Raw genomic sequence first — 125,868 nt, 5'->3', positions numbered from 1 at the left:
AACTAAATCAGCCAGTATATGTTTATTTTATATTTTCTTATTTGAATTTTATCTGTATTTAGATATTTTTTATTGCATTTTTTATTAGATTTGATTTGTAAGTTTTGTTACTAATTTTATTTTATCTATATATTGCTTTGTTAGCTTTGCCTATTTTATTTATGCATCACTTTGTTTTACATTTGTAATTAATTGCAATTAATCAAGTATTAATAAAAATACCTATTATTTGAATGCTTTTGTCACACCAGTCCCCTCCCCTCCCCTCACTCTCTGCTTCAACAGAGGGGAGGGGAATGAGTAGAAGGAGGAATTGGATTTAGAGAGAACCAACACAAGCCCTGACTTTTTTTTACAGTCTGGGGAACTGATGTACAGACATAAGGGAAAAAGCACAGAACTGTTTCTACGGCCAAGGTCATATGCAAAGCACATCAAGAAACAGTCTAAAGTGTCAAGAAGACATCACCTAGTTAGTGTTGCAAGACTTAACACCCAGTTAGTGTTGCTAGCAGTAAATGTTTGGTGGGGTTATCATGGGGCTTGAGGGTGGCTGCATTGAGCGGCAGTTACTGCCTTTGGGAGGAACTGGGGGGAGGGGGGGTGGTGACCCTCAAGGCACGGTAGACATTAGCATAAGAAGCTTGCTGGGCAGACTGGATGGACCATTTGGTCCTTTTCTGTCATCATTTCTGTGTTACTCTGTTACTCTAAATATATTTTGACATTGTCGTATTTGCCTGTTTTGCCATCCTGGGCATTCATATCATTTGTTGATGTATTACATCATTTTCTAAAAAGATAGTTATTTCATTCTCAGTTATTTGACCCTTTTAGTTACACATAGACCCAGAAAATGAGGGACAATAAGAACTACAAGACCTATCCAGACCACCCATTCTTGACATAATCCTTCTCCTAACATTATTGTTTGCTGGTGGAAAGTTTTGTGTAAACAGGTAAACCGCCTTTAGCCCACAACCTTTGAATAAAGCAATAAGGAGCCTTGCCAGCAAGCCACAGCTCAAGTGTTTTGCAGATTCTCCCAGCAAGTTCATTTTTATTCTCTGCAAACGGTTGGCCCATTTATTTATTTAACATTTTTTATATATTATATATTGCCCCCAGACAAATGTTCAAAGCAGTGTAAAATCAGGCTTGTAGGCATAATATAACATAAATCATAAATTTACAAGCCTTGCTATACTGTCCTGATTGGCTACAATTTTTTAAAACTCTTTGAAGCCCTGGTTCCTTTCTAGCACAAAATCTTCTTGGACTGTTCCTGCCCTCCTATCTGCTTGCATCTTCCTTTGCCCTTGTTGCTCACTTGCTCAGATCTTCTCCTGTTCCTGCGGCTTACCCCTGACCCATAGCCTGCTCAACTACACTTCAGATTCAGAATAAAGTACTCCAACTCCTCCCCTCTATTTTTCTATACAAATCTGGCACAGAAAAATTCTCCATTTCAATAATAAATCACAACACGAAATGGTATGGTATTCAATGCCCAACTATGAGAGACCCTCAGCTGATCAGGCTGTTGGTCTTCTAATGCAGATACCAGGGTGAGCAACTGGAATCTGCAAGGTCTTTGTGTTATTTTCTCAAAAGAGCAGCTGCAGCATCACCTTTTCCTGAGTATCTGTGTGAGCGAGGGAGAGAATTAATCTACCTATTTGTCTGTTTATGGCTATACGCCTTCTCTGGAAAATCATTGCTAAACAGTCAGAATTTTTTGGAATGTCACTCAACTGAAATTGTGTCTACTGTGTTTATAGATCTGTCAATTTAGCTATCTTTTGTTCTTTGATTTTTAAATTGCCACGTGTCAATCACAGATCAGGTTGATTTTGGTCAGAATCTGGCTTTGTCCTGTTTTTACAGATCAGGTGCATGCTTTTAATCAATAGTTTTCATGAAGATTTCCCAGAGACCAGGTCTGCTTTTAACAAGTGCTTAGGGCAGGGGTGACCAACTCCGGTCCTTGAGAACCACAAACAGGCCTGGTTTTGAATATGCATGAGATAGATTTGCATAAAATGGAAGCAGTGCATGCAAATCTATCTCATGAATATTCATTGTGGATATCCTGAGAGCCTGGCCTGTTTGTGGCTTTCGAGTGCTGGAGTTGGCTTAGGGGAAGGATCATGAGATCAAATATCTGAGCTGCCCATTTTTATCATAAAATCTAATTCTTTTTCTCTGCTAAATGTCATGAAATATTTCTAAATCTTTCAATGGCACCAAATAATTTATGAGGGATTCTTACCAGAATTGAATTAAACCACAATTGAAACCCTCTGAACAAAATTTTTGCCGCGGTTTATATAATATTAATGAGCCCCAATACAGGGTGAAGCATTTAAACTAACATTCAAGAAAAATTTTTTTATCACAAAAAATGTTTTGGGAGAAGAGAGGAACGTTTCATATATTAATATCATAAATCCCCAGAGGGTGATACGATTGTGTTATAATCATAAACGGACCTCCTCCATCCTAGTGTTGTTTTTTTTTTTTAATTGTAATGTGAAAACACCAAGTGAAAACCTCTTTCATTTTTTTTAAAAAAAGATATTCTTGCTGAAAACTGTGAATTTCACTTCATAAATAATTGAGACCATGAATATAACTGTCCCGGTAATTTGTGAAATACCCAATTGTATTTATAATGCTTAAACATGCTATATGGACCTCTCAGGCATTTGTAAATATGAAAAAGGCTTGAACACAAGCTCAATCAACATCCCGACTTATCTGATGTTATGAATCAATGACCGACGCAGCCACGTTTCAAGTCCATCCAGGGACCTTTCATCAGGGAATTCGTCCTCATTAAATCCTCTGTCGGTGAGTGTTGAGATGTTGCCTGATCAATTTTGTATGAAGTCTTAAGCGTGAGTCAACATGACTCTACCCAAATCTGAAAAAGCTCAAAGCTACCGGATGTGCTTTTTAAACTTGGTGAAAGGATAGCCGAGTAGCCAATCAATACATTGCTATGATGTCACTACGTACAGATACAAACAACCAATCCTGGACACCCAATTGTTCTGATGCTCAAAAGGACTGTAAACGTAAAATGAATTACAATAATGAATTCCAATCCAAAGATTCATTCAAACCTTGTGGCGCTTGCGATTGTAATGTAAAAATCCAATAAGCCTCCATTTGTTTAATAGAAATAGAAATATTTCTAAGCACTGAATTTGGGTGAACTGAACCTATTCAGATTTCTGAATCAAATTTAAGGTTAGCAGAATATTCTAGATCACATAAGACAAACTGAGCCAGTCATGGTTGTACTCTGTTCAAAGCATGCACAGGTAGTTACTTTGCACAGAGGAAAGAATGTCATCTCCATGTGTGCAATGGAGTAGAATCAGGACTTGTTCAACTATACTAGGCTGCATGGCAATATCTGGCAACCCTAATCTGAAGGTATGCTCACTAAAGTATAATAACCCACTCTAACATGAAAATGCATGTGTGTGTTTGATTTATATTTTACCTTTCATAAACTTTAAAATAAATTACATTCAGGTACTTTAGGTATTTCCCTGTCCCTAGAGGGCTCACAATCTAAGGGGGTGATACATCAGCCACGATAAAATAACATCACCTATTTGAAATGCGTTAGATGTGAGGCAGGAGGCCCAAGACCCTAACACGGATCTGGAGGCTCCTGCCGCACATTTAAAGCATCAGGAAAAAAAAAGAGCAAATGGGGAGGTTGAGCAGGGGTCAGAGTTGACCCCTGTCTCTACCCAGGGCCACCAGTTGAGGAGGCCCTGATTTTCCCAAAATATAAATTAAAATAAAAAAGAACCATGCAATGGCCTCAGTCTCCATTTCTCCTCCCCAAAGGTAAAACACAAATGTGGACCCCACTGCCATAACCCCCAATCTCCAACCCCCAAGTGACAGTGACGGCTCCCATAAGTCCATACCCCCCACATATTTTATATGTGTCATTGCCAGACACATATAAAATAAATCTCCATAGACTAAAAGTAGTTTAGATTAGGAAGGAAGGGGCAGGACCCTGGACAGTGGCCATGCTGCCGCTGAGGAGACTGAGCAGGGCTGGGCTGAGGAAACAGGCCCCAACGCATGAGGAGGCTCTCCTGTCGCTGAAGGAGGATGGAGAGCGTCTCCAGCCGTGAAGGATAGTCTGGGGATGTGGCCACAAGGCCATGGAGCCAGATGGCAACATCGGTGGCATCCTGCCGTGGAGGAGGTCCGAGAACGTGGCCTTTGGGCCGCGGAACGGTGGTGGCTCCTGCCGCCAGGAAAGTTCAGGGATGCGCCTACCGCACCACGAAGGTAAGTGGCCTCCTGTGGCTGCGACCGTGGGAGGAAGCACAACATCTCTTCTCCCAGCTGAAGAGTCCTAACCTCTTTAGCCTTTCTTCATAGGGTAATTGTTCCTTCCCCTTTATAATCTTGGTTGCTGTTCTCTGTACCTTTTCTAATTCTGCTATATTTTTCTTTTTTAGTTATTTATTTATTTGTTTTTATATATCGACATTCAAACATGGGTATCACATCGGTTTACATGAGAACTTGAGTGATAATGTGACAGCGGTCAAATTATCTTTACATTGTAACATTGTGAAACTTACAATTAAGTGAAAAGTTTAACAGTTATAACATTTTAACAAAACATTGACTGACAAACACTATTTAGTTTCTTGGCATTATCGTTGTAATAGCTGACGTTTCAAGATTGAGGGGACCTTTGTTGGTGGTGTTAAGGGGTTCTCTTGGTGGGTTAAGTGAGGGGGTTAGAGGGCTGGTTGCTTGGGGTAGGAGCCCAGTAGTGTGGGTTAATTGTGAGACATGGTGACCAGAACTGAACACAATACTCAAGATGCGGTAGCACCATGGAGTGATACAGAGGCATTATGATGTTCTCTGTTTTATTCTTCATTCCTTTACTAATAATCCCTAACATTCTATTTGATTTTCCTGGCTGCTGCTGCACACTGAGCAGACAATTTCAAAGTATTCTCAATGACACCTAGATCCTTTTCCTGAGTCGTGACTCCTAATGTGGAACCTTGCCTTTTGTAGCTATAATTTGGGTTTCTCTTCCCTAAGTGCGTCACTTTGCATTTGTCTACATTAAATTTCATTTGCCATTTGCATGCCCAGTCTCCCAGTTTTGCAATGACTTCTTGCAATTTCTCACAATCCTCTTGTGATTTGACAACTTTGAATAATTTTGTGACATCAGCAAATTTGATCACCTCACTTGTTGTTCCCATTTCCAGGACATTTATAAATATATTAAAATGCATCGGTCCCAGAACAGATCCCTGGGGCACTCCACTATTCACCTTTTTCATTTGGGAAAATTTACCATTTAGCCTTACTCTCTGTTTTCTATATTTTAGCCAGTTGGCAATCCACAATAGGACACTGCCACCTATCCCAGTGTTTTCATCCAGTCCAGCCTGACCACCTGGATCTGACTTCTCGTTTTGGACCTGACCACATTGGACTGCCACCTGGACCTGACCACGTGCTTTGGACTTGACCACGTTTGCCTGCCTCCTGGATCTGACCTCTTGCTTGGGCCTGACCTTGTTTGCCTGCTGTCTGCCCTGACCCTTGGCCTGTTTTTGTGTCTCCTACTTATTGCTTGTCCTGACCCCAGCACACCTTTGGACTCTCGCTCCATTCACCACCCAAGGGACCCGCCTAAGTCCTGGCCCTAAGTCTCCCAAGGGCTCAATCTGAGGGGGAGGCAGCTGGTATAGGCGAAGCTCCAGCCTGTCTCATTACAGGGCACGTTCACCAGCTGCCTCAAATATACTGCAGCACAAAGGACTCACTTCCGCACGGATCCTTACACGAGGGCCAATTGATTTCTTGGGTTAAGAGACTCCCAAACTCCTTTTAAAGTTTCTGAACCCAAGCACTAAGACCCTGGATCCTTAAGAATTCAGGAAGTTGACAAAAAATAAAACAGTTTCAAAATACAACCAAAATGGAAAAAGGAAGGGTGGAATAAAACTTCCTTTATCCAAATTCAAAAATGACAAAAACTGACATCATTAAGGTTGGCACAAGTCACCCTTTCTTCCTTTCTCGCAACAGACTAAGGAGCAGGAATAGAGACATCCTGCCCCCAGTAAGAGATAACTAAAAATCCACACAGTAAAATGGTGGCACTAGCTTTATGCTCTATGAACTCCACCATTTCAGCTTCCCACTTGAAGGAGCTGTTAAAAATGGGATAATCCTTTTAGTAGAGACCTGGTGGGTCTCTCTCTATATGTACTTAAATGGTTTGGATTTCTCCAAATCTTACAATTTGCTTTAAAAACACAAAGTTACTGGGTAGTGTGGCTCCCTTTCATTTGGAGCCCATTTCCCAGAGAAGAATAAAATCCTTCAGAGACCACAATCATATTTTTCTTCAGAGACATTTAAATAGTTTTTAAAGGGAGAAAAAAAAATCAGTGCTTCTGAAAGAACAATGTTTAATAAAATCCCTGTATCCAAAATGTATGTCGGAAGAGCACTATGGATTCTATCTTTGAGACCATTTCTCTATGGATATGGAATGGGATCATGCACATAATGTACTGGATGTATTTTATGATAACGAGTGTCTCACTAAATAGAGCAGAGTTGTCAAGAACTTCTTTAAAAAGGTGAGAAAAGCAAGAGCCCCTTTCTAACAATTTGGTAGTACATCACTGGAGCATACTCGGAGAACAGTGAACCCAAAGAAATGGCATGGCAGCATTGAAAACTTTAAAGGGAAAGACAGAAAGATGTCCTTAATCTCCGATTGACCTAGATTTCTGGGGATTTCTTTACTACAGAAATGTTGTCCTTGGGGTTCCAATTTGTATTGGCAGGAAGTGACATTAGGAAGACCCTGGCAGTTAAGTCCAGGTCCTGGCAGAGCAGCAGTAGCCACAGTGGAAGGCTGCAATGAACTTTAACAGGAATATAGGTCCTGGCAGGGTAGCCGGAGTAAGACTGATCCTAGTGGATCAGTTGCAGTTGTACAGACCTGTTCTGGTAAAGAAGCACTAGCATGAGAAACTCAGGATCAGGGGCTGACCAGATGAAGACAGGATAACTCTCAAAAGCTACTCAAAGATGTATAAAGTTAGACCAATAAATAGGTAACACCTACAGCTGGTTTGGTGTCCCTTCATTCTACATATCCAAGTGGACTAATATGGCAACCACAGTTCTTTGCTCAAGTACATTTCCTCTATCATGCAGTACAAGACACACCACTCGTTACAGTGAATTTGCTAAGGAATATTTATACACAGGACAAAATAGCCTGAAAACAGATTTCCTTTATTTTCACACCTCTGTAGTTCACAGCAGGTGCACAACTTGGTTACAGTTCAGTTCTTCTTACAACTGGCACTTTGCAAATGATTCCAGTTCCAGGGACTAATGCAATGCCTCAGGGGCAGAGCTTCTCTGCTCTTGCCTAACAGCTTGAAGACTCACAAACAGCAGGGGTTAGAGAATTACACACTTAGCTCCCTTAAAGGGCCATATCCTGGAACAGTAGAAAGTCATTACAAACAGTTTAATTTTTCACAGAAAGAAACTATACTTACTGGTATTGCTACCCCAGGGCTGTTAGCCTTTGTTGGCGTGCTGCTGTACATGAGTGTTTACAACCTATTTAAGTGGTACTCTAAATTTAAAAATCACTTACAAAAGTATCCCTAAAACCCAATAAAAATAAATTCTATCAAGCAAAGCAAATTAAAGCAGTAGTGCTTCCTACTCACGGCAAAAGGTGAAGAATTGCAGTGTGGTTTTTTTTTCTAAAATGGTGCAGTGTTGGAGAAGTTGCCGTTTATGCTAAATTAATCAGGAACAAAAGATATGATTTCCTTCTTCACTGTATTATTGGTGTAATCATACAGTGCCACGTGAAAAGGAGCAGCCTGAGGCAATCCTGGTTTTGCCCCATTGCATGCATGGAGATGTAGTTCTGTTATGCTATAAAGACTTGTTGAGTCTGCTCGTAAGACCACCTAACGTATCATCATGTCCTGCATCATGGAGCGAGCAAAAAGAGTAAATAGCAATTTACACATGCAAATTCACTGTCTGAAAATGATCCTCCCCTAAGGGTACGCCTTGTTCATAGTTTCGTGCCTATGTTCAGGATTTGTTTGTCTGAGTACACCGGTTTTCTGAAATCTAGGAAATGCTTCAAGAACAAGATATGCGCTTGGAGCCTCATTTAGAGGAGGCTTTCCGGGGGTGGAGGGGGCATGTTTGGGAGAGAGGAGGAAATAAATGTACTCGCCTTCTATTTGCTAAGCCTCATGCGTTATTTCCCATGAACATGGACTACAGAAAAAGCTAGTGCAAATTTTCATGGATGCCTTCTGTCTGCTGTAAGTTTCAAAGTCAAAGTACACACGTATCCTCGTATCCTTGAAAACTGGTGCAAAGTCCCTGCGCCCTATGTGCATATTACCCTTTGATTGCTCGCTCTTGAATCGTTCCTTAGATTTAAGGACACTTCTATACCTACAGAAACAAATCCTGAACATCCCCTAGCATAGTCTTAAAATCCCCTTGGGGGCCATGAATTGAATAGGAGACTGAGCAGCAAATGAATGTTTCACTTCATTGCTAGTACATCCAGGACAGCAACATATTTTCTGCACTATTTTTTACTTTGTAGTAAATTGAATTATAGATCATGGTCCTCTTGTCAGTGGCATTGAACAGCAAACGCCAACTCTCTGTCATTGACTAATATATTTGCTTACAAATACCTCTTGAGAAATGGTGCTTTGGTAAGGAGAGTATGTTGAACGATCTGCATGGAAAACAGAGAGTTTATCACATCTAATATAGTCACAAATCAAAGGGGGGAGGTTTTGTGGTTTTGTATTGGCCGCATAAAAGAATGACATTGTGTCTTTGGTAACAAAGTCTCGGTTCAGAATGAAAAGTGTCCAGGTCCCCAACATCAAAGTCTTTTTTGGGAATTATGAACTCCCCCTCTGCCATTGGGAGGGGAACTGTCCGCTCTGTTACCTACGGCCCCACTCCCCCTCTGGAGTCACCATAGGCCGACAGGGTTGTCCCAATGTCGGCAAAATCTATAGTAGCCAAATCGTCTTGAGCATCTAAACAGCGCTGACACAGATGCAGAGACCGCGATGGCTGGATTGCCTTTATATGGCAAGCCTCACAGATAGCAAGGCGCTTAGTCCTTTTCATCCCCGGACGTCATAGTTTTCCTGAACTCGGTCTCCTGTGCGCAACCCAATGGTGCCCAGTTGTACCCGTGCAAATATGCACTCAAATTTAAGTAGCAGCCTTACGTGCACAAATACCCGAGCACATACGCGCCCATGTCAGGAGACCACTGCGTGGCAAGAATGCACGCACACGTCTAACTAAGCATACCGTAAAAAAAAAAAACTGCCGCAGAGGCCTACCACGTGGCTGACTGAACCGAGCCTGAGAAGTGGAGCCCAGCTAAAAGTTGCTCAACCCGCTGAGCCTGAGATGCCTCCACCATTCACTAACTCTCCAGAGAAGTGAGAGGGAAAAGGGGTAAGAGATGCAGAAGAAAAACGCTGAAATGAGGAGGACCCAGTAAGGAAAAAAAAAGAGTTGGCCTAAAACTTCCCTATTTTTTTTTTTTTTACCTGAGCTCAGCCCTCCCTGGCTGAGAGCACGATCAGGTCACCGGCTATGGGGGTAGAGGACACAAGTCTTTACCGCCAAGCACTCCCTTCTCCTCTTTTCTGCCCTTTCTTTTTTTTTTTTTCTCTTAAGTTTATGTCTGGTCAGGCTTCCAAACAAAGCGCTCAACTGAGGGAGACACCGAACAGGTGTCACTTCAGGAGCTCAAGCAGTGCATCTGAAACTTCTCCTAGTCTTCTGTTTCCATGTATTTATTACCACAAGCAATCCACACAAGGGAGATGCATGTCCACCATCTGCTGGAGACAGAGAATACTGGCAAGCTGAAGTCAAGGCAGGGCTATATGTCAGTGACGTCAGCGAGTCAGATTTATTCCATCTCCATCTGCTGGTAGGAATGCATAATCCACTGGTGTGGACTGCCTGTCTGAGTGCAGAGTCATAACATATTCATCCTTATAAAACAAATATTGAAAGCAAACAAGCAAACACATATAACGGCATTTTATTTTGACTCAATTCATTAGATAATAATACAATTGTGTACATATTTAAGTTTTTAGCAAGTGGAATTATGCAGAAGCAATCTAAATATAGATTTATCTTTTGAATCACAATTTCTTTACAAACTGCTGGCTGTTACTTAAAAAGTAATCAAAAGGGTCATCCTGGTCGCTCAATGCCAACTGCTGTGTACTTCCATGCAGAAAGATTCCCTGGTTTGATTCCGGAATCAGAACTTCTACATTCTGCACCTTGGCTCAGCTAAAGCTTGGGATGCTGCAAAGGCAGCGTCACTGCTCACAGCACATTGCAGTGGGGCGGGAGTGGGACAGGGAGAGTTGTGATCATCAGTGACAGCTGGTGACCAGATTTTGAGCCCATGATACAGGATTCCAGAAGGAGCCCTAATGCATGGCACCTAACCTCAAGACCACTGCTGCAATGACTAGACTAGGAACAGTGGGAAGGGCTATTAAAACAGGGGAAAAATCCCCAGGTAGTTGCAAATGAAAGGTTCACTGCACCAGATCCCAGCCCCAGTTCCAACTGAGATGGAGAAAGGAGGAACCACTCAAAAAATTTAAAAAAAAACCCCAACCCTTAAAATGGATACTGCTAAGAAAAACCATCTGGGCTGAAATTTTCAGATGTAAAGATTTTAAAAATATTTCTTGGCATATTTAATTCTTCATTTCTCACTGATGTTTGTGACTGAATAAGCATTTTCCCTAAAAACAAGTCATATTTTAGTCCTATTTTGCTGTACATAAGTGCACCTGGAGCAAATAGATAATATTTGGTCAATTTTTATCTCTGCTTGCACAACTGCAAAGTGTGCAGGTACTTTTACCAACAGACTGCACCAGTTCTCAAAGGAAAAAGTACCTGCATATTTTCCCTTTCAAAGTTTTCACAGAAAAATAGCATTTTTTTTTATTTTATATTCTGATTTTTCAGGCAATTCAAAGTAGCTTACATTCAAGTACAGTAGATATTTCCCTATCCCCAGCAGGCTTACAATTTAAATTTGTAGCTGAGGCAATGGAGGGTGAAGTAACTTGCCCAAAGTCAAAAGGAGGAACAGTGGGATTTAAACGCTGCTTCCCCCTGACTCATAGTCCACTGCTCTCACCACTAAGCTACTCCTCCTTACTAGAGGATTTAAACTTGCTCTATCCCTGGGTACGTTTTCCATACAAAATAATGGGCATTGTATTGAAAACGCAAAACTATGTGGACTGTTGCCTCCCATAAGGTAACTCCAACCCAAAAACACCTCCACAAAATTGCGGGTAAAAGTATATATATTGTGAAATAATGCAATCATTGCTTTTAAAATAATAAAGTAATAATAATTGCTGTGTGGCGGATAGGCAAGTTTCAAATAGCCCTTTTACCCAGGTAAATGGCTTCTGAAAATTGCCCTGCCCATTTTTAGAGAGCAATATGACTGATTAAATCTTAAGTATTTTCTACTGCACCTCAACAGAATGTGTGAAAATTTTTTTCTAAATCTACCTTATAATTCTGAATATGGAATACATTTTGCTGACTAATAATTTGGGTAACATGTGCTGGTATCTATTTCTCTCTTAATGGAAAACATATGAAATGAAAAGTAAACACAGAACATCATTAATGATTTTAATCATTATGGGGCAGTTTTTTAAAAATATGTGCGCGCGCACATGGACGCGCGATTTTATAACGTGTGCGCACCGGTGCGCGCATGTTTTAAAATCGGGGGCGGCGCACGCGAAGGGGGGGGGTTACATTTTTGCGACTTTCACGCAGCGACGCATCGCTGCTTTCCCCAGTTCCTTCCCAGTCCGCTCCAATTAAGGAGCGGACTGGGAGGGAACTTCCCTACCCCTCTGCCCTACCCTCCCTTTCCCTCTCCTCCCCAACCCCTAAATTTAAAAAAAAAAAAAATTTTTACCTTTGTGGCCCAACTTACTTCAGCTCCTGAGCTGAAGTAAGTTGTGCGCACTGGCAGCTGGCCGGCGCGCGAGGTTCCAGGACAGCGAACGATGGCGCTATCCCGGCTCGCCCCCCGCTCAAAACACACCCTCCGGCTTGCCCCTTCCAAGAAGCCTGGCATTTGAGCGCGTACCAGCCTTTACACGCGCGGCTGGACCTCTTGGAAGATTCGCCCGGCTCGCATAAGGCACGTAAAGGCCGGGATTTATGTGCGTAGGGCATGTAAAATCTGCCCTTATTTGCATACAATTTCTAGAAAAAAAAGAAGAAATCAAATATAAGGATTCTGTGCTTGAATTATACATCTAAACGCATTAATCCTTTGCAGCAAAGGAGATATTATCAAAGTAATTATCTGCGTAACGAAGCATCTGCTGAACTGCATGAAGTATCAAGATGTCATTGTTACAGTCAAGCTCCAGGTTTGTTGAATAATTTTTAATGGGGAGAATGTTAGAAACGGGGATTCCAAGTCGTGCTCCAGCTATATGTATCTGTAAAAGATAAACAAGAGGATTTAATAAATCGCATAGTAGGGCCTTTCTATTTTCCTAAAGTATTTTGATATAAATATGCTAAGTGGTTCCAAAATATGGTACAATATTTTTTTTTTTTACAGGAATGTTGCATATTCAGCTACCTGTAACATAAAGACATGAGGTCAATTTTCAAAAAGGATTTTCAGTGCTAGTCACTTAGGGCCAGATTTTAGTACCTATGCCCAATTTTATAACATGCACGCAGCTGCGAGCATGTTATAAAATCCGGGGTCGGCGCGCACAAGGGGGTGCACACTTGTAGACCTTACGTGCGCCAAGCCCTAGGGGAGCCCCGAAGACTTTCCCTGTTTCCTCCGAGGCCGATATCAAAGCAGCCTCAGAGGGAACTTTCCTTCCGCCCCCCACCTTCCCCTCCCTTCCCCTACCTAACCCGCCCCCCAGCCCTACCTAACCTTTGTTATACAAGTTGTGCCTGCCTCTGGGCAGGCGTAGGTTGTGAGCACCAGCCGAGTGCCATCGCGCAATCCCCCAGCCTAGAGGCCCTAGGGAGGCCTCTTGCCACGCCCATGCCCCACACCACCCATGTCCTGCTCCTTTTTTCAAGCCCCGGGACTTATACGCGTCCCAGGGCTTGCGTGCATCGCTGGGCCTATGCAAAATAGGCTTGACGCGCGTAGGGCTTTTAAAATCTGCCCCTTAGCTTGTCCAGCTAAGTCTAAGCACTGTAATACCAGGCCTAACCTGACCAGCCAGGGGCTCATCTATCCTACCCTGCAGGCCTAATGTTCCTCCCTTGTCCTGATAGTTCCATAAAAAGTCCCCCATCAGCCTTGAGTGCAGGAGTACACTAGTGGTAATAGTAATAGGCTAAAAACCAGAGAAGTCAGGGTTTAATTCCCACTTCTCCCCCCACTACTCCTTATGACCTTGGGTGAGTCACTTCATTCTCCATTGTCTCAGGTACAAACTTACCCCTAGATTAATCAGAATGAGAGAGAGACTGGGGTGGCACACATAGGAGTCAATTATTTATACTGATATAGGAGGGCCAGCTAGTAACTCAAGATGAGGTTTTGGTGGTGGTCTAGGCTTTTGGGGCCAGTTTTACATGCAGAGTGAGATGTCCGAACAGCACAGTAGTCCTCAGTGAAGAACTGATGTGATTTGGAGTGAGGAAAGTCAAACTAAGATAAGATTACTTTAATGTTCTCTCGCCCTACCATGATAGTACCCTGGCAGAAAGTCAATCAAGATAGGCTGAGAGAATACTGTAGAAATCTCATCTCTGTGTGACTTTGCTCACTCCAAATCACATCAAATCTTCACCGAGGTCTACTGTGCTCTTCGTACATCTCACTCTACATGTAAAATTGGCCCCAAAACCCTAGACCACCATCAAAACCTCACCTCGAGCTACTAGTGGGCCCTCCTATAGCAGTATAAATAAGAACATAAGAAAATGCCATACTCTGTCAGACCAAGGGTCCATCAAGCCCAGCATCCTGCTTCCAACAGTGGCCAATCCAGGCCACAAGAACATGACAAGTACCCAAAAACTAAGTCTATTGCATGTTACCATTGCTAATGGCAGTGGCTATACTCTAGGTGAACTTAATAGCAGGTAATGGACTTCTCCTCCAAGAACTTATCCAATACTTTTTTAAACACAGCTATACTAACTGCACTAACCACATCCTCTGGCAACAAATTCCAGAGTTTAATTGTGCGTTGAGTAAAAAAGAACTTTCTCCGATTAGTTTTAAATGTGCCCCATGCTAACTTCATGGAGTGCCCCCTAGTCTTTCTACTATCCGAAAGAGTAAATAACCGATTCACATCTACCCGTTCTAGACCTCTCATGATTTTAAACACCTCTATCATATCCCCCCTCAGGCGTCTCTTCTCCAAGCTGAAAAGTCCTAACCTCTTTAGTTGACTCCTATGTGTGCCACCCCAGTGGTTCTCTCTCTCTCTTTCTTTTCTCTCTCTCTATCTCACTTCCAGGAAAAAAGGTGTAGTTATTTCCAGTGTGTGACAGTGCTCCTCATTTTCATTCATCCCTCCCCAATCCCACTCCTTTGAATAAATTTGAAAAATTTGCATTTGCGTTGCGATAAATATTGCACGCCATAACGCATTTTGATGAATGACCCTATTTAATAAGAATTTATCCCATAGACCCAAAATGAAAGAAAACCTTTGGTAAATAGGCCTCTTAGACTGTTAGCCTTCTGGGGCAGGGAACTACCAACTACAATGAAATTTGAAACCTGCCTTGAGCTCAGATTTGAAAAGACATGAGGCTAAATATAAAAAAAAAAAATCAAATCCAAAAACTGATCTCTCTCCCACCCCGCAAAGTTTGGATTAAAAAAAAAAAAAAGTGAGCCACTTCCACCCCTTTCCTACAATACCAGTAGAAAAAAAAGAGGGCTACTGCTCAAACCTCCTCTCTCCACCACCCCGGAGCTCCTGATATTCTTTCAAGTTGCCCCACTGACTGCCTGGCTCCCCATCCCAGCTCTAGTGGTAGTGTCGCTAGTCCACCAATACATATTTATTAGCCCGGTGGAGAAAGCCATGGTTTAACCCTGGGAGTGAGTAATAAAGAATAAGATCTACCCTTTGGTCCTCCAGGTACTTCCCCATGACCCGGATTGGCCATTATCAGAGACAGTTTGATGGACCTTCAGTCTGATCCCCGCATGACATTTCTTATGCTCTTATTCACTGCACTTTCAAACAAGCAAATCAGTTCCCTGTTCAGAAACCAGGGAAGCAATTCAGTTTAGAATAAAAATTGCCTGGTTAAATTTAGCCGCTCAGCTGGTCTTTGAAAATTGACCTCAATATTTGAAAATCATATACTCTACATACAGCAACAACTGCATTTTGTTTAAGATTTAAATCACTTTATAAAAATATTTATTTCATTATGGGAAAACCATTTTTAAAAATCCAGCCATCGTTTGCTATAGGATAAAAACACTTAATGAAGCTTAAGATGAATTAAATATTAAGAGCTTCATTCACTAAAGCTTATCTCCCAATGTGCCTATGGGGAAAATATAGCTTAGTGAATCAGGCATTTGGTTCATGAGACACCCTTCCAACAAGCCCACACATCCAATGCAGTCTGGTATGGATAAGGGATGTATAGAACAGTATCAGTGTATGAAAACCTCTTATTAAAAGCTATTAATAGGGGATATATGAATAAATTTGGACTAATTCTTAGTCAATGTTTTTGTCTGTCATGTTTTAATTTAGCATAAAATACTTAAGAGAATTTATTATTTTGTTTTTTTGTGCTATGCTTAATCAATGTACTTACTGATATCAGCACTTACTGTATATTGTTTTATATTTTTTATATTATCTTTAGAATTACATATGTTTTACTTATTAGTTTTAATTATTGTTTTAAGTGCGTTATTGTAAACCAATGTGATGGATTTCTGATACATCAGTATATAAAAAAAGGAATAAAATATAAACTATTTCTCAACTTCATCTGAACTGATGGGTTTACATAACTGGAGTAGAACCAGACCAGACCATGAAATGGTTCAGGTAAGAGTCAAACCACAGATAACTCAACCTTAATCTCCAGAATTGCCCAGTATGGATTTTTCAGTTTAGATGAAAATATTGAGAAATTTGTACTTGTTTTTAAAGTGCTCAAAGATTCATACTTCAGATCATCTTCAAAAGTATTAGGAACTGCAAATATTTCTATAAATCCAGACAAAAAGCATGAGGTCAATTTAAAAACAATTTACATGGAAGACACAACTGAAGCACAGAGGATGGGAACGACAAATACCAAAATGCAACAGAAACAGAACACCTTAAATACCAACCGACCTGTGGTTATTTGGGCTCATTTCTGGTAAAACTGCTGTACATGATCACCATTAGCAGAACCAGTGCCCATGAGAGAAGCTGTATCTGGCTGCGACGTTCTAGAGCTCTGAAAGAACTGAGTTTTCTATCTAGAACCCTGAGACCCTCAAGAGGAGTAAGAAAAAAGATAGGATTGCCAAGCCTATAATCGCCTAGAATCCTGAAGCTGGAGCCATCCCAGCCACCCCAGCTCAGCAGAACACGCGTGGCTAGTCCTTGGGTAGCCCATGCAGTCTCAGATCTCCCCAATCAAAGTAGCTGATGCAGATCTCCTACAGGAACTTTCCACTGAATGGAAGCTTCTCCAGCTTAGATTTTGATCAGGACCTTGTAATTCAGTTCTGAAGCCAAAGGAGCCTTCTGGCCGCCACAGCAGAAGCCATCGACTTAGAAGAAATTTAGAGATGATGATATGGTGTCAGCCAAAATGTGCCCTAGTGAAATAAGGGAGCCACTACTAATTACATCCCAGCCATTTCTTCACTTCTGGTCAACCACTATATCCAGTTTAGAATACCCTAACCATGAATCCACCATCAAGAGAAAGGTGAACGGTCAAAGCCTTAGAAGAAAACTGGTGTTTCAGAGGGAGGTTAATCCTCCTAACACAGGGATCCATGAGAAAAGTACTACCTTCCATGGGAATAGTTGTATACCTGGTGACCTCAGTGATCAGGTATTTGAAACAAACAGAGAATTGCATCTGGAAGAAGGGGATACAACTTGAGAAAAATTCTTCACACCTTTGCAGCAATCTGGGGCCTTCCATTCTGCCAATCCTCACTTGCACCTTGGAAAGTAGAGGGAAGGCTTTGGGGGCCTCGTGGACCCCCATGATAATGGGGTTCTAAAGCAGAAGCTCCTCCACCTATGGATCTGCCATCCTGAATACCTGATCAATCAGGGCTGCTATCTCTTCTCTATGAAACAGCTGAACCACTGAATCAGCCTTGCAAAGAGACTCAACTGGCTGATTCCATCTGATCTGCTGGTATCTCCTGTGCTTCTTCCGAGTCAGGGAAGGAAGGATCCACTATTTCCCTAGGACATTTAAGGGGAGTTTGGAGCCCCCAGGAGAAAATTACTGACCGCAATAGCAGCCTTGCGCTGTACCTCAGGCTCTGTATCGCACCAAAAACTCTGGGGAAAATCCCAACAAACCTTTGACTGTGCTAAGGGGACCTGAAAGAAAGGGCCCGTTTGCGAGTGCCAGAAGCAGGGGATCCTCAAAGTCGAAAACATACCTACTCGAGCAGCGTCTGAAACATGGGATGTAAAATGGCTGCTGCTCCTACCAAAAACTGTGGGGTCAGATCTCCTGTGCGGGATCTGACCCCGGATCGACTAAGGGAAGCTTTCCCAGCGGCTGATATCTTGGGGCCCTTATAAACATTTCCCCAGAATCTCTTCCCATCGCGCACATGGGGTGCACAAAGGGCCTGTGACATGCTCTGCAGCGGCAGCCAAGGCCCCTGCCGTTTCCTAAGAGTTAAGTTATTCCTCTGGCACAGCTGGAAGAAGCAGCTGCTGGAGTGCTTCCGCCACCCACATACCATTCCCTTTTGATCAGAGCCTCTGCCACAGATCTAAGGTACCCCTGTCTCACAGAAATTGATCTGGACTGTTTTTTTTTTAATTTTGTTTATTAAGTCAGTCGGGCAGAGCAGGAAAAAGAAGTGGGGGAGTGCTGGAGGTGGTGGTGGGGGGGGCAGGCAGTAGGATTCTATCACCTGCGCCTATCAAAAAAAAAAAAAAGCCACAAGTTCTCCATCAAATACTTTTTTTTTTTTTACTTAGTTTTAGGGAATATTCAGAAGATTTGTTGTGATTTTATTTAGAGGAGAGTGGAAATTTGTACTTAATTCGGGCGAGGTTTTGATGACATGTCCATGAAGCAGGCTGATTTCTTGATCCATGATGTGTGCTGGAAGTTATCACAGATTCCCCAATCATCCTGCAACTGGGCTGCAGAGAAAGTCATCTAATGTATTTGGCTATTATGGAGGATGAACTGTAAAATCATAGTCTAATATCCTGGCCAGAATTTAAGTGGGGATTTTGGGAACTCATTTTGAATTTGCCTGAGCTGAGAACTGAGAGAAAGGGCACGGTTTGTGGTTTGTCTGTTTATAGTTTACAAAAAGCTAATTTTTAAATATTTTCCCCAATTCTAATAAATTCTGCTTTACTATAATGCCAAATAATACGCCTATTACTCCTGGGGGTATCCTACAGCCTGTTATGCAAATGCATAATGCACTGATTTTGCTTATAATTACTTATAACAGTAATCTTTTGTGGTTTTTATTTTTATTTTATTTCTTCTGCTACTTTCCATTCCCGGGAGACCCTTTTGTTGTGTGGGCCTGTTACAAATGTTCGTTCTAAATCAAACAGCTGAGAGAGGTGGAGCTACGTATATTGTCCTTCCTATAGGAGGGGTTTACATATGTATTTATTGAAAGAGAATTTTATGACCTGGCTTTCAAAACTGCCCTGCCCATATCCATGAGAGAAACATTTAGCAAATCAGGCCCTAACTATTGACCAAAATTAAAATAATATACCTGGTTTTGAACAGCTTTGCTCCTATACACATCTTGAATATTTTCAGCAACAAACGGGCAAAGTTCATCCACCTTAGTTAGCAAAAGGAGGTGTGGTACATCTGCAAAGCAAATAAATACAAAATGTGGTGCTGAAATCTTACTGCGCAGGGCCTAAGCTCTTCTACCATACTTTCCTCATTATTCTTCCAGTCTTAAAGTGCTCATAACAGAATGGAAAGTTCATTCTCATACTAATTTTCTTCAGTAATTCAAGTTTCCAGAATGTCATCAGCTACAAAACCAAGCAATGACTTTCAGAACAATTAATAAAATAACTAATAGAAAATAAGCATTAAATTAGAACATTTTATGCAATGAAAGGAAAATAATTACATATGACAAATGGGTTGACTAAAGGACAATCCACTTTAAAAAAAAAAAAAGCAATCTCTCTCTCCCATACCAGTGAATATTCCTTCCCTTTAGCCTTCAAGAAGTAGTAACTAGCATTAGTGGTAAGATTCCCTCAGGCCAATGCAATATCGGCGCGCGTAGAACAGGTGCTCATGACCGAGCGCCCGCTCTCCTAACGCGCGCCAATCCACCTCTCCCGGGCGACCGATCTAATATTTAAATTAGCTGCCGCGGGAAACAAGGAGGCGCTAGGGGAAACTGTGTGTCTCTAGCGCCTCCTCGCCAACGGGCGCCCATGAGAGGTGGCTGTCAGCTCGAGTTAGGAAACAGACACTCAACATGGCCTGGGCCATGTATATTGTGGGGGTATATTGGGCACCCAGAATGGGTTTTTTTTCCATGATTCCACCTTCTGTGGTCCCTCCTACTCAGAGTCGCCACGATACTAGGAGGAGGGATCACAGAAAGCAGGAATTTGGGGTTGTTTTTTTTTTTACCATGAGCCCTTGAGCACGGCAGGCCTTTATGCCAATCCCGGGCTGGGGTAAAATTTTCCATGTTGCGAAAGCGCATTGGCCGCATGGGAAATGTTTTGCATCGCGGGGATTAGCTAATAGCCTCGCTTACATGCACTTTGCATGGGATGAGCCTATTAGCTATACGCTCGACTGGATGCTTTTTTGGACGCGCTAATTCCCGTTTTGCGTCAGGGGGGTTATGGACACGCATCCCAAAGCGTGTTGAGCTGTGCCTTGGCTGCCGTGCATGGCATTGCATCGGCCTGCCTGCATTTTATTTTGGGGCAATTAAATCTACATTGAATGTAGATCACAGTACTGTAGTGGTGTTCCAGGAAAAAGGTTTCCATTTACTCCCATGTGCTCAGTCGAGTTCCAAAGATAGTGAAAGTTGGCAGAGTGGCACACAGCGGTGGCTCAAGTGCGACTGGTTTCATAAAACCACAGAATGTCTATGCAAAGTAATGGCTCAAAAAGGGCCGATTTATTTTTATATACTGCCTTTCAGTATTCTGCTACCGTCTGTATTTTCCTGTCCCCAGAAGGCCTAGATTCATCATTCCCACGGAGCTGCCATGGTAAAGGGGGCGGGGGGGGGGGGTGTGCAGCACTAGTGTGCAGCAGACCGCATCACGGCTGGGCGGTTTCGCCTGCTGCGGTGCAGCCGTGCCGCACACTATCGCCCCCATAGCGCCACGCTAAAAGGTGTTCCCGTGCTACTGCCGGCGATAATGTCCAAAACATTACCGCCAGCAGCGGTTACGCCACCCCATTTCCCTAAACCCCTCCCAAACTCAATCTCATCCCCTAATTTTAATTCTACCACTGCGATAAGCCCATTATTGCGTGCGTTAGGGCGTTATCACCATGCGATAACGCCCTAACGCAGGCGACAATGGGCTATTGCCCCTTAGAAAATGAGTTTGGAAAGGAGCGACTTGCCCAAGCAGCAGCAGTGGGAGTAGGATTTGAACCCTGGCTGTCCCCAGGTCCCAGCCCGCTGTTCTAAACACTAGCTACTCTTCCATTCCACCTCAAGCTGCTTTAATTCCTCCAACCAATGTTTTTTTTAGCGATCAGCACAGTAGATATATACATTTACTGTATGCGAGTTATAATAAATGATGCCAATATATGGTGAGATTTAGGATCCTGTGTATTGAAGGAGTTTTTTTCCCTTTTGTATCTATGGGGAAAATACAGCGTATAAATTAGCTAATATTTCATAAAGAATGAGTTCAGGAAGAAATTCCAACGAGTTGAATGCTTTAACCTCTTCGGTAAAATCCAGACGTTTTAAAATCCAAGTGAAGATGAAAGGTAATTGACCTCTCAACACTTTGCAGACTGAAGTTTTGGTTTTTTTTAAACCTGCAATTACAGCCTATGGAGATGAAACCTACCAAATTGGCTGACTTTTGCCCGCAATGTTCTTAGTTTCTCTTCCAGGTTTTTTGAGAGAATGCTAACCTTGCATGCATCAATAACAAACAGAACACAGTGAATCTTGTCCTTGAGAGATGGTGAATTAATATAACCCGGAGAGTCTGACTGAATGGATATAGTTGGATTAAACTGTGAAGGAAAAGAAAACATTTTAGACATCAGATATGATGTGCAAACCACAGGTTTCATAAAAAAAAAGGTAGCCATAAGGAAACATCACAAACAAGAGATATGTTTAGGGACTGAGTCATTAAGAGACCCACCATAATAATTTTAGCACACATGCTAAAAAAAATCTTTTAGTATGTGCACTATAACTGTCATGGCTGGCTAGGTTGTGGCTGAAAATGTACTTATATTTAGTTGGTTAAAACTTAGCCAGCCAGATTTAAGTCACTTATACCTGCACAAAGGGATAGCTAGCTAATTTAGCAGGATAGCACAGAAAAGTAGTACTAGCCAAAGTTGCATCTTCCTATTTGAGATAACCAGGTCCCCAAGAAGGCCCACAATTTCAGTGGCTAACTCTAGCCAATACAATTTAAGGGCTATATTCAATGGGGCCTATATTTCAAAGAGGAAGATCTAGATACTTAACTGTAGAGTTGAGGAGGCTAAATCTGCCTGTTTGAAAATTTGTTGCCATCAAACAGGTAGCACATGGGAACCTTACCAGAAATGAAGACAAAAATCAAGCCTTTCCAGGTGCAGTCAACCCTCTAGCCTAACACTTGAACCTAACCCAAAAATTCCTCTAACCCTCTTCACCAGCTCAATCTAATCAAGCTGCTCCTGTAGGGACTCAGACATGAAATTCCCTGTTCCAACAAGAGACTACTTCAGGAGCACATGCATGACTCTTGTCCACCTCCTGATCCTACGAAGGAGCCTCTCTGGGAGACAACCCACTCGCCTTTCAGCTCCCTTCTACCCCAGAGAGACTTCAAGTCTTTGCTGGCAGGAAGAATTGGAAAGCCCTCTTGTTGACTTCACCACTGGCTTGCAGCATAATACATTGTGACGTGTTCAAGGCAGCACCACTTACCTTTGCTAAATTGTTGGTGGCTAGATTAATATTTACTTAAAAGGTGAATTTTAAAAGCCCACCGCGTGAATTAATTAGGGGACGTGCGAGGAAGTCGGGCTCGCGCAAGCCAAGCGGATTTTAAAAGCCGGCGAGATATGCGCGTAGATCCCGCAGCGCGCACATCTGGAAAGTTTTCAAAAAAGGGGGTGGGGTATGGGCGTGGTCCAGAAGGAGCATGGGCGTTTTGAGATGTGAACCTGAGCTGCGCGCATAAATACTGACATGGCCTGGCGCACGCTGAGGCCCCCTGCCAGTTTTAAAATGTCCCAGCCCTAAACCCACCACCAGGATCACCTCCTCTAAACGTGGCTAAAAGTACACAAGCTGCTGAACGATGAGTTCACGTTCATCCATACTGAGGGAGGGTAATTTGTAGACAGATGATTAAACAAGGGTAAAATGTTTTATCTGCATAAATTGGATTTAGCAAAAAAATTGTATCCATGTATTCGAGAGCTTTTCACATCTTTGACTGTGGTTTCCTCCTTTGTACTTAAACTGGTTTCATATGGTTGGACAAGCAAAGCCATAGAGGGAAAAGGGACATCAAAACCATGCTGAGGACAATTTTCAAAAGCATTTTCCTGGGTGGGCTGGCATAGCTGAAAACTGAACCCCTCAGAACTGCTCAAAGTACGCACAGCCTTTCACGGCACGTGTTCTTTTAACCACAATTAGAAACTAAAAGCCAGTCTCTGGGGATATCTTTAGGCTGGGAGAAGAAAACAGAGCAGGTAAATCTGATTTTCAAACGTACATGAGCATTTACCCCCAATTAGCTGCCCACAGAGGCTGCAGGTGCAAAGCTCACGTATCCTTTTGCACACGTGACCTTGTGCATAGTTTTCAACTACCCAGGCAGTTCCCCTTTGAAAATCTGCTACCAGGTGCATGTGCACAAATGTGTGCATGCATATACCATGCAACTAGGGTACTGCCCCATTATTCTACTTCCCGCATTTATATTTCAGCAGAGATTAGGGATTGTACGCATTTGAAATTTTATAATAAAGAAAATCTTACATAGGGGGATGATATTCAAAAGATTCATGTTGTTAAAACTGGCTTTTAGCTGCAGAAATCTAATTGGTTAAATCTCGCCCCCCTCAACACATCTCCCCACTGTCCATCTAGATTTTGTGCACACAGAAAGGGGCTGGGTCAGGGTTTTCAAGGTTAACTGAAAAGCATGATATTCAGCATCACTTAGCTAAATTTATATGGACAATTCTTTTCGCACCAAATGATTGCCTTAAATCTAACTGCATGTGTTTTGTACAGTTAGATTTAACCAGATATTCAGCTGCACATTTAGGGGTAGATTTTATTAAAAAAAAGCGTGCGTGCGTACTTTTGTTCGCGTACCAGGCGCAAACAAAAGTACGCTGGATTTTAATAGATTAAAATCCGGGGTCGGCGTGCACAAGGCAAAATCAGCAGCCTGTACACACCGAGCCGCGCAGCCTGCCTCTCTTCCCTCCCGCACCTTCCCCTCCCTTCCCCTACCTAACCCATCCCCCCGGCCCTATCTATAACCCCCCCTACTTTTGTTGCACAAGTTACGCCTGCCCGAGGCAGGCGTAACTTGTGCAACAAAACTTGCGCGCGCTGGGCCGGCCGCTGGCGCGTCATGGTCCAGTCCAGAGGCCCCCGGAACACCTCCGATGACGCGCCAGCCGTGACATGCCCCCTCCCCGACACGCCCCCCAGAAAGCCCCAGGCTTACACACGTCCCGGGACTTTGCGCGCGCCGGCAGCCTATGCAAGATAGGCTCGGTGTGCAGGGGGGGTTTGGGGTAGGTTTTCAGGGGTTATGCGTATAACCCTTTGAAGATCTACCCCTTAACCTTTAATTGTGGTGTGAATATCCAGACAACATTAACTGGTTAACCTGCCCGCTCTGCTGCCACTGAATAGCTAACATGGACAAGGAGACTTACCTGATATCTGTCGGGTATATGACCTTCCAAAATTTTTGGTATGTCATCAACATCTAGTCCTGCTTCTGTTTTTTCCTCCAGTCCCATTGAGTCACACAAAACAATGGGCAGGATCTTTCCAGCTTTTCCATCTTTAATAGTGTATGTTCTGTACTATAAAAGCAAAATCATTGGTCCACATAGATAAGTGCACAAATAAGTATTTTTCAACAGTAAATTATGGAGCCAATGACTATGCTAAGAACCAATGCAATACAATTTTGAATAATATAGTTTATATTTCACCTACACATAAAAGAAAAGAGAATATTAGGAAAGGAATAGAGCTTTCAAAGTCAAAGTCAATTATATACGGTGGACAATAGAGGAATGGTAAGACCGGTGAAGGCACCTAAGAGAAAGAAAAGCAGAAAAAGTTTTCTCCCCTCGCTGGGCTCCTGAACTCCCTTTCACCCCCTACCAATAACTCAGAGCCAGAACCTCCCTGGGCTGGGCCAAGCCCAGACAGGGCTTCCTTGGGCTGCTCGGTGTTTTGCAATTAAGATAGGGACATTCATGGGAGGCCTTCATCTTAGAAAGGGGTAGGAGTAATCCCAGAAGCTCCTATTCCATTGGCTTCTTTTTTTAAAAAAGATGCCAGCTGGTGCCAAGGTTGATGTTTGTTAAGAAAATTGCATTTGTTCAAAATGAACACACATCCCTAGCCTTTGAGGACTGCAAACAGAATTGGTTTTCAGGATATCCCCAATGAATATTCATCTCTTATATTTGCATATTTCTGGTTTAAGAACTAGGTCAACCAAATTATTTGAAACTATATGTGCACCATTCTCATCCAAAGTCTATTTTATTAAATAGGAACAAATACTAACCTTTTTCGTAACACTGGTACTATCGCATCCTGATATGGCTTGGCACGTCACATGACCACGGAAAGCTGAATTAACGGAGTTGAAAAAGCTGGATTTCCCTGCCCCAACTGGACCAATCATCAGAATTCGAACTTGTGCAACTGGATTTAAACAAGTTTTATAGTTTCTAATGGAGTCCATTAAATTGCTTTTTTCCCTATTACAACAAAATTAATTTTAAATATTAGTATGACACTTAAGCAGTAAATTTCAAAGAAAGAAAATCCACTAAGAAAACCGATAAACATTTGGAGGGAATATCAGGGGCACACTACACATTTGTCAGCAATGCCCAGCTTGGAAAGTTGCTATAGAAAAATAGGAAACCAACAATTTCAACGTACAAAGAAATCAGATTTTTATCATGCACGTTGCCTGTATTGACTGGGTAAATGTTATGAATTTATAAGAAAAAAGAATAAATACTGTCTGCAACTGAAAGTTTATTCTATTATTTTAACTTCCATGTGCCCCAATTTCTTCACTTTCCTGGTTGCCCTGACAGGATACTTATTTTACCCCTTAGTTTTTTTTGGAACGAGTTCCACGGCTAAGATTACCTATCCTGTTGATGAGAGGTTGTATGTGTGCGCCCGGTATATGGTAGCATAGTTACATAGTGAAAGATAGCAGATAAAGACCAATACGGACCATCTAGGCTGCCCAGAAATGTTTTTTTGGGAGGGATAGTAGCTACTGCCACTCTGTGTAGGCTACCCCCAAGCCTGTCAAGGGTAGTACTAAGCTACAATATTTTACTGTGAGGGAGGTGGGCATTCCCATGGTATTTCTTCCCTTTCACAAAAAAACATCATGACAGCTCCCCATGATATTTCCTCGCACAGAAAAAAAAACTGTGAGAAAAATATTGCTGGGAAAAAAGAAAACCCGCAAAGGCAATCCCCTTCACTCAAGGCCGCCATCATCAAAGGGATACCAGCAGAACAAAACACCCTCCCCCCCCCCCCCCAAACACATATAAAATTCCCATGAGGGTTTGGGAATTTATTTATTTATTTAGAAAGTTTTGTAGCCTGCTTATAGTGATCCAGTCGGACTAAGCAGGTTACAACATAAAACAATAAAATACTACTAACATTGAATAAACATAGAAATAAAACATTGTTAATATTAACCATAAAAAATAAGGCATTTTGCACTAAAATCCAAAAGGCAAGCAACCCTAAACAAATTCAAGTTAACTCATCACTGGCATCTCCAAATGCATCTCTAAAAAGATGGGCCTTCACCTGTTTTCTTAAAAACCTTTATATCAGAAATACTTCGTAATGCTGTACGTAAAGTGTTCCACATTACTGGAGCAATGACAGAAAATGCCCGACTTCCCTGCAACCCACACAGGCCACCCAAAGGCACAAAAACAAACAAAAAAATACATTTTATCTGGGCTTCCAATATGATATTTTTAAATAATGTCCATACCTCATGCAAACCTTTAATCTTTGTAACCACTCCTTTTAGGGTTTTTTCTAATTTCCTCATGTTATCTTTGCCTCTCTTTTTAAAGTTAAAAACTTTTGCAATCCCCTCCAGCGATTATGAAAAATCTGATTGTGTTATGATCACTATTGCTAAGTAGCACTACTGCTACCCCAAGCACCAGGTCTTTCATTTCACTGAAGACTGAAATCTGAATTAGCTCCCTCTCTCATTGGTTCCAGGACCGGCTCCCTCTCTCATTGGTTCCAGGACCAGCTGCTCTATGAAGCAATCACTTACAGTATCTAGAACCTTTATTTCCCCTGCATGTCTTATTTTATTTATTTGACTTTTTTTTTTATATACCAACATTCGTTAATAACATCACATTGGTTTCCATAAAACAGGAATGCAGCCACAGGCTTTACAATTAAACTGATTTTGAACAGGGGAAAACTGGGGGAAGGGGGACACTACATAATAAAAGCTATGAAGGGAGGGGGAAAGAAAGAGAAAAAAGGGGATATTTCGGTAAATATAGTACAGTCCTTATAATGTAGTAATTCTGATAACAACAACAATTAGGTACAATCATTAAATATGTGATAATGATGTCGCTATTGGGGTAGAGGATGCTGGGAATACACTTGATTGAACATAGGAGCCGCATTAAGAACCTCGACGTAAAAGCTCCTATGGTGCAGCACTGCATTACACATCAACACAAGTTTGAACAATTCCAGTGGTTAATTATTGAACAAGTCATACCATCATGGAGAGGGGGAGATAGACTTTCTATTTTGAATCTGAAGGAACACCAATGGATTTATCGTCTGCAATCAGTGGAACCACACGGTCTTAATGAGAAGATAGAGTGGTACACTCTCATTTAGTTTTTGCTCCTGTACCTCCCTTTACCTGCTTACAGATTTCTTCTCTTACGACGTCACTATCCTTATCAGGATCGTTTGGGATTCCCCGTCCTTGCTTCAACATCTCCAAAATGGCCCCCAAAACGTCATTTCCCTTACATGGACTCTTTACAAGGGCTTTCCTCAAGCCGAAGCATTTTCAAAATGGCTGCTGACAACGTCACTTCCCTTTTATGGACAGCGCTTCAGTGCAGTCCACAGTGACGTAGGTGACCATATAAGGATACCCCCACAGATTTTGGCGCTTTTTTCTCCTATTAAAGGTCAGCGTTTCCTGATCTCGCGCTGCTGATAGTTCATTCACGGCACAGCGACTGACCACAGCTTTTTGACAAGGTAGTATACAGCGATACAAGGTATGCACGTACAAGTTTTTAGCTTTCAACTGGGAGTCTTATTACATGTTGCTTCATTTATAGAGTGTTCACAGAGACGCCATCCGGTTCAGCAAATTGTGTCAACGTTTTGCACACAGTGAGTGTTCCTCCAACCTGCACTGCCATTGTCATTCTAGTGGTGGGTTCTAATAGCACTTATTCCCTTTTGCTTTTTTATCCGCAGTAAGCAAAGTATCTGCGGTAAGAAATACACAGCAGTCACCAGTGGTACCCGACCCCCTGAGGAAAGAGGTTTCCTCCGAAACACGTCGTGTCGGTAATAAAGTCGGATTCGACCACTTTATCATCTTCATCTTCAGCTTTCTACAACTTCATGCCGGATATCAAAGCTGCAAGTTGCAAGTTAAGTACAACTCTCCAGCACAGTTAGAGACCTTAAGTGCGTCGGGACAGCTCTCCTCACAGCGTCCCACAATAATCAGCCCACTGAGACCTATGATTATAATATTACGAGAAGCTTGCATCATTATAAGCTCTCATTAAACCCTGACATAGGGTATACAATATATGAGGTCTCGGTGAGCTTCCCACCCTAATTCTCTTCAGGAATTGTTTATTAATTGGGAATACACTTGGAGCATGAGAAAGGCATATTTGAGGGTACAAGGGGGAATAGGGTGGTGGGAATTGTAAAGAAGGGAGAGGTTAAATTTCAAAGTCAAATCTTGACGAGACATTTACCCAGTCAATACTGGGATAACTGAAATCTCCAATTATTATTGTGTTGTCAATTTAATTTACCCTTCTAATTCCTGTTAGCATTTCACTGTCTGATTCTTGATCTTGATCAGGAAGATGGTAGCATAAATTCACTACTACTGTCTTCTCCATCACATATAGGAATTCTATACATTAAGATTCCACAGTGCATTTTACTTCCTGCAGGACTTTTATCCTGTTACCCTATGCTGTTCTTAACATACAGTGCTGCCCTGCCATGCTCCTAATTTGATCTGTTCTATCATGTTCACAATACACCGGTGTCCCCTTGGTTATCCTTCTTCCACCAGGTCATGTTTAAATCTTCATGACATGCCATACATTCTAACTCTCCAGTCTTATTGTTTAGACTTTTGGCATGTTCACACAGACAACTTAGACAACCTGGAAGATGTAGTAGGCCAGATTGACAAACTAAAGAGTAGCAAATCACCTGGACCGGATGGTATGCATCCTAGGGTACTGAAGGAACTAAAAAATGAAATTTCTGATCTATTAGTTAAAATTTGTAACCTATCATTAAAATCATCCATTGTACCTGAAGACTGGAGGGAGGCCAATGTAACCCCAATATTTAAAAAAGGCTCCAGGGGCGATCCGGGTAACTATAGACCAGTGAGCCTGACTTCAGTGCCTGGAAAAATAGTGGAAACTATTCTCAAGATCAAAATCGTAGAGCATATAGAAAGACATGGTTTAATGGAACACAGTCAACATAGATTTACCCAAGGGAAGTCTTGCCTAACAAATCTGCTTCATTTTTTTGAAGGGGTTAATAAACATGTGGATAAAGGTGAACCGGTAGATGTAGTGTATTTGGATTTTCAGAAGGCGTTTGACAAAGTCCCTCATGAGAGGCTTCTAAGAAAACTAAAAAGTCATGGGATAGGAGGCGATGTCTTTTCGTGGATTACAAACTGGTTAAAAGACAGGAAACAGAGAGTAGGATTAAATGGTCAAGTTTCTCAGTGGAAAAGAGTAAACAGTGGAGTGCCTCAGGGATCTGTACTTGGACCAGTGCTTTTCAATATATATATATATATATATATATAAATGATCTGGAAAGGAATACGACGAGTGAGGTCATTAAATTTGCGGATGATACAAAATTATTCAGAGTAGTTAAATCACAAGCAGACTCTGATACATTACAGGAGGACCTTGCAAGACTGGAAGATTGGGCATCCAAATGGCAGATGAAATTTAATGTGGACAAGTGCAAGGTCTTGCATATAGGGAAAAATAACCCTTGCTGTAGTTACACGATGTTAGGTTCCATATTAGGAGCTACCACCCAGGAAAAAGATCTAGGCATCATAGTGGATAATACTTTAAAATCGTCGGCTCAGTGTGCTGCAGCAGTCAAAAAAGCAAACAGAATGTTAGGAATTATTAGGAAGGGAATGGTTAATAGAACAGAAAATGTCATAATGCCTCTGTATCGCTCCATGGTGAGACCACACCTTGAATACTGTGTACAATTCTGGTCGCCGCATCTCAAAAAAGATATACCGTAGTTGCGATAGAGAAGGTACAGAGAAGGGCAAACAAAATGATAAAGGGGATAGAACAGCTCCCCTATGAGGAAAGGCTGTCTTGGAACTTCCATGATATTTTTGCGCCTTTTCCATTCGGATGGCTCCCTAGCTGCATAAATGCATACACTTGATTCAACTGTAAAAGATGCCCAGCAATAGTAGTACCTTGATGCAAAAAACATTTTTATATCAAAGTAGTTGTTCCCTCAAAGAACCCCTGTTTAGCTGGAAAATAAAAATCTAAATTTATAAACTTAAAATAGAAGCCCTAAGTATTACAAACAATCCATCCTGCACTCCTTCCAAAGCAGATGCAAAGTGAGACAGAGATATGGAGAAGAAAAAGTGCAGATAAAGGAAAACACGAGCCAATAGCATTTCACATCATTGGGTAGCCAATTGGAAACCAGTACTTTACAACTTCCAGAAATCAATCAGGTCAATACCAGTAGGTTAGTGGTGGCCGAGTACTGTCCAAGAAGTTCCACTAGGGACATGGGCAATCAGATGCTACGGCAATAGCCTCGCTAGCCTTGGTAGCTCATTAGATTATTACAAAAGACTGGTGCTGGGACAGAGGCTAGATGGGATGGGGCACTGGAATAAATATGGGAATTTATATGTGCTCATCTACCCAGGATAGCAGAGAACTAAGCAGAAAGATGACAAAAAGAGATGCAGAAAAGAAGGACATCCTACAAGCGGTCACACAATTATGGCTGGCAGCTGAGACACATCCTTAGCCATGTCAGCCAGAGAAGCTGGGAAGACTGGATAGGCCAACTGGTCATCTGCTATTACTATACTATCAGAATTACATGAATAAGTGTACTAGAAATCTAGTAACCTAATGCAGCAAACAGCCTGCTGTGCCCAGAAGGCGAGGCAGGTTTGAGTGCCACAGAGGTATGCACGTTGAGGCCTGGCACAACTTGGCACTCAGGAGGAGCAGCCATGGCTGAAACATTATAGCTGGCAGTGGCTGCTCAACTCAAGTTCGATATGCTGAACTGTCACCAACCCAGTGTTCAGAAGCTTGACACGTGGTTTTTTTTTTTGGGGGGGGGGTTTGGGGGGGGGGGTGTTTGGTGCGTGCTGAAGAAGCAGAAGGGAAGGGAAGAGACTTCCAGGGGCTGCTTGGCATTGTTATTATTTGTGATGGTTGTGGGTGGATCCTTGGGCCTGTGGCAGCTGACCACGACCTCGGGGGAAGATCCCGAGAGGGACCACCAGTCAGGCTCAGAGTTGGGAGACAGACACACACAAGTTCTTTTATTAAACAGTTTTTGAGAACCACCAGAGGTGGCAGTAGTGAGCTGGAATAGCCCGGTTGGGCTGTAGTCCCTCAGGCACTGGAACAGCGATCCCAGGAAGGCTGAGCTGTAGAGAAACTAAGATAGTGAGTAGGCAGAGTATGCAGAGTTCAGGAACAGAACCTTGATGGTAACACTCACACAATAGTCTCTTGGAACAGCCCAGGAGCTGGAATGAAGTAGGCCCTCGAGGAGAGAGTACCTGGTTCCAGGGAAAGCTCTGAGAGAGAGAAGGTAACTCACTGGTGTTGTAGGCAGCGATGACTTCCTGGCAGAAGTTATGTTCAGTAACAGGTCCGGGAACATGGGCCCTCGAGGAGCAAGTACCAGTTCCAGACTGAGACCTGAAAAGTAAAAGGGAAAGCGAGGCCCCCGAGGAGCGGGTACCCCTGGTAAAGTCCGAGGAGGCAGCGTAGCAAGGTATGCGGAGAGCGAATCCCATCTGCAGCGATACCTGGAGGCAGCTAGGTAAGAAACCCTTTGCTAACTCGATCAGTTAGCGAAATGAAAGACCTTTAAATATCCGAAGATGATGACGTCATCTCAGGGGGACGCCCCTGAGGTTCGCGCCACTGCTGGTACTTGAGTCGGGGCCACGCCGCACGCGCGCCCTTAGGCCTCAGGAGAACATGGTGGAAGGCAGCGTCTAGCCGGTCCGGGAATGTCGGAGGAGGTCGGCAAGATGACGCCGCGGCAGCCAAACATCCATCAACCCAGGAGGGAGTCACCAAAGAGGTAAGGAAGGCGGAGTGGAGACGTCGGGCAGCGACGGTCGCAACAGTCATACAAAAAAATAAACTCCAGGTAGCGCCTGCAAATGTTTTTCCTTCTCAATAAAGCGGCACCTGTAGCCTCTTAGAGAACAGCATAAAAGCAGCTGAGTCTCTGAACAAAACGCCAGAGCCAACAGCAGAAACTACTGACACAAACCTTGGAGAGAAGACCAAGGAAAGCTGGTAAATCCTGAATGGCTTTTGCATAGTGTTTAGCACCCTGAAGGTGAAGTTTCTGGTAGTAAAAATGCGCTAATTTTTTTTTATATATATATATATATATATATATATATATATATATACACTATGGCCTGATATCTCTGGTTTGAGTGCTGAAAGTGAACCTGGGACCAAAAATTAAATTTAGGAAAAAATTAATTAGGTTAGAAAACAGAATTCTCAGGTGCGTGGGGTTTATTTCATAGCCTGTACAGTTTAAAAAAAAATACAAACAAACAAGGAATGCTGTAGTTTGAAAGCAGTAGTTCTCCCAATTAATCTAAAGGAATATAACCTTAATTATTAGTTAAGCTGCTCATTCTTTCTCCTAGTTGCACATCCATCAGTTTGCCACTAGAGGCCAGCAAAGACTGCTGGAATATGGTAGTTAATGCTGGTTAGATTTATGGGTTGATTTTACTAACGCTTTTTCCCATTATGTGTCTATGGAGGAAAAATGCTTAGTGAATCCAGACCTTAGAGAGAACACTCAGTATATAAAGTACATGTAATGCAGTACTCTTTAAATGGGGAAAAAAATGCAAATATTATATTAGACAAGGTTTTATGTTGTGATTCTCTTTCAACAGGTCAGTAGCAACTGATAATGAAGGGAGTTTATATTTCCCCTCAAATAATTTAAAAAAAAAAAAAGTAGTGTTTTGAGTACGACCCATAAGAAGCAGCAGATGTAGTTTATGTACTGATGTTTTTCTGCTATATTTAATAAAACAAAATTAGTACTGCTATTTTCATTTGACTGATCCTTGCTATATACCACTATACCTAACTTGCTTCTTAAACAGTCTTTATTATTCTTACATGTGTTTGTGTGTGGTGATAGTGGTAGTGCGGAGCCACAACATTGGCAATCATCCCCCCTTCCTTCTCAGACCTCAGCGTACCATTTCCACAGTACACCTCCAAGCCCAACTGACATCTAACTCACAGGGGATCCACATCCATATCTCCGGCATCAGTGGGCAACCATGAGGCCAGTCCTTATAGAATTTAACAAAAAACAACTTACTCAGGCGTCCATGTAATCTTCCTCCAAGGAGACTCTAGAATATCTCCAATGCCTACAGAAACAGCAGCAAAATCAATATTTTAGGGCGATTTTTTTTAAAAAGTACTCAAAAGCAGTTTGGCTTGCTTTTTAATTACCTACCTTCGACACGATACACTTCACATTCCACAAGAGCTGTGTTATTTCCATGAAGCTCTGCAACGTCGAATTCATAATTGTTGTTGTCAGTTGTTGTTACATCTGCACCATTAACTAGAAAACGTAATGAGCCGGCTCCGAAAGTAGGGCCTTGGTCATTCATATCGTGGACTGCTTGGTCTGCATTTTTAACAGGGATTTTTAGAGGCGTGTTGTGGTTTTCCCCTTTGTTTAAGCTGAAGAGAAAGGCTCTCTCATCTTTTATATGCTGATTACTTGAATTGAAACCCTGACTCGAATAGCCTCCAAAAACACAGCCCGTGTTGTTGTACGCCACCACTAAACTAGGCCCCTGCGTATCACACTTGGCATGAAACGCAACGGCGGTGTAACCATGGACACTTCCCTTAAAGAGGAGACTGAAGCGCACATTTTTCAGTAGTTGTTGTAGCTGCTTTTCTTCCTCCTTTGTTAGCCTGGGTAGGACTTCAGCCATTTTCTTAACCTAAAAATGTGTGACAATATATTTTAAAAACGTCTTCATTTTATTTGCTTTCCTTTAACATATTAACCCTGAGAACCTCTTCTGAAAGTAGGCTCTTAAAAAATGAACCCAATTTGGGTCAGCTCCGTGACTCGGTTGCAGTGCTCTGCACCACCATGCGGAGGGCCTGGTTTCGGTTCCTGAGACAGCAGCGCCACTTTTTGGCCAAACACGGCTCCCAATTTCAAGACTTGGAAAGGAGTGCCAAATATGACCGAGCTAAGTGAGTTGGGAGGGAATATTAAAAAAAAGAGCGGCGGGAACCCCCCTGGATACTGGCAAATTAAAACTCATGGCGCCATAGCCCAAGAGAGGATAATTCCAATTGACTGGGAAGCGCAAAGGAGAAGAAATCTGCTGGGTCACAAGAAAATAAAAAAAAGAGCCCAGTTCTCATTAGTTTGCTACAGTGAACCACAAATGTCTAAGATAAGCAGTGCTTAGAAGGCTACTAGATGGTTCCAGGTCATCTGGGACCAGGGCCAGTTCTCTTTCGTTAGTTAAACTGGGTGGCCACCAAGGGTGCCAAAATAATCAGGAGCAGCAAAAACTCCACAAATCTCCTAGTGCCTCCTACCTACTTTTAAATCATGGATGTTGGTTAGATGTGAGGGGGGGGGGGGGGGATGGAGTGGAGAAAGAGAAGTGAGGTGGGTGGGTGGGGGACTTGTGGAGTAAGGAAGCTGTACAAGTGAGGTTGAAGTAGAGAGAAAGGGTGGATGCTGAGCACTGAAAAAAGGGGCAAAAATTGGGGTGATGCTGGTGTGCTAAGCAGGGAGTGAGGGGGGAGGATGCTGGGGGAGAAGAGATGCTGGGCACTGTGGACAGGAGACAAAGGGAGGAGGAGAAAGCAGGACTTGGGAGAAGGTGAGAGGGGAGTGCGAGGTGGGTGCCGAGTAGGGAGAATGAGGGAGGTGCTGTGCCAGAGCTGCCAGCAATAGGCAGGGTGTGGAAGGGAGAAGGTGGAAGGCTGAAGGTTCGCCTAGGGCGCCCAATATCCTTGTGCTCTGGTCCTGTCTGGGACGGACTAAGCCAATTTCTCTAAAATAGGGCTACAAGTCCCTAGAATGGATACAGTGAGGTAAAACCAGGACTGGCTCAGGTGGCACGGATGACCTGAAGTCAGCTGGTAGCAAAGTAAATGAGACAAATTACCTCTCCTTCTGGCACAGCATCTCCCTCATTCTCCCTACTCAGCTGATTAGACGTTAACTGAAAGTGCAAGTGAAAGTGGCAAAGGAACTGCATTGAATTTTATTCAGTTAGTTTACTAAAGCCTAATCTGTACAAAGACTTTACAGGGTTCCTCTCCACACCTTCTTAGAACATATTCACACACACACATGCACATGGCTGGGATTCTGGGAATCCTTTTTCTGGTTGTGTGGGGTAACAGGTGGGGGGAGGGGAGCACACTCCCTCTCTCTCTACCAGTCTCCCCTCACTCCCTGGACACTCTCTCACACACTCACACACACGTAGGACACAGAGAGACTGTAACACTCCACTCCCAGGGTTGCTGGGACTTCGTCCTCTGCCAATTTCCGGTTTGGCTAATCAATGTCTCTTCCTCCTTCTGTCTTTGGTAGTGCATTGCCTTCAGCTGCAGGACTCGAGCCTCCTTCCAGCCTTGACAACCGGAGACCTAGCAACTTCAAGAAAATGTCAGTCTCTTTCGGTAAAACACAGAAAGCTCCCAGGCGTGCCCTTCTAAAAGTCTGGTTCTACTCTCATCTTTCACCAGTGATTCTTAATGTCACAAAAAAATATTACAGCTTGATAAACGCACCCTGTCCTAGGCAGAGATCTGTTTTTAAAGGAATACAATTTACCTTTTAACAGTGGAAGAGAAAGAGAGTCCCAGGCTCTGTCACCCACCGCTCTTCGAGATTCAGAAAAGAAGTAAAAGTGAAAACGGAACTGCTTATTGTGTGCGGGGTGGGAGAAGGGTGGAGCCAGCTGCAGTCATAAACAGGATAAGACACACATAGGCTGCAGAAACGCAGGGAAGAATGCGCACGCTTCTCTTTTCATTTTTCACCCTCTTGGTTTTCTTCTCCCCCTTCCTGCTCCCGAGGCTTCAGTGAGAAAGGAGGGCTGGCGCAGCCAGGGCCCAACAGGCTTTATTTTGTATGCACAGTTTAAGAGCCTGCTTACTCACGGTTTCTTGATCTCACTGCTCCCCAGACAAGAGGTGTCTTAGCCTCCTGCTGCGCTGCTTGAAGCCCTGGGGATGCCTGCTCAGTTGAGAAAAGAAGTGGCTGCTTCACGGCACACTGGCAGATCTCTAACAGGTGCTCGGGTACAGGAGCTGGCAGGCATGGGTACAGCTGCCACTCCTGGTCCTGTCACTTTGCTGGGCCTACCCCCCAGCACTGGTTTCCCTAAGTGCAGGGTCCCCTCCTCTAAAGAGTCCCAGTCACTTCCTTATAGAGCTTTAGGCTCTCCTGCCTCTAACTCACATTAACAGTTCCTAACTGTCTCTACATATACATTAAACTTAACAATATAGCAACTGAATGACCACACTGACGGTTTCATCCCTTTCTCACTTGGCTTCTTGGGTTTCTCTCAGGGCCCTCCTCTCCTCCCATTGGCTGTTTTCCCTGTCCTGTGTCTGCTTGCACCCACGGGCAGGGAGCGAGAGGGCAGACTACAGGAGCTAGGTGCCTTGCTGTGTGCTTGCAGCACGGGAAGCGACAGGAAGCAGGGGAAAGGCTGGAACAGCACGGAAGCAGCAGCAGCAGAGGCTGCAATGTGGCAGAGGCATTATGTGCTACTGCCCAAGTTTACACTATTAGCAGAACAAGCAATCGCCTAGGGCCCAGCAAAGAACAGCGGCATTGACAGCAAAACAATAGGTCTTAAGAGGCTACACATAATCACGGAGCCATCAGTACTTTTAATCATTTTGACTTCACATCTCTTGTGTGCACAGATAAACATAAGAACATAAAATGTAGCCATACTGGGTCAGACCAAGGGTCCATCAAGCCCAGCATCCTGTTTCCAACAGAGGCCAAAACCAGGCCACAAGAACCTGGCAATTACCCAAACACCAAGAAGATCCCATGCTAGTAATGCCAGTAATAGCAGTGGCTATTCCCTAAGAGGGTAACTTTAAAACCTGCACGCAGGCGTCCATGTGCGCACGGTTCCCGGCGTGCACACATGGACACGACAAGTTTATAACATGCACATGCCAAGCGCGTATGTTGTAAAATCCACTACTCATGCTCACGTGAGCGCCCAATTTTATATCGGCGTTTGCATGTGTGCGAGTGCCGACTCGCATGCGTAAGGAGGGGAATTTTTAAAAGATGCATGTAGTGACGCGATAGGCCCTTTCCCCAGTTCCCTCCCAATCCGCTCCAATAAAGGGTTTTTTATTCCAGGGGCCCCAATTTTCAGGTTAGTGCACGCTAACTCCCCGTTAGTGTGCACTAACTCTGCCACGTTAGTACACACTAACGGGGAGTTAGCGCGCACTAACCTGAAAATGAATTTTTTCCGAAATTTTGGTTCTCCAGAACCATTCAGAATTAGGCAATTTTGTTGAAATTGCCTAATTCAGTAAAAACGATTGCACATCCCTATTAAAAATGCCCTCCCCCCCACCAAATTGAGACTAAATCTAGCTACCAAGATTCACAAGGCTCCTAGATTTAGCAATGGAAAAAAAAGCAGCAGTCGTAGGGGAGGAAAATATGTGCAGGCTTTTGATTTTAAATCTCTTGTGCAGTCTGCAGGTAAAGCAGATGCAAAGTATGCAGGTACTTTTGAACTTGTAGGACCTTAACAGAGCTCATTTTCAGAGAAACCAGCTGAGTAGTTTCTATTAATATCGCACAACTTGGACAAAAAGGCAAAACTCATTTGTGCTTTTTTTTTTTTTATTATTTAACTCCAATGCATTTTCACTACTAGCAAGTGGAATCATACAGCCATTATACATTTAAGTTCGGCATGGCTTCAGTACAGTAAAAGCCGCGCTATCCAGCACTAAACTAACTGAAAAGCTTGACTAACGGATGGGCAGGCAGGTTCACCATACCTGCTTGCCCGTAGTAATGTCAGAGTCAGGCTCACTTCATGAGTAGGCCGGCTGGGGGGAATGGGGGAGGGCCTTCCTCGGAGAAGGGGGGAGGGTGTTTACTAGAATTTTCCAGTCAGTTAGAGGAGTGGTTATTTATTTTAAACTGTGCAGTGGCGAGAGCTGATTGGTTCCTAGGGCGCTAGGATTAGTGGGAAAGGGGAGGAGTTCAACGATTCGGGATCAGTTGTGGCAGGCAAGCGCTCTTGTTGCCATTACTGTGCTGGTGCCTCATCCCACCCACCTGCCCTTACTTCTTTTGCGGTATTTCTGTTGGGGTTGTTGTGTTGTCTCAGCTGGGTTGGGCGGGTTGCCCGAGCCTGTTGGGGGGGGGGGGGTCCAGTCTTGTGCTGACTGGGTTGCTTGACCTGACGGCGGTCAGGTCTGGATCTTTGGCGGGCACAACCGGGTGCCATTGTCCTGCGTGCGGCTCCTTGCTGGGAGGTGGACGGGGGTCGTGGGAATGACTTGTGCAATGTGGATAATTTGCCAGGTCGGGTTATCTGGTCATGTTCATCTTGCTGGTTGGTGGTGGATGTTCACTGGGTGTGTCGTTGTTTACCTTGTGTTTGGCTCGGGCATCTATTTGTTATGTGAATAAAGCTGCTGCCTGTTTGATCCCAATTCTGTGTCAGTGCAGTTATTATTATAAGTGTGATTGTAAAAGGGCGGATGCGGGGGGGAGGAAGTGTTTGTCCTGGCTTCTGATATTACTACTTCCAGAAACAGAGCTGGTTTGTTATTTTGTTACTGCTGCCAGGATAGGTTTAAACAGAATGCTGCCCAACTTCAGAAACACAAAAATTAACACAGTAGAACGTTCAGACATTACTTCATCTGTCTGTTCCAAGAAATTGGTCAAATTAAAACTTGCAAAAGGATCGGACACCAATCCAGCAAAAGAATTTTCTTCACATTAGGAAGAAAATGTATTTTAGAAAAAGGAAGGGAGTCTTCAGATAAACCCCTTATCTCTTTCATCTATCTTTTAGCAAACTCATTGGGACCAATTAAAGAAGACTGGAAAATTCAATAAACGAAGATTTAACAAAGCCATTTCCAAAAATGTCCAGCTTTCTGTTGACTACAGCGCTATCCTTCTTTTATTATGTTCTATGTTCTATGTAAACCGCTATATTTTTTAGCGATAGTTACTGTTCTTTGTAAACCGGGGTGATATGTATACTATACAGGAACCTCCGGTATATAAATCATTTAAATAAATAAATAAATAAATCCTTGACAACAGTGGTATGGAACTTCTGAAACAAAATTGCATGTGATTCTGACATCTTGATTAGCAATAATTTGATCTCATGACCTCAATATTAGAAGAAATAGTTCTGAACTTGCTATGTACAGATCTGTCCAGGTTCACAATGGCTTGCCAAACATCTTCCAGACTGAAGCCGGCAGTCTCTGTAATACGGGGGGGAGGAGGTTAATGGAGATCCTGTGGATGTCCCCTTACTACCGGGATATCATGAACAGTGACCTCAAGTCCAGAGGGAGGTGATGAAGATGATACACAGCACCTCAACCAAATATTGTATAACTTTTCTAAATCTAACCTATTCTGAATAAGGAACAATTACATTATACTGAGCAATAATTTTGGTAATAGAGGCATGTACACTTAACAGGAAAACCAAATTAAATGAAAGTCCTACATAAAATTACTAATACCTTTAACCAGCATTTGCAAACAACTTCTGGAAATCTAATACAAGTGTTCCATGCATGGATTTTTCACTTGAATGCATATGAAGAAAAAACATAAAAGAAATTATTCTTTTACATCAAGAGGGATATTGTCAAAATAATTTTCTGCATAACGAAGCATTTGCTGAACTGCATGAAGTATCAAGATGTCATTGTTACAGTCAAGCTCCAGGCTTGTTGAATAATTTCTAATGGGCAGAATGTTAGAAACAGGGATTCCAAGTCGTGCTCCAGCTGCATGTATCTATTTAAAAAAAAAAAAAAAAAGAGGATTTTTAGAAATGCTAATGGAGATTTTCAATTTTCCTAAAATATTTTGATACAAAATATATCAAGTGGTAACTAAATATGGGACAAAATCTTTTCTTACAGGTATGTGGCAATTTCAGCAACCTGCTACCTACAAGTAGATAGAAATGCATTCTGTTCACTTCTTATACACACAATTTTCCAAAAATGATTCTCTCGCTTAGGGAAAAGTATTTAAAAAATAGCTGCTAGCTAATGCACAAAATGATTCAAATACAGGGTGAATTAGTGGCCTTCAGTAGCTGCACCTAAGTTCATATTTTCCCATTATTCTCTCTCTCTCTCATATATATATATATTCTTTTGTGATGGAGTAGCCCCTGGGCCTTGGGATAAGGCAGGGTCCAGAGAGATAAGAAATAATTTATCAACCCCTTGAAGAAGGAGCCAAGTTAACCAAGAAGAAGGGACATATCCTAGAACCATGAGAGAGAGAGAGGCTGTATTCCCTGGAAGAGGTAAGCAAATTGAGTGGGTGCCTCCTCCCATGATTACAGATGAAGTGGAATATCCAATGAAGTCAGAGTAGGTCCCCTAGGGGACAGAAACTCTAGGGAACCCATTCAGACTGGAATGACAGATAAAGGGGCAAGAGGAAATGGAAGTCCTTCCCACAGTACCAGGACTAAGGGAACAGGAACCTGTTGGAGATACTGTGGAAGAGTCTACGGAGAGAGAGGAGCCAGAAAGAACAATGGTCAGTAACTAAGGTCGGGCAAACCTAGTAACAGAGAATCACTTTTTGCTGTGGGTGGCTGAGGTTGGGCTCTGCTTCCATGTTTTGTCTAGTAATATAACCTGAGGGAAGGTGGAAGTTATGAATTCTCCTAAGAAGCCTCAGCCACAGGAAGATGGTGGCACCCTTGCTAGGCACTGCCAGAGAGAGAAAGAAAAGAAATCCACACACATACACACACACACATTTAAAATAGCTTTAAGACCTGTGGAGTTACTTGTGCTGAGAATGCTGACCATGTTATGATCGTGGACCCTTGGGCCCTGGGGACCCACAGTGAGCACCGCAGCCGGGAGGTGGAACTGGAGAGAGAGACTCTGAAGAAGGCTTCACCACTGGAAGACAGAGGTCCCCCCAGGAGGAGCCCGTAGGGACCCGGACCTCTTGGACTTAGGTGGGACTCTATGCGACCAAGGATCCAGGAGGCAGCCGAAGAGATGGTCGATGAGGAGGGCAGGGCCCAGGAGGGTGGAGAGTCTTCACCCTCGGAAGCCTGCGGCTCCCCCGGGAGGAGCCCGTGAGAGCCCGAACCGCTGGGACTTAGGAGAATGCTCTGGGCCAGCAAGAACCGGATACCTGTGGGGGCGGATGAAGCTGAAGTCAAAGTCCAAGAACGAAGCCGGGTCAGAAGCCAGAAGTCAGAGGTCCGAAGACAAAGCCAGGGGCTTTGGAATCAGAGTCATTGGATGGAGCCGGGTCAGAAGCCAGAAGTCAGAAGTCTGAAACCAAAGCCAGGGACGGAAGCTGAAGATGGAGTCAATGGATGAAGCCGGATCAGAAGCCAGAAGTCAGAAGAGACGATCCAAGATCCAAAGCAGCAACTAGAAACTTGGCGAACTGAGAGAACCTCGTTGCAAAGCACTGATGATGCCCAGAAACAGGGTTTAATTACCCTGATAGCGTCTGACGTCATCTGAGGCAGGGCTTGAGTTTTCCCGCGCAGGCCCCTTTAAGTGGAACTCCTCCCCACGTGCGCACGCCTAGGGGGCGGGGCCAGCCACGGCGGATAGACGGCGTCTCCCCCGAGGAGGGAGAGACGCGACGGAGGCAGTACAGGCCCGAGGAGGCCTCGCAACAGCCCAGGCCGTCCCCGAGGTAGGTGAAGGGACCAGGGCACTGCCTGGGACCGTAACAGACCAAGCTTAAAAATTGTGGAATTATTTGTGCTGAGACTGCACCCTGATTAGCAGCCCAGCCTGAGAAGTGGGCAGTTACCTGAACAATAAACTTGCGAAGAACAACCTTTAAAACTTGCCTTAAAAACGGAAGGGAAGCACTCAGAATCTCAATCTGTGCTCTGGCAGCAGATGGACAGTTGTTTACTGAACTGTAGGTGACAGGACCAACCTTCTTTTGAACACTAATTCTGAGCAATATAATATTTAAATCTCTTATTTTCAAAAGTTGAACTTGGATTCAAGGAGAACTCTCAAAGGAAGCCCAGCCTACGTATATGCCTTCTAGAAGAGACTACAGACACCAGTGGAGTCTGTCGTCACTAATATATATATATGTATATATACACACACACGTGTCTCTAGTTACTGGCAACAATAAAATACCTGTTTTTGAAGAGCTCTGCTCTTGTATACTTTTTTAGTATCTTCAGCAACAATTGGGCAAAGTTCATCTACCTTAGTTAGCAAAAGTAACTGTGGTACATCTGCAAAAAAATAAAAATAAAATAGTGCTGAAATGTTACTGCATAATATTCAAGCAAGTTCTTCTACTATACTTTCCCTATTAACATTATCCAGTCTTAAAAACACTCATAATACAATTAATAATATAACGGAACTGGAACATTCACTCTCAAACAAGTTTCTTTCAGTGATTCAAAACTCCAGTGTATTCTGCTACAAAAGCAAGTAGTCACCTTCAAAGCCACTAAAGTAACATCTAATAGAAGACAAACTTTAAGTAAAGATTTTTACTGCAATAAAGGAAAAGCAGAGTTGCTTACCTGTAACAGGTGTTCTCACAGGACAGCAGGATGTTAGTCCTCACATATGAGTGACATCATCAGGATGGAGCCTGTCACGGAACACTTTTGTCAAAGTTTCTAGAACTTTGACTTGGCACACTGAGCATGCCCAGCATGCCACCAACCCTGTATCCAGCAGAGGTCCCCCTTCAGTCTCGTTTATAGTAAAAGTACAAGCAAAAAATAAAATAAATCGAAGTGAACCCAACTCTGCGGGGTGGCGGGTGGGTTTCGTGAAGACTAACATCCTGCTGTCCTGTGAGAACACCTGTTACAGGTAAGCACTCTGCTTTCTCACAGGACAAGCAGGATGGTAGTCTTCATATATGGGTAAATAACGAGCTGAGGGTGCCCAAGTAATGTGCAAAGAGCACCCAATGACATGCAACAGGCAGAACAACAGGGGTGGTCTTGGGTAGATGGGCATCCTAAATTCCCCAGTGGGTCGCTGAGAGGAGTTGGGTTATTAAGTTGAGAATAAATTGCGCAGAACAGTCTGGCCAAAGATGGAATCTTGCCTGCCAGCCTTGTCCAGACAATAATGAGCTGCAAAGGTGTGCAGAGAACTCCATGTAGCAGCCCTTCAGATGTCAGCAAGAGGGACCGAACGAAGGTATGCTACCGACAATGCCATTGCTCTAATAGAGTGCGCTTTTACGCGTCCCTGGAGCGGAAGGCCTGTTTGTTGGCAGCAGAAGGAAATACAGTCCGCCAGCCAGGAGGACAAGATCTGCTTGCCCACAGGGATTCCCAGTTTGGTTTTATTAAACGAGATAAACAGCTGGGTGGACTTCCTATGGGCTGCAGTGCACTCCAAATAAAAGGATAGCACCCGTTTACAGTCCAAGGAATGCAGAGCTTGCTCACCTGGATGTGAGTGGGGCTTTGGAAAGAAAGTAGGTAGTATAATGGATTGATTTAAATGAAATTCAGACACTACTTTTGGTAAAAATTTTGGATGAGTGCGAAGCACCACACGATCATGGAGAAATGTTGGGTAAGGTGGCTATGTTACCAGCACCTGCAGCTCACTTACCCTGTGAGCTGACGTTATAGCAAGGAGAAAGAGCACTTTCCAAGTCAAATGACGCAGCTCGCAGGAATGTAGAGGCTCAAATGGAGGTTTCATGAGCCGTGCTAACACTACATTGAGGTCCCAAGCAGGAGCCGGAGGGCGCAGTGGGAGCTTTAAGTGCAGAAAACCTCTCATGAAGCATGCTACGAGGGGTTGCGTGGAAATCAAAACATCCCCTATGCCCTTGTGGTAAGCGGCTACGGTGCTGACATGAACTTGGATAGATGAAGTTTGCAGACCAGACTCCGACAGAGACAAGAGGTAGTCAAGGAACTTCATTGTAGGGCAGTTAAAGTGATATATCTCCTTTGACCCGCACACAAGGAAAACCTTTTCCATTTGGAGCGTAAGATTTCCTAGTGGAAGGCTTTTGTGAAGCTACAAGGACATGGGAGACCTCTTCTGAGAGGTTCAGAGATTGTAGAATCAACCTGTCAACATCCAAGCTGTCAAAGACAGGGTCTGGAGGTTCAGGTGACACAGTTGACCTTTGTTCTGGGATATCAGAGATGGATCTGCGCCCAGGCGAATTTGTGGACAGACTGAGAGGTTGCGAAGGAACCACACCTGGCGCGGCCAATAAGGGGCTATGAGGATCATGCAGCCCTTGTCTTGTCATAACTTCATGAGAGTCTTGCTGATGAGTGGACGTGGAGGGTACGCATACAGGAGACCTCTCGACCATGAGAGGGCGAAGGCGTCTCTTGGTGGTGTCCTGTAACTACGATGTAGTGAGCAGAAGTTTTTCACTTTGAGATTGTGAACTGAAGCAAAGAGATCTATGTGTGGATACCCCCCACTGTTGGAATATTTCGTCTGCTACAATGGGGTTCAGGGACCATTCATGGGGATGAAAGGTGCGACTGAGTTTGTCCGCAATCACATTGTCCACGCCTGCCAGGTAGGTTGCTCTCAGTAGCATGGAGTGTGAGAGAGCCCAGGCCCAGATTTGTGTTACTTCCTGACACAGCAGGTAAGAGCCGGTTTCTCCCTGTTTGTTGACGTACCACATCGCTACTTGGTTGTCAGTCTGTATTAGGATTGACTTGTTGGATAGGCAATCTTTGAAGGCTATCAGAGCATATCTGATTGCCTTGAGCTCCAGAAAATTTATTTGATGTTGCGATTCTGCTGCAGACCAGATTCCCTGAGTCTGTAGGTCGTTGATATGGGCTTCCCAACCGAGACTGGACGCATTGGCTGTCAACGTGATCTGTGGTTCTAGAGTTTGAAACAGCAGGCCTCTGGTCAGATTGGACTCCTGAACCCACCAAGCTAGGGAGAGATGAAGCTGTCAGGTGACGAAGCTATCAGGTGACATTGGATGGTGGGTTTGCGACCATTGAGACTTCAATGTCCACTGTGTGACTCTCATGGCCAGGTGAGCCATTGATGTAACATGGATCGAAGCCGCCATGTGACCCAGCAAGGTGAGAAGATGACGAGCTGTGGTTACCTGCCGAGTCTGTACAGCATTTGCAAGGATTGCAAGAGTGTGAACTCGGTCTTTTGGAAGAAAGACCTTTGCTTGAATAGTGCTGAGGTCGGCTCCGATGAAGGAGAGGATCTGGGAAGGGCTCAGATTGGATTTGGGATAATTGACTAGAAATCCCATGACAGTAGCAGTTGCAGGGTCAGATGGAGGGAGTGAGAAACAGCCTCCGCTGATGGGACCCATAGCATCGAATCGTCCAGATAAGGTAGTCGTGGGTGCCGAGGTGCCTTAAATATGCTGCTTCTACTGCCAGGCATTTCGTGAAGACACAGGGTATCGAAGCTAGTCCGAACGGAAGCACACGGTACTGGAAGTGTCAGCTTCCGACTAGGAAACAAAGGTATTTTCTGTGAGACGGGGTTATCGCTATGTGAGTGTATGTGTCTTGCAGGTCTAGAGAGCAAAGCCAATCTCCCTGTTGGAGAAGAGGGAGTAGGGTGCCTAAGGTTAACATCCTGAACTTTTCCTTTCGGAGATGCCTGTTCAATGCCCAAAGATCTAAGATCGGACAAATGCCTCCTGATTTTTTTGGTATTAGAAAATATCGGGAGTAGAAGCCCTTTCCCCTTTGTTGAGTGGGAACTGGCTCTATAGCATTGGTCTGAAGGAGGGAGTTTAATTCCTCCTCCAGAGGTGGAGAATAGTCAGAGAGACTCCACCCCAGTCGAGGTGGAGAGAGTCTGCTGGTATTGAAAGGAAGTTCAGATGGCAACCTTGAGCTATCACTGACAAGACCCTCTGATCTGTGGTGATAGTGTGCCACGTGTTGATGAAGTAGCAAAGGTGGCCGCCTACTGGCAAAGATGGTAGAGGTGGAAGATGAGAATTGCTCTCTAGTGGGGAGTCAAAAACCAGAGGCAGGACCAGGTGCAGAGCTGGCTGTGCTTTTTGGGGCCTGGTTTGATGGGCTTGACCTTTTTGATATGGTCTGGTTGGCTGAGCCCGGGTTGGAGGAGGATAATACTTACGGGCTTTATAGGTGGTCCTCTTTGCCTCTCTTCTGAACAGCCATTTAGAAGCAGAGGAAAAATCTGAGGGTACTGAAGAGAGTTGTCGCAATGTCTTGTGGTGATCTTTGAATTGTGCAACAGTCTCTTGTATCTTATTCCCGAACAAGTTATCCCCTGTACAGGGGAGGTCTGTCAATCTCTCGTGTGCTTCGGGACGCAGATCAGATGACTTCAGCCATGCCCACCTCCTGGCACTGATACCAGTAGCTGAAACTCTGGAGGCCATGTCAAATATATCATAAGCTGCTTTGACCTCAAACTTGCCAGCATCCAGGCCTTTCTTGAGAATAGCAGACATCTGGTCCTGGAACTGCTCTGGGAGGGATTCAGAGAAATCCTGTAGCTGCTTAAAGAGGTTCCTGGAATATTGCGTCATATAAAGTTGGTAGGCCGCAATCCAGAAAATGAGCACGTCCCAAAGCGTCGAAGAACTTCTGGTCCTTCCCAGGAGGCGTGGAGGAATAAGGCCGTGGTCTTCTTGCTTTTTTCTGGGCAGATTCAACCACCACAGAATTGTGAGATAGCTGAGTCTTCTGGAACCCTGGTGCTGACTGCACTATGTAAGTTGCATCAGTCTTCCGGTTCAGGGGAACCGTACCAGGATGCTCCCAGGTGTGCTGAAGAAGCTCAAGGAGGACATCATGGACGAGGATGGATATAACCTCCTTAGGTGCATCAACAAATTGGAGGACTTCTAGCATCTTATGTTTGGAGTCCTCTTCAGTTTGAAGTTTAAAGGGAATGGTTTCCGCCATTTCCTTTATAAAACTGATAAAAGAGAGATCTTCTGGAGGGGATCTTCACCTTTCTTCTGGAGGACTTGGCTCAGATGGAATATCTTCAGTGTCTTGAGATTCTGAAGAATCATCAGTCCAGGGCTGGTATGGTTGATCACTAGCATCAGATGAACCTCCAGATGGTAGAAGACCTACTCCGGCCAGAGCAGTTCGAGGCACCGATGGCATTGAAGGAGGCACACGACAAGGGGCACTGCAGCATCGCATGCAGGGGAGGCACTGATGGGATCGGAGACTCCGGTGGACACCTAGGTGGAACAATTCCCAATGGGCCAGGAATCAGGTCGGGCCTCGATGACTCCTCTTCCTCAGAGGACAGATGAATCGGAGTCGATGGATGGTGACGAACTGGTGTTTTCCCCGGTGCTGGTGAAAGTGCACCGATGAGTTCATCTAGCCTGTCCAGCAATGGAGCGAGCATCATGGGCGAGCATCATGGGCATCGGTTCCAGATCCATGCTTAGAGTCGGTGCAAATGGAGCTGGAAGTCCTTGGAGGGTTTGTACCATCGCCTCTGGAACCATCCAGTTCAATTCCTCACGGAAAGCTGGTGTTTGGACGACCAGTTCCAGAGTTGGAGGCTGAACAGGCGTCACCGGAGGGTCCACAGTAACATGTGGAGTCTCAGCTCCCAACACCATGGAAGGTGGGGAATGCCTCAGTGTCCCAGGCATGGAGGAGGATGGGGGCTCCACCGTGCGGGATTTCTTCCCCGGTGGTTCCGTCGATGCCGATGTCGAGGGTACCCGTGCGCCTGGATCGGAGGGTGGAGTCTTCCGGTGGCGGTGCCGATGTTTTTCCTCGGTGGTCGGTCTTGCTCTTGTCCAGTGCAGAGGACGAAGAGGCAGATGTCTTTGATGCCGACCAGGAGTCATCAGTGTCTGAACGGTGCCAGTGCTTGGAAGGCGACGGTGTCGAAGACATGGAGGCTTTCGACGGCGAGCGCTATTTAGAGGGAAAAAAACACCATCTTTTCCAAATGGGCTCGGCCCTTATGTGTCATTTGGACACACTCAGTACACGCCTCAACATCGTGGACAGGCCCCAAACATAACACACAGACCTGATGTGGGTCAGTGATGGACATTGTCCAAGGACAGTCGAGGCACTTGCAAAAACCCATTGCCATCGTGAAAGAAAACATTGAGGCCGCCGCACGGTCGGTGACCGTCGGGCCTAAAGAGAGAACAGTCGGTAACTGACCAAAAACAACGAGGTAAACCTTACCTTACGAATATGGGCACCAACGGTCGAAAGGGGGACCCCGGATGGGGCAAATTTTGTAAAACTTTTAGAAATTCCATGAGGAAAAAATTCCTGTCAGGAATAAAAGTAAAAACTCCTGAATCCATGTGGCTACTGCTGCGCGGAAAAAAAGAGACTGAAGGGGGACCCCTTCTGGATGCAGGGTTGGTGGCATGCTGGGCATGCTCAGTGTGCCAAGTCAAAATTCTAGAAACTTTGATAAAATTGTTCCATGATAGGCTCCATTCTGATGATGTCACCCATATGTGACGACTAACATCCTGCTTGTCCTGTGAGAAACAATTATTTATGACAATGACAATATCCCTCTTCCATACCACTGAAAATTATTCCTCCCCAAATCCCCTCTCCTTTAGCCTTCAAATACTAACTCGCATTAGAGGTAGGATTCTCTGTGTTTTATTATTTTAAGTTTGGGAGAATTAAACCTACTTTTAACCTAGATCATAGCATTTTAGTAGTGTTCTGCTAAAAAGGTTCCTATTACTCCAGTATGCCTAGTGAAAGTTGACAGAGTGGCACAACATGGTTTTCATGAACTTACACTAAGTAGGTTCATGAAAGCCATCAGAATTCTTGGCAAAATCATGGGCTTCCTCCAATGAGCAAGGTCTGGTTTGACATAAAGGTCTACCATGCCTGACTACAGCTGGTAGCAATCAGTAAAGTATAGATGCATGTGTGTGTGTGTGTGTGTATAATAAATGTCAAGAAAATTGTGAGATGTAAGAGAATACATTAGCCACTATTCCATAAGTAAGAACGTCTGGAATAACTACAAATAGGATGCATGCTTTAACTTCATGATTTTACAGTGTAATGAAAATGTATTAGCCTCTCAACACTATGCCGACTGAAGTATTATATTAGAATTTGTAATTACGACAATACAAAACCTACCAAATTGGTTGATTTTTGCCCGCAGTGTTCTTAGTTTGCCTTCCAACTTGTTTGACAGAATGCTAACCTTGCATGCATCCATAACAAACACAACACAGTGCACCTTGTCCTTGAGAGAGGGTGACTTAAGATAGCATGGATGATCTGACTGAATGGAAGCAGATGGATTAAACTGTAAAGAAACAAAAGCACTTTTGTAGTCTTTAAATGTCATGATTTGAAGAGCCATGACCCATGAAAATGGGCATTTGGAATACTGTCCACCCTACATGTAGGTAAAAGACACATGTAAGGCTTCTATTTGTGCACTTTTACCTACTTTCCTGAGGCAGAGATTTCACATACATGCATACTTTTGAATTTTCAAAAGGCATGTGCATTATTTTTCTCAGAAAAATTACTTGAACAAGCTACTGAGTGCAAAAGTGTGTGGGTAGTTTTTCTGAGATAATTTTCAAAGAGAAAGTATGCATATAGAAACATAGAAATGACGGCAGAAGAAGACCAAATGTCCCATCCAGTCTGCCCAGCAAGCTTTCGCACTCTTTATTTTCTCTCACATACTTATCTGTTTCTCTTGGCTCTTAGTAACCTTTTTTATTCTATTTCCCTTCCACCCCTGCCATTAATGTAGAGAGCAGTGTTGGAACTGCATATAAGTGAAATAGCTTAATTAGTTAGGGATATTAACCACTGCAATAAGCAAGCTACACCCATGCTTATCTGTTTATCCAGACTATGTAATTCAGTCCTTGTTGGTTGTTGCCCGAATATAGATCCACCTTTCTTCATTCCCCCCTGCCATTGAAGCAGAAAGCCATGTTGGCTATGCATTGAAAGTTAAGTATCAGTCTTGCTCCCCTGCCGTTGAAGCAGAGAGCTATACTGGATGTGCGTGAATTGGAGAAATTACTTACCTGATAATTTTGTTTTCCTTAGTGTAGACAGATGGACTCAGGACCAATGGGTATAGTGTACTCCTGATAGGAGACTGATCAGATTTTAATCTGACGTCAGCCCCTAGTACATATACCCCTGCAGGAAGTGCAGCTCTTCAGTATTCTCCTCGAAATTAACTTGAATAACTTCATAACTTGGTTAAACTTTATAACTTTATTAACTTGATTAACTTGAACTGGTTGGAACGTCTACAGCTGGAGACCGCCAGTGTACTCACCTGGAAAGCATCGACACCTGGTAGGGTGGGTGCCCTAGGTGAATGAAAACATGGCTTACCCCTTGAATCATTCAAAATTCCATGCGTAACGGCAGCCAAGGGTGGGATGCTGAGTCCATCTGTCTACACTAAGGAAACGAAATTATCAGGTAAGTAATTTCTCCATTTCCTAGCGTGTAGCAGATGGACTCAGGACCAATGGGATGTATAAAAGCTACTCCCGAATCGGGTGGGAGGTTGCCCGTGACCCATTTAGTACTGCCCTTGCAAATGCCGTGTCCTCCCGAGCCTGAACATCCAGATGGTAGAATCTAGAGAAGATGTGGATGGAGGACCATGTCGCCGCCCTGCAGATCTTGGCGGGTGACAGCATTCTGGTTTCTGCCCAGGATACTGCCTGGGCTCTGGTAGAATGGGCCTTGACCTGTAGAGGCGGAGGCTTGTCTGCTTCTACATAGGCCACCTTGATGACTTCCTTGATCCAGCGGGCTATGGTTGCCCACGAGGCCGCTTCCCCTTGTCTCTTCCCACTGTGGAGGACGAAAAGGTGGTCCATTTTTCTTACTGGTTCCGACATTTCCAGGTATCTTGACAGGAGTCTGTCTATATTGAGGTGGCGTAGACTATGAGCTTCTTCCGAATTCTTCAAGTCATCCGGCGATGGTAGTGAGATGGTTTGGTTAACATGGAAGTGTGATACCACCTTGGGAAGAAACGAAGGGACTGTGCGTAGCTGGATGGATCCCGGGGTGAGCCTGAGAACGGCTCACGGCAGGACAATGCTTGTAGTTCTGAAATGCAGCGGGCTGAGCAAACTACCAGCAGAAAGGCTGTCTTTAAAGTTAACAGACGGAGGGACAGACCTCGGAGGGGTCTGAAGGAGGTTCCTGCTAGGAAATCCAGGACCAGGTTGAGATTCCACAGAGGTACCGGCCACTTTAGTGGTGGGCGAATGTGTTTGACTCCTTTCAGGAAACGTTACACGTCCCGGTGAGAAGCTCTGCTGTCGCCCCCGCTCTTGGGGCCGTAGCATGACAATGCGGTCACCTGTACCTTGATAGAGTTGAGGGACAGCCCCTTCTGTAGCCCGTTCTGTAAGAATTCCAGGATTATGGGAACTTTAGTTGAGCGTGGTTTGATGTCGTGGTCTTCGCACCAGGCTTCAAAAACTCTCCAAATCCTTATGTACGTTAGAGATGTGGAGAACTTGCGTGCTCGGAGCACGCAAGTTCCCCGCAGAAGGGACACCGCTGGGGAATCCAGCTGAGGAAAGAGCAGCCCCTGGACAGACGGGAACGCTGACCGACCGAAGCGTCGTAGGGCGCGACCCGGCAGGGATCGGAGGGGTAACGGCTTCCTCAGAGAGCCCATGAAATATTGTGGGGCAGACCAGCGTTGGAACAGAAATACCTTTAGAAGAACAAGCTGGTGCTGCTGCAGTACTCCCTATAATGACTGTACCATTGGTGGTAAGACCTTCTACTTTTACCTTAGAGACAATATGGGAAACCATTATTGAGATGAGAACCTCTATTTTTCAGCAAGTTTACCCCATAAATGATAAAGTTAAACAAATTGAAGATAAAGTGAATGTGCTGACTCACACTACTCTGGAACTGGAACACCAAAAAGTGACAGACAGACAACAGATAAGTGAAATAAAAACAACTCAGGTAGCAATGATTAAAGAAAAAAACAGCATAGCAAGGAAAATGGAGAATTTGGAGAATCTAAGTAAAAACAGGAATTTAAGATTCATAAATTTCCCACAGGTTCCATTAAGCTCTCCAAGAGATCTCTTTAAATGGTGTCTCTTGGATATATTAAAAATAGATGAGACTGCTGTACCCCCGATTACAAAATTTTTTTATCTATCTAAACCAAGAAGCACAGTGATGCAATCGGAGGGAGGAATACCAACGATATCAGCTGAACCTGTACAAAGTCAATCACTGAATATTTCCAATCTCTTGGAGACTTCGGACACAGATTTGGCAACTCCAGCAACATTAATAGTGTCATTAGCACTGGAACATGACAAAGAATGGCTTTTGCGTTTATGTCTACGTCATAGGAATGAAATATTTCTTGGCTGCAATATTAGAGTTTTTCCAGATGTGTCACGTGAGACACAGAAAAGAAGAAAAGCCTTTCTGCTATTAAGATCTCAGGTTCTGCATATTGGGGGGGGGGGAACTTTTATCTAAAATTCCCGTGCAAATGCATAATAAAATATAGCAATAACACATATATATTTTTTGATCCTCCCCAATTGTCGCAGTTCCTAATAGGGAAAACCATAGCGACACCAGTGAGTTCAAATATAGGTGTAGTATGTCCCTCATAGTTATATAATAAGAATGTTCTTATATTTCTTCTAGGTTGAGTATAACCTCCCCCCCTTATTTGAGGACTTTATATACAGAGATTTGAAGAAAGTTTTTTCTTATTTGTTTGGTTTCTTTGTATTGAAGGAATTGTAATTTCTCTGTATTTCATTTTCAAGATGGAATTCTTGTTATAAATTATAAAATGCATAAAGAGAAAATTAAAAAAAAAACCCTAATATGTACGTTAAGGCACAAGCTTACCATTTGCCAAGTGGATGATAAATTGTAGCACTACACCATAAGCTATTGAGCAAAATGAGATGCTCAAGTTTGAGAGCAAGAGGGGGTGGGGAAGCCAAATGACAGAACTCCCTCCCCCCGAGATGACATAGCAGCTCCACCCCACACTAAGGAAGAAAATTAATGGACAATGGATTTTCAAAAGTTTACATCCATGTCCTCAAGAACTTCTTGTTTCTGAGCTCCATCCTCTCCCACTCGTCCCACCCCTCAGACTGTAGTCTCCTCCTTTTTGCTCAATTTGTTTTGAACGGTTGAAGAAGTAAAACAATAGGTGGTAAAGAAGCACTAAAGCCATATCATTCTGCTTCACTTTCAATGCATATCCAGCATAGCTCTCTACTTCAACGGCAGGGGAGAAAGACTGATACTTCACGCATATCCAGCATAGCTCTCTGCTTCAATGGCAGGGGAGAAAGTCTGATACTTCACTTTCAATGCATATCCAGCATAACTCTCTGCTTCAACGGCAGGGGGAATGAAGAAAGGTGGATCTATATGCAGACAACAACCAACAAGGACTGAGTAGTTTAGTCTGGGTAAACAAATAGGCACGGGTGTAGCTTGCTTATTGCAGCAGTTACTACCCCTAACTAAGCTAGATATTTCACTTAGATGCAGTTCCAACACTGCTCTCTCAAGGACTGAGTAGTTTAGTCTGGGTAAACAAATAGGCACGGGTGTAGCTTGCTTATTGCGGCAGTTACTACCCCTAACTAAGCTAGATATTTCACTTAGATGCAGTTCCAACACTGCTCTCTCATTAATAGTGGGGGAGGAAGGGAAATAGAACCAAAAGGTTACTAAGAGCCAAGAGTAACAGATAAGTATGAGAAAAAAAAAAGTGTGAAACTTGCTGGGCAGACTGGATGGGCCGTTTGGTTTTCTTCTGTCGTCATTTCTATGTTTCTATGACTGTCTACAAAAAATCCTATACTTTCCTAATTTTAAAATATTCTCCCATTTAAAAATATTCCAAAAGCATGTATGTATCTAACTTCAATTTTTTTATTTCATATTACTATTTTTTAGTGATTTTGGACTGCACATATTTGAAATTTTATGATGAAAGAAAGAGTTACAATCAGATAGTTTATTATATGGACCAAAAGGTCCTACCTGATATCTGTCGGGTATATGACCTTCTAAAAGTTTTGGTATGTCATCAATATCTAGTCCTGCTCCTGTTTCTTCCTCCAGCCCCATTGAGTCACACAAAATAATGGGCAGGTGCTTTCCGGCTTTTCCATCTTTAATAGTATATGTTCTGTACTATAAAAGTAAAAGCATTAATCCATATAGTTTAATAATGCAGGGTGTACCATTAAGTATTTTTCAATAGTAGATCATGGAACCAATGGTTGAACTAAGAGTCAATGCCACAGAGTTTTGAATGATATCACATACAAATTGTAACACAACATTAAGAAAGAAATAGAAGAGAATTGCAAATTAGCATCATGATCATTTATCTGTTAGATGCTCTTCTGGCAGAGTTCAAAGCAAGGTACAAAACGACTAATGTTGCAGTATAGTCGATGGGTATACAGTGGCTAAACGAGTGTTACCGCTTGCAGAGATAAAACAAGGATTCTAATCACATAAAAAATAACATTTAGTTATTGGTTAGACACTGACCATTGTACCATATATATATAAAAGCATAACTAGTAAATAATGTTAAATGAGCATGCAATAATTCTGCTTAGTAGTATGTGAAATCTCTTTGGCCTTGAGTAACTGCCAAAAGTTGCAAGAGTGAAAACTCATGCCCCACCCCATTACCACTATGTAAACAGTTTATACGAAAACAAAGAAAAAACTAATTCACAGAATATATTGATCACACCCTTTCCCCAAAGACTATTAATACAAAACTGCAACTCCTTAGATCGGTCATAGAAGCAGCTTATCTATGAGTACTTTGACTATCAGGTAGGTTTGCATAGGCTGAAAATATGCTTGTGCATTGTCATGTGTCCTGTTGAGAATTTACCACTAAATGCTTATTCTATGCTATTGAACAATCAATTATTAATCTTCTCTTCTTATAAATATTCCCTTATGTATATTTAAGTTTATATCAATCCAAACAGAGAGGATATGTTAAATTCGTTAATTATTGTTTCAATAACGAAGTATTAACAAATTATTAGGAACATACACCATCAGTAATAGTGCAAATATGATTTAATCCATCGCCTCTCGCCACACAATGGGCCGCAGGCAATTTCAGCGATTAGTCAAGCACTAGATGTATAATCATTTGGTGTAGTTCCTTGTCTACTCAAATTTTATTCAATTATATTTAAAATCATCATTTTATTATACCCCAAAACCAAAATTATTTAATAAATCCTAAGATTTGCAAATTTGTATATTACTACCACTACCACCATAGATTTTACTTTTATTTCAAAACTGTCCCTATCACCATTATTCTAGTTTTATTGTACCATTAAATCCTAAGATTAATTATACTTAGCCCCACTGTAGATATTTGTTTCAAAACTGTCCCGACATGGGCCATGTTTCGACTGTTTCCAGTCTTCTTCAGGGGATGCCTTGTATCTTATTTTCAACTTCAAAATCAGTTTTGCCTTTCCAGCACTAATCATTCAATTTGACAGGTTCACTTCTGCTAATTTTCATCTGTGCAGTAATGGCGCCCGAGGCTATAGGAGGCTGAAAATCCATTTATTTTTACCATTTCTCACTGTGGGGAAGAACAGATCTCATGTAACTTCAATCCATTAGGGACAGAATGAGCGAGTCCTTGTTTATTATTATATTGTATTGATTGTTTTAAAGTAATACATAGCAAACATATATACATGCTACTACATACAATAGAAGTACATCACCAAAACTAAAAAAAATGTACTGCTGAGGCCTGGCTCTTGTGCACATAACGGGGTTACGTGCACGGCTGGGCCCCTTTTCAAATGCGTGCGATGCGTAACCCATGTGTTTTACGCGCACAGGTCAATAAAAATCCAGCCAATTTTTGGTTTCATAAATACATTTTACCAGGGGAGAAAAAGGAGCAGTCTAGGGTTGTTCTAGGGAGGGGTTCATAAGTACACGCAATAGGCGCTATTTTCTAAGAGATATAAACGTATCCATTACCAAGCTTATTCATATATTTTTACACCTGTTGACTTGTGCAAGTGAAATCTTACTTGTCTGCTGTCAGCAGTTTTTGGGTTGGAGGTCTGTAAGGGGATTCAGGGTGAAATGCTAGAGGGTTTAGGTGAACAGAATTGGTGGAGGTATCAACAAACCTGTGATCCCAAGTACTTGATAAAATATCTGCTTCCACTTTTAATTATGGGTGTTTATTCATGCAGTGCCATAATTATTTTGTGCTTAAAATATATACACACATGTTTAGAAAATGGGTAGACAAAGTATGCGTTTTCTTGCATTAAAAAACAAATGTGCGTATTCTCGGAATACAATTATGCAGTATTTTATAAACCATGCAGTTCCTGCCACACAGTTTACAAAATACTAGCATTAATCTCTGTGCATCCATGTATTAGAACAAATACTGTACTACAAATAGGTTTGAAAGTTGGGCTCATAGTACATAAAATCTCATAATGAAATGTATTTATTACAAATAGACACTATACTATCTAAATTATATGGTCATCAATTAAACGATAAAATAAAGGCAGTGTTAATGATTGAACAGAAAAGAGAAATTCATGACTCATTAAAGCCAATACAGACAGTGAAGGTAGACAATACAACATAGACCCATATCTAATCTACCCTTCCTAGCTAAAGTCACTGAAAGACTAGTCAACATCCGTCTAACTGAATAGCTCGACCAGCACAAGATTCTCTCCAATTCGGCTTTCGCAAACACCTCAGTACAGAAACGCTCCTAATATCCTTAACAGATAACGCACTCAAAGGGATTGATAGTGGCAACTCCTATCTCCTGGCTATGCTCGACATTTCAGCTGCGTTCGATACTATCAGTCATAACATTCTCATTAGTCTCCTCACGGATATTGGCATTACAGGAACAGCACTACTTTGCCTAAAATCCTACATGAAAAACATACACTACAAGGTCACCCTAGGCAACCATGAATCTGACCCCATTAACCTTAAACATGGCGTCCCCCAAGGCTCCTCATTATCCTCTACCCTCTTCAATATCTATATGTTACCCCTTTCCAAACTCCTCTCATACATAGGCATTACCCACTACATATATGCGGACGACGTCCAAATTCTCATCCCATTCACGGACTCGTTTCATAAAGCCCTCCAGTCGTAGGACTACTGCCTCACCTCCATCAACCAACTTCTCACAAAAATGAACTTAGCCCTTAACCCCCACAAAACTGAATTAATGGTCATCTCCACCAACCCCCTCTTTTACTCTAACCTCTCCCTACTTCCCAAACCCATTTCCCCACACGCACGAAACCTAGGTATCACGATTGACAACCAACTATTCTTAAAACCATTCATCAAAGCCACCCTAAAAGACTGCTACTTCAAGCTACACGTTTTGAAGAAATTAAGACCCCTCTTATACCTCACCGATTTCCGCACTGTGCTCCAAACCATCATCTTCTCCAAAATCAATTATTGTAACTCCCTCTTCCTAGGCCTCCCTGCCTCTACCATCAAACCCCTACAACTCCTTCAGAAAGCCACAGCCCGAGTCCTAACCAACACTCGCAAGAATGACCACATTAGGCCTATACTGAAAGATCTTCATTGGCTTCCTATCAACTGGAGAACACAATACAAAACCTTACCCCTCATACATAAGTCCCTTGTGAACGAAAACTCACAATGGCTTCAAGAACCTCTCCAACTCCACTCCTCCAACAGACCTACACGAACTGCACACCAAGGAATCCTCCACTTACCCGCCCTTAAGCTTACAAAACATGCCTCCACAATGAAGAGAGCGTTTTCAATAGCAGGCCCTCAATTTGGAATGTCATGCCCCCCAATCTCTGCATAGAAATTAAAAAAAAAAAAATGTAAAAAACATGGCTGTTCCAACAGGCCTTCTCCTAACCCATAGTACCCCACCGCCGTAGAAAGCATAATTAAACCCTATTAAGCTCTTGCCTTTAACTTGTACATACTCTTGTTTTTCATCTCCTTATCTTTCCCCTCCATCCTAACATATTTAATGCCTAACATATTTAATGCCCTTGTTACCATGTTATCTTATTACCATGTGGTCCATGTAATTTATTATTATGTGATGAAAGTTACTTGTTTCTTATGTGTTCCATGTAATTGTTTTGCCATATATTTAGGCTTTCGTTTTCTTGTTCCCTGTAAACCGATACGATTTGAAAACGGTTATCGGTATATAAAAACTATTAAATAAATAAATAATGCATTTTAATCTATCACTCTGATTAAGGACAATGTCTTATTGGATTCCTCAATGGCTTCATATATTTTACTATCCAGAACACTGACCATATACTTCTTATATTTAAATAATGCAAAAGGATGGAAATCTACAAATCAGGACTGGCACAATCTGTGCCTGATGGACTGGAGTTAATTGAGAGACTTTAGGCAAAGTCAAATGTTAACTATGGAACCTCATCATTCTCAAAAGTGAGCAGCGAAGAGTAATTTGCTTTTTGTACTAAACAGAAGTTAACCTCTACACATAGGGCCGGATTTTAAGAGATACTTGCGGGTGTACATTTGTGCGCACAACCCGGCGCGCACAAATGTACGCCCAATTTTAGAACATGCGCGCGCAGCCGCGCGCATGTTATAAAATCCGGGGTTGGCACGCGCAAGGGGAGTGGCCTTGGAGGGAACTTTCCTTCCACCCCCCCCCCCACCTTCCCCTCCCTTCCCCTACCTAAACACCCCCCCTCACCTTTGTTTTACAGGTTGTGCCTGCCGGTCGAGCAGTCCTGCAAAGGCCTCTGGCCACGCCCCTGCCATGCAAAATAGGCAGGGGCCTATGCAAAATAGGCTCTGCACGCGTAGGGCTTTTAAAATCTGCCCCATAATGCAGTGATACACAAGCATGGCAAACAAATCTGGTTTTCAGGAAATTTGCAAAAAATTGCCATATAAATGGTATAAGAAGCAGGTTAATCAAATCACCTGAGTCTAGATATACCCTATCTCCTAAAACCTACTTTTTCACTAAGGATTAAAGTTTCTTAACTAGGAACAAATACTAACCTTTTTAGTAACACTGGTGCTGTCACATCCTGCTATGGCTTGGCACGTCACATGACCCCGGAAAACTGAATGAACAGAGTTGAAAAAGCTGGATTTCCCTGCCCCGACTGGTCCAATCATCAGAATTCGAACTTGCGAAATAGGGTATACACAGGTTTTATAATATTTTATGAATTCCATTAAACTTTTTCTTTCCCTGTTGGGACAAAATGAGTTTAAATTATTAGCTTAACCCCCGGCTCCTTCTTACACAAAAAGGAATGCTTTGGAAGACTTTAACATTTGTAAGTTTGAGATTTGGGGGGGGATGTTAAATGATGGACAATAGGCTAAATGATTATACTACTGTAAAAGCACTTAACTAAGTGCAGTTTTACATAAAGATGGGATACCCATACAGCACTATTATGATGTTACAGATATTTAAGATATAGCACCAACACTTTTTTCTGTCAGACTGCATGGGGTAATTTTCAAAAGGATTTGTGCTTAAAACTGGATTTTACATGCATATGCACTTTTGAAAATTGCGACGATATGCACTATTGAATTGTCAATAGGTTTTATGAGCGTAAATGGGCTTTTGAAAAATGCTGCGATATTCTACTTTTACTTTTGAAAAATTACCCCTTATGTGAGCGAGATTTGCTTCAAATTATTATTTACATACACTGTGTCCACTGCCACCCCTGAGACAGTGCACTGCCAATTTTTAAAGGGCTTTGTAGTATAGGGCATCCCAAACCTGTCCCTGTGACTTCAGTCAGCCAGGTATTCAGGATATCCACAATGAATATACATGTGATAAAGTTGCATATGGTGGAGACCCAGTACATGCAAATTTTTCTCATGCATATGTAATATGGAAATCCTGAAAACTTGACTGGCTGAGGGGTCAAGTGGATGGTGCCCTTTGCCATGCTGGCCTGTGTGGAAGAGTCTTGTGAGGCCACAACAGCACCACAGGGGTTATGGATTGTGTGGTTTGTATAAGGGAAAGCTGTGCGGCTAGTGCCCTGTGAATGATGTACATGGAGAGGACAGCTGTGGAAGAAGGATGGAGAATAATGATTGTGTAAATGGGAAAAAACTTATGTTGGGGGGGAGGGGGGGATTACAAATGTGTATAGGCTGGCCTTGCATAGCAGCAGATTCTTATGCATGCAGGCAAACATTTTTCAATGACAAAGTACTTCTAGAACAAGAGGACAGGATATGAAGCTGAATGGAGGTATACTCAGGAAGGAAATATCTCTTCAGAAAAAAGTGTGGTGGAAGCAAAAGCAGTACTGGAAGCAGAGGATAAGCATAAAGGATCCTTAACAATAGGGAAGCAAAGGTAAAGCAGGAGATCAGACAGTCTGTGGTACTGTAATGGGAAAAGGAAATGGATACATTAGACCAGCTTTAAAATCTTTATAGATATAGTTTAAATCTTTGTATTTCTCTGCCTTCTGGAAAATATCTCTCTGAACAGCAGAAGGAAATGAGCAAACTGTACTGGCACTGTACAATAGCATAGGGAACACCCCTGCAAAATAATATCCAGTTATGTTTAAAGTTATCCGGCTATGATTACCCATATAAATTTACACTTAACCGGATAGATTCAAAAAAGAATCTATCCAGTTAAGTTAGGTTCCCTTTAAAAAAAAACAACCACATCGCAGCTTGACCCCCACCTCCCTCCCACCCGAGTTACAAAGGCCCTACAGGGCTGAGTGTGCCACCCACCACCCCCCCTTCCCAAACAGGCCATTTGTTGTTAAAAAAATAATTTTTTGTTGGCCAGGAGAACCCCCTCCATCACCCTTGCTCTAATTTCCCCTTAGACGTAAAAATTGCCATATTGTGGGCACAATTTCTGCCCCTAATGCACACCCTAACCCTTTTCTTTCTCCCCCTGCCTCCCCTCCACCCCATATCTTTATTTAAAGTTGCTGTCCAGAATCACGGTAGGAGGCTACCATAATCCATGCCTGGCGCCTCTTCCGGTGCTAGGCTACAACGATGGAGACTTCCAGCTGACTCACAACAGGCCCCTGAGCCTGGCTGGCTGCCAACGCTGTTCCTGCCTCATGCCCCTCCTGGGGGCGTGGAGCACCCTCTTAAAGGGTCCCCAGGTGGGAAAACCACGGAGGCACCTGAAGATGATGTCACACACTGGGGCCTATAAGAGATCACTTTGGCAGGCCTTCCTCACCTCGGCAATTGGTTGTCTCCTTGGAGAACTGCATTGCTTCTACTTTCCTGGTTCCTGACTCTTGCTGTGTGCCCCCTAGTTCCCGTGTCTTGTTCCTGGTTCCATTGGCAGTCTGGTTCATCTTGAGTTCTTGTCTTCCTGGTCAGTCCTCCTCGTCTGTCTTCAGCACATCCTGCTCCTGTGGTTCCTCATCCTCCTCTCTTTCCTTGTCTTTGAATTGATCTTCTGGCCTTGATCTTGGTTTGGAATTCTGGCTTGACCTCAGATTGGACCTTGATGCTGCTTGACCTCCGCCTGCCACTGACCACTGCCTGTATATCATTATTGACTGACCTCTGCCTGCCTCTAACCACAGCCCTAATCTGACCCTTTGTCTGCTGCCCGCTCTGACCACTGCTTATCCTGTCTATGCTGCCTCTCCGTGCTGGGCTGCAACGTCTTCTACGCCACAGATCTTCACTTCCAGAGAGACCCGCGCCTAAGTCCATCCGGTCCCAGCACCCGAGGGCTCGACCTAAGGGGAACGAGGGCTGGTATTGGTGAAGCACCAGCTGGGCCTCTACTTCTGCCAGCTCCACCTGTCGACAGTGGGACCTGCAGGCCTCTTCCCTGCAGGTTGCGTCAACTCTACCTTGGTCCAAGGGTCCACTGCCGCAACAAGAGTATTATAATTTAGTTCAAACATATGTGGAAATATATAGGGCATTTCAATTTATTTTCACAGTTTATGAAGATACATTCAATAAATGTCATATGTATACCTCTCTCATTGGCACACTCTTTTTCTGAAAAGGCTGAAGTATAAAACCGCATTTCAGCCAAGCAATCATTAATTAGGCTATCCTGGCCGTTACCATGACACCTTTTTAAGATCCAAATATACAATTACTTAAAAATCACTTTCGCACACTCAATTGCACACTCTATACCCAAACTGTGTTGAAAGCCTACCCTCTCTGTGCTTCTATTTAGTTTTTGGCAACAATGAGCAGTCTCAGTGGCGAGAACAGGGATGAACCTTCTGCTCTGTTTGCCAGCTGCCACTTCTCACAGATTCTATGACTTATCTTACAATGATATTACTACTCTGATGTCACAGGAAAAGAAAATACTCCAAGCTATGTTTTGAATGTACTTTTAGGATTTATTAAAGCTTTAGTACCCCTTTTATAATAAAAATACTAAGGGGAAGTTTTATTAATTTTTGAGCCACTTAAGGTTTTATCCACTTCAATTAAGATAATCACCTTATATTTTTATAGTATTCTTACACCTGACTTATTACTGTATTTTTCTTTTTTACCAGACCCTCATGAGATGGTTCTGTTGCCTAGGGAAAAACTCATTTACATACTATGGCAGTTTGGAGTCTTGTGAAGCAGTGCCAAAAAGTATGGTTGGTTAGACTGAAATTCTGGACTGGACTAGGAAATTTTAATAGACTGGAGTTAAATTTGCACAAAAATGTGTTTTTGAAAATACATTTACCCCACTCACATCATTCCTTGAGGCATTCTAAGGTGCCAGATGAAGTTTTTAAATTTATAAATGGTTTTTAACCCTTTTCTATATCCAAAATGCAGTCATATTGCTCAATGGTTAAATAACCTTTCCCAATTAAATTTTTTAAAATTAAAAACTATTATTGTAATCTCTTATATATTCCCTTGGTGTTCTTTTATTGGGTTTCTCCTTTTTCACTGTTTTTAGCTCCCTTTTCCAGAATTTCAAAAGGTCAATATTTTAGGAATTTTAAAGCCTCAAAACCTCTCCTAGAGATGTTTTTGAAGTTGGTGGTGCCAGGATCACCAGGGTGCATCCCGGGATTTTCAAATTTAGTTGAGGTCTTATCTAAATTTCCCCACCTCAGTTCAGACAAGCTACTCTGCCTCCTTGGACTTACCAGAGGTACCCGCTCCTCGGGGGCCTTGCTCTCTCTCTCCTTTGTTTTTCAGGTGACAGTCTGGAACTGGTACTCGCTCCTCGAGGGCCCTCGTTCCCAGACTTGCTCCGTTTACTCTTCTACCTGGAAGTCTTCACTACCAACTATATCAGCTACATCAGTGAGTTACCATTGTTCTCTCTGAGCTTTCCCTGGAACCAGGTACTCGCTCCTCGAGGGCCTATACGTGCCAGCTCCTGGGCTTCATTGGGACATTGTGTGAATGTTACCATCTGCATTCCCTGCCTATTCACTGTATCTCAGTCTCTCCTCAGCTCAGCCTCCAGGGATCCTGACAGCTTTTCCCATGCTCCAAAATTGCAGTCATGTTACAGTCCACTCCTGCAGGTGCCGCCAAACTGCCGTAAATTCTCCAACAGGTTTAGCTGCCATGGACCCCTGGGCTGCAACCATGCCTTCAACCGCTCCTCTTGTCCTTCCCACTGCCTTATGCATATTGCACAGACTCCCAACACTGTCGTGTCAGGTGAATTACTTTTTTTTTTTTTTTTTTTAAGAGACAACTCCTTGCTCTACCAAAATAAATAAAATAAAACTTTCCTGGGTCCAGCTAGAGTCCAGCAGTAGGGAGCAGAACAGAGGACCTCAAAGGGAACCAGAACTCCTGGCTTTCAATCCCCTCTGGATGCTTTGGGCCGAGCCAGACCAGGGTTACTGAGCCCCTGCTCATCCTGCTTTACCTGAAGGACAGCCCAACAAGAAACCTAACCCCTCAGGGAGCAAGTCTTCCTTCTTCTAAATTACTTTCACTATTTTTTCTTCTCTTTGCTATATTATTATTATTTTAACTCCAGACTGCAGCTTTTAGACCTCTACCATCTGCAGGAGAGAGAGAGAAATACTGAGGGATTGCAGATGGCACTCTCTATTAAACAGCAGTATCTGAAAAGTTTTTATTCTCTGCCTCCTTCAACTGGTAGGGATGCAAAATCCACTCGTTCAGACTGATCTGGGGTATGACCAGGAATGTATATTTTATAGTTCTTGTTAATCATTATTTGAAGATTAGAAATTAAGAATGTAGTGCTCTATACAGATGTCTTTGTTACATGCATTGAAGACAGGACAACAAGTAATGCACTATCTTTTAACTGGAAAACCACAAATATATTAGACAGGATCTTATGTTGTGCTTTTAACAGGTCAGTAGCAAAGGAGGAAAGTAGTCTGCAGTCCCTCAAATATTTTTTAAAACGTTTTAGCTAAGTTCCATAAGCAGTAACAGGTGTAAATTTGTTTGCTGATGTCTTTCTGTCTTCAATAAAAATATATTAGTACTGCTAAATTCATTTAACTGATCCTTATTATACTGCTGTGCATAATCTTAGTTCTGAAACATTATATGTTGTACTGTGTGTGTGTGTGTGTGTGTGTGTGTGAGTTGGGGGGGGGGGGCGGGGAGACAGGCCAGTTATTATCCATTTTCCTTCTTCCTGGTGGTCTCTGCTAATTCCCCCCCTCCTCAAAACCTCCTCCATAGATGGCATAGTCCCGAATGCTCAGGGTTCCCTTGCTGGCCTGAAGAGTCACCTACTCCAGGGAAAACTCCCCAATGCCAATTTGGTTGGCAGAAGCCACGCAATAGCAACAATTTTTTTTCCATCCCTACCCAGACCTGAGCATGTCATCTCTATAGCATGCCTCCGAATCTAAGTGACCCTGAAAGAGAAAGGATCTGCATCTGTATCTCCTATGCCTCAGGATGCAGCACTATGGCCTGAGTCATGAGGACAGCCTGCATACATTTAACAAAGAAACAACTCACTCAGGTGTCCACGTAATCTTCCTCCAAGGAGACTCTAGAACACTTCCAATGCCTAAAGAAACAGCAAAACATTATTTAAGAGGAATTTTAAAAAAGTACTCAAAAGCAGTTTGACTTGCTTTTTAACTACGTACCTTCAACACGATACACTTCACATTCCACGAGAACTGTGTTATTTCCATGAAGTTCTGCAACATCGAATTCATAATTATTGTTTAGCGTTGTTGTTGCTTGTGCACCATTGATCAAAAGACGTAGTGAGCCTGCTCCAAAATTTGGGCCTTCGTTAGTAATATTATAGATCGCTTGGTCTGCATTTTTAACAGGGATTTTTAGAGGTGTGTTGTGGTTTTCCCCTTTGTTTAAGCTGAAGAGAAAGGCTCTCTCATCTTTTGTATACTGATTATATGAATTGAAACTCTGACTCGAATAGCCTCCAAAAACATAGCCCGTGTTGTTGTATGCCACCACTAAACAAGGCCCCTGGAAATCACACTTGGCATGAAACGCAACAGCGGAGTGACCATGGATACTTCCCTTAAAGAGGAGACTGAAGCGCACATTTTCCAAGAGCTGCTGGAGTTGCTTTTCTTCCTTCTTTGTTAGCCTGGGTCTGACTTCAGCCATCTGTTAACCTAAAAGCAGGCGGCAACATATTTAAAATCATCTTCATCTTTTGCATTTTAACCGTAACAACTTCTACCAGTTGTAGACCTCTTAAGTCATCCCACTCTGGGCAGGCTTGTGGCTCAGTTGCAGTGCTCTGCACTGCCATGGGGCGGGCCCCCACTTCAGTTCCCAGGCCAGGGCTTCGCTCCATCTGCTGGTCAGGGCTAGGATACTGCAGAGGCAAGGTTCACAACCCCTGGGAGGGAGGAAGTCTGGTCATCTCACGATGATGACACCTAGTAGCCAGATTTAGGGTCCATGACTGCAAGGTTCCAAGAGAAGTCTTGGTGTGCCAATGCCAGCCGAAGATAGCACAGTCACTGCAGTATCAAGTAGAGATGTGCTTCAGGTAAACATTTTGTGTTGGGCTTCGTTTTGGCCACTCCCCCCCCCCCCAGGAATTTCATTTTCCCCGTTGTTCGGGGTTTTTTTTTCAGGGGCACCGATTTTCGGGTTAGTGCGCACTATCGGGAGTTACAGTGCGCACTAACTCCCGATAGTGCGCACTAACCTGGCAGAGTTAGCCGCACTAATTCAAAAATGAATTTTTTCTGAAATTTCAGAAAAAAATCTATCGTTTTTTGATTCTCCTGAATCATTCCAAATTAGGCAATTTCGTTGACATTGCCTAATTCAGGAAAAAGATTGCACATCCCTAGTAACAAGGTGAGTTTGGAGGGAATATAAAAATGGGGGGGGGGAGATCCCTGGGAAGTTGCAAATGATGGGTGATGGTGCCACAGCCCAACAGAAGCTGGTTCCTACGGAGACAGAAATGGGGAGAAAGGGGCAGCCCAATTTTCATCACTGTATGGTAGAGAATAAAATGTCTGAAATAAGTAGTGTTAAAGTGGCTATCAGATGGCTCCAGATTATCAAGGAAAGTCCTGATTTTATACCACTGCATCAATGGGCTTGTAGTTTCAATGTCTCTATGTACGGCAGAGCTACAAATCCCCTGATATGATGGGGTAAAATGGAGAAATTACTTACTTGATAATTTCGTTTTCCTTAGTGTAGACAGATTGACTCAGGACAAATGGGTATAGTGTGCTCTTGATAACAGTTGGAGGTGGAGTCAGATTTCAATCTGACGTCCGCACTACATATACCCCTGCAGGAAGCTCTGCTCGTCAGTATTCTCCTTGAAAAGAAATTGTGGATATGTGTGTGTTTGAATAACTTGATTAACTTGGTTAACTTGATTAACTTGAACTGGTTGACATGAATTTTAGCTGGAGACCGCCAGTGCACTCAGCCGCGAAACGCCGACACCCGGTAACTTACCCGTGCTTGTCTTGCTCTCGGGGATTGTCACCCGAGGTTTCTGTATTATGAGGCAGCCGTGGGCGGGATACTGAGTCCATCTGTCTACACTAAAGAAAACAAAATTATCAGGTAAGCAATTTCTCCATTTCCTAGCGTGTAGCAGATGGACTCAGGACCAATGGGATGTATAAAAGCTATTCCTGAACCAGGTGGGAGGCTGCCCATGGCCCACTTAGTACTGTCCTAGCGAATGCTGAGTCCTCCCTGGCCTGAACATCCAGGTGGTAGAACCTCGAGAAGATGTGAATGGAGGACCACGTCGCCGCCTGACAGATCTCGGCGGTTTCTGCCCAGAACACTGCCTGGGCCCTTGTGGAATGGGCCTTAACTTGTAGAGGTGGAGGTCTGCCTGCCTCTATGTAGGCCACCTTGATTACTTCTTTGATCCAGCGGGCTATGGTTGCCCGCAAGGCTGCTTCCCCTTGTTTCTTCCTGCTGTGAAGGATGAATAGGTGGTCCGTCTTTCGTACGGATTCCGATCTTTCCAGGTAGTGGACTAGGAGTCTGCCGACATTAAGATGGCGTAGGCAGTGTGAGTCTTCCGAGTCCTTATTCTCGTCTGGAGATGGCAGCGAGATGGTTTGGTTTAGATGGAAATGAGAAACCACCTTTGGAAGGAAGGAGGGGACAGTGCGTAGCTGTATGGATCCCGGTGTGAATCCGAGGAACAGCTCCCGGCAGGATAGCGCTTGAAGTTCGGAGATGCTACAGGCTGAACATATTGCCACTAGGAATGCAGTCTTCAAGGTCAGGAAATGTAGGGACAGACCACGTGTAGGTTTGAAGGAAGTCCCCGCTAGGAAGTAGAGTGCTAGATTGAGATTCCATAGGGGTACTGGCCACTTTAGTGGTGGTCGGATTTGCTTGACACCTCTCAGGAAGCGGGAGACGTCTGGATGGGAAGATAGACTGATGCCGTCCACTTTGGCTCTGAATCAGGCCAGCACAGCCAGTTGAACCTTGATGGAGTTGAGAGACAACCCCTTCTTCCCTTGTCATGGGAATTTTGACTGTCCGTGGAAGGATGTCGCGGTCTTCACACCAGGCTTCAAATATTCTCCATATTCGTATATAAGTTAAGGATGTGGAAAACTTGCATGCTCGGAGCAAGGTGTCAATTACTGCCCTCAAGTATCCACTCTTCTTCAGGCGAGTCCTCTCAATGGCCAGACCGTAAGAGAGAATCGAGTTGGGTCTTCGTGGAGGATCGGTCCTTGCTGGAGCACGTCCCTGTGTGGAGGTAGACACAGGGGGTTCCCCACCAGGAGTCTTCGCATGTCTGCGTACCACGGCCTTCTTGGCCAGTCTGGGGCCACTAGAAGTACTAGACCCCTGTGGTGTTCTATCTTGCGGATGATCCCGCCCAGTAGTGGCCATGGAGAAAAGGCATACAGCAGGTCTTCCTGTGGCCAATTTTGGACGAGGGCGTTGTTCCCCTGGGATTGAGGGTCTCGTCTGCGACTGAAGAACTTGGGCGTTGGACCGGGTTGCCAGAAGATCCATGGCTGGGGTTCCCCAGCGGTCTTATCAACTGAAAGGCTGTGGATGACAGCCTCCATTCCCCTGGGTCTAGACTTTCTCTGCTGAGGTAATCCGCAGTGACGTTGTCTTTTCCCGCGATGTGGCCGGCCGAGATCCCTTGCAGGTTTGCTTCCGCCCATGTTATTAGGGGGTCTATCTCCATGGACACCTGTTGGCTTCTGGTTCCTCCCTGGCAGTTGATATAGGCCACTGTTGTGGCGATGTCCGATATGACTCTGACAGCTTCTCCTCGGAGTCTGTGACTGAATCGCAGGCAGGCTAGTCTGACTGCCCGGGCTTCCAGTCGGTTGATGTTCCATCCCGACTCTTCCTTGTCCCATTGCCCCTGGGCCGTCAGTTCCTGACAGTGGGCTCCCCAACTTCGCAGGCTTGCATCCATGGTGAGCAAGAGCCAGGTTGGTGGGGATAGTCTTACTACCTTGCTCAGATGGTCTTCTTGTAGCCACCATAAGAGCTGGGTCCGTACCTCCGCTGGCAACTGGAAGCAGATGGTGTAGTCCTGGGACATCAGGTTCCATCGTGACAGTAGGGAGCGTTGTAGTGGTCGCATGTGGGACCTGGCCCATGGTACGACTTCTAGGGTTGATGTCATGAGTCCGAGGACTTGTAGGTAGTCCCATACCGTGGGGCGAGCACCATTCAACGGTTTTCTCAACTGGTCCATCAATTTCCTTCTCCTTTTAGGGGGAAGAATGACCTTGTCCTGTTGGGTGTCAAACCGGACTCCCAGGTATTCCAGAGACTGGGAGGGCTGCAGGCAGCTCTTGGTTGCGTTGACGACTCATCCGAGGTTCTCCAGGAGGTTCTTGACTCTGGTGGTTGTCTGATGACTTTCCTCTAGGGATTTTGCCCTGATCCACCAATCGTCCAGATATGGGTGAATGAGGATTCCTTCTTTCCTCAGTGTCGCTGCCGCTATGACCATGATTTTGGTGAATGTTCAAGGGGCTGTAGCTAGCCCAAAGGGTAGCACTCGGAACTGGTAGTGATGGTCCAGGATTGCGAAGCATGGGAAGCACTGATGATCGTGATGGACCAGGATAATCATATAGGCTTCTGACAGGTCCAGGGAAGTCAGAAATTCTCCTGGCTGTACCGCCCTTATGACCGAGCGTAGAGTTTCCATGCAGAAGTGTGGTACCCTCAGGTAGCGGTTGACCGACTTGAGGTCCAGTATGGGCCGGTACATTCCTTCTTTCTTGGGGACGATAAAATAGATGGAATAGTGTCCAGTATTTTGCTGGTGTGTGGACACCAGTGTTATAGCCTTTAAGGTGAGCAATTTGGTTAGTGTGGTTTCCACTGCCATCCTCTTGGAGGGGGAATGGCAGGGAGATTTCACAAATTTGTCTGGAGGGATGCTGTGGAAGTCCAGGAAGTATCCCTCTCGAATGATGGTTAGGACCCACCTTTGGTAGAATCGGGCAAGCCTGCCCCCTATGGCTTCTTCCTGTGGATGGGTCTGTTGATTCTCATTATGGGGTGTGGCTGGGGCCTGGACCTGAGCCGGCTCCCCTCTTGTTATGTTTGTTCCGAAAGGACTGGCACCTGCCTACGGGGTGAGGTGCTTGATATGTATTCTTGTACGGTCTGAAAAGCTGTGATCCTCTGCCCCTGGATGTCAGGGGAGAGGGGCGTTGACTTCTCTTGATCTTGTCCTCCGGTAACCGAGGTCCTGGAGATTTGCCCCATTTACCGGCTAGCTTCTCCAGTTCGCTGCCGAACAGGAGGGTTCCTTTAAACGGCATTCTCGTGAGTTTCGTCTTGGATGTTGCGTTGCCTTCTGGCTGCCACAATGGATGAGATTCCCCTGGCTGAAGTGCGCACCAGATCAGAAGTCGCATCCGTGAGGAAGGATTTTGCTGGTTCTAATGTTGCGACGGGTGTGGTTGTGTTCCTGCCTGTGACAAGTATGCATGTGTCACCACGGCACATCAGGCAGCGATCTGCAGTGACATAGCTGCTGCCTCAAATGACTGTTTAAGGATGGACTCCTGACATCTGTCTTGGGCTTCCTTGAGTGCCGTTCCTCCTTCAACTGGAATGGTGGTGGGCTTTGTGACTGCACAGACCATGGCATCCACTTTGGGGAACCCCAGGAGATCTTTGGCTGAGGGTTCCAGTGGGTATAGGGCTTCTAGGGCCCGTCCTCCCTTGAAAATGGACTCCGGGGCATTCCATTCTAGGTCAATCAGCTGTTGTATAGCTTGCAGCAATGGGAAATGGCATGAGGCCTGATGGAGCCCGACCAGAAGAGGGTTCATCTTTGGCTCCGCTGAGGGGCTTGTGTCTGGGATGGCCAGCTCCCTCAGACTCCCGAACACAAGGTCTGGTAGTTCGTCTTTGGAGAAGAAACGCATCATGGTTCGGTATGGTTCCGTTCCTGGAGGGAATTTCCCCTTCCTCCAGGGAGTCTTGGTCTTCCTCCGAGGTGTCCGTGTCTAAGGTTAGGCTTTTGTCCAGAGGAGGCACGTCTCTGGGAGGCCGAGAAGGACCTGGGAAGTTAGGGTCCTCTAGTGGAGGCTGTGGCATCAGTGGCGCTGATTGCGCCTGGCGAAGGTTTGCAGACCTTTAAAGAACTCCACCCAGGAAAAGGTTCCTGGGTCTATATTGAACCCAGCGGCATTCCCCGAGGGCCCTGTCTGGAGGGCCGAGCTGGGGATAGAGAGGTCCGGGGTACTATCAGTGAATCCGGATTCCTGTACTGGCTGGGGGGGACCTTGCCCTGGTTCTCCCAGAGCTGTCTCGCACTGTAGGCACAGGGCAATAGCCTCTTCATGATGCGCAGCTCTTATGTGGCAGGCTGGGCAAAGGGCTTGTGCTTTGGCTTTCTTGGCCGCTGGTGCCATGGTTTGTGCGCGTAGGAGCATTCAACCCCGGTCTGTGCACCGGGAGGCTTAGATATGCGCTCTGGGTGCGCCGAGGCTGTGCATGCAGGCTGCAAAGATATGCATGCAGGCTGGTCTGTGCGCTTACGGAGATGTGCTCGCTGCTGTGCATGCAGCCGAACTTTTGCGCCCGGCGCTGTTGAGTGTGGCGCTATGCGCCCGGCACCCTCATGTGCCTCACTGTGCGCACAACTATTTTATGCGCCCGGCTCGCCACTGTCCGCACAGCTGTTAGGCGGACAGTACGGCAATCAAGGGGGGGAAATGGAGCCGGTGACCACGCGATTAAGATGGTGACCACGAGATTAAGATGGCGACCCCCCTGGAGGGTCTCCACATGGGAGGACCCTCAAGCCGGATCGGGGTCTAGCCTGGAAGGGGCTGCTCAACCTGATGGGACAGTCGCCGATGGGCAATCTGTGCAGCTATCCGAGCCTCGGAGACCGGAGACTTAAGAAAGTTTTCTACCTTACCTTGTCTCTACCTTACCTTGTTTTCTACCTTACCTTGCCGGGTGATCTCCGGCTGCAGGGGGAAAATACCTTCACTGTCACGTTCGGTCTTGCACCCGCTGCCTCTCAGCCACTCCCTCCTGGGGGCTAAGTCCACGCTGGAGACCGGCTGCCGGACCGAGGCTTACCTCTGAGGGACCTCGGAAATCACCTCAGGAATTCTCGACTGGGGGAGGGACCCTTAGATATCACCGCAGGAGAGCGGGGCTCATCTTGTAGAGGTAAGATTTTGGAATTTTTTTTCTTCTTTGAGTTTGGATTTTCTAACGCTGTGCAAGCGTGTATAGAGTCCCAAACTGCTATGGAGATGGAGAAATACTGAAGAGCAGAGCTTCCTGCAGGGATATATGTAGTGCTGACGTCAGATTGAAATCTGACTCCGTCTCCAACTGCTATCAGGAGCACACTGTACCCATTGGTTCTGAGTCCATCTGCTACACTCTAGGAAACCAATACTGGCTCATTCTGTACCTACTGACCTGGAACTATCGCATAGTAAAGCAATGAGACAAGACCATTAGAAGTGCAAATGTTAAAGACCCTGCATGGAATTTCTTTAGTATAAATAATAAATACTAAAGTGCAGTAATCTGAAGTTTTTTCGTAGATAAGCCCTTGTTTCCCTGCATTAAAATGCAATCTGATTATTGCCCCTCCATCCCCTTCAGTATGAGTAAAAGTATGCACCCTGAAGTACATTTTCATATCACTATGCATACTTTCTATCACCTTCCAGCTTGCAGTCCCCTGGGGAATATAATTATTGTCCTTCCCAATCGCTCAGAAGTGCAGCAAGCCGAGTGCCCTGTGCTTCTGCAGTTTTGCCCTAACTTTTGCCTTCCCTTGTCTGTTCAATATTTTCCAGGGCCCCTCATTTTATTAACAGCATGTCCGCAGACCCATGCATGTAGTTCTAAAAGTCTGGGTGTACTCTAATCATCATTTCTCCATTTCATGGAAAATATTACATCTTGGTAAATTCCTTGTATCCTAGGCAGTATCTTTTTATAGATGATATCTGTTTTGAAACAACTGCAATTTACTTTTTGATTAGTGGAGAGAAACGGAGGAGCAGACTCCGTAACCTCCAGTGAAGTAGGGAAGAAATAAAACAAAACAGGAACCAGTGTTGCCAGATCTGGCGTACAAAAATAGAGATTCCCACATACAATTTTAATCATTTATATATTTTTTTTTTACAAAAAAAAAATTATATTCTGCTATGATGGAAAATGTGTATCACATGATGAGATGGAAAAAATACATAGAAAAAATTCAATACCTCAAAGGACAGCTCTGAAACTGGGTTTAATCTTATATATTGAGAACGGTGCTTACTCTAAATACTGAGACAATCAAGAGAGGTCTGCCAGTGTGATAGCTGCTGGTGCTGCCACTAATGGACATATTCTAAAGAGGCTTCAGTACTCTGAGCAAGTTATTAAGCAGAAAGGGCAGCAGTTAATTGAACCTCAAATATCTCCAAAGAAAAAAAAAAACGGGTGTTTTAAAAATAAGATCGGTCTTACAAAAAAGGATGAAGACACTTCTGAATCTGAATTTATGAATTTCCAGAAGATAATGAAAGAATCATTTCAGGGCCAAGGGAGGCAAGAGCATCGGGAAACACAGAGCGCTGTCTGCTCTGTTTAGAGGGAGGCTCCTCGGTGCAGCCTCTGAATGAGGAGAGATGTGATTATTAATAAAGCTTAGGTGGAAAGGGGACCACGAGAGCTATTGTTTCTCCATGTACCACCTCTGTGAGCATGCGAGCAAATTCTCTTTCTTTTAGTTTTATCTGAACCAGACAAGGGGTAATCAGTATCACACACAGACAAATTCCTTGGAGTCGGGATAGGAGAGGTCGATCCCTAGTGCAGTCACGGCTCACTTCACAGACCCCCCGATTAGCAGACGCCCCCTCCGGGCATTTCCCTCCCTCCTGGCAGGAAGCAGGGAGAAGCACTGAAATTAAACTCACCCGCCAGACGAGAAGAACAAACAGCAAGCCCTGCTCCGCATCCCCTCCCTTGCTAACGTACCTTAAGGCTCACACCAGGAGATGTGCAAGATTCAGATATCAGCACCACGGAGAAAACGCAGGAAAGAACTAGAAAGCGGCTGGCCCCCACCACGGGAGGAAGGCTTCAGCTGATTGGCTGCAAGCAGGAGCAGCAGCGAGAAGGCAGCAGGGAAAGGAGGGCGGGCTCCTCACATCCTTCCTCCCTGCTCAGTAGAACCAATTGCGACTCAGCTCCGTGGGCTGCCGACGAGCCAGGGCTGGAGGCGCGATGTTTCTTTGATGTTGACAAGTTGCTTGCATGGTATTGGAGCGCCTGAGAAAAACAAAAACATTATTGTGTAACCCCATCCCCGGGTGCAGCCTACACTGCGATGGAGCCATAAAAGAATTTGCTAAGACTCTTCCGGGCTGGAACCACTCTTTCCCCCGGGGTCTGGATCCCTTGTTGGTGGGGGAAAGACTTAATTTTCAGGGCCCAGAATAAGGGGGTGACTATTCTTTCTTTGGGAGAGGTGAAATTAATTTTCCTCCACTGTGGGTGTTAATAAGTGCCAAATAATTCACTGGAGTCACTGATTGTCCAAAAAAAGGACTTTACTGGAGATAAAGCAGGTGGAATATGGCACAATTAGTCCTCAGCACCATAGGAGCTCTTTTAGTTAGTTACCTCTCTATGGGGCAGATGTAATAAGACCTGCAGTGAAACGGGCGCTGTTTTTCTGCACGTATGTTTTTTTAGTGCACCTGGCAGAAACGGGCACCTCCATGGGATGTAAGACGGGAACAGCATTCAAATGAGATACGCACAGAAAATCCGCGCAAAACAATGTCCGCACCGATATGCGCGCTGAAGGCCCTATGCAATAAACTGGCATTAATGTGGTAAGAAGTGGTATTGCACCTTCTCAGAAAATTATATAGCGAACACAAAGAATTGGTGAGACAATCTATTTCTTTATTTTACGAACTTGCAAGTACGGGTGTCATACAGAAGTAGGCACACCCTCACAGCATTATGCCTTTCAATTTTTACATTTTCAGCCTAAGCAAGCCCCCTTTCCCTCTCCAATAACTCCCTCTGTATTTTTACAAATCCCCTTTTTTGGTCACTCCCCTGCTCCTTAGCTTGTCTGTCCAGGTGATGCTCAGCTCATGCCCAACCCCTTTCTTTACCTCCCCCGATTGGTTATACCCTTATCTTCTCGGGGGTCCACTAGCCAATTACTGAACCCCTTTGTCCATGCATCTGCCGGTGTTGGTCTCATGCTTAAACACATGTCCTGTCCCGGCTCCTTCTGCTTGTTCAGTCCTGTCCCTGACTCCCTTCCCCCTTTCTCTTGTGTATGTGTAAATGCCCTTGCTAAAGACAGGTGTGTGTAGGGGTAAAGTCTTGTCTCTCTTGCCTCTTTCCAACTGCTAAGGGAGCAGCATTCCTTTCTTTCTGGCAATTGTTATTCCCATACTCCCTCCCCTGTCTGTGTTCTGCTTCAATTCTCTTCAGCAGTTTTAATCACTGCCTGCTTTTTCAAGGAGCTCATGCAGCCAGCCTGTCCTTGCTCTTATCTATTCATTTTATTGCATTTTGAAGCATCCACACGCTATTGGTCTCAAAGCACATTTCTAGAAAAAGGGGGGGTTGAAGGGGGTTTTGGATTGTGCACCTGAGCTTGTCTCTGGTAGTTTCTAACTATTAAAAAGTTTACCTAATTACTCTACCTTCTATGTTACCAAAAATATTAGAATATAAGAGAATAAAGAAATACAATTCTATTTCTATAATCTATTACCCTTTGTAAGAGCAACATAAGTGAGCCCTTGCTCACAATGTGGTGACCCATGATTGATTCTCGGTTGAAAGCCTTCTCCTTTCATAAGCCAGTAGTGAGCTAGCTAGGGGTCTAGGAATGGGGCTGAAAGTGGGTAGAGCAAGATCTAACCCCTTCATGATCCATCACAACCGCGTGTGACCTATAATAGCAGATGCCAGTGAGCGGGGGACATGCAGCAGAGATTTGGAAAGGGCTACAAAAGCGTTCAGCATTTCTGACTTGTGCCCTGTTCCCTCTGCGACCTCTCTTCTGGTTTCTGCCGCTTAATTTTTCAACCTCCCGATAGACGCTGACACTTATCTCCTGCCCTGAGCCAGGCGCTAGAAAACTTGCTTAAAAAAACCCACACTATCACCAGCGTGACTCTCTACATTGCTCATGAATAGTTAATTGCCTCCTTTGCATGGCATTAGCATGGACTCGCGCTAAATAAGCTGCAGCTTTATGAGCAAGTTTATACACGTTTTCTCCGTGCTAATCATGTTATTATATACATGCGTAAGATTAGCGTGGGAAAACATGCATAATACCATGCGCAAAAACCCAAAGCAGGTCTACCGCAGCTGATTACATTGTCCCATATCTGTGCATGGGTCTCTGCACCAGTATAGCGAATAGGGATCTGCATTCATTTGAAACAAAACTACAAAACATGATGAATAAGGCTAATTTGTTTCACTTGGGGGGGCCTCAAACTAAATCGGGGGGCCCCCGAATGAAACAAACATTATTCGTTCATTTCATTTTAAACTGATTTCAGGCCTAGGTCTAGGCCTGAAGCCATGGCCTCAGCTAGGTCATAGGCCGAGGGGGCCGTGGCCTAGGCCTGAGCATGACACTGGGGTCTCAGCAGAAGCACGGGCCAATGCCGGGGCTTCGGCCAGACCCCCAAAAATTAAACAAAAAAAACCAAAAACTTACCTTATCCGTTGGGTAGGCCCAGACCCAGGCCTGATGCAGTGACCCAACCCAAAGGCCCAGACCCAGGCCGATGTCATAACCCAACCCAGCAACCAGGTACCATCTCCAGGGCCTAGGCCCTGACCCAAGCTCAACGCTGAGACCCGACCTAAAGGCGCAACCCCAGCAGACAGAGTCATTTGGCTTGCAAGTGCTGAAGATCGAAGAAGACCAAAAGAGGTTTCCAGGCTTGGGCCTGACCCTGGGCCGAGGCCCAGGCATTAGGACCCAACCTCTTGGTCGGGACGCAGCAATGGGCCTGGGTCCGGGCCAAGGCCCTGGTGTCATGGCTTCAAGCCTGGGTCCAAGCCCCAGCCTATGCAGAGGCCCCGGTGTTGGGACCCAGCCTCTGGGTCAGGCCGAAGCCTCAGCCTTCAGTAGGCTGAGGTCATAGCAACCTACTGCTCCCTCGGCCTACACAAGATCGAGGCTTTGGCCTGGGCCTAGGCCGAAGCCAGCGGATCCCCACCAGACCAGGTAAATTGGGGCCAGGGATAATCCCAGTCCTAGCATTTATTTGGGTGGGCAGGTGGCCTCATTTTTGTTTTTTGGCCATTTTGGGGTTTTTTTAAATTGTTTGATCTGTTTTTTTTCTCACAAATGAAAATGAATCAAACAGTCCATAGACTAAAATTCGTGGGAGAAAAACCTCCCGAAAATGAAAATGAATTGTTTTCTCCTGCACATCCCTAATAGGGAAATCTCTCACTCTCCAGGTCTTGTCTAAGCGAGGTTCCCAGGTGGGCAGAGTATCCTTAGTTGGGCAGGAAAACCCCTTCCAAAACTGGCAAAAAGGTTAAGCACAATCTTATACACAGATTGTCCAAAATCCTCTCTCTCCCCAGCAGTGAAGACTCTGCCTGGGCATTCTTGAAGTTCTCAGATAATTCTTAGTCACAGTTAGGTGATATTCTCTTGTTTCTTTCTCTCTCAATCGAATCCCTGGTGATAGGAATCTTCTCAGGAACCTGCAATTCTCAGGGTTCCTCTTCAGGCAGGACAGGAAGCAGAATTATTCCTCCTGATTCTTCTAACCAAAAAGTTCCTTTTCACCAAAATTAAGTTAACACCAGAGTTGCTCCTTGTTTCGGGTCACCAGCTTACCTCTTTCCTCATTGAGGACGCAGAGGGGCAACCGCAAACACAGGGTTCCCTCTTGCCCTCAATCCAGGTGGGCCCCAGGGTCTCACAAGGCTCCTACCATGAAAAATATAAACATCCCAAACAACCCAGAGGAAAGCCCTAGCCAACCAGTTAGTGGACTGTTTGGAGCCCCTCCTGACCTTGTTTAGGATCCCCAGGCTGGGTTTGCCTGGATCCTCCAAGTAGGCCTGAAAAGCAACACAAAACAATGCTCTTACTGCCACCTAAGTCTCCCAAAACCTAAAAGCACTGCCCACAGAAAAACTTTGCAAAGGGACAGCCATTCCAGCATCCTCAAAGGGGGGGGGGGGCTGTGTTTGAATGGTAACCTCCCCCATTCACTAACCTACACTTTTATAACTAGACCAAGGGTTCACCCAGGCCTTAATGGTAACAGAAACAGGGGGGTGCTGGAGGCTGGACCTCTCACTGGGGGAGGGGGATTGTGTCTCACTTGTGGGGCATTGTAGAAGGTGAGAGAGTTTTTGGCAGCGGATGGGGGAATGATTGGGAGTGGTCCTTTGTTAAAGCTTTGCTGGAAGCTATCTTGTTGCCTCTCGGGCTGGCAGTAGTAAAAGAAAATAAACTTGACAAGATAAAGCAGCCAAGCATGCAGCCCTGACCAACAGTACAGTAGGAGTTGCAAGATGCTTTTTACTAATGCCCACTCCTCATAAGGAAAACAAAGATTTTACTATTAAAAATTTGATACAGTGGCAGGCACAGGATAAAGATGACTGGAAATGCCCCCCCCCCCCCGGCACATACTGCCCCATATCCTACTCTCCCTTCACCAGGCATCTCATGCAGCTCCTACAGCACTAATAGGCATGTTCTTTCACCACTGGTGGGGATTAGTTTTAGCAGTCAGGGCTCTGGCTAATACCATATGTTCTCAGTGTATGCAATGTAACTTGTACAAGGCCTCCAAGGGCTTGATTGTCACTCCTGCACACCTAAATGCGCCCCCTGGGCCCTTTCTTACAGATCCAGGTTGACTTTATTGAATTACCCCAATGCCAAACTTACAAGTATGTACTAACAATGTTTTGCAGCTTCTCAGGATAAGAGGAAGCTTTTCCAGTAGTAAGAGCTGATGCAATCTCTGTAGCCAAGATTTTACTAAGGGAATTTATTCCAAGATATGGAATCCCACAATCAATTGATAGTGTTCAGGGGAAACACTTTGTGAATGACATCATTGTATCATTAAGTAATGCATTAGGAATCTCTCTAAGGTTTCACACACCTTACAGACCTCAAGCCTCTGCCCTTATAGAAAATTTCAATGGCAGGCTAAAAACTAAGCTGGGCATTATCATGGCTGCAGCACACTTAACCTGGCTACAAGCTCTCCCTTTAGCTCTAATAGCTTTGTGGGCATCACCCCATTCCAAGACAGGGCTTACCTCATTTGAGATAGTCACTGGACGACCAATGGCTATTGGTCTAATGCTAAAATCCTCCACTGCTCTTATATTTTCACAAGAGGTATATCTTAACCATTATTTGTTTATGTTGCAGAAAGTTTTGACTTCACACTGGCAGAAAGTACGAGTATCTTTTCCTCCAGTGTACACTGAGAGTGTGAAAACCAGGGGACTTTGTTTTTTTGAAGATTTTTCGGCGAAAGAACTCCTTGGCTCCCAGGTGGAGGGGACCTTATCAGGTATTTTTAACCTCACATTCTGCAGTAAAATTGGAAGGACACCCTATTTGGGTACATCTTTCTCACTGTAAAAAGGCTTACAGTACTACAACAGCAGAAAGCTCCGGGACATAGAACTCTCTCACGAGGCTACTGGAACGGACATGACCCTGCTTTTGCTTCTCTGGGCAAACTGCACCGATATGATGGCCGTCACCTACAAAAGGTTTACTATTGTGTGGTGAAATATCGTCTGTCTGTCCGCACAATGGAACTTTGTGCATGAATGTTTTGACCATGAACTAAACATGACTGTTCACCTATATAAGGTTTACAACAAGATGGCGGCTCTCCCCGGGGCGCATCCTTTATACTGCGTGGACTATAAGCATTCTCCATGCTTTAACAGGACTCTACCTCGTTGTGACCACAGCAAGAGCAGCCAGTCAGTCTATGCAATACGCCAACTGTGCCCTATGGAAGCTGAGGAAAGGATTCAAGGAACCTGTCCTACTGGTTATGGATGCAACTTCAGGTGTACTGGGAACTATATTCATGATGAGTACACCCCTTTACCCATGCTTCTGTTTGCCAAGGCTTATATTGAAGAGCAAGGCTGCTCTGTGCTGGGCCTTCCTGTTGTAACTGGAAGGAAACATATCAAAAATCTACTTCACCACGTCTGAGGTAAAAGTGAATGACAGCAGACTATCAGTTTATAGTACTTCAGGACTATGGTTCTTTGCACCGTGGGGAGCAGTAAAGACTATTTCCTTCAATACTACTGCTCAGTTTTCCTTTGGATACATTATACCAGTGTCTTCTTTCAACAGAACTGATTTGCCCCTAAGAAAAGGCACAGGTCACCTACTCGATTTTTAGATGGACTGTGATACTTTCATCGTATTTTGAGGACTATTTTTCCTGGTTTAGGTGTTTTTGAACTTGAAGGTGCTTTAAAAGAAAATCTTTCTGCCATTGTGGAAGTCACTATGAATGAGACAATGAAGATTATGGGACTAATGCAACAAGAAATTAAATCTTTTAAGGAAGTAGTTTTAGATAATGGTGCTAGATGTGTTTGGCTTAGGCAGGATGCTAGGACTTTGGGGCCAAGAAAATGATGATTATTATAACTATTTTAGTGTTCCTTCTAATTTTATGTGTATCTGTTCAATGTATTGTTATGTTATACAAGAAAAGTGTTCCTAAAATACTGGTCTCTAAAACACTTGCAGTACCACAGAACGCATCTCCAGATGAAGAGTTTAGCAGATTATGCACTATGGGTGAAAGTATAACTAATTTTTAAGACAAGCAACATGCCCCTGGACAAAAAAAGGAGGGACTGCGATAATAAAGAAATATTGGGGCCATCTGTTCAATACAGATGCACCATCTGAGGTCCAGGGACCACTGCTTGCTTGTAAATTAAGGGCACTGCTGTTCTTTAAACTGTCTCTGAAGTTGTCTCACTCTTAGATAAAAGAAAGACACATGTATCGCTTTGTAGTCTTAGGGAAAACAATGAAGAGTTATAAAATCAAGGCTAGTTCAGCTTCCCAGGGCTCTGTGAAATGTTAGAAGTAGTAAAATGTCTAAACAAACATTTTCCTGTAATCACGTGACTAATTCAAAGGAGTATTGTCTTAATTACTGGGGAGAAAGATATTTAAGAATGACCAAATTCGATCACAAGTTAAGTCAGGCTCTTAGGCCTACGAGTCCTGACTTCCTTATGCATAAGAGACATATAATAAATAAGAAGTAAGAAATAAAGGCTATTATTCATAAGAAATACACTGTCTATTTTGTCCTCTGTGTCCTTGGTAAACTTTTTTATTGCAATATATATATATATATTCTTACATTCTTGACTACATGCTAAGCTGCATGGAGCAGGAACTGTCTGTTATGTGTCTATACAGTTCTGTGTGTATCTGATAACAATGTTGAAATAAGTGCTAGTATTAATATTCTAGAAAGGGCAAAACACTAACCCTCAGAATATAAAATGCATATTATGTTTCTATTCAGATCTATTTTAAACCAAAGCTCCAATTTTAAATGAATATGTCCTAAGAGATTACAGATCAGAATACCAATTTTGATGCAAATCCAACATCGCTCTCTGCTTCAATGGCAAGAGGTAACAGGGAACAGGTCTCAAACAGCAGCCAACAAGGGCCCTGACTTATGGGCCGATACAGTAATGTGTGCTCCGGCAGAGCGCACTGTTAGCCCGCATTTGGCTGCGCATTTTCGACTCGCCGTTTTTACCCCTTATACAGTAAGGGGTAATAACGCATGGAAAACGCACAGCCAACTCCCCCGAAACTAATAGCACCTGCAACCACCCTAGTCTCACCCTTCAACCCACCCATACCCACCCTCCCTCCCCTCACCCTTTCCCTATACCCCCGCCCACCTCTCACCCCTTCCCCACCTATCTACCGTGCTCCACTGTAACCCCAGTTAAAACTTACAACCTTTATGTTTAAATCAAGATACCATTATTACCTGCTATAACTGCTGTAAATAAACTAATATTTTATATATTTGTGTTTAATTGTTTAATAAGTTATCAATATAATCCACCATAACTGCTGTAATTAAGCTTTAATATATATCATTATATAATCTATTTATCCTGCATTAACCGCTGTAATAACCAGCCATGTTCTAACCTCGTTAAGCAACCTTTTTTGTAAATACTGATACGTTCCTTGTACCTTTCTCAACTGCTGTCTTTCCTCCTTTACCTCTCTCCCCCCTCTCCCCCCCCCTTTTTTTTTCGCTCCTGCTCCATTCCCCCTCTCCCTGTTTTTTGTAATTTCCTCCTTTCTCAAGTTTATTGTAAACCGGCGTGATGTGCTTGCACGAACACCGGTATATTAAAAGCTGTTAAATAAATAAATAAATAAAATAAATAAATAAAACATGCAAATACATATTGATGGGCCTATTAGTCATTCCCGCGCGATCCAGAAAGTAAAGCCTGCCAAAGGCTGGCGTTAATTTCTGCCGGCACCGGGAAAGTGCACAGAAAAACAGAAAAAACTGCTTTTCTGTACACCCTCCGACTTAATATCATGGCGATATTAAGTCGGAGGCCCCAAAAGTAAAAAAAAGACGGACTCTCAATTTTGCCGGCGTCCGTTTTCCGAACCCGTGGCTGTCTGCGGGTTTGAGAACCGACGCCAGAAAAATTGAGCGTCGGCTGTCAAACCCGCTGACAGCCACCACTTCCGTCAAAAAGGAGGTGCTAGGGACGCGCTTGTGCCACTAGCTCCTCCTTTTACCGCGGGCCCTCATTTACATTTTTTTTTTACTGAATCGTGCGCCCAGGAGAGTGGCCTGGGCACGTGTCAGGAGAGTGGGCGCTCGCCGGCTCTACCGCGGGTTTTTCTGTATCGTCCCGTTTGACGGTCTGGGATAACTAATAAGTAGGGGGGTGTGACTTGTATGGCGCGGCAGATACTACCATAAGCTTGCTGGGCAGACTGGATGGACCTGCCGTCATTTCTATGTTTCTGTGTTTCTATAATGTATCGTAGAAACGGAATATGATTGCAGATAGATAAGACCACAAGACTGCATCTGTTCTACCTGTAACCCGGGCACCCAGTAAGCCCTGGAATTATACATACTAGTGCAGTTAGAGAAAGGTAACCAGGGGGAGGATCCATTCATTTGGCAGCCCTCCCTTGCGGGGCTGTAATGGATATCCCCTGCAGGAGGTTTTATAGAAGAGCTCCGCAAAAGGCTCTGGGAGCAGTCTTAGTTGAGCATTTGAGAAGAAGGGTGGAGTTTTTCCTGAGTTGCATTTTGGGCTTACCTGGAGTCTTGGAAGCTCTCCGAGATCTTCTGCTTCTGGTCAGGACTCCACAGCTGTTCTCTCCACCTGAGGTGCAGAGTGGTTGCCCAGGGACTATTTTGGATATTTTTTGGTCATTTTGCTTGGTAGGAGCCCCTGCTGAACACCTGGGTCTTTCCGAGACTCGGGGATTGGGAAACCCTGAGCTGAAGACACCCAGGGATAGGGAAGACTTGCCCCTGAAGTGGTGGTGGTGACCCGTTGCAAGGGATTTCTGGTGTTACTTGCTTTTTTTGGGAAGAACTTGATTTTGAAGACCTGGGAGGTGGTGTTTTTCTGCCCCTCTTCCTACCCATCGGTGGACCTGTGAGACCTGTAGTTCCATACAGGATTCTTTCCATCAGGGATCCTCATTAAGATCAAGGACATCTAACTGTGAGTAAGAACTCATTTATAAAAGGAGGACACACCCATGAGGAGTCTTCACTACCCTTGGGGAGAGAGAGGAATTCATTTTCTGTGCAAAGACAGATTTTTGCCATCAGGGACGGGTTTCCCCACCCACTAAAGGGGCCCTAACCAAAGGGGACCACTGCTCAGCCTAAGCCGGAAGGGTGGCTAGATTCCCGGCCTTTCCAAAGACTCTTGCACAGATAGAGGATACCGAATTGTCAATAGAGAGAGAGAGAACTGTGGGGTTGGACATTCATATTTATTGCGCATAAAGCCATCCTTGTCTTTAGTAAAGTTATTGTTTTGGACACTCGCCCAGTGGTCCTGCGTCTTCTTTAGGCACACAGTGTCTAGGAATTCACCTCACCCAGGGAATTCAGGAGAGGAAAGTCAGTCACCCCACACTGAGATCTTAGAGGACCCCTTTCTGTCCCCAGTCAAAAAGGATCCACATCATGGGAGTTACAGGAAGTGGGTTCCTTCCCCCAAGATTCTATAAATAACTTTATGTCCCCACCGGGACACCAGGGTAGGGTTTCATACCCAGTTTCCCTTCTTTTTGCAATACCACACAGCCTATTTGATCATCAGCTTTATCATTTATTTCCCCTCAATTAAAGATGGAATTAGTGGGTTATAACACCCCCAAAACCAACTGAGTCAATATCTGAGTGGCCGAATATCCACTGATTTTGGTAGTTTCGATTATTTCCAATTACTATGTTAAGGAACCTCTGTGCTTATCCCATATTTTCCTTATCTCTACCACCACCATTGGGAGGCTATTCCATGCATTCTCCACTGACAGTCTTTCTGTGGAGAAATATTCCCTTCCGTTACTCCTGTAACATAAGGAAATACCATGATCCTTTATACTAGAACTTCCTTTCCACTGAAAACATTCTCATCCCGTGTGCTTTTTATATGCGTTTGTGATATTTGAATGTCCCTTTTATATCACCCCTCTCTCTCCCCTCCAGGTCTAGAAGTTGTGCATATTTCAGTAAATACATTTTAATTACATATCTAATGAATCTATCCTCCCAAGCTAGTGTAATGCTGTTCTGTTTCTCATTCTCCATTCTTGTAAAGGGAAAAAATATTTATAGTTTTATATTTACATTTTTTGAAAATAATATGGTTCATCTTTAGTGAACAAAAAATGTATAGCATTGCATTGCATCTAGAGAAAAATAAAAACCATCACCTTTCAGAGTCTGCAGATTCTAAAATCCAAGATCTCATCTCACTTGTTCAACTGCTGCTTATAATAAAGACATTTGGTGTAGGCTTTCTTTCTCTTCATATAGATATATTTTCAATTCAATTTATTACATTTATAAATCTCCTTTCCCAAGGCTCAAGGCAAAGTTTACAAATTAAAACATCATATAAAAAATAAAAACATAGACATTGCAATGTAATAAATCTCTCCAATAGGATGCTGAAGGCCAAAATACATATTTACCACAAGAGGGCTCTGTGACTCTGTCTTAAAATGTTCTTTCCGATTTGTAGCGATCACAGTTTCCATTTCAGTTCAGGTTTTTAAAAAAATAGGGCATAAGTGGATTGAGAGGATTCAACACAGCCCTTTGAAGAGAGGCTGTGCGTGAAACTCTCTGAATTTTCCGGTTACCTTTCCTCGCTGTTATATTTTCCCCTCATTATCATGGTTAAGCAGAAAGGGAAGATCAGAGGAGGGTCCCCCAGCTCCCTCATCCCCCCTTGGCCAGGATTGAAGGAGAGCTCGCTGCCATTTTCAGTGGGAGAAGAGTTATCCTGGTGCCACCTGCTGTCCTTCCCCCATCTCATCTGGTCCTCAAGCAAAAATCTGCAATGGAGGACTAGCGAGGGGGCAGAGGAACAACCAGAGAACCATAAGGATGCAGGGCATGGCTCCAGGAGGTTGCATGGCAAAAGAGAGAGCCACCTACGTAGCCTCCCAAGTTGTGTGATAGCCAGAGGTGGCCTTTGGCTTCAGTGGCCTTTGGCTTCGGCGGACGGAAAACCTAGTCTGGATTCTCAACTTTTTCACAAAAAAAGCCCTTTTTATCATTTAGAAAGAGAAAGCATCAAGTCTGTTACATCAGCAGACATAAAAGTCAGGGTATTCATACATACAAGGTTTTAGCATAGTATCGGTGCTTCCCTCTCTCCTCCTAGGCCTCTTTATTCCCTGGGCCTGAGGTCCTGTGTCCTGGTTCTTAATCTGGGAAGTTTTTAAGGTAGACTGGGTTAGATGCCTTTAAGATGTCCTGGGGTTCACAGGAAGCGGGTTTAAGACGTACCAGAGGATTAGGAGCATGGGGATATTGTAGAACTGAATGCGTTGTTGAGTTAATTAGGGATGTGCTGTGCAGTTGTTTAATTTCTATGGGCGCATATCTTTTCTATGGGCAAGAAATTGTACTTACAAACATAAAATATAACTTTATACAAATAAGTATGACTTTACATGCATGTAATAATGAGATGAACGGAAACTACATTTTAAAACGCAACAAGAAAAAAAAAAAAAGCAACAAAACAAATGACAGTGACTCAAAGAAATATTGCCTGTGCACAGCCCTAGCATTAAGGAGATAACAGCTCTTGCAACGTCTGATTTAAGGCTTTCCTGAATCTTCTGGGCCAGGGTGGACAGCAGCTCCATCTGGTTTGTTAATCAAATATCTTGCTTAAGTCCAGTCAGGTAGCCCAGCATGCTCAGATTGGTGAGTTTGACTGTAGCCAGCATGGCAGGTGGAAGGTGCAATCTGGACCCAGAAGGGTTAATCGGACAAAGACTAAGGTCTTGAATCATTAAGGCTTTCCCTCCGTTTTGTGAATATAGGAAAGGACCTAGATAAATTGAGCCTTTAGGGGCAGATTTTTAATCTTACATGCGCGGGGTACATTTGTGCGCGCTACCCGACGCGCACAAATGTACACCCGATTTTATAACATGCGCATGCTGCCGCAGCATGCATGTTTGTTAAAAAATCCAGGGTCGGCGCACATAAGGGGGTGCACACTTGTGCACTTTGCACGCGCCAAGCCCTAGGGGAGCCCCAATGGCTTTCCCCATTCCCTCCAAGGCCACTCCGAAATCGGAGCGGCCTTGGAGGGAACTTTTCTTTCACTCCCCCCATCTTCCCCTCCCTTCCCCTATCTAACCCCTATCAGCCCTACCTAAATCCCCCCCGCCTTATTTTATTTTTTACGCCTGCCTGAGTCAGGCGTATCTTGCGCGTGCTGGCCAGCTGCAAGCGCACCATCCCCCGGCACAGCCACTGTGCTGGAGGACTTGGGAATGCCCCTGGCCCCGCCCCCGGACTGCAGCCCCGCCCTCGCCCCTGAATCCGCCCCGGCCCGCCACCCCGCTCCCGGCCCCGCCCCTTTTTCAAAGTCCCGGGACATACCCGCATCTCAGGGCTTGCGCGCACCGCCGAGCCTATGCAAAATAGGCTCGGCACGCGCAGGGGTAGGTTTTAAAGGATTATGTGCATAACCCTTTGAAAATCTACCTCTAAGTGTATTACCGGTGAAAGGTGAGCCATGACAGTGATTGTTCAATGATTCAGGGCGGGGCGGGGAGGGGGAAAGAGAGGCATTAATTTTCTAACTGCCTCCATTGCTGCAGTTACCCACTGGCTCTGCTCCAACTTTCAAAGCAAAAGTATGCACCCACGTTTACTTTGAGGATTGTCCTAGGCAAACTGCCCACATTTACCCCTGCTAAGTTGTCCAAAAAAACTTACCTGCAAACTGAAAATTCAAAAGTATTTGCATAAGTGCAAACACCTCCCCACAGGCTATGCCTCTTCTCAGTGTAAGTAAAGTGTGTTGTGTCACTCTGCACATAGGTTTACATACACACACACACCTACACACACATAACACACACATACACACACACACATACACTCACATATAAAACACACCTACACACACACACAAACACACACACATACACATACACACACACACATAGGGAAAGCAATTTCTGAAAGCACTTTTCCACAAGCAAAGCATCTTTTTAGCTGTGGAAATGGCTTTGAAACTGTCCCTCTCTATAACTAAGTCTGGATGTGTAGTTGTGCAAGTGCAATGGGCGCTGGTCACAGCTTATGCATTGGTATTGTAATAAAGTTGCAGCATTTACGCCACGAATTAGCACTAGGTGTCATAGATTTGAGGAAGAAAGAATAAAGAAATTGTGGTGTTTTAGAAAGGTAGAGTGTGGGCAAGAAAAATAAAGATTAGGACTGTGGCTGAAAGGTTAATCGCAGAGTGAATGTAAAAATAGCGTACGTGTGCGTAAGTGGCATGCATGCGTGAACATGTTTTATAAGTGGTTTCACGTATGCATTTTACCTAGGGAAAGAAAGTGACGGGGTCAGAAATATGCACGGTAGCTGCTTTTTTGTAAGAGAAATGCACATAGACAGTACCAAACCTATTGGAATATTTTTACATCTGCTAATTGACTTATGCAAATGAAATTAGACTTGTCTGCTTGCAGTTTTTGGATGGGAGGTCTGGGTAAACTGGTGAAGTTTTCAAAGTGAAGTGCTAGAGGGTCTAGATGAACTGGAAAAGATACTTGCCTCTGCATTTAATTCTGCACAGTATCACAGTTATTGGATGCGTAACATTTACGTGTGTCGTTTTAAAAAATGCATTAAAGTATGAGTAATTTGGGAACTGAAATTGCACTCTCCATGGAGTTTTTGTGTGCGAGGTTAAGCATGCACAGGGATTTTATTTTGAAGTTCTCCTGTGTATTCTGTACTTGCTGTAAAGGAGGTGCAAAAATCATGGGCATTTTTGTACACATGGACCCTGCTAGCCTCAGATTTCCAATGGGAAACTCTATTGGGCAATTTCCTTTTGAAGACCAGCTTGCAGGTCAGTGGGTACAACTTGTGTAAAGACCCCCTTGGGATCTGTACGAATTGGGCCCTAGATAGGACCTGTGAGGGAAATAGGAGTGGAGCCCACCCCTTTGCTACGGCACTCCCTGTGAGGCTGCTGGCCTGCTCAAAAACATTAGTAGAGATTAAGGTGACATTTTTTGTTTGGAGTTTGGAGAGAGAGGATCTTTTGTGATTTGTTTCTCTGTTCCACTTTGACCGGGCCTTATAACCCTGACTAGGTAGCAAAGGAAGTGAGGCAGTCCCTTTCTAGTCCACAATCTAGTCAGTGTGCCTCAGTGTTAGAGATTTATTTAAGAATTTTTGGACTTGCAATCGTGAGATTTGTCCTGCATCCCTTATTAGTCAGAAAACAAAGGTACCCTGCTCTGGGAAAGTTTAGAAAAAGACCCATTTTTTCCCATCAACGGAGTTCCCACTCCCCACCAACCACTAACAAAATGAGGCCCCCTTGCACTGCTGCTGGAACTCAATCCACTGGTGGCAGTAGACGTAGAGGAGACCCCCGCGTGCCGCCAATTCAGCCCAATTCACCAGCGGCCAAAAAAAAAAAAGAGGAGGCTTTGTGGCTGTGAGCCACCAGTGGCTGAAAACAGAAAAGGAGCTGCCGACGAACCCTGAGCCACTGGCGCAGCCCAACCTCCTGGCGGCCGAAAATGAAGAGGAGGCCCTGTGTGCCGTGGCGGAAAAAGGAGAAGGGGCCCTGCGCCACTGGCAGCCAAGAATGAACAGGAGGCCCCACCACTGGCCAAAGAAGAAAAAGGTCAGAAGATGCTAACAGCCAAAAAAAAGCAAAAGAGCGCAAGTGAGATAGGTAGAGGGAGTTTGTGTGTGCATCTGTGTTTGTGAAAGAGCATATGCATGGGTGTATATGGAGAAAGCATGTGCATGTGTGTGTGTGTGTGTGTGTGTGTGTGTGAAAACGTGTGAGCATCTGTGTGCATTTGTGTGAAAGTACATGTGTGAGCATCTCTGTGCATATGTGAGAGTATGTGAGCATCTATGTGCCTGTGTGTGAGAACATGTGGGTGAGCATATGTGTGCATGTGTATGAGCATGTGCGTATGAGTGCATCTATGTGTGTGTGGGGGGGTGTATAAGAGAAAGTTCACCCTCCCTGCCCCCATCCCTCCTCCCCCCCCCCCCCCCCCAATAATCCACGGAAATCTCAGGGTGCTGGAAATCAGAAGTCCCGGGTATAGAAAATGTGTATTCTTTTAAATCCTTATTAGTTTTCATTTTGGGGTGTTGTATGATGTCTGCTATTTTAAACTATTTTTGATGTTTGGAAAATGTTTACTTTTTATGAATTTATAATTATTGGCTGCTATTCTATTCATCTTCTGTTTTGAAATATTATTTTTATGATGTTTTTACTATTATGATTTATGTTTTATGTTCCTTGATTTTAGTGTTTTGAAGAAAGGCATTTCTATTTTTCAATTATTGCTCTACATATAGTCTGGCTTGAGATTTCCAGTTTATTTCTGTTTATACTTTATTTATTTATTTATTTATTTATTTAACAGCTTTTCTATGCCAACATTAAAGTACACATCATATCAGTTTACAAAATAACAAAAGGTGGAAAGTACAATTAACAAGGGATGGGGGGGAGGACAACTGAAAGAAGGTTCCATAACAGCGAACCTGACAAACTAAATGAAGGAGAGAAACAAGATAGAGGTAACATGGTTAACAAGTATGGGAATATACAGATTATACAAGATTACTTGATTTACAAATTTACAAAAGGAACTGATAAGATTACTTGGACTACAGGGTTATTTTACACTGATTACATACAATTTAACAGGGTTATAAGATTAATGGATTAAGTAGGCTGGAGATGGGGGGGGGGGGGCAGGACGGTGGTGTCAAAAGAGTTTATACTTTGTGGTCTCTTTATTCTGTATTTGGTGAGGGTCTATCTGTGTTCTGCATGTGTGACTGAGGTGAGGTATTCTGCTGGCATGTGGTTTCTTTGTAGGAATCTATAGCTGCCTGGCTTGTTCTGTTTTCCTAATAGGAGGTGTATTGGTGTTTAGGGCCTAGTGTTAAATTTGCAGTGTTGCCTTTTAATAGTTAGGATTTTTACTGTTTTAGGGCTGGCAGCTAGTGCTCTTTTAATATGAGAACTTTATAAATATTCTAATTCAGTTTATTCTGGGCTCTCTGAGGGCAAAGCCCACACCCAATATGCATTACTATAGGCCTAATACCATATACATTCCGAGTGTGTATCTCAGAAGGCTGTACTCTCAATCTTCCTTTTCATGCAAAATGCTGAATTTTTAATTGTGTGTGATGAGGGCAGAGGGAGACGGGCACAAGGCTGCAAATCTCGCTTAGGGTGCCTAAGGCCCTTGTACCGGTTCGGACATAGTGTGCCACACAAAGACCCCCACCATTCACCCGTCTCCCACTTCTCCCAGGGGGGAAATGCTGGGGAAGAGGTGGGAGGCAGGTGTTAGGGTTCCTGGGAGGGTGGCAGGGTTGCCAGCTTCCTAGAATCTCTGACCTTCTATCTGCCACTCCTTTGGGAATGATGACCCCTGCTTTCCCCTTCCGGAGTGTTTGTCACCAAAAGGGCCAGACTACGAAGAGACCCTCCTGATGATTTGTCCTGTACCATGCCTGGGGGGGGGGGGGGTTGCCGCTATCTCTCATCCCTCGCCTCAGGCAGCGGATTGCCTTGAGCTGTACCTGAGGGGGTCCCCTTTCCATTATGGGAGCTTTCTTCGTGTACTTAGGAGGGAAGGATATGAGGGACACATACAAACAAAGCAAGACTGAGATTTTGGAATAATCATGAATGTAACTAAGAGGATGTGTGTTTGTTTGGTGCCAGCTTATAACCCTTGACGACCTCTTACAGTAAACTTTTATTTTGGAACGCCCTAGTCAAGCATCTGGTGAGGTAGGGACAATGAAACAGTTAAGACGCTGATGATACACCAACTGAAAAGATTTTCATCCTGCACCCGTAGGCCATGGAGGTCCAGCCTCTTCCCTCCTCCCCCCCCCCCCCCATGAGAATCCCCCCCACCCAACCCCCGGGGCTGTGAGGATAAGCCCGGGATTTAACGTGACCCCTGCCTTCATAGCTCAAACTGGAAGAGAGGCTACACGTGCAAGCTCCCTATAGTAACAGTATTCCTATTCTCCCCATAGGGTTTTTAAATGCCTTTTAATGTATAGGTATGCAAGTGTATGTGTCAGCAAAAATAGAAAGGTCAGGGAGATAACACCATTAATAGTTATGGTAGATATAAAGGGATGTAGTCCAATAGGTTTGTACAGTCCGAGTAAAGCGATAAGAAGATTATAGAGATTTACTTAATTCTTTAGTTGAACCAAAAGACAAGGATGGATTACAGGTCCCCCAACACACAGCTGTATTTTGCCTTAGCAGCGTCTGAGAGGACACACAGCTATAAGAAAGTAAACAAATTAAAAGTATATGTATCATACATATGTAGGTATACAAAGAAAGAGAAGTATTCATTTCAATGTATGCAACCTGATCTTTTTTGCTTATGCCATCCACTCATTATTCTGTCATTATGACATCATATAGAAGAGCCATTTAATTTTCCTGGCATAATGATAAATGTACATTTCTGAGAAATAGTTGTGTCATCAGCGTAGGGCTGAAGGCACGTTCTTTCAGAGTTTAACCTGGCAGTTGTTAAAAGTGCCTCTTTCATTTTGGAAGCTCAGATATGCGTTTATGCTTATTAGCTATAGCAAAACAGAAGAGAAAGCATCCACATATTATATAGAGAGTAATAGCACAAACTGTATCATCATTCAATGGAAAACAGGCTACACAGGGCTTGAAACTTTCTTTACTTGTTCCTGGGGGAGTTACAATTTTACAACCAGTCTTCTAATTTGAATTACAAAAGCATTTGAGACTGACTGATTTTCTTTCCTTTAGAAACAAGCAGCAGGGCTCAGAGGAACTGATTTAACAGGTGGTATATAACATGCACAAAAAGTGACAAATCACAAAATAGTGCTGTGCTTGAAAAGTATATTGAGAAAGCAGTTTTTTAATGAGGAGACATTCTAACATTACTGTGGTGTACACCTGTGCTAAACTATAAGAAATGTCCCTAGCTTCTTGGGATTATGTGATCACCCGAAGAAACCTTGTTGCAGCATATTTTACAATCTGCCACAGAATCAACATTCCATTTGCACGCGTAGCCGCGCGTATCTTATAAAATCCGGGGTCGGTGCGCGCAAGGGGGTGCACATTTGTGCAACCTGCGCGCGCCGAGCCCAGCGCGGCCTGCCTGTTCCCTCCGAGGCCGCTCCGATTTCGGAGCGGCCTCAGAGGGAACTTTTCTTTGCCCTCCCCCCACCTTCCCCTCCCTAACCCACCTCCCCGGCCCTATCTAAACCCCCCCCCTAACCTTTGTCGGCAAAGTTACGCCTGGGCATAACTTTGCGCGTGTCGCCGGCAGCCCCGCTCCATCCTCCGGTCCCGGGGGCGTGGTCCGGAGGCCTCGACCACGCCCCCGGGCCACCACCACGCCCCCAGGCACACCCCCGAAACACCATGGCACGCCCCCAAAACGCCACAACATTTTGGGAACGCCCCCGGACACGCCCCCTCCCTCCCCATTTTGAAAGCCCCGGGACTTACGCGCATCCCGGGGCTTTACGCACGCCGGCGGCCTATGCAAAATAGGCACGCTGGCGCGCGAGGGCCCTGCGCGCGTAAATCCGAAAGAGTAAATAACCGATTCACATCTACCCGTTCTAGACCTCTCATGATTTTAAACACCTCTATCATATCCCCCCTCAGTCGTCTCTTCTCCAAGCTGAAAAGTCCTAACCTCTTCAGTCTTTCCTCATAGGGGAGCTGTTCCATTCCCCTTATCATTTTGATAGCCCTTCTCTGTACCTTCTCCATTGCAATTATATCTTTTTTGAGATGCGGCAACCAGAATTGTACACAGTATTCAAGGTGCGGTCTCACCATGGAGCGATACAAAGGCATTATGACATTTTCCGTTTTATTCACCATTCCCTTTCTAATAATTCCCAACATTCTGTTTGCTTTTTTGACTGCCGCAGCACACTGTACCGACGATTTCAATGTGTTATCCACTATGACACCTAGATCTCTTTCTTGGGTTGTAGCACCTAGTATGGAACCCAACATTGTGTAATTATAGCATGGGTTATTTTTCCCTATATGCATCACCTTGCATATAGCTTGCTGGGCAGACTGGATGGGCAGATTGGATGCGCCGTTTGGTCTTCTTCTGCCATCATTTCTATGTTTCTATGAATAAAAATCCAATTAGACAAATAATCAGCAGAGAGTCTCAGAGAAATGCAAGAAAAGTTGCAGCAATATTTTATTTATTTATTTATTTAAAATTTTTATACCCAACAAAACTCTCCTTAGTTCAGGGTGGAGTACGAGTAACATACATAATAAAATAAAACAAGAAAATACAATACAGCCCTTGGGGGAAATCTTAAAAATTCACATAGTTCTTTTTGATCCATTGATATCACTCTAAGTTTTCCATCCCTTCCACAATCTCTTTCCCTTTCTCTTCCCTCAGGTTATCAAGGGGAAAATTACAAATGGAGAGAAAATCCTCAGCTTCCTCGCAGATTGTCCTAGACCGAATAAGTGTCCCCAAGGATGGAGGGGTCCTTATCCTCCTACTAGGCCACAACTGATATTGGAGTAAATTCCCTAATCCACTCCACCAGATCTATACTGCACTTCACTGCTCCCTGCCGTTCCCTTCAAATACTCCAGCTTGGAATCCTTGGCTCTTCAGATAACTCGCATTAAACTCTTCCATGTGCCTCATGAGAAGCACTTTTATACACCTCGTAGAGCTAATCCCTACGGGGGAAGGCACTTGCATACATCACTGCCTAAGTACCTCCTGTTCCTGGAAAGTTCTCTCTTTTAAAGCATAGCTCCTTTCTTGAACACGTTCTTCTTGCATGCCAAATTTGGTGAATTTCCATCCCTTTTTCGGAGTAATTGTGCCTGGAGACAAACAGGTGGATGGACTGATATCAATCCCGCTTTACATAATTCTCTCCAGCATTCCATTTGTTGGAAACCATAAAATTAGGGGAAGAGTATAAAAATGTTAGAGTGGGGGCAGAACCATCGGTGTCCCCCTCCCTGGAAGGCCGCATAGTTCCTATGGCCACACCCACGTCAGAGCAGGCTGGGCTGCTTTTCGCCAGCCCAGGGAGCAGAACAAAGGTTAAGGAAGAGGGCTGGATGGTCTTATTTATTTATATATTTACTTTTTCTTTATATTCTGCCTTTCAGGCACTTCAAGGCAGATTACATTCAGGTACTGTGAGTATTTCCTTATCCCCAGAGGGCTTACAGCCTGTGATCTGCCCCACTTGTATCCCCCTCCCAACATTCCACCCCCTCCCCCCAACAGGCTTGGAGCCCCAGGCAGGATTTCATCTTGCCCACCTGTAGCAGTGGCCCTGAGTGGGAGGGGCTAGAGCAGAAGAAGTGGGCTTATTGTAGCTGGTTTTCATACCTTAAACCAAAGAATAAAAAAAATCACTACTATTATTTTTAGTATTATTTTAAACGTTTCAAAACTGCTCTTATGGCAGATGATAGAAGTTTTGTAGTTGCAGCTGTGCTCCTGCCTGGATTTACACCAGCCTTGAGCAGAAGTAAATATATTAAGACCTGAGGGGCTGCCACAGGGTTGGTGAATAAAACATAAGAACATGCCATGCTGGGTCAGACCAAGGGTCCATCAAGCCCAGCATCCTGTTTCCAACAGAGGCCAAACCAGGCCATAAGAACCTGGCAATTACCCAAAAACTAAGTCTATTCCATGTTACCGTTGCTAGTAATAGCAGTGGCTACATGTCTGCGTGAGGCGTGGAGGACATGATAGTGATTCCTTAGCCTATGGGCTCTGAATATCTTTTTTCGAACCATGATATTTTTATTACAACTGATCGCTTTGGTTTTGTATGTTATTCAAACACCACCCCCCCCCCCCCCATCCCCCCGAAAGCCAAAAAGATTTTGGGTGAATTGAGCCCAACAGAATTTAACCATAATTCAAAAACAATTCAGTATTGTGTAACTTAGTGACTGCATCCAAAAAGAATCCATTTTTTTCTTTCCAATCATTTAGCCTTTTTTTTTTCCTCATTCTATCCTTAATTACAAAATGTTGTTTTAATTGTGCCCCATGCTTTCATATGGTGTAAGTTTTCTGGTATTTAAACATTTTCCTTCTGATCTTTCCAAAAGGATACTGTCATGTTTCTGTTCCACAACAATCAGTCAAATAAAGGTCATAGGGATTCATTCATCCCAGTAAAATTTGATATGTCCACACTAATATAAAATAGCAGGGCTTGTTTAAAGTTCTTTATTTTTTATTGTTATTAAATGTTTAACTTTTTATGAGAATGACCATAAAAGTTATAAACAAGATTGGTTTTCCCCTAAAAAGTTATATTTGCATTTTACAATTTCTGACAAAACTTATATAGAGATGTTCTCCAGGACCCTTGGCTTCTTGAGCTCTGCACTACATTATCATGCAATAGTGAAAAGCATTTGTACTTTGGAACAAACACAGATATGAAAGACACATTTGTTGATGATAAAAGCAATGAGGTCAATATTTAATGGGTTTGTCTGGCCAACTTTTGCAGTTAGCCAGACAAAACCCAAGATCTGAATACTTACCCCAGCTCCCAGTTACATTTTGGCTGGGTAACTTGTTGAGAGCGTTCCTGGCATGGTTTCACTTTGTCCAGGCAGTGTTGATATTTACACTAAAGATGTACACAGACAGTTTTTGTTGTTTCTGTTTGTTTGTTTGTTTGTTTTATTTCATTTTTTTTTGTTTCTTTTATTTTATTTGAAATGTAAAAAATGAAACATACAAAAAAAATGAAATGAAAAAATGAAAAACAATGAAAGGAACAAAATAAAAAATATAAGATCCTCAGCAAAAAAAAAAGAATCCCCACTCCCAGCCCCCACCTCCAAGATCCTCTTACCCTCTTGCAGAAAATTTCTTCACAGGGCAAGATTGCTCCCCGGGTGCTCCTGTCGTGCAGCTGCTGCTATTACAAATGGCACCAGCAGACTCAGACCTGATTAGCACCATTTTGTATGGCAAAACTTTATATTGGTCCTGACCTTGGTCTGCCAGGACCTTTTACAATAGCAGCAGATGTACAGGGTCTGGTAGAGGATCTGGATTGCGGGGGGGGGGGGGGGGGTTGTCAGTGGTGACAGCCTTCCTTTTTAAAAATACAAAGCAAATGAAAAACTCAGTTTTGTTGTTTTCATTTTGTTTTAAACATGAAATAAAACTGGAAATTACATTAAAATTTCCCATTTTTTTGTTTCTAGTTGAATGCACATTTCTATTCAGCACTGTCCAGACAGAGTTAATCAGATAAGTCTGGTCAGAAAAATACCTGTCCTAATGTTAACTTTATCTTAAGAATGAAAGAATGAATTGCACCAGCACAACCATAGACGGTAAGTTTCCAAAAAGCACATGGGTGCACAATTATGAGTGTATGTGGGCACGCAGCCAGATACATGGCAATTTTATATTCTGTACACACATCTGCACACATGTTATAAGTGTGCATCTGATTTTAAGCTTGTCCCAAAGACTTCAAGGAATTGAGTCTAGAGTTGTGGTGGTTGAAAAACAAGTTCATGAGATTCAGCAGTTGAATACTGCTTTAATAAAGAATAAAAACTCTATTCATATGAAAATAGAACAACTGGAAAATGTTTCACGATGCCTAATTTTGTGGTTTCTAAGTTTTCCTAAACTTCCTGGAATTCCTGTTAAAGACACACTCAAAAAGTATTTCATGGAAGTTCTTGTTTTGCCAACTGATGCCTTTACTCCGATTAATAAATCCTTCTTTCTACCTTTGCATAGAAGAGACAAGAATGGCCACTTTATCCCACCAGAAGTATCTTTGGATATTTCAGCTATCTTGGGGAGTTCTATGGAAGAGGTTGTAGACAGACAGACTCTGTTGGTGTCCTTTGTTTTTGAACAGGACTTGAATGTGATTTTGAAATTACTCTTTCAGAAAGCTAATACTCTTTTTTATGGGAGCCGCATCTGGATATATCCAGAAGTTGTCAAGCCTACTCAGAAAAGAAGGAAACTTTTTCTTCAAATGCATCAGGAAGTCCTTTTATTTGGGTGATCCTTTTTTTCTTAGATATCCATGCAAATGTGTGGTAACATATACTGGTAATAGATATCATTTCCTTCTTCTAGAAAAAAACATAGCTGATCAGGAGAGGACAAAAGTTTTTCCTATTTTGACTATGTTCCTTATTGATTTTTATTAGATTTCTGTATGCCTATCTTGCATTTTCTTTGTCAAGTAACATGGCTATGTAATTATAAAACTTTTTTTTTATGATGTAAGATTAAAATTAATCACAGTAGGCAATAGACTTTTAAAAGTTTTCTAAAACTTTTGTATTTATCAAACCTGTGGATAGGTAGGGGAAGACTATTCCATATGTTAAGGTCATGGACCCTTGGGCCGGCTGAGATGGTGGATAGAATACTGTGGGAACCCACAGGAAGCGTCACAGCCGGGAGGCGGCGCTGAAGAGACTCTGAAGAGGACTTTACCACTGGAAGCCCAAGGTCCCCCCAGGAGGAACCCGTAGGAACCCGGGCCTCTTGGACTTAGGCGGGACCCTATGCGACAAGGATCCGGGCAGCTTCTGGAGAGGTGGACGAAGAGGACGGCCGGGCCCAGGAGGCTGGAAGAGTCTTCACCCTCGGAAGCTCGCGGCTCCCCAGGGAGGAGCCCGTGAGAGCTCGAGCCGCTGGGACTTAGGAGAATCCTCTGGGTCAGCGGGAACCGGATACCTGAGGTGGTGGAAGAAGCCGAAGTCGGAGTCCAGGAGCAAAGTCGTGTCAGAAGCCAGAAGTCAGAGATCCAAACCAGAGCCAGAGGTGGAAGCTGAAGACAGAGTCGTGGACGGAGCCGGGTCGGAAGCCAGAAATCCGAAGTCAATACCAAAACCAGGAGCGGAGGCTGAAGAAGTAGTCAGGGGCTGAAGCTGGGTCGGAAGCCAGTAGTCAGAAGACAAACCAAAGCCAGGGTCAGAAGCTGAAGAGGAGTCAGGAGACAAAGTCGGATCGGAAGCCATAAGACACAGGGGATGATCCAGGATCTACAGCAGCAACTAGACGCTCAGCGAACTGAGAGAACCTCGTTGCAAGGCAGGGAAGGAGCCTAGCTGCAGGACTTAAGTAGGGCTGGAGCGTCTGACATCATCAGGAGGCAGTCCTGTAGTTTCCCGCGCTGGCCCCTTTAAATTCATAGCCCCTGAGCGAGCGTGCGCCTAGGGGGCGGGGCCAGACGTGAATTAACGCCGGTGTCTCCCTCGAGGAGGGAGAGCCGCGGCTGAAGCCTGGGCAGGCCGAATCAGGACCGCAGCGGCCCGGGCTGGCCTCGAGGCCGTAACACCATAGGCCAAGGGCCGCCAAGAAGAAGCACATCTGGTTCCTTTTAATCAAATTTTAGTCTCATTGGGTTCAGCAAGGAGGAATACATTTTTGGAGCATAGTGTTCTTATAGGTTATACCATTTTAATCCTTCCATGAGATAAGTGGGACAGCCCTTGTGGAGAGTTCAGAAGGCTAAGCATAGGATCTTAAACTTTATCCTTTGCCTTATGGGGAGCCAGTGTAAGGCTTTGAGAACTGCAGTGATGTGGTCAGGTAAGTAACTACCTGATACCAAGCGAGGGGTGGCATTCTGAAATCATTGCAAGGTGGACAAATGATATTTGGAAGGCCCAAGTATAAAGCGTTACAATAATCAAGCATCGACAGGATGAATGCTTGAACCACTGATCTAAAGTCATTATGTTCCAAGAAGTATTTGAGATGCTGCAACTTCCTCAATTTGAAAAAGCCGTTTTTTACCACTAAATGTAGCTGAGCTCGAAATTTAAAATTTCTATCAAATTGGAATCCTAAATTACGCACCCTGTACAAAAAAGGCACAGGAGCCTCATCCATCAGCAACTGTGACTACAAATGAACTTTTTCCTAAAATCTAGCTTATCCTGTAAGGTCAACTAATTGACTTAATAGGATTTTTGTTACCTATTAGCATTCCCCACCCCATTAAACTTCATTTCCCCCCTTATAAAGGCAATTTTTACCCACCCATCCTGACCCCACTCAACCCTACCTTACCCTTTCTTATCCTCCCTCCCTGTACCTTTTCAATTGCTCATTTCGATTCACTCACGCGGAAATTAGTTAGCTAAGGCTTCTGTTACCTACCTCCTGTAAGGCATCTGTACAATTAGGAATAGGAATACTTCTTAATACCATGTATTCTAGACATTGTTATTTGTTCATTTATTTCTTCTATTTAACTTCTATTTAAAAAGCTCTGTTTAAAACATTAAGGGGCGGATTTTAAAAGGCGCGCGAATAGCCTACTTTTGTTTGCGCTCCAGGCGCAAACAAAAGTACGCTGGATTTTAGTAGATACGCGCGGAGCCGCGCGTATCCACTAAAATCCTGGATCGGCGCGCGCAAGGCTATCGATTTTGTATAGCTGGTGCGTGCCGAGCCGCGCTGCCTACCCCTGTTCCCTCCAAGGCCGCTCCGAAATCGGAGCAGCCTCGGAGGGAACTTTCTTTTGCCCTCCCCTCACCTTCCCCTCCCTTCCCCTACCTAACCCACCCGCCCGGCCCTGTCTAAACCCCCCCCTTACCTTTGTTGGGAGATTTACGCCTCCCGGAGGGAGACGTAAATCCCCGCGCGCCAGCGGGCCACTAGCGCGCCGGGACGCGATCTGGGGGCGGGTCCGGAGGGTGCGGCCACGCCCCCGGGCCGCCCCGGGCCGTAGCCACGCCCCCGGGCCCGCCCCCGGAACGCTCCCGACACGCCCCCGAAACGCCGCGACGACCGGGCCCGCCCCCGACACGCCCCCCTCGGAGAACCCCGGGACTTACGCGAGTCCCGGGGCTCTGCGCGCGCCGGGAGGCCTATGTAAAATAGGCTTCCCGGCGCGCAGGGCCCTGCTCGCGTAAATCCGCCCGGTTTTGGGCGGATTTACGCGAGCAGGGCTCTGAAAATCCGCCCCTAAGACTTTTAGACATATAAGACATTTTTTGTCATATATATTTTTCTTATGTTAAATGTTATTTATAAAGTTCTTCGTTATATGTAATTGCCCCCAAGCAAGTTTTTCAACTGTTCTCTGTAAACCGATTTGATTTGCATATAATGTAAGAAGATCGGTATATAAAAACCATAAATAAATAAATAAATAAATAATTGAAAAAATAAACATTCTGCATCTTACATGCGGGATCTTCTCTGGACCTAGAATTCATGAATACACCAATAAGATTGGTCAATTAGTGATATGCAAATATGTATATCAATCTATCCAGCTGAATATTGTGTGGAGTCCAGCATTATGGCATTCAACATCATGGAGTCCAGCACTGAGTCTGATCTAATAGCATAACATTAGAAATTGACTGAAGCAATCTGACACCAGTATACTAGGTCATGGGGGGTGGGCAGGTAGAAGAGACCAGTTATGAGGTAATATGCTGTATAAGTGAGCCAAAGAGAAATCGCAGGAAAGCAAGGAGCACAAATGCTCACACTCTAAGCAATAAGGGATAGATTTTTAAAAGTATGCACGTGCGTCCATGTACGCATGCTTCTCCTATACCCTACCTATTCTTTTTTTTTTTTGTTTGTTTTATTATTTACGTCAGGGCCCGACATGAAGTAAGTTGCACACACTGGGAGCTCAGTTTTCGGGACAGCGATCAATGGTGCTGTCCTGGTCTTCTCCGCCCCTCCCAGCCCAGAACATGCCCCCCGGCCTGCCCCTTCGAAGAGGCCTGGCACTTATGCGCATACCAGCATTTACGAACGTGGCCGGGCCCCTTGGAAGATTTGCCTGGTGCGCGCAAGGCAGGGCCACGTGTGTAAACGCTGGAACGTACGTGCATAGAGCTTTTAAAATCCGTCCTTAAGGTTCCAGATCTGCAAGCTCTAATGGTGAAGGTAGACTTAGATATTGTTGAGTTCTGGAGACATTGTTCAATGAATCCCATGAATGAGATATGACCATACCAGGACAGAAAGGGGGGAGGAGTAGCTCTTTATGTAAAAAATAATTGTAAAGCAACTGATGATATATAATAGTGGACATGGCTGATGGATTGTAAATTGAACTAAAAAAGCTTGAGTGGACATGACTGAGGGATTGTGAATTGAACTAAAAAAGCTTGACTGGTCAAAGGCTGGGCAGCTAAAATTCTGCAAAAAAGTGCAGGATCATGCATTTAGAATTCAGAATTCTAGAAACACCAGTGGAGCCAGCAACAATCCTGATGTATGATATCTTGCAAGAAGTGCTGACCAAAATGTGGGAAAATCCTATTTCTTGTACCCTAATTGCAAAAAAACTAGATCTCAAGTATAGCATATATAAATCCCCAGATTTGTGGTAGAATTGGCTATTAAAAGGGCAAAGAAAACAAAGATATACTTTGCCAGAGAAGGATCCCAAGTGTTGCAGATATGGACCCTTGAGCCGAGCTGGAGTTGGTGCAACCTGCAGGGAAGAGCCCTGCAGGTCCCCAAGCTGTTCCAAAGCCCAAATTTCCACTTATCAATTGTACATGGTTCAATACTTTTACTACTGTATACAAAAACTGCAACCTTTTTCTTCTGGCTGGTGAAGGTGGAATTACATACCCTCAAACTCTTTTAGATGCTAAAGAGCATATACACCGTCTTATTCAATCTGTCTATGAGGCATTTGATACCACGGCACACTCCTCATCAGCCTCCTCTGAAGAATGCCACATGGCTTGGTTAAGAGCCAGTAGCCTATGCAAAGATGTCCATGACAAACCTCTTTCCAGAGAAGAGCTCAGAGAAACAGCAGCTCAAATAAAGGAATAACATGTTTCAGTCCAGTCCCTCTCCACAGGTCAGGAACATCAGTCTTCTGCAAGGTACACCTACTATACTTTTGAAAAATATTTTCAGAGGCACCTCTTCCAGCAATTTAGGATCCTGCTTCTACATCCACAATAACAACTTCCAGCTTGTACTAGACTGTCTGAACACTATCAAGTAAAAGCAGCACAGCAAGTTCATCACAAGCCTGGGCCAAGTTTTTCACCACATTTCAAACCCAGCATCTGTTCCCTTCAATGGGGAAGGATCCAGCACTTCCTGGATGAGTGGCAAAGATCACCAAAGTTCACTTGGTTCTCAAAATCATGGATGCTGGATACTGCTTGCATTTCTTCTGTCTTCTCATGCTTCTTCATCGCTCAGCCTTCAATCTAGATCCTTCTCACTCGACACAACTCTGCCTGGAAGTGGTCGCTCCTCAAACAGCAGGTGATAGATCCTGCTCCTCTCCATCAACATGGCCAGGGGTTCTCTATACCTGCTACTTCCTTATCCCCAAGAAATCCTGGGGACTAAGACCCATTCTAAGAAGCCTAAACAAGCATATACTCTGGGAGAAATTCAAAATGAACTCCCTCCATACAATTCTCCCCTTCATTCAGAATGTGTGCTTTGGATCTAAAGGATGCTTATGCTCCTATTCCCATCCATTCCTCCCACTGGCAGTACACAGTATGCTCCTTCAGTCTGTCAACAGCACCAAGGGTGCTGGCAGTAGTTTCAGTGCATCTGCAATGACTAGGCATCCTAACCTAGATGACTGACTTGTAACAGACATTCATAGAATGATTTAAAATTATCTCCTAGAATTGAGAGTGAACAGGTACGCTCTAACAATTTTCATTTATCTTCTCCAAGGAGAGAGTATTCTCATTTAAATGACAACCAACTAGCCAAGTTCTGCATGAAGAAAACAAAGGGGCACAGGTTCATGTACTCTTTGCCAAGAAGCGATAACAATATGGGAATGGGCATACAGACATCAAGCTGTTCTGCAAACAACCTACCTTCCAGGGATCTCCAACACATTGGCAGACTGCTTCAGTAGAGTTTTTCAAGCACATAAATAGTCTTCTCCAGCAATCAATAGCTGAGACTATTCAGTCAATAAGGATTTCCAGCAATCAACATGTTTGTGTCAGAGCAAAACGGAAAACTGGAAACATTTTCGTCCATGTATCCTAGCAAACTCAAATCTGTTCAAGATGCTTCTCTGCTCGATTGGAATGCAGATCTCATATGCTTTTCCATCGATACCACTGAGAGCCAGAATGATGCAAAAGCTCTGTTAGATGAGAGAGGTCCATTTAGTGCTGCTGAATGGTGGATGATGACATCCACATGTCATGGCTAATTCATCCTGCTTTCTATGGAGAATAGCATTTACAGTAAGAAGACTTGTATTTCCATTTTTCCTTTTCTTGTATACTGTTTTTATGTTTATAATTAGTCATCTTGCTTCAAACAAGAGGGGTTTTTGTATTAAATAAATTGCAAAGAAAAGATTTAAAAAAAAATGTGGGAAGAAAGTTCACTTTAGTCAGCCACTCTATGGCACTTCAAATAGTTTATCAAGTTTTAAAGGACTATATAAAGTAACATACAGTTTTGCAACTCCCTACAAGCATTACACCTGGCAAATATCCTATGTGATTTCTGAGGTCAAAATGTGATTTATCTTTCATTTGTTTCCGTATATTGTTTATATTGTTTTTCAATTAAAGTGTCATTGCCATAGGTTCACATTCTTCCAGGATTTATCAGAAGTGATCACAACATTTTGCTGGGATCTAGGTTAGAGATCAAGGGTCAAGCATTTCTTTTTGCTGCTGAGCCAACCCTCGTTGTTAGTTTGGTACCGTACTGCAAAAAATGCAAATCCTCTTCCAAGTAGGAGTGATTTACACAACAACATTTATGGAAAAATCTTTTTTTTCTCTTTGTGGGTAGCTAAGTGTTTTCAAGGGCCAAGAATATGTTGTTGTCTAGCTCTGTCTATTTCTTTAATAGCCTTGAAAACCATGAGGTATACAAATGAGGCTAGAGGAGTTGTGGTCTGGGGTTCTGTAACTATGGTTCACAAAACAGATTTCTATGCAGCTCTCCTGTATTATTCATTCTTATCTTCTCAGATCAAGCAAGGTTTGAGTCGTGAACTAAGGACAGTGCCTTTTGGCTGCGATTGGAAACCTGAATAACATGGAAAGGGGCAGTTAATGCTCTGCTGCTCAACCCCATTGGGTACATAAAACCATTTGGATGCTGGTCAAGCTGGGTGCATTAAACTTTCTGTAAAAAAAAAAAAATTGTTGAAGGTATTCTAGGGAAACTGAAGCAAAGCAGACTCTAGATAAGTTAATCCAGTAAGAGGACCCCATTGGATTCTATAATTGTAGTCCTTGAACTAAGAAGGGGTAAAAATAAATAAAATAAATAAAGGCATAGACAAATCAAAGTCCTCAAATACAAGCCCCCATAGTCAATAGAGAGCATAAAGAATAAGTCTGTTCCTGGAAAGTCTTTGAGGGGTGGGGTATGGGTTGGGGAAGGGATGGGATGGGATGGGATAGGATGGGATGGTCTTCCACTATCAATATTATTGTAAAAGGTTGAGTCTGACAAACTATGAAGAATAACTTCATCTATGCTATTACATTCTGTCACTCTGTAGCCATACCACCATAGGAAATAATGCTTACCGTATATACTCGTGTAAAAGTCGAGGACAGTTTTTGGCCCAAAAATTATGAAATTTGCTATAACCTATGGATAAGTCGAGGCTATCCCATCGTTCACTCCTTCCCTCCCTGCTCCATGGCTATCCCCGGTCATTCACTCCTTCCTTCCTTCCTCCATGGCTATCCCCGGTCATTCACTCCTTCCCTTCTTCCTCCATGGCTGTCCCCAGTCTGCTTCAGCTGAAGACACAACTGAAGCAGCTAGAAAGAGGCCGGAGGCAGTAGGACAGCTTCCCTCTCGCACCCCCTCCGGATCCATTAATTCACCCACTGCTAGCAGATGACAACAGGAGCTGCGGCTGCTCAAATGTGTCCTCCCCCCTTCCCCTATGGGGGTCCCAGTGTCGCACTTTGAACCACGTGGTTCTAAGCATGCCAATCAGGTCCACAGGTGAATGGACTGGGGAAAGACATGGGGGAAGGAGTGAATAACCGAGGATAGGCCTGGGGGGAGGGAGGGAGGGAAGGAATGAACAGATCATTGATCCATGGATAAGGCAACCCTGTTTTTCATGATGAATTTTGAGACTTAAATTTCTTGTCTTATACATGAGTATATACGGTAGGTCTTTTATCTAGGCAGTATATCAAATATGAATAGGATGAGATACTGAACAAAGAAAGCAGGATTATGACTACAGAAGGAGGAGAAAGAGATAGGGAGGAGGGAGGAAGGAGGCAAGAGGATAACCTGAGGGGGAGGGGAGGGGCAGGAAGAGTAAATAAACTGGATTGCTTTTGATTACAGTTATTCTATCCTATACATAAACAAGGTTTTGTACTACTAATATACTATATAGTATGTAATTTACTAATTTTGAAATTCTAAATTTATGAAATTCCAGGCTATGATTTTACACTTGTATGTGATATAAACAAATTTCAGCAAAAAAGGTAATTTGAAAAGCAATAAACAAACATTTTTTAAAGTTTATTCCACATTTCAGCTTATATGTCTACAGTGCTCTATAGCATATAATGGCATAGAATTTATACTACAAAAAATTAGCTTTACTTGTTTTCAAACTAATCATCTAGACAATCATGGTGTCAAGTCTTTTTATAGTCTTTTTATTTATATATTATTGTATTCATGTCCCCTTTTAGTCATCTTTCTGAAAGCAAACATTCTCAATCTTTCTGGCTTCTCTGTATATATGGCAAATGCCCAAGCCCTTGTATAAACTTGGCTATTTTCTTTTGAATTTTTTCAAAAGAACCCATTAGATTCCCTGAGAGATTTTAATAATAGAGTTGGAGTTTCTAGATAAGAAGGGTAAAATGTAAAGTATCTAGCAAGGGATCAATTTTCAGCCAAGACAGAATTCATAAACTAGGGGATTTATCCACCTAGGTATAGGCAAGTTTTCAGCTGAACCTAAGTGACAAGTTTCTGGTGAAAATGTTTAATTTAGGAGGCCAAAATCAGATCATCTAGATCAGGGGTGGCCAGCTCCGGTCCTCAAGAGCCACAAACAGGCTTGATTTTCCGGATATCCATCATGAATATAAAATGCATGCACTGCCTCTTATGCATATTCATTGTGGATATCCTGAAACTCAGACCTGTTTGTAGCTCTTGAGGACCAGAGGACCTATTGCAATGCCTAGGTTTCGGTGGTTAAGTTATTTTATTTTATTTATATTCCACTTTTCAGGTACTTCAAAGTGGATTTCATAAGATGCCTAGTATTAAAAATTAGTACTAGGCATCAAACGTTCGTCCCCCAACCTAATCCCGTCAACAGTATTCACTTTTTGAGTGGCTAAATGTATTTATCCAGTGAATTTAGGTGATACAATTTAACCACCCAGCCCTCCTCAGTTAGTAATAGGGCAGATCTAACTGTTTTTACCTAACTCTCAAACGGGCCGATACAGTAAAAACGCCTGTGCACGAGATACAGTATCTTAATTTATTTAAATTAGGCCAGGCGGTAAAAAGAGGCGCTAGGGACACCCTCTTTTTTGACGGAAGCGGCTGCTGTCAGCGGGTTTGAAAGCCGACTCTCAATTTTGCCGGCGTTGGTTCTCGAGCCCGCTGACAGCCATGGGCTCGGAAACCGGACGCCGGCAAAATTGAGCGTCCAGTTTTCGACCCGACAGCCGTGGGCCCATTTTAAATTTTATTTTTTAAATTTTTTACTTTATTAAACTTTCGGGACCTCCGTCTTAATATCGCCATGATATTAAGTCGGAGGGTGCACAGAAAAGCAGTTTTTACTGCTTTTCTGTGCACTTTCCCGGTGCCCGGAGAAATTAGCGCCTACCTTTGGGTAGGCGCTAATTTCTGAAAGCAAAATGTGCAAATTGGCTGCACATTTTGCTTTCTGAATCGCGCAGGAATACCTAATAGGGCCATCAACATGCATTTGCATGTTGATGGCCCTATTATGTTCGGGGGGGTTGGACGCGCGTTTTGGACGCGCTATTATCCCGTACTGAATAAGGGGTAAAGCTAGCGCGTCCAAAACGCGCGTCCAAATACCGGCTAACAGTGCGCTCCGTTGGAGCACACTGTACTGTATCGGCCCGCAAGTTAGGTGACTAGATCATTTGAAACTTTACCTCATAATGCAGCATTCTAGTAGTCATATTGGTCCTGGGGAAAACTGGAATCTGTGTAGGTTGTGAAGCATTTTAAAGGACTAATAAAAAAACAAAGATCCTGTGGCACATGACTTTTTAAGGCCATGTTCTTCAAACATCTAAAGAAGGAACCTATATGTACAAATCTTGAAATCTTAAACACATTTTCAGCAGAATTTAGTCATATTCTGGGGCGGATTGGCCTCTCAGAGCTTTGGGCACGCCCCGGTGGGCCGGTCAGGGCAGTCACGTGACACGGGTGCTGCTCGGGCCCCAAGCCCGCGGAGCTGCTGCGATTAACACCCGGCCCGCAGCAGCTGTTTTGGCGGACCAGGAGCCTCCACCGAGGCTCTCCACTCATTTTTGGTTTTGGTTTTCTTGTCCCCTGGCTACAGCTGCAGTTCCATGGACCTGCATTTTTGGTTTTCTCTCTTTCCCGCAGCGACACTGATCGCAGTGGGATCGGTCCCTGCCCCTCCCCTCACTACTGCGGTAGCGAGAACCCCTCCCAAGGCCTTCCCTCAGATCACCCCCATCGCTTTCTTTCCCTTGCGAGGCAGCTGAGAGACCTCCCGCTGCTGCCTCACCACAGTAAAGGTCGCTGATTGATATCTGCCGACAGCCCCTGTAAAATAACCCACACCACTGAATTGTGCCTTTCTGCTACTTCCTCCCACAGCAGGGGCATCAGCTGGTAACCCTGCCTGGATCTCTCCTCCCCACAATGTAAGTAATTTTTTTTTTTAATATATTTTCAGAGGTGGTGAGGAAAAGAGACTGTGCTTGTGTGAGGGAGCATGCATGTGTGTGTATGTATCAGTATCAGCAAAGGAAGCATATGTTTATATGTGTCAGTGGGTGCAAGGGAGCATGAGTGTAAGTGTTAGTGGGTGCAAGGAAGTGTGTCTATGTCAGTGGGTGGGAGGGAGCATGTGTGTATGTATGAGGAAACATGAGTGTGTTAGTGGGCACAAGAATGCATGTATGTCAGTGGGTGCAAGGAAGTGTATGTATGTGTCAGCGGGTGTATGTGTGAGTCAGCATGCATGTAGCGGAACAAAGCCTGTGCACTCCCTCACCCCCACTAATCCAGAACAATCTTAGGGTGACCAGAAAGTATTAAAAACAGGGAATTTTTAAAATTCTTATTGGTTTCAATTATTAGGTGTTATCTGATGTCTGCTGTTTTAAAATATTTTATTAGTTTTTGGAAAAAATTTTAAAGTGTTATATGATTTTAATTATTGGATATTCAGCTATTTTGTAATATTTCTTTTTATTAGTATGGCTTTACTATTGCTGATTTATATTTCTTGATTTAATTGTTTGATGTTTTATTAGGAATGGTGATTTCTCTTTTTCTATTGTTGCAATGTATACAGGAACTGGCTAGTTGCAGTTTCCAATTAAGTTTTTGTCTGCACATTTCTATTTATACTGTATGGTCTCTATTCTGTGTTTGGTGAGGGTCGATCTGTGTTTTGCATGTGTGACAGAGGTGAGGTATTCTGCTAGCATGTAGTTTCTATGTAGGGATCTATATAGGAGCTTAGCTTGTTCTGGTTTCTTAATTGGTGTGCTAGGACCTGGTGTAATATTTATAGCATTGCCTTTTCACTGGTAGGATTGTCACTATTTGAATGCTGGCTGTAATAGCTATTTTTGTTTTGGAGTTTTACTATATTTTAATTGTAATTCAGTTTACCCAAGGTTTTCTGATAGTCGAGCCCACACCCAACATCTATTACAATAAGTTTATTGCAATATGGGATCCAAATGTCTCTTTAATTTTTATTTTGCAGGGTTTTCTGGTTGGTACCCCAGCAGTGCATGTAAATATAATGTACATATAAATATAGTGATACTTTTACATCATAAGACTGAACTTTGAATGTCCATTTTAATGTAAAAACAGTTATAAATGCATAATTCTGAATTGTGTGGGGGAGGGAGGAGCTGGGGGTACAAGGCTGTAAGGTTTACCTATGGATCCACGTGGAAAAGCAGGATTCTGGAGCTGTACCACTTTGGGACCTATGGCTCTCTCCAGTCTCGGCCAGGGTTTCATTTTTCTTTTTAAACCCTGGAGGAAAAGACATTCTTCTGAACTTCCCACCCCTCCCCGTAGTAGGTAGGCACTCCAGCAGCAGACTCTGTAGCACTCAGTCAATGGGAATGCACTGTGATGGTGGCAGGGGCATGGAGAAGTGGAGGCAAACTACAGTTACAAAAAGGAATGGGGTAAGCCAAGAGGAAGTGCACCTGCAGTGTTGGGGAGGCATCTGTGGGCTGGTTTTTCCTTCTGAAAGGGTTACCTTTATACTTTTTTTACCCTTCGGGACCTCCGACTTAATATCGCCATGATATTGCTAATTTCTTCGGTGCCCGAAGAAATTAGCGCCTATCTTTGGGTAGGCGCTAATTTCTGAAAGCAAAATGTTCGGGGATACCTAATAAGGCCATCAACATGGCTAGCGCGTCGAAAACTCTAGTCCAATGGCGGGTTAACAGTGCACTCCATCGGAGCGCACTGTACTGTATTGGCCCGTATGTGAGCATATGAGCAGCAGCACAATGATGGAATGAGAGTATAAGAGAGAGAAAGAGAGAGTGTGTGTGGGGGGGGGGGGGCGTCTTTCTCCCTGTCACAGAAAGACACCCTTACACACTCTCTCATTGACACACCCATACACAGAGTGAGAGTGTGGGGGTGGATGTCTTCGTGTTAGAGAGACAACCACAAAGTGGGTGTTTGAAAGAATGTGCGTGGGTGTTTGTGTCTGAGAGACTGTATGTATCTGACACTGGCTGGCAGTGTGGTTGTCACATTACTTGGCAACTAGTTCAAGAGATGACTGGTTGGCAAGAGACTTTAATATCAGACCATGAATCCAAGATATATATGGGAGATGTAACTAGACTTGGGGACAGATGGCAACCAATTGCATGGATGGAAGAGGGCCTGCAGCTCTGTTTGCTCACCCCTGGTCTAGGGTGTGTTCTACTACTTTTTTAGTTAAAATGTGAAAACTATGTTAAAAAGTTTTTGGCTCAGTTCTGCCGGGCTCCAGGTCACATGATGTACCTCTGAAGGGTGAGTCCACTGCTGTTTTCTTTACAAATGTATCTGTTTGGATTTATTATAAATGTCGGTCTGTTTCTCTCTCTCTCTCTCTCTCTCTCTCTCTGTGTGTATATATATATATATATATATATATACACACACAGGATCAAAATCTATAGAAAGAAAGAGACATTTATAATAATAAATTTGATATCCATAAAGCAATCACAGGCATGTAGTCAGTGCTCTATCCACTGTTCCCCATGTATATACTAAATTGGATCCTTCTAATGCTTTGCCTACTTCTACTTTGACCTTCATGTGCAACTCAGGAATAGTAAAGAACAAGGCACAGCAATAAATGTGCCAACAGGAATCATCTGCCATTAGTTCACAGAAACGCCCTGCCTCTACAGATGAGAATGGAAACAAGCCTACTGTCAACATTTTTGCCTGGCATCCTAAAACTGCATTTTCTCCTATGTTTTCTGTGCTACTTTTGGCCCCTTTCAGAGATTTCCTGAACCACTGTCAGCAAGCACATTTGGCACGTAACACTATTCTGCTGATATCACTGCGAGTCCTGAGGACATGCCATTACGGGGACAGCAGCTTCATTGCTGTTCATGGTGTCAGAAACATGAATGCATAACATTGAAAATAGCATTGTCACTTTTCCCCTCAGTGCTCTTGTCGGCTTATTACACATTTTAGAAGGGCCTTGACCTATACAGGTCATCTGCCCCACAAACTCCGGTTCTATGCATGCAAATTACCCCGGGGGGGGGGGGATTGTGTGTAGAAAAGTACATTTAAAAGCCCTTTGGCACATACCTTCACATTTCAATTCATCAGTCATATTAAATTTGCAGTTAATTCCTCTGACTGTGTATGTAAAACCACCACCCCCAACCAGCCCCTAGTTGAAAGTGTCCTCTCTTATCTACTAGATAAATGAAGCTTGACCGACGTGCCGCAAATGCGCAGTAGAGAGCAACTCTACCGCGCATGCGCGGGCAGCACGTCGGTCAGAGCTTGCCTGTAACAAAAATGGCGTGGCGAGGAGCAGTAGCGGCGGCGGCGCAAGGGAGGGAGGGAGGGACCTCCCCCGGAGATTTTCCATCTGCGCCATCCGAAGGGGTTTTTGAATGAGCTGAGAGGGGAGGGGATTGAGAGAGGGGGAGTGACTGAGGGGAGGGAGGAGGGAGTGACTGAGGGGAGGGGGAAGAGAGTGGGGGGGGGGAGAGGGAGTTGGGAGGGAGAGGAGAAGGAGGGGGGAGGGGGAGAATGAGGGGGAGGGGAGGGAGGGAGGGAGGGAGGGAAGAATGAGGGGTAAGGAAATGGACCGAAAAAAAAATGTTAATGTAGCCCGTTGTTACGGGTTTAACGGCTAGTAGTGGTATATATACAGTATGTCATAGGGCCTTTATACTTGTGAGTAATAACACCACTCATTAACACTTCAACCCTGGGGACTGTCAACAGGTGTATGTTTCATATATGTTCATAATTCAGTCATCTTTTTAAAAACTCCATCTAAAATGTAGAGTATGACAAAACACATTCACTTAACTCATCCCTGGATCAGAAAAGGTTGGACAGCATGAATGCTGAAAAACTCTTAAAGAGTTGCCTTGGCAAATTTAAATATCAATAGGTGAACAGTTTGGATGTGATTGTCCAGGGAAGGGGGGGGGGGGAGAAGTACATTTTGGGGATGCAGTCCTGCAGAATGGAGTTAAAAGCACAAAACCATCTAGCAAGAATCGTACATTGCCACAGATCTTACCACGATCCTCAGCCTCATATAACAATTTCAGAGCTTGTTTAATTCTTTCTAAGCTTTTAGACTGTCCAATTTAATTGAAAGTAATCCTGGTAAATTCACAGCCATGTTCTAAGTTTCTCTGAAAACATGACACATTGAGGTTATCCTTCCGCATCTGCTCCATGGACCAGAAACCCTGACTTTTTTTTTTTCTTCATTTGTTACTCTGGGTAGAATGCTTTGTACATCTGGCCCTATGACTTCCAGATCATATTGGCATAGTTTTATAATTGAAAAGACCATTTATTTACACATTCAATTACTGCACAAATAAAATGTATTAGTGCAGTTAGTGTAGCTGGGTTCAAAAAAGGTTTGGATAAGTTCTTGGAGGAGAAGTCCATTAACTGCTGTTAATCAAGTTGTCTTAGGGAATAGCCACTGCTATTAATTGCATCAGTAGCAAGGGATCTTCCTAGTGTTTGGGTAATTGCCAGATTCTTTTGGCCTCTGTTGGAAATATGATGCTGGACTTGATGGACCCTTGGTCTGACCCAGCATGGCAATTTCTTATGTTCTTTTGTTCTTATGAAGGTCAGAGTGATTCTTCTCACAATACCCTGCTACTATCTGCTACTGCTAGCTTATTTCTAGCCTTGTATCGCAGCTCTGCGGCCTTTATTGCCATCGGGTAACTGTGTGAAGGGTTTCCCTTCAGCCAATGACTATTCAAACTTGCACAGTCTATGGTGTTGCCTGCATTCCTTATGGTCTGAGGCCTGCATTCTGGTGACTTAGAGAAAAAAAATGAGTTGTACTGTATGAAAAAGTGTTAAATCCAAGATGATGAGACTGGTTCACATATTCAACAGGGATGTAGATGCCAAAAAAAAAAAGTTCCATGTCATTAGCGAGAGGTTCTCATATGAATTCCATTTTGTTGGGGGCTTTTTCGGTTTCTTTTTTTTGTGATGGCCAATGTGCATTATTCAGAAATAGTGCATATTGTTTGCAAGTACTGCATGCTATTTGGAAACAGTGTGTGCTATTGCAAATAGAGCGCTATTTCTGAATAGTAGACAGTGACACTATTTGCAAACAGGACACAGTAAACACCAAAGAATAATTTGTGGGGGAGTTTCTATCATTTCTTTTTAAAAAAATGACATAGACAATATTGTTGACATTGTCCATTTCAAACAGTGGCAGTAGGCTGTAGACGCAGGTGGATATGAGCAAAAAGTCTAGGACATGGGTGGCCAAATCTGGTCCTCAAGGTTCCACAAACTAGTTTGATTTCAGGAGTTCCACGGTGACTTATGCATGACATATCTTTGCATACAGTGGAGGCAGTGCATGCAAATAAATCTCATGAAATCCTGAAAACTAGACTGGTTTGCAGCCTCCGAAGACCAGATTTGGGGAGGCCTGGACTAGGATATTCTGAGATAATGGATAGGAGAGACCAAAGAGAGGGAGATGGAAAGTATTTGGTGGGGAGAGTTAAGAGGATACATGTCACTACATCCAGGATTTGAGGGATCATGGATGATATGACTACATCCTAAGGAACATTTCCATAGGAAAAGATTGGAAAACCTTTAAATAGAGTAAGGATGGTCTTTGATCACAGCCCCTGCCCATGATCTGAGCAGTTACCCATAGATGAGATGCATTGAATCATAATTGTAAGAACTCAGGAAACCGGGGAATAAATGACAAAGTTCCTGGCACATATATAAGTCCCGATTCATCAAGATCTCTACCCATAAACAAAGAATGGGAGGAAAACCTTACAAGTAAATTTTAAAATGAGCATGCATGTTTAATCATCAACAAATGTATCCTGCGCCATTGGATCAAACCTGATCCCTCCCATGTTGGAAATGTAGAAAAGTTACCGAATGAACTTTTTCAATTGGAGTATAGTTCGATGTATTGAAGATTCTCCAGGAAGAAGAAACTATTCTTTAAAGGAAACCTGGGGACAGTTCTTTGTATCTTTGCCTGACTCTTGCTGGGCCTGGTATACACTGGAGGGCTGACTACTTGATTGGGCAGATTCATAAACCCCATTACTTCGTTTTGAAGTAAACGGGACGTTTAACCTGTTATGCCGGTTAGATTTTGTCAAAATGTTATTCCTGGGAGGGGGGTGGGGTGGGAAGGGATAAAGTGGGTAGAAATTTGCTAGGTATACTGCACAGTTTTTGAAGTTTTATGTCTTGAATGAAATGTTCTTGCTGTATGCCTCAATAAAGAAAAATTGGGAAAAAAAAAATGAGCATGCATGTGCCCATAAACACACGTATTGGGCACACAAGCAAAAAAACCCTCAATTTTGTATTGTGCGTGCAAATCATTTTAAACTCCTTTTGTTGGTACATTTCATTGATTCAAATGATAAAAATTAATCAGTCATATCAAATTTGCAGTGAATTCCTCTGACTGTGTATGTAAACACCCCCCAAACTCTCCCTGAGTTGAAAGTGTCCCTTCGTACAGTGCTATATAGATATATATACCTCTTTACAGAAGTTCTCTCACTCTCCCTCCCTCCTTAAAATTCACACAGCCCACATACATGTGTATGGAGCTATTTTTGCACATGCAACGCTTTTAAAATCTACCTTTTTGTGAAGCTAACTCAATTTGCACAGTTCCAACTCACAACTCCTCATCCCATTCCTGAACTTGCCTGGCTGGCATTCAAGGAAGGCCACAGAAGTCAGAAGCTGAGAGTACTCCCCATATGACAGGATCTAAAAGCAATGGGACAGATTTTCAAAGGGTTACGCATGTAAACCCCCGAAAAGCTGCCCCAAGCTGCCCCTGCGTGCGCCGAGCAAGCCCCAGGACGCACGTATGTCCCGGGGCTTTCAAAAATGGGCGGTCCGGGGGCATGGCGGTGGTCTGGGGTGGGTCCAGGGGCATGGCGACGGTCCAGGGGCGGGGCCGCGGGTGTTCCTGAGTCCTCCGGCACAGCGGCCGTGCCGGAGGTTCGCATGCTGGCAGCTGGCTGGCGCACGCAAGTTACGCCTGCCTTAGGCAGGCATAACTCGCCAAAATAAGGTAGGAGGGATTTAGGTAGGACTGGGGGGTAGGTTAGATAGGGGAAGGGAGGGAAAGGTGGGGGGGAGGGAACGGGGAAAGCCATTGGGGCTCACTTAGGGCTTGGCGCTCGCAAGGCAAGCAAGGTGCACAAGTGTGAAAACCTACGCCCACGCATAAGTTTTCAAATCTAGCCCAATGGTTCCCAGCCTTTGTTTCATGGCCCATCCAGCACAGAGTTCAATTCATCATGGACCACCATCACCTTCACCATCACCATCATTTTCTCTTCCCTTCCTCTCCTTCCTGCCCCCCTCCCCCCCCCAGGCATCATTACTTTTCCTTCCCTCTGCTCCTTTCCAGGTATCATCACCACCACCTTCTCTTCCCTTTCCCAACCTCCTGCATCATCATCATCATCATCTTCACCTTTCCTTCCCTTCCCTTTCTTCTCCCTCCACCCCACTGGCATCATCATCACCTTCCCTTCCCTTTCCCCTGGTAGCATCACCTTTTCCTTTCCCTTACTCCTTTCTCTGACATTGTCATCACTTCCTCTCTCCGTCATTCCCTTGTATCATCATCACTTCCTCTCTCCCTCCATCCCCTCCCCTACCCTGGCATCATCACCTTCCCCTCCCTCCCCCCCCCCCCCCCCCCCCACACAGACACCTTATGGTACATTCGGCTTTCCCTCGGCTGTACCTTCTCTCTCCTAAGGCCTGGAACTGGCAGCATCTGAGCAATGCTTAGGTGGTGCTGCTGCTGCTGCTTCCTCATGTGCAATCACAAAACTACAGGGACCTGTGCAGTTTCAGCTGCAGAGAGCCAGCAACAACTGATAAGCGCTGCTCTCTGAATGCCCCCCCCCCCCCCCCCCCCAGTGCTGAAAGAAGGACATCCTGCAGGCCAGGAAGGAAATAAAATAAAGACTGCAGCTTTGCCTCAACTCCTTCCTATCAGGCTGGGCAGCAAACGCTGGTCATCAGAAGCCTATAGAAATAACTACAGCTGTCCAAGGAAACCCCAAAATATCAAATCATCAAATACTTCCCTTATTCTGAACAAATTTTACCTAAGTAATGCCTTTAAAAATATTTGTAAATATGATTATTTTGGTAGTATTAACTATTTGACATTTTTGGGCTTCATGAAATTTACTTTTTTAACTAAGTATTTTAAGAATGAAATATGAATATAATCGGAGTAAGAATTAAAAATGTTTTGCCTCTGGCTGGGGGCTACCCCTGGGTTCCACTGGGGGGCATGGGGGAAGAGGGCATTCATTTCACCTTAGCAACAACAGCAACAATTTCTCAAAGGAGCAACAGTGATATTTAAATAGAAAAAAAAAAAAAAGGATAATGTCAGTGATTATTAATTTAATTACATAGCTGACAACCAAGGAGAACCTTATTGTTACTGAGCCATACCGCAGAACTTTGAAAGGTTACGCGGAAAGGTACTTAAACGAGTGGTATTAATTTTGTTACAATACTTCATGACAGAAAAAAAATAGTTAAGGACAAAAATAAAACAAAAACGAAATGCATAGAACCTCTCTTAGAATAAGGAGCCTGAGAAATGGAGATTAAGGTTGCGTGAGCATCTTGATCGAATAAAAGAAAATCCTGTGAGACTGCTACACTTGCTTTCAAATGTATTAACCTTAAGTCACCAAAAGGAAGTGGAAGACAACTCGACGAGAATCTTCAGGTGGCTTCTTCTGTGAATCACCTAGCCTGAGAACAAACATTAAAGTCTATTTAAGAAAAAAAAACTATTAGAACCTTGTAAGAGGAAAGTAATTAAGGGACTGGATGCTTGGTTTTGAGGTTTCAAAGGTTGATTTACACAGGCATGATTCTAGGGAATGTTCAGAGTGACTGCCTGAAAGTCCCTGTCAGTGACTGAGATTGTTTTGTCAATAGAATCCTTAAATAGGAAAATTAAGTTAATTAATAAATCTGTGTTAAGTAGGAATAACAAGAAATAAACAAAGACCAGAAGCGGAAAGAGTGAATACGATAGGGATACACATTGGTTTAATTTACTTTATTAGCTAGTGATTGTCATAATTCACTAAAATGGTAATTTTCCAAAACATTTATGTGCATAAAACACAGTTTTAAGTTTGTAAATGGGCTTTTGAAAATTCCTCTGGGGGATGTGCACATACAAGTACACGTGGAAGCAATTTTCCACGTACTGCAAAGAGGCATTCCTGGGGGGGACAGAATTGGGGCAGGGAAATCACTTCCACGTGCACTTTGCATTTTTGAAAGTATGCACATAAATGTTCACCTGGCCATTTACATCTGCTCTGTACCACATTCTGGCCCAGAATACAGACGTGAGAAAATTCAAAAGGGACAAAATAAATAAACTTACCCCACTGACCTAAAGTAACTGCAGATGGTAGATCCTCAAAGAAAATTGTGTAAAGCTGAAATAGAAAATGAGAATTTTTACATAAAATATCAAATGTTACATTTGGTAGTATTGTTTTATGAATGGATGAGAATACTTATCTGACTCATTATTCTTTGACCTATGGAATTCCACTTCTCTGTAAAAAGCAGAAAGAAATAGTTAGGAATAAGTACAATGATTATAAAAACCTTAATACAAACCCGAAAGGAAAAGGTTAAATAAGAATAGAAGAAAATTCAATTACTTTGCTTGGAATGTTATGTTCTTGTTCTGATATCTTGATGTTCACATTTTATATATTTCTTTTTGCCAGTAATAACACGTACAACTAGAAAATGAAAGGAAATAAAATGTAACCCAACAACTTGGTCACCGCAGCAGGAGAGGTTCTAGGGTCAAAATAAAGAAGGGGATGGGGAGTTACATAGGACAGCATACAGATTTAAAAAAAAAAAACAAAACAAAACACCAAGGGTAAGGGGCTAGCCCGTTGGCTCAATGGCAAGTGCTGCAAGGCAAGGGACCTGAATTTAACTCCTAGACCACACCTCCACTCCCAAGGAAGCTATGTCTTGGGCCACAACAGCAGGCATGGGCAAACTACAGCCCATGGGCCAAACCTGGCCTGATGACCCAGTATTTCTGGCTTTTTTTTCTATCAGATGTGCCCCATGGTAACCAGCCCGCCAGCACCTTTGTTGACGATGTCAATCTGGGTGTCGGTTGTCGACAGTGACATCCCCCTCAGGGCTCAACTATGAAGGGCTGCCCCAGATGGAAGGCGCGTACCTGGAAAGGCTAGGCCCAAGGAGTAAAGGTGACGCCCAGGGGCTGAACAGGAGCCCAGAGAGAGGTGTGGAATAGGAACATGGGAATTAGATTGCTGCACAAGAACACTGGTGCTTTTTCAAGTTACCTGGATAAAACTTGAGATTCTAATGTATTCTCCCGTTGTGTAGCTAATTTGTTTTTTAATAACTCATTACTCGCATACAATTTAGCCAGATACAGAAGAAATGATGGAGGTGTTGCGGAGCATGGTGAAATTTTAGCCGGTGAATGCTGATATTCACCACTACCCAGCTAAAGTCTGCCAGGTGAGTCTGGTCAGAAAAAATATCAACAGGTAAACAATAATCATGCAGTACCTCTATCTATATTATACAATATTAACACAACTAGAGGACATATATTGAACAACTGTATTCAAAAGAGCTTTTTATTAAATATATTCATACAAAATTTTCAACATCTCCTAATACATAGGAACACCTATCTAAGCGGTATCTTCACATATAAAAACTATATATCCATACATTCATTACCCTACATCCACACTATTCATACATACCCAAACATACCCTCACAATAAAACACCCACCAACATAAATATCAATTAAATTTCATTTAACTTCTATTCTCATGTGCACCGGGTAGTCATACTACCTCACAATATAATAATGATGGATATAATGGTATTCAGAATACAACTGATTTCACATTACCATTTACAACGTGTAGTTCTACTACCTCTCAGTATTACATCAATAACTGTGATAACATATATAACAATGATTGCTTTAATATATGTATCCAACGAAGATCTTGTTTCGCCCGTTGATACGGGCTTCCTCAGGGACTCTCTATATACACGAACGAAACTCCTTTATCTTGTGAATATATATCATATCACTTGCTTCTAATACCCTGTATTCATCATACATTGAGCTCTTCTTCATAATACTTTACAACATCACAACGTCACCGCACATAGGTAGGGTCCTGCATTACTATGACCCAGCTTCTTAAATCCATCCACCCTGTATATAAGCTGTGTGATACTCCTTCTCCATACAATGTATCCTACATACTATGTAACTTCTTGGGCTTCCCATGCCTTTTATATCCAGTTTCGAAAATGGATCATCCACGGTTTCTTATCACCCGCGTGCATATTATGCTGTCCACCACACTCCTCTAAACCTTACAACGGCATCCCGGATGATTACTTCTGATTCTACCCCCTTTCAACCTCATCTCATGACCCCTCATTCTAGAGCCTCCTTTTCATTAAAAAAAAAAAAAAAAAAAGGCTCACTTCCTGCACATGGAAACATTTTAGATATTTGATTGTCTCTATCATATCTCCTCTATCTCACCTTTCTTCTAGGGTATACATGTTTAGATCTATCCCCATATGTCTATCCCCATATGTTTAAGAACGAAGATTATTGATCATTTTAGTAGCCACCCTCTGGACCGACTCCATCCTATTTATTAGAGATGTGTATCGTGTGATCGATCGTCTTAACGATCGATTTCGGCTGGGGGGGGGAGGAATCGAATCGTCGCGGTTTTGTGTTTTTAAATATCGTGTTAATCATAAATCGGGGGAGGGCGGGAAAACCGGCACACTAAAACATCCCTAAAACCCACCCCGACCCTTTAAAATAAATCCCCCACCCTCCCAAACCCCCCCAAAATGTCTTAAATTACCTGGGGTCCAGTGGGGGGGTCCTGTTGTGATCTTCCACTCTCGGGCGTCGGGCGCATTGATAGAAAATGGCGCCGGCGCCATTTTGGTTCCTGTTCCCCGACGTCACGAGTGTAAAAGATCGCTCCCGGACCTCCGCTGGACCCCCAGGGACTTTTGGCCAGCTTGGGGGGGCCTCCTGACCCCCACAAGACTTGCCAAAAGTCCAGCGGGGGTCCGGGAACGACCTCCTGCACTCGAATCGTGTTGCCGTATAGCAAAATGGCGCCGGCCGTACGGCAACATGTACTGTACCTTTCCCTTGGGTTTTTGCATCCTAAATGCATTACTCTGCATTTTTAGCATTATATCTTAGGTACCAAACCCTAAAACATTCCTCAAGCTTCACTAGATCCCTCCTCATGTTTTCCACTCCTTCCTGGCTGTCCACCCTGTTACAGACTGGTATCATCGGCAAAAAGACAAACCCTTCCTGACAATCCTTCCATTATGCCACTCACTAAAATGTTGCAAAGACCCAGTCCAAGGACTGATCCTCATGCACACCACTAGTAACAACCCCCTCCTTGAGAAAAGTCCATTTACCATTACCCTTTGTCGCCTCCCCTCAGCCAGTTTCTAACCCAGTCAGTCACTCTAGGATCCATACCAAAAGCACACAATTTATTTATAAGTCTTCTGTGTGGAACCGTTTCAAAGACCTTGCTGAAATCTGAGTACACTATATCTAGTGCTCTCCCTTGATCCCACTCTCTGGTTACCCAATCAAAGAAATTAATCAGATTCATCTAACAAGATTTACCTCTGTAAAACCATGCTGCCTCAGATCTCTCAATCCATTGGATTCCAAACATTGATTGCACTATCCTCTGTTTTAGCAGCAATTCCATTAGTTTGCTCACCACAGAAGTCAGAAGAACTGGCCTGTAGTAATTCCCAGCCTCCTCCTTACTTTCTACTTTTATGAATAGAAACCACATCTGCCCTTTTCCAGTCCTCCAGAACTACTCCAGACTCTAAAGAAGCATTGACAAGGTCAGCAAGCAGAGCTGCCAGGACATCTCTAAGTTAATTTAGCACACTTGGATGTAGCCCATCCAGTCCCATCGCCTTATCTATTTTAAGTTTAGTTAGTTCCTCAGGAGCACATTGATTGAGGTTTACCTCACTTCCAGTCTTATTTGTCTTTGTTTTATGTGGTCTTGCTCCAGGCCCTTCCACAGTGAACACCAAACAGAAAGATTTGTTAAGCAATTTAGCTTTTTCCTCTTCAACCTTTACATACATATTCCTCTCCATCACATTTGAATCTCACAATGCTACTTTTGTGCTTCCTTCTATCACTAACATTTCTAAAAAAAAAAAAAAAAAAAAGTCTTGTACCTCCTTTTTATCATATTTGCTATTTTTTCTTCTATTTGAATTTTCACATTCCTGACTACTTTCCCAGGTTCTCTTAATTTGTCTCGATGTTGTTACCTGTCTTCCTCTTTCTGCGATCTCTTGTAGTTTATGAATGCTAACCTTTTCTCCCGTATCTTTTTGGCTACTTCTTTAGAAAACCATAACAGTCTCTTTTTCCTCTTCCCTTTATTTACATTCCTAAAAAAAAAAAAATTACTTGCTCTTTTGATATCTTAACTGGATATCTTCAAAAGGATATAGCACATTAAGTGCTGAGCTGCAGAGTTTTTATAAAAACTGGGGAGTTAGTGTCCTAATATAGGCCCCCCTCACTCCAAATGATCGGTCCTGCAGGGCCAGCCCTGCAATTTCCAACCCCAAAACCCTTCCATTTCCAGTAAATAAAAAAAAATAAGTGTCAGTCTCTCTCATGCCTCCAGCTGCCCTACGCCCTCCTGCCTATTCCCTGATCAAGCAATTTCTTTAAAAAAAAAAAAAAAAAAAGGTCTCCAGGGCCCCCCTCCCTCCCTCATCTACCTTCCCACCCCAATCCTTTCCCACCCTCTCGGTACCTTCTGGATGCAAGATCTTCCGTTGGGATTGCAATAGCAGCCTACCATGACCCCAGCTCAGCACATCTACAATTGCTAGGGGAACTAGGCTATTTTTATCGAATCTCAGATGGAACATCAATGATAGCATGTGAGGAGAGGGGGTGATTCTTGAGGCATTCTTGAATCAAAGGGAACAATACTGGATTTTTACTTTTCAATCAACACGGCCACATGGCACGAATACTGAAGTGGAATGGTCCAGTGCAAAGTGAGAAAGCTATAAGTATTTTGGTTTTGTATGTGACAATTCTTGACCAATCAGAAGAAGGGTATGAAAATTTCCTCCAATTATGAGTTGACTTGGGCTAGTAGGATTGGTTAGTTTGTTGGTTTGAGGCAAGGTGTTTGGTGGATGAGCATTCAGTGGTAGGCTTAAATCTGATAATGTGGTTTGCCTGCAGAAAATGCCAAGAAAGAGAGAGACACCAGTCCAAAGAGATAAAGTTTATTCCCCTGGTGCAAAATGAATTTGAAAGAAAATTGATATTGAGATTAATATGGAATAAGTACATTTTTGCATTTCAAGTCATTTGTATTGGTGAAGAAACTGAACAATTTTAAATGCATATATAAAAAATCTAAAATTTTGAGCATTATTATGATTATAACTAGAAACATGATGATAATTAGGAACAATTTAAGGCAGATTCAGTGAGAAGTGCCATTCTGTTTCATATATAAATGTCTTAAAAATGTTTTCAAAGAATGTTTTTTTAAAAATTCTTCTAAATATTATCTCATATTGGGAAGACAGTAAAATTATTTTTTAAAGTAAATTCAGATGAAGGTTTGACATATGTATGAATAACTTCTTACAATTAACTGTGCATTCCAAATATATTCTTACATGTAATGGTAGCCCACAGCAGATACTAAGTGATAAACTAGTAGACAGAAAACGTTACTGTGCAACATTGAATCCAATTAATACTTAATGCTGCTTAGCATTTGACAATAATTTGGGCACACATTATTAATGAAATGCAGTGTAATAAAGGAAATTGCATTTGTTATATCTTCACAATGTCTTGACGCTGTGCCACCAGATATGGATACATTGATATAGACCATTGCAGACACATTACTGAAGTGGTCCTTGCTAGCTGATGTAATTAGTGCTTTTCTTGTTGTGGTGCTTCAGAGCTTAGGATATATTGCCACATGATTTACAGGCTGTTCTATCCTGCAAAGTACACTCTATTTTATTTCAGAAACTGTCAAAAGCTGTTGGCTGATGTAGTTGGTGAGACTGGATCATCTCATGGCATTAAAAAAGGTTTAGCACATTGCTTGGTGCCTCATTACCACACATTATAAGAACATAGGATGATGTTATAACCGTACTTTGTCTCAAACATGTGGCTTTAACAAAACAATATTTCTGTATGTAAAGTAGAAAAGTTTATTTTGTGGAGGTAATCCCATACTTGAGTGTGTGCATGGAAGGATTTTGATATATTTTACAGGTTGTACTTGGGTTGCTTGTCAAATCCATTAATGTACCCTCTGGAATATGCTGCTCCTTCTAGGCAACAGATCCATCACAATCCCAATATTTACTTTCATTACCTAGAAGTTAGTGCAGATAGAAAAATACTTTCAGAAATTATTTCTTCTTCTACCTGAATAACACATTTTGTAAACTACAAGAACAGATTTTTTCATATGTTTGAGAAGGGATGAACCTTTTTATTATTATTATTTTTGAAGGGCTTGATGGATGAGGAGAAATCTAGATCATATTTCTAATACATTAGAGAACTAGCATCCAAGTAATGGGGGCCATTCAATCTGTGAATTATATTTTGCTAAAAATTTCTAAAAGTCTCCATGCACCCAGCTCTCTCTTGACTATCTGCATTTTCAGATCCAAGGACTGATGCTTTAAAAGTTTTCAATTTCCCTGAATAAAATGGATCTCATTAAACAAAATTTTTTTTAATAACATTTCTGCTGTGATCTTTCATCCCACTCCTTTGTTACTCTGCTCAGATAATGGAATTGCTGTTCCGATCAATTTGTTACAGTTTAAAGATTGGTAAAGAAAAGCTGCTGGTAGAGCAATGAATATACAGTAGAAAACTGACTGAACGGCATGAACCCATGTATTCATTGTCTGTTCCAGATTGTAACCATATGTTTCCAAGAAG

The 125,868-nt window shown here is 43.6% G+C and overlaps 2 protein-coding genes across 3 annotated transcripts; both read right to left on the bottom strand.

The window, feature by feature from the left end:
* Positions 1-12,085: 12,085 nt before the first annotated feature.
* Positions 12,086-36,451, bottom strand: LOC115081673 (interferon-induced protein 44-like). Its single transcript, XM_029586098.1, has 8 exons — positions 36,305-36,451; positions 33,932-34,433; positions 33,791-33,842; positions 25,389-25,584; positions 24,517-24,669; positions 21,447-21,618; positions 19,130-19,230; positions 12,086-12,650 (listed from the first exon to the last, which is right to left on the bottom strand). Exons 2-8 carry the CDS (start codon positions 34,422-34,424, stop codon positions 12,471-12,473), a joined length of 1,347 nt encoding a protein of 448 aa, XP_029441958.1. The 5' UTR covers positions 34,425-34,433; positions 36,305-36,451; the 3' UTR covers positions 12,086-12,470.
* Positions 36,452-38,374: 1,923 nt separating this feature from the next.
* Positions 38,375-74,930, bottom strand: IFI44L (interferon induced protein 44 like). 2 transcript variants are annotated; one of them, XM_029586099.1, is made up of 8 exons: positions 74,784-74,930; positions 65,936-66,436; positions 65,802-65,853; positions 59,871-60,066; positions 54,786-54,938; positions 49,860-50,031; positions 42,895-42,995; positions 38,375-40,531 (listed from the first exon to the last, which is right to left on the bottom strand). In XM_029586099.1, exons 2-8 carry the CDS (start codon positions 66,426-66,428, stop codon positions 40,352-40,354), a joined length of 1,347 nt encoding a protein of 448 aa, XP_029441959.1. In that variant the 5' UTR covers positions 66,429-66,436; positions 74,784-74,930; the 3' UTR covers positions 38,375-40,351. The 2 variants fall into 2 exon arrangements, with proteins under 2 accessions (XP_029441959.1, XP_029441960.1); XM_029586100.1 differs by having other exon boundaries at positions 74,723-74,926.
* Between the last annotated feature and the right edge of the window lie 50,938 nt (positions 74,931-125,868).

The sequence above is a fragment of the Rhinatrema bivittatum genome, unplaced genomic scaffold (assembly GCF_901001135.1).
Source record: "Rhinatrema bivittatum unplaced genomic scaffold, aRhiBiv1.1, whole genome shotgun sequence".
In the NCBI taxonomy this organism is placed as follows: Eukaryota; Metazoa; Chordata; class Amphibia; order Gymnophiona; family Rhinatrematidae; genus Rhinatrema; species Rhinatrema bivittatum.
This window is presented reverse-complemented; position numbering and strand designations above follow the sequence as displayed.

Coding starts and splice junctions, on each gene's coding strand:
- IFI44L (XM_029586099.1), bottom strand. CDS start 66,428: ATGGCTGAAGTCAGACCCAGGCTAACAAAGAAGGAAGAAAAGCAACTC. Junction 65,854..65,935: donor TGAAGTGTATCGTGTTGAAG/GTACGTAGTTAA, acceptor CTGTTTCTTTAG/GCATTGGAAGTGTTCTAGAG. Junction 40,532..42,894: donor GCAGAGCTCTTCAAAAACAG/GTATTTTATTGT, acceptor TTTTTTAAATAG/ATACATGCAGCTGGAGCACG.
- LOC115081673 (XM_029586098.1), bottom strand. CDS start 34,424: ATGGCTGAAGTCCTACCCAGGCTAACAAAGGAGGAAGAAAAGCAGCTA. Junction 19,231..21,446: donor GGCAAAAGTCAGCCAATTTG/GTAGGTTTCATC, acceptor TTTGCTTTGCAG/ATGTACCACACCTCCTTTTG. Junction 12,651..19,129: donor GCAAAGCTGTTCAAAACCAG/GTATATTATTTT, acceptor TATCTTTTACAG/ATACATATAGCTGGAGCACG.